The 109,062-nt window shown below is 58.0% G+C and overlaps 4 protein-coding genes across 26 annotated transcripts; 3 read left to right on the top strand and 1 right to left on the bottom strand.

Annotated features, from left to right (window-relative positions):
- Window positions 1–496: 496 nt before the first annotated feature.
- On the top strand, window positions 497–51,960 carry SLC38A10 (solute carrier family 38 member 10). 6 transcript variants are annotated; one of them, XM_008956511.4, is made up of 17 exons: window positions 497–1,239; window positions 6,223–6,340; window positions 11,141–11,186; window positions 12,528–12,621; window positions 13,699–13,842; window positions 15,288–15,412; window positions 18,821–18,923; window positions 19,802–19,984; window positions 23,037–23,148; window positions 24,633–24,739; window positions 35,259–35,415; window positions 42,295–42,462; window positions 42,853–43,341; window positions 43,924–44,049; window positions 45,449–45,472; window positions 49,899–50,075; window positions 50,284–51,960. In XM_008956511.4, exons 1-17 carry the CDS (start codon window positions 1,141–1,143, stop codon window positions 51,402–51,404), a joined length of 3,393 nt encoding a protein of 1,130 aa, XP_008954759.2. In that variant the 5' UTR covers window positions 497–1,140; the 3' UTR covers window positions 51,405–51,960. The 6 variants fall into 6 exon arrangements, with proteins under 6 accessions (XP_008954759.2, XP_003831176.2, XP_008954760.2 ...); XM_003831128.5 differs by lacking the exon at window positions 45,449–45,472; XM_008956513.4 differs by lacking the exon at window positions 6,223–6,340 and having other exon boundaries at window positions 739–1,239.
- A 3,735-nt stretch (window positions 51,961–55,695) lies between these two features.
- Window positions 55,696–57,688, bottom strand: NDUFAF8 (NADH:ubiquinone oxidoreductase complex assembly factor 8). Of its 2 annotated transcripts, none has more exons than XM_034943098.2 (3): window positions 57,550–57,688; window positions 57,319–57,429; window positions 55,696–55,990 (listed from the first exon to the last, which is right to left on the bottom strand). In XM_034943098.2, the coding sequence occupies exons 1-3, from the start codon at window positions 57,631–57,633 to the stop codon at window positions 55,961–55,963; spliced, it is 225 nt and encodes a 74-aa protein (XP_034798989.1). In that variant the 5' UTR covers window positions 57,634–57,688; the 3' UTR covers window positions 55,696–55,960. The 2 variants fall into 2 exon arrangements, with proteins under 2 accessions (XP_034798989.1, XP_054957945.1); XM_055101970.2 differs by having other exon boundaries at window positions 55,824–55,990; window positions 57,315–57,429.
- A 208-nt stretch (window positions 57,689–57,896) lies between these two features.
- TEPSIN (TEPSIN adaptor related protein complex 4 accessory protein) lies at window positions 57,897–69,313 on the top strand. Of its 7 annotated transcripts, XM_014342266.5 has the most exons (14): window positions 57,925–58,483; window positions 58,838–58,995; window positions 59,538–59,610; window positions 59,926–60,017; window positions 60,196–60,289; window positions 62,952–63,019; window positions 63,284–63,362; window positions 63,497–63,568; window positions 64,481–64,684; window positions 64,979–65,153; window positions 65,309–65,422; window positions 65,524–65,602; window positions 66,912–67,046; window positions 68,114–69,313. In XM_014342266.5, the coding sequence occupies exons 2-14, from the start codon at window positions 58,888–58,890 to the stop codon at window positions 68,660–68,662; spliced, it is 1,842 nt and encodes a 613-aa protein (XP_014197752.2). In that variant the 5' UTR covers window positions 57,925–58,483; window positions 58,838–58,887; the 3' UTR covers window positions 68,663–69,313. The 7 variants fall into 7 exon arrangements, with proteins under 7 accessions (XP_034798986.1, XP_034798988.1, XP_054957944.1 ...); XM_034943095.3 differs by lacking the exon at window positions 58,838–58,995 and having other exon boundaries at window positions 57,897–58,011; XM_055101969.2 differs by lacking the exon at window positions 64,481–64,684 and having other exon boundaries at window positions 57,911–58,483.
- A 5,204-nt stretch (window positions 69,314–74,517) lies between these two features.
- On the top strand, window positions 74,518–108,609 carry CEP131 (centrosomal protein 131). Of its 11 annotated transcripts, none has more exons than XM_008956519.5 (26): window positions 74,518–74,776; window positions 77,470–77,668; window positions 88,060–88,154; window positions 90,770–90,884; window positions 91,138–91,265; window positions 94,564–94,677; window positions 95,892–96,050; window positions 97,828–97,945; window positions 98,439–98,555; window positions 98,725–98,893; window positions 99,303–99,397; window positions 99,977–100,168; window positions 100,386–100,562; window positions 101,111–101,236; window positions 101,340–101,465; window positions 102,207–102,323; window positions 103,205–103,307; window positions 104,053–104,254; window positions 105,337–105,444; window positions 105,608–105,725; window positions 105,809–105,883; window positions 106,867–107,009; window positions 107,118–107,295; window positions 107,400–107,563; window positions 108,227–108,287; window positions 108,359–108,609. In XM_008956519.5, exons 2-26 carry the CDS (start codon window positions 77,492–77,494, stop codon window positions 108,431–108,433), a joined length of 3,252 nt encoding a protein of 1,083 aa, XP_008954767.4. In that variant the 5' UTR covers window positions 74,518–74,776; window positions 77,470–77,491; the 3' UTR covers window positions 108,434–108,609. The 11 variants fall into 11 exon arrangements, with proteins under 11 accessions (XP_008954767.4, XP_008954765.4, XP_054957940.2 ...); XM_008956517.5 differs by having other exon boundaries at window positions 74,520–74,776; window positions 106,852–107,009; XM_055101965.2 differs by having other exon boundaries at window positions 74,524–74,776; window positions 99,977–100,159; window positions 106,870–107,009.
- The last annotated feature ends 453 nt before the right edge of the window (window positions 108,610–109,062 follow it).

Here is a 109,062-nt window from a genome sequence, read left to right as displayed (position 1 = left end):
AGCAGCTAGGTGCCAGGAATCCATAGATCTATCAAGACCCTTCTCTGTTCTCTCCTCTCCCCGGTCTCCATTTCTACCCGAGGAATTCTCATTTGTTCTTCAAGCTCCAGCCTAGAAGCCACCTCCTTCTGGAAGCCCTCCCGGGTTTCCCTGGTCATGTAAGACTCCACCTCTCCTGTCCCCTCCAGGAATGTCCCTTGCTCTTTTCGTGTGAAAAGGTGAAGTTCAACATTGCCACTGATCTGGGCGCAGTTCTGAAGGGCACCGCCTCCCCTTAGAGCTGTGTGGCCTTAGCGGAGTGGCCGAGCCTCTCTGTGCCCAGCGTTTCATTCCTACCTCCTAGGTGCTAATTCCTCACAACAGACTATTTTTCGGCTGAGGCAGTCAGGGCCCCCGCCCCCGTGCCCTGGCGCCAAGCACTCGCCCCAGAATCGGTCCTGGGAATAAAGGTCAGAAAGGAACCCTTAAACCCGCTCCTCCCCGGAAGGCACAGCGCCTCCCCTTCTCTCCAGCCCGCGACTGCCCATCCAAACCGAGGCCTCGCGGGGCGAGTCCCTTGTCCTCCAGCTCGTTGAACTGGGGCCCTGGGCACAGGTCGGCTGGACCAGCTTGGCGAACCGGACAGCTGCGAGACCCTCAGGTGCCCACCGGCCCAGTTTCCGCCCGCCCCTCCGGGCCCGCCTCTCATTGGCTCGCGTCCCACCAAACCCTACCCCCTGGCCGTCACTTCCGGGCAACGGAGCCCGTGGAAGGCGGAAGTGTGAGCGCCGCGGCGGCAGCTGAGTTGGGCTGAGGTGTCCCTAGCTGGCTCCGCGGCTCTTCCGGGTCTGGGCTCGGAGATTCACAGGCGGCCCGCGAGACCGAGCGAGGGACGCATGGCCCTAAGGCGGCCGCAGGGCTTGGCGGGGTCCGGAGGTTGACCTCGCCCCCGCAGCCGGCCTTCGAGGCTGCCTCCTCCAGGCAGCCTCTGGGGCCCGCGCCCGCGCCTGCTCAGGCTCCCGTGTTCAGGCTGCCCATCCCCTCCCCACCGGCGTCCCGGACGTTGGGACCTGTGACCGTGGCCTCGGGCTGGGCTTCCAAAGCCGGCCGCAGCCCGGCGACCCCCGAGGCCTCTCGCCCCGGGCCCCTAGACCTCTCACTATGACCGCGGCCGCCGCCTCCAACTGGGGGCTGATCACGAACATCGTGAACAGCATCGTAGGGGTCAGTGTCCTCACCATGCCCTTCTGCTTCAAACAGGTGAGTCCGGTGGGCCCGGAGATCACCGCCCTCGCCTCCCCCGCAGAGGGGGCGTCTGGCCGGGTCGTCCTGGTTAAAGTTCCCGCCGGGGCAGGGCTTCGCTGGGCGGGTGCAGGCGGCCGCGGGCGGGGCGACCCTCTGGGTCCCGGCGCAGTTCCCGTAGAGAATCCGTGGATGAGAAGCGCACGGCGTTGGCCCTGGCAGCCCTTGTCAGCCCAGGCCGGAAAGTTCCCCACAGTCAAAAACTCGATACCGAAGCAAAGTGTAACAAAGCAAAATGATCCTCCAGAATCGGAAGGGAACGGCAGGACTCCGTATTTTTACATTTTATCGTGTTTTTAAAAACTCTGACCCAACTGCACCTGTCTTCAGAAGCACACAACTCACCCCTCCCAGGCTTCGACACTAGATAGGGACCTTGGTTGCAAGGTGATTAAAAACATCCACCAGGTTATACACCTAAGATCTGCGTTTCACAAAAACCGCACATTTGGCAGGGCGTGGTGGCTCACACCTGTAATCCCAGCACTTTGGGAGGCCGAGGCGAGTGGATCACCTGAGGTCAGGAGTTCGAGAACTGCCTGACCAACATGCTGAAATCCCATCTCTACTGAAAATACAAAAATTAGCCGGGGGTGGTGGCACATGCCTGTAATCCCAGATACTTGGGAGGCTGAGACATGAGAATAGCTTGAACCTGGGAGGCGAAGGTTTCAATGAGCCGAAGGTTGCAGTGAGCCGAGATCACGCCATTGCACTCCAGCCTGGGCGACAGAGCGAGACTCCGTCTCAAAAACAAAAACAAAAAACTGCACATTTGATCTAATGTGTGCAGACGTTACCACAGTTGGAAAAAATCTCATATACAAAAAGTTTAGCGTCATTCCGGCATTGAATAACACATGAAAGAAAATGGCCATTTCTAAGTGTCATCTGTTTAATCTACAATAAACAAGCATTTAGTGCTTTGGAAAAGAAAGGCTGACTGAAACGTTACCAAGTAGGTAGAAAAATGAAAACAACATGTGTATTTTGAAACAAAATGGCACCAGTAGTTTAATTTTAGATTAGCTTAGCAAACACTGTGTTTTTCATATTCATTATCTTTGGGATAAAAATATCCAAAAAATTTTTTCAGCCTGGGCAACATAGTAAGACCCCGTCTCTACAAAAAAAAAAATTAAAAGTTAGCTGGGCATGGTGGTGCATACCTGTAGTCTCAGCTGCTCGGGAGGCTGAGGCAGAAGGATCACTTGAGCCCAGGAGTTTGAGATTACAGTGAGCTATGATTGCACCACTGCACTCCAGCCTGGGCAACACAACAGTACCCCATCTCTAAAAAAAAAACAACTTTTTTTTGATCAAGGAATTTTCAAACCCTCCCGTGCAGCCCTCCAGGCTGTTGTGTCTGAGTTGTTTGCCTGATATGGTTGCTGAGCCTGTCAGGGGAAGACAGGGCTACATGCCTCCAGAGCCCCCCGGGCAGCATCTGGTCTGGGCGTGGAGAATCCCAGCTTTCTGCCAGCCACCTCTGGGTGTTTCTGGACTGACTCCATGTCCCAGTGTCCACTGTGACTTGCCTGGCAGCAGAACTGCATTCTGGCATGTGGAGCAGTGGCTGGTCCTGCTCCTGCAAGTCAAAGACTGTTATCTTTGTTTTTTCCAGACGGAGTCTCGCTCTGTCACCCAGGCTGGAGTGCAATGGTGCAATCTCGGCTCACTGCAGCTTCCGCCTCCAGGGTTCGAGTGATTCTCCTGCCTCAGCCTCCCAAGTAGCTGGGATTACAGGCATGTGCCACCACGCCGGCTAATTTATTTATTTATTTATTTATTTGTATTTAGTAGAGACAGGGTTTCCCCATGTTGGTCAGGCTGGTCTCGAACTCTTGATCTCAGGTGATCCACCCACCTCGGCCTCCCAAAGTGCTAGGATTACAGGCGTGAGCCACCGTGCCTGGCCCCAAATGCTGTCATCTTTGATGCCTGTCGGTGAAGTGCCACCGTGGAAGGGGCTCTGGTTTAGACACCTGTGAAAGTACATCTTAGGGCCCAGACGATCCAGCTGTCTCGAGCCTTGGACCACCTGCCATGTGGTGGACATTAGGCCCCTGCCAGAGCATGTGCTGATTAGCCAGGCATCTGCACAGACCTGTCAGGAAGTGAAGGACTAGAGACGTCCTTCTGAGTCCTGAGGGCTGCCCAGAGGGAGGCCCAGTTGCTCTGATCTGGCCGCAGCGTCTCCTCCACGGCAGCCTTCTTGGACTGGGGTGCAGGGAGAGGCCAGCAGGCGATTTGGGGATGTGTGTGTTTAGTGTTTGGCAGCCTTGGCATTGAAAAACTTTGGATTAGTGTTTTTTTGGTTTGTTTTAGTAGTTTTGATATATTTATATATATACATAGCTGGGCGTGTTGGCTCACGCCTGTAATCCCAGCACTTTTGGAGGCTGAGGAGGGTGGATCACGAGGTCAGGAGTTCAAGACCAGCCTGGCCAAGATGATAAAACCCCATCTCTACTAAAAATACAGAAATTAGCTGGGCGCGATGTCAGGCGCCTGTAGTCCCAGCTACTAGGGAGTCTGAGGCAAGAGAATCGCTTGAACCCAGGAGTGGAGCTTGCAGTGAGCCAAGATCGCGCCATTGCACTCCAGCCTGGGCAACAGAGTGAGACTCTGTCTCAAACAAACAAACAAAAAAATATATATATATCTATATAGATCTATATAGATCTATATATATAAAATAAACATTGAAGTTTGACATACAAAAATGTGTACACACTTCTTTAGATGTGCTGTTGATGAATTTTCATATGACGAACAAACCCGTGTGACTAGCTCCCAAATTAAGGAGCGCACTCTGTGGCCGTGGCGGCCTACCCGGGGCACACTGCTGACCCCTAGTGCGCCACGGTGGTGCTGCCTGGTTTGAACTGAGGCGGGTGGGTCCTGCTGTGCAGGTGTCTAGTGCGAGTGTCTGGCTTGCGTTCTGGTGTCCGCTGCACCGCCGTGTGTGTCTGTGTGTAGTTTACCCCTGTGAGGCATTTACGGTGTCTCCTATTGGGAGCTCTTGTGATGCCCTGAGGAGTTGGACAGGCGTTGGCAGGGGGTGCGTTTCTGCTGGGTGCGTGCCTGTGTGGAGGGGCCGGGCCCCAGGGTGCGTGTGCTCTGCTCTGGAGCTGCCATGTGGGTGCAGTGGTGCACATGCCGGCCCGCGTCCCCGGTAGCATTGGGTATCGTGTCTTTTCCGCTGGAGCCATTCTGATGAGTGCTTGGTGATATCTCATGAGTTTTTGGTATTAATAGACTTACTTTTTTTTTTTTTTTTTGAGATGGAGTCGTGCTTCGTCACCCAGGCTGGGGTGCAATGGTTCAATCTCAGCTCACTGCAACCTCCACCTCCCAGATTCAAGCAAGTCTCCTGCCTCAGCCTCCTAAGTAACTGGGATTACAGGCGCCCACCACCAAGCCTGGCTAATTTTTTGTGTGTGTTTTCAGTAGAGGTGGGGGGCTCACCATGTTGGCCAGGCTGGTCTCGAACTCCTGACCTCAAATGATCCACCTGCCTCGGCCTCCCAAAGTGCTGGGATGACAGTTGTGAGCCAGTGTGCCCAGCCGGACTTATGTGTTTGAGCAGTTTTAAGTCTACAGAACAACAGACGGGAAAGTGCAGCGCTCCCGCCCCCCTCACCGTCCAGCTAGGTTCACGTGACTGACGTCTCGCACTAGTGTGGCGGTCCTTGTGTTTTAAGTGTCACCTCGATGGAGGTAGTGGACACGCAGGAAGATTCACTCTCTCTTTTTTTTTTTTTTCTCGAGGCGGAGTCTTGCTCGGTCGCCAGGCTGGAGTGCAGTGGCGCAATCTCGGCTCAACTGCAACCTCTGACTCCCTGGTTCAAGTGATTCTCCTGCCTCAGCCTCCCAAGTAGCTGGGATTACAGGCACACACCACCGTGCTCAGCTAATTTTTGTATTTTTAGTAGAGATGGGATTTCACCATGTTGGCCAGGAGGCTCTCGATCTCCTGACCTCGTGATCTGCCCGCCTCGGCCTCCCAAAGTGCTGGGATTACAGGTGTGAGCCACAGTGCTCGGCTGATTGACTCTCTTTAGGGTGCAGGTCATGGGCTTGCTGTGTAACCACCACAGTCAAACAGAACACACAGCTTCATCCCCCAGAGGGTCCCCAATCTCCACACCCCCAACCCCTGGCAACACTGAGCTGTTCCCTGGCCTAAAAGTTTGCCTTTTCTGAGTTTCCTGTAAACAGAATGACACTGTAGCATTCAGAGTCCAGCTTCCTCTGCTCAGCATGGTGCGTTTGAGTCCCATCCGTGTCACGGTGGGTGTCAGTAGTCATCCCTTTTTCCTGCTGACTAATATTCCCTTATTCGAATGGACCACAGTTTGTATCCATTCGCTTGTTGAAGGACATTTGGGTTGTTTTTCCATTTTTGGGTTGTGGATAAACCTGCTGTAAACATTGGCATACAGGTTTTTCATGAACACGTTTTCATTCCTCTTGGTAAGTGAATACCTAGGGGTGCAGTTAATCCCCAGGTCACACAGTAAGTGTCTATTTAACTTATGAGAACGGGGAAAATGGCATTTTTAATCTCTTCCAGAACGTGTTCATTACTCGTAGCTGTGGACTCAAGTGGCTAAAGATGGTGCATGTAGGGTGTGTGCAGAGAACAAGGGGGTATTAGTTGGCAGCACCCCGCTGTCCATGAAGACTTGAGGCGGGGACTGGGAAGGAGATGGCGCCCCTGTGCTCCGCGCATACAGCTTCATCCCTGGACGAGGCGCGCGGCCACCACAGCAAGGAAATGGCCCTTTCAGTGCTAGGAAGTGTCGCGTTCGGCAGGAGATTGGGATGGAGCGGGGCCTGGGGGTGAAGAGGGTCCTCATGAGCCGCGTGTGTGGGGTGAGGGCCTCTGGGGAGCACCTGCTGCTGTGAACATGTGTTCCTGTCTCCACCCTGCAGTGCGGCATCGTCCTGGGGGCGCTGCTCTTGGTCTTCTGCTCCTGGATGACGCACCAGTCGTGCATGTTCTTGGTGAAGTCGGCCAGCCTGAGCAAGCGGAGGACCTACGCCGGCCTGGGTGAGGCGCCCTCTCCACAAGGTGGCTCTGGACCTGGGGCGGGGGCCTTATTCCATTTATTTATTTATTTATTTACTCTACTTGATTCTTCAAGAATTCCTTGGATAGCAGGGTTTTTTTTTATTTTAAAATGTAATGCTGCAAAAAAATGAGCCGGGTGTGGTTGCACGTGCCTGTCGTCCCAGCTACTATTTGGGAGGCTGAGGTGGGAGGATCACCTGAGCCTAGGAGTCTGAGGTGGCAGTGAGCTGTGATCACACCATTGTACTCCAGCCTGGGTGACAGAGCGAGACCCTGTCTCAAAAGAATTAAAAATCAAATTAAAAAAAAAATGCAGTTAAAAAAAAAACCTGCCGGGCGTGGTGGCTCGTGCCTGTAATCCCAGCACTTTGGCAGGCCGAGGCAGGCGGATTATTTGAGGTCAGGAGTTCGAGATGAGCCTGGACAACATGGTGAAACCCCATCTCTACCAGAAATACAAAAAATTAGCCAGACATGGTGGCAGGCATCTGTAATCCTAGCTACTCGGGAGGCTGAGGCCGGAGAATCTCTTGAACCCGATAGGTGGAGGCTGCAGTGAGCTGAGATCACGCCACTGCACTCGAGCCTTGGTGCCAGAGTGAGACTCTGTCTGGAAAAAAAAAGAAAAACCTGTTATAATCACATGCTTCAAAATTGGAGTGACACAGAAGGGTATGAGGCGCCAGGTCTCTCTGTCACCGTGCCCTCCTGCCTGCTCCCATGCAGGCCCACGCAAGCTTCCTCTTCTAAACTCAGACTGAGACAGCCGTCCTCACGGTGCTGGTGCAGACCTGCTCTCTCTGTGTCTCTCCTGGACACCAGATGCCTTCCCGCGGAGCTGCCTGCAGAGAGCCTTGCTGTTCTCCCCAACTCGGAATTCCATGGAGGAAGCTCCTCAGGCCCGGGCTGTTGCTGGAGTTCAGTGGCTTCTCTCCCAGTGGCTGTGTCCTTCCCCTGATGCTGTTGGTTGCAGTTTTGTTTCCCTTAGTTCTTTCTTGCTTTAATGCTGTTTCAGCCAGGAGAGAAGGCTGCGCTTTCTGCTTCATTTCAGTGTGGAATATTTTCTACGTTGTTTGTCTTCGAGGGCGCCATCCCTCACCTTCCCGTCTGCCCACAGGCTGTGTGGCCTGCGCTGTCTCCCTGCCCGCCACAGGCTCGGCACCTCTCAGCTCCACGTTCCATTCTGGGGGCATCCAGCCTGGGTGTTGAAATTCCAGCATCCGTGTTCTCAGGAGTTGGCCCTGTGGGTTTTGGTGAAAATTCTGGCCTTGTGATGAAGGCTCTGGACCTTCCAGCCAGTGTGCGGCTGGGATGTTGGGCCCTCCCTGCAGAAGGCCATCCTGCCCCCCGGGCTCACAGCTCCCACGGCAGAGTGAGGAGGTGGCGGGAGAGGAAATGGTGTTTAGGGGTCCAGGGGGCCAAACAAAATAAAAACACCTGCACGGTCCACACGTGGGTCCTGGCCTCCCAGCCTCCGCTTCCTCCCAGTCCCCTTCATGTTGCCACAGAGAGTCCTGCATTCGTTTCGGCCCTCAGAACCGGAGGGGATGTGTTCCTTCTCCTCCCTTCCTGATGAGAATGGTGCTGTCAGAGTCTTTTCTTGTCGTTATTTGAGGAAGTGAAGTTCACTGTTAAATTTGATCCACAGTGAGATGGCCTAATTCAACTTGGGCTGAAACATGCCTACCGGAAGCCAGGAGGCACCGTGCCTGGGCGGGCCCCTTCCTGGGTCTGCAGAGCTGTGGCCTGCAGGACGACCCTTTTCTCCTCACTGAGGTCTCTGTATAGGGTTTCTGTAGCAGAGGCCCCAACTCCAGTCCTTGGCTGTGTCCTGGAAGAAGACCGGTGACCCAGGGCTGGGGAGGCCCCCATTTCTGATAGCCGGCTGTCTATTCATTCAAAGTCCCTGAAAAGTCAAACCAGTTTGGCTACATGTGAAGGACTGGAAGAAAATTGCCGGGTGGGTGCTCTTCTGTGCTGCCTGGAACTCCTGCCTGAGCTTCCAACCTTTACCTGCATGGGGTGACCGCAGTCCACTTCTGCCTGCCAGAAACAAAAAAGATTCCAAAACACCAAGTGTGTCTCAGGTTATGCCTTTGACACCAAACACAGTGGTTCCACTGCATGAGCTCCGGACAGAGGCCCCTGGGCCCAGCTGCTCCGCGTCAGCTGCAGTGTGCCCTGGCTCGTCTTAGAAGTGGGGAGACCCGCGCTGGGAGAGGCGTCCCTGGGGAGGGTAAGATGAGACTCTCCTGGAGCTGAGGCGAGGCCCTCGTGCAGAGTGGACAGCAGCTCCACGCTCCAGTCTTCAGGAGGCGCCGGGCTGGGTCCCGTCCTTGCACACAGACTGACTTTCCCTGGGACGGCTAGGTGGTTTCCTCCGAATGGCATCTGCCCCCACCCAGGCATAGGTTTGCGGTGTAATGGTTCCTCGGGTTGGTTAGCCTGGGGAGGTGGCCGCTGATCGCTTTACCCTCCCCGCTGTCCTCCAGTGCCATGTGCCAGCCTGGAGAGGTGTCGTTTTTTGTTGGTGTTTGTATATTTCCCTGTCCTATTTGCTGTTGCTGGTTGCAGGTGGTTTTTGTCGTTTTGGTCACCTTCTCACTTGCTGCTTCCTTGCCCTGCGTATCTTGCTCGGACATGGACTTTTCTAAATCCCCTCTTCAGAAGACACACAGATACATCAGTCATTCAGCCTCCTTCAGCTGTCGCGGCTTCTCATGAAGCTGTTCTGAGCCCCAGACACTGCCCTGTTGAGAGTTGTGCCTGAACCCTGGCATGCGTGGTCTGGGCTAGAAACCGCCTCCCCCAGCAGCAGCGACTGTTTGGCCCCCACGCGGCCTCTGAGTTCTCGGTTGTGAGCAGCGGTGTCAGGAGTGCTGCCCGCGTCCTGTCGTTGGGTGGTCCAGGCTTCTGTGGCTCCTGTGCTGGCTCTGGGGGAGATCCGACTGCACCTGGGGTAGGGTACACCCTGCATGGAGGCCGCGCCCTCAGAGCTCGCCGCTCACAGATACCTCCAGCCTGGCAGGGGCTGGGCCCGCACTGGGAGTCCACACTCGGGGGAGGGCTGGGTCCCCAGGACCTTGCTGGGCGCTTCAGCCTCTTCCTCCCTTTCTCTGTGCCAGTCCACGCAGGATGTGAAGGAGTGGGGTCAGTCCAACTGGGGCTGGTGTTTGAACCTGGGGAGGAGAAGTTGCCGAGGGATTGACACTGGGAATGGCGGGTGAGGGTTTGGCCCACGTGGGGAAAAGAAGGCGCGTGGGGCCGTGTCTCAGCGTGGTGGGCTCTCAGGATGTTGTCCTGGGAACCAGAAGAGAGTGCTGCCCTGATTTCCTAGACGGCCTTCCATTTTCCCTTGCCAGTGGCAGGCATATTCTGGAACCTTCTTGGGCAAGGTGCGCTCGTGTTTGGAATATGCTGTAGAGACTCAGCTTCCTTTTGGAGAATAAAAAGGCACATTATGGCCAGGAGCAACTTCATGTTTAGAGCGCCGTGTTTTGTTGCTTCCGGGCTGTGCCGTCACTGAGGGGTGTGGAGGGCGTTCCTTGGTGACAGCAGGGCCCTGGGCTGTGGGCTGCTGAGGGGGCTCCTGGAGTTCTTAGTGTTTGAAACTCTCCACAGCCTCAGGTCAGCTTCTGGGGCCTGGCTCGGGTTTCCGTGTTGTGGGATGAACTCAAGGGGTGCCAGGCTTCTTCAGTGAGCCCATAGGCAGGTCCAGGAAAGGCCAGGGTGAGCCCTGGAGGTGGGGTCTTTGCTGCTCCCGGGCTCTGGCGTTCGGCAACGCTGTGCTTCTTCCTAAGTAGTTTAAAGTAATAAGGAGTGTTTTTTGGACCCATTCATAGTTACTGGCCTGTGTGTTTCCTGCTTTCCAAAGCTCATCAGAGGCCTGTAGCCCGTGGGAGGAAGGAAACCGGGGGCAGGAAGCTGGGGCTGCCGATGGGGCTGGGCCATCCTGCCACATGCACCGCATCTCTGGGTGCGCCTTGGAGCCGGGACTTCCCTTTGCCCTCCTCCGGCTGGGGGCTGGGCCGTTGGGGAAGCGCGGGGGTCACCAGATGACCGCTCGGGGCCTGGGAGGGACCCTGCTGAGTCAGCGCCGTTTTTCATCTGCTGCAGAGAATCCCGCGGTCAGGGCGGAGAGAATGGCGGCTCCTTCCGCATTCGGCCGCCCCGTCGGGGACGCATGCTCCTCATCGGCAAGGCTCCTCATTAGCCGTCCACGTGGACACCACAAGCCCAGGGCTCTCGTCCCCTCCCTTCCTGAAGCACCATGCTCGAAAAGAGTCTCCATTTGTTTCTATAAATCCCAACCAAAGGGTGAAAATGAAAGCCCTCCGTCAGAGTCCCTCTGGTGCAGGCTGTGGCGCTCGGGCACCTGGGACCGGCACTGAACCCTCTGGGGACCTGCAAGCTCTGGCCAGCAGCACGGGGTTCGGCCGTGCCGGGCTGTGGGATGCTGTTTCCAGCCGGCCCCCAGTGCTCACCGGGTGGGAGGGCTGCATCGCAGGGACCTGTCTCTTTGTTAAACAATCTGATGGAGTGAAAGAAGAACCTGCCTCCTGTCCTTCCCTTGCTCTGTCTTTGTTTCTTGTAGTTTCATTTGCAGACAGTAGATCCAAAAATAACCTGGCGGCCAGAATTTGAAATACCCCTCATGCCCCGGAGAATCTGGGCCCGTGGGTTTCTGCGAAATCGCCCTTGACAGCTTGGCTCAGTACCTTTGTTCTGGACGAGCTTCTCACGCTGTTGGATTGAGTGTTCCTTTTTCTTTTGCACTAGCATTCCACGCCTACGGGAAGGCAGGCAAGATGCTGGTGGAGACCAGGTAAGCCCCACCCTGCCGCTGCACTTGCCCCCCACCCCCGCACCCAGACACTGGGGACCCTCCCGGCGGGAGCGGCAGTTTCATCCCCAGATTCACCTGTAACTCAGGTTTCTGAAGAGTCCCTAATACATGAAAGTCCAATTACTTGTACCCTTCAGTGTTGTAAGAAAAATTTATGTATGGAAAACTCCGAGAACCTGTTAAACAGTCCCCCCTCAGTTGTAGTCTCTCAACACCGTTCCTTAGCACCGCACCTGCCCCTCAAACACCGCCGCATAAAGGTGGCATTACATTGCAAATGTCGTATTCTTCTTCCTTTGGAATAAAATTTCATGAGATGAAAAAATTTATGAGATGAAAAAATCGCTGGGAGATTGCACTTCTAGGCTTCTAAATTAGGGAATTGTAAACTCAAACGAACAGCCTTTTTTGAAAGCAGTTGATTGTTCTCTTAACTTGACTAACATCGTGGGGCTTTTTCTATTTTTTTGTTTTTTGAGATGGAGTTTTGCTCTGTCACCCAGGCTGGAGTGCAATGCTGCGATCTCGGCTCACTGCAACCTCCCAGGTTTAAGCGATTCTCCTGCCTCAGCCTCCCAAGTAGCTGAGATTACAGGCGCGTGCCACCAGGCCCAGCTAGTTTTTGTATTTTTAGTAGAGACAGGGTTTTGCCATGTTGGCCAGGCTGGTTTTGAACTCCTGATCTCAGGTGATCCGCCTGCCTCGGCCTCCCAAAGTGCTGAGATTACAGGCGTGAGCCACTGTGCCGGGCCCATCATGGAGATTTTTGTAACTTTTAGAGCCTCCGCAGAGGGGCGAGTATAATACCAGGCTGAGAAAAGCTGAGTGTCGTTTGGTGTGCATGCCAAGTGACATAGCGAGCGCCACAGAACCTGCCCGCGCCCTGTGAACTGGGGCGCGTTTGAAATCACATCTGTTGGCCAGGCACAGTGGCTCACGCCTGTAATCCCAGCACTTTGGGAGGCTGAGGCAGGCGGGTCACAGAGATCAGGAGATCGAGACCATCCTGGCTAACACGGTGAAACCCCGTCTCTACTAAAAATACAAACAATTAGCCGGGCGTGGCTACTCAGCTACTCCCAGCTACTCGGGAGGCTGAGGCAGGAGAATGGCGTGAACCTGGGAGGCGGAGCTTGCAGTGAGCCGAGATCTCGCCACTGCACTCCAGCCTGGGCGACAGAGTGAGACTCTGTTTCAAAAAAAAAGAAAAAAGAAATCACATCTGTCATTCAGCCCAGCCTTGGGGTAGTCCCTGGCGGCAGCCCAGGTGCTGTGCCAGCTCACCCTGATGGCATTTCCCGCACCCCCGTCCCCATGCAGCATGATCGGGCTGATGCTGGGCACCTGCATCGCCTTCTACGTCGTGATCGGCGACTTGGGGTCCAACTTCTTCGCCCGGCTGTTCGGGTTTCAGGTAAGGACGTGTTCAGGGTTCTGGGTTGTTCAGATGCTGATGGCTGCTCTGAGGCCCTCTGTGGGATCCTCCCGAGGACCGAGACCTGGGTGCTGGTCGGGAGAAGCTTCTGTCGAGCCTGCTGTCATTCCAGGGGCTTGGTGGAGTGCGGGGGCTTTGCTGGGTCACGTCTGTGAGAGGTACACGGGAGGAAGCAAGCCAGGCAGAGTCCGACACCATGTAGATGAGGGGCGGGTGGGGGAGCCTCAGACCCGGGCGCAGTGCAGAGCAAGTCTCTGCCAGCCCGGGCTGCCCATTGGAGGGCAGAGGCGGCCAGGCCCTCGGGCATCCCCGGCCTCCGTGGTCACCCAGAGCTGCTGGGGGCTGTGGACTCAGCACTTCTTGCAGGGACCTTGGGGTAGCCTCCTCCGTGCTTGCCCCCCACCACAGAGAGGCCCACCTGACGGGCCCACACACCTTTCCCTCGCTGCCGTGGAGCAGAGCCCCTCACTGGGCAGGGCAGGCATCACGGCACGTTAGGGTGCTAACAGCGTAGAAAGGCTTTCAAGGCCACTGAGGCGGGGCTGTCCTCTCCAGGAGTGGAATGTACCAGATTCGCTCCTTGTCAGAGACAGTTCCAAGGAGCATCCAGGGAGCTAGGTCCCCTACTCTGTCTCCCCATTCAACCTTCCGTTTTCCGTGCTTTGTAGTGGCCTTTGTAGCTAGAGCTTTGGGCCCGTCCTGCCCACAGGGCAAGTCTGCACCTTTCCCGCCCCTCGCCCAGGGCAGCTGAGTCCGACTCACAGCTGCTGTGTTGCCTCCCGTGTTAGGGGGGCTGCTGTCCTGCTCTGGCTGGTCTCGCTGTGGGGCTGGGCTGGGCTCCAGGGAGGGGAAATACCCAGTGTCCGAGGCTGCACACGGCACAGCGGCTGTGAGAGCGGCTTCCAGGCGAGTGTGCCAGCCTCAGACCCACCGGCATCATTCACCTGGATGCCGTCGGCTTTCGGGCTCAGGGCGCTCCCACTCCCTGTCAGTGCAGAGAGCCCGGTGGTGAGCAGGCCCGGGCTGTGGCCAAGACCCCCTGCTGGCTCCCCGCAGGTGGGCAGCACCTTCCGCATGTTCCTGCTGTTCGCCGTGTCGCTGTGCATCGTGCTCCCGCTCAGCCTTCAGCGGAACATGATGGCCTCCATCCAGTCCTTCAGCGCCATGGCCCTCCTCTTCTACACCGTGTTCATGTTCGTGGTGAGTCGGCAGCGTGCGTGGGTACCCGCCGAAAGGCTGCTCCTGGCCCATTCTTTCCTGTGGCCACAGCAGGCTCGTGCCCAGGTCTGGTGTGGCCGCCTGCTGCCTCCTGGGAATGTGTTGGAAGTAGCAGGATGTACCAGGAAGTGCCATTCATCCCACGGTCCCTGGGCACCACGGGGCAGACGGGGCTGGCTGGACCCAGGTGCGGTTGGCTGGCAGGAGAGGCTGGGGCTCAGGGCAGGGGTGGCTCTGAGGCTGGTTTCATGTCGTCCAGGCAAGGCGAAGGAAACTCCAAGACCACTTGCTTTATGCAAAGATGTCTTACGTAGGGTTTGTGACCAAGGCTCACGGTGCCAGTGTTTTGACACAAGGTGGCAAGCTATTGTTGTTTGTTTGTTTGTTTGTTTTTTGAGACGGAGTCTCACTTTGTCGCCCAGGCTGGAGTGCAGTGGTGCAATCTCGGCTCACTGCAACCTCCATCTCCCGGGTTCAAGTGATTCTCCTGCCTCAGCCTCCCAAGTAGCGGGGATTACAGGTGCCTGCCACCACACCTGGCTAATTTTTTTTATTTTTAGTAGAGAAGGGGTTTCACCATCTTGGCCAGGCTGGTCTCGAACTCCTGACCTTGTTACCCACCCGCCTCAGCCTCCCAAAGTGCTGGGGTTACAGGCGTGAGCCACCACGCCCAGCCGCTATTATTTTTCTAAATGAGAATTTATAACAGGATGGACTAGGGGCCAGCTGTGGAGTTGGCACTGAGAACACGGATACCACCCAGAGCCCCCAGCACACCCTCCATTCTCTGCCAGGCCCCTGCCCATAGAAGCCCCAGGACCCGAGCCCCTGGGACCTTCCTGTTCCCTGGCAAGGTCAGAAATGACCCTTCCTGAGTGGCTGGAACCTGGGTGTCTCACAGCGGGTTTGCACCAGGACGAGGCCAGGTGGTCATTGAAGCCAGGGTCTCCAGTGCTCCTCAGCTCTCCGAGTGAGGGCCAGCCCAGTGGCAGCTACCTCTTTACTCTTGAGATAGCCGCGTCCTGGTGGGCCAGTCTTCTGGAAAATGTCCATGTCTAACACAGTACAAGATGGGGAGGGACCGGCCCACGTGGGAAACCAGCCTCTGTAACCGATGGAAACTGGGGCCATGCATGCTCAGTGGTCTCCTCCTGTCTGCGCCAAGCAGCCCCCTTGCAAGAGCAGCTGCTCTGGTGCCCGCGGGATGAACCAGGGTGCTCTGAGGCAGGGGTTGGGAATCCAGAAAGGCACGGGGTCTGCCTGCCTCCAGCTGGCGGCACAGGGTGGCACAGGGTGGTGGGGGGCTGGGATGTGGGTGGGAAGAGCTGCACTCTCCTGCCACTCCTTCCTAGCGGTGTGTGGGCCGGGATGCTGAGTCCCGCCTGCGTCCTGACCTGCCCCGTGCTCTCTCCCCTCTCCCTCTGCAGATGGTGCTCTCCTCTCTCAAGCACGGCCTCTTCAGTGGGCAGTGGCTGCGGCGGGTCAGCTATGTCCGCTGGGAGGGCGTCTTCCGCTGCATCCCCATCTTCGGCATGTCCTTCGCCTGCCAGTCGTAAGTGTCCTGCTGTGGTCTGTGGTGGAGTTCTGTGACGGGGAGGGCAAGCTGCTGGGAGACGGGACCCTCTCTTTCTCGTTTACTGTGATCGCTCTTTGCTGGCTGCTAAAGAGTGATGTCTTGTTCAGTGATGACCTTGCCCGCCCCAGGTTGAGGGAGATAGTTATATTTTAATCGGGAGGTAAATCGGCTTCATTCCTGGGATATGTTTGGGACTAGCTGGTGAGAGTCCCTGGTTTGCCAGATCCCCACAAGCAGAGCGTTGGCTGTGGGGGATGCAGCAGCAACCCAGCCATCTGACTGCACAGAGTCGAGCGCTTCGCCAGAATTTAGCTGTTCTGAGAATATTTAAAAGGAAATGGCACAAACATTGACTTCAGATGGCTGCTGGATGCATTTGGAGGCCTGCATGTGCGCGCGAGCCTGCTTTCTCTCTGGCACGCAGGGCTCTGTAAATGCGGATCGGGCTCTTCCATAATTCCAGCAGCATTACCTTCTCCACCAAAATGACAAGAGCGAGTGATTCATGCCCGGTTGGAACATGGTAACCGGCTGAAAAGAGAGGCGTAAATCCGGCGCAGACGGGAAAAGACCATCGGCGTGCGGGGGGCTGGCAGAGCGGCCCCTGTAGCGTTAGTGGGCATGCATTGAGCCAATCGTAAACTAATGTGACAGATGAAATTTGTTCATACCACTGTGTTTACACCCACATGCGAGATCCAAATCGTCATTTCCCACTTAGCGTCTCTCTTGGCAGCTCCGTCTCCACCAGAACGCGCCCCAGTCTTGCTGTTTAATATCCCATTATGATCGGTGACAGAAGCCGCATTCTTCCGCCACATACCTAGTTACCAGTTGCCCTTTGTGTCTGCGTGTTTGTATATTTAGAAATAAATCTGCAGCTGGGGCTTTTTGGTGGTGGCCACGTAGCAGCCGGTGCACCTCGTTTGGGTCTGGTTCCGGAGTCAGGTGCTGGGTTCTGAAGTGCTGGAGCGTGCGGCTCAACAAGTGCAGCTTTCCTTCTGCCCCTCCCCGAGGACGTGCAGGCCCACAGATTCACCTGACATTCTCCCGAGCAGGGACATCCCTCCCTGTGCTGGCCGCTGCGCTGACCTCCCCACCCCCGTGCCGGCCGCCGTGCTGACCTCCCCACCTCTGAACCCAGGAATGTTTTCTGAGAGCAGAGACATCTCTTCCCTCCCACAGCGTCACTGCACCAGAGTGCCTGTCCCTGTTGGGTGGCGGGCCGCGCCCCCTGCCTCTGTGATTGGCCTGGATGCAAGCTGGGGCCAGGTCTCCCTTGTGCCTTCACTATCTGGCCGTTTTTGGTAAATGCATACCTGGTTATGCAGAATGGTTGTCCTAGGCCCAGAGAAGCAGCCGGGCAGCACTGAGCCCAGAAGGCCCTGGAGGTCAGGGTCTTTCTGGAGACCAGGGTCCCCATCCTCACAGTAGGGCAGAGGGGCACACACCCAAGAGCTGCATGTGGACGGCTCCATTTGACTCTGGTAGGCCTGAGGCTCAGAGGCTGCCTTGCTAGGTGGGCGGGCCAGGGATGCTCCGTCTGGGGCCATGGGCCAGGGCTCAGCATGTCCCCCATCTGTGGAGCTCCTTTGCAGGTGGCCAGGAGGTTTTGTGGCTCCTACCTTGTTTCTTTCCAGGGATGATCCTAGGGGTCCCTGGGGTAGGTGGTCAGGATTGGAGAGGAGCTTGGGGCTTGGCCTTCCACCCTGGCCACCCCGTGTGCATGGGACACCCCTTCCCCCAGTGTCCGTGGCTTCCTTGGGGGTCACTCCCCACAGTATGTATTGGGGGCTGGGGGTAAGCACGTGTCATGGGGCACCAACGCTGGTCCCCTCAAGCCAAGACTCCCTGGTGTGGACTCAGCTCTGGCGAGAGGACAGTTTAGCACTGGGAAGTTCATGCCGCAACATGGCCTTCTTCTGTAGCTGTGGGTCTAGGGCCGTGGAGACCTCTCGGGTGTTTCTCCTGATTCTCTGCCAGCCTCCTGGGGCTGTGTGCACAGGCGTTGGCCACTTAGCTCCCTTCTAGCCTGGGCTGAGGGGAAGGCTCATGTCCTGCGGGGTCCCCTGACTGCTGCTGATGGCACTCCATGCTGAGGGCGGCCTGATGGGATGGTGTGCTAGGACCTGGGCAACGGGACACCAGCAGCTGCTGGCAGGACCTTCTCACTTGTCAGTCTGCTGGGTTTTCTTTTCTTTTTTTTGGAGATGGGGTCTTGCTGTGTCACCCAAGCTGGAGTGCAGTGATGCGATCACAGCTCACTGCAGCCTCAACCTCCCGGGCTCCAGTGATCCTCCTGCCTCGGCCTCCCAAAGTGCTGGTATTCGGGTGTCAGCCACTGTGCCTGGCCTGGTTTGCTTTTTAATAAAGTCAGGATGTCCTGTTTTTTCTTTCACTTTCTTCAAGGCGGTTTGGGATTTGGCTCCGCTGGCCGCTGTGCTGGTCCATTTACTGGCTGCTGGCTTTCTGCATCCTGCCCTCCCCCTGGCCCACCTAGCTTCCTTTGTGCCCTTGAGCCCCTGCCCTGGGACAGCCATGGCCATGGTCACCTGGACACCCTAGGAGCACCCCCCTGGACTCCCACTCCAGAGTCCTCGTTCAGCCCCATGGCAGAGCAGCTCTCACCTGTGCTCTGGCGTGTGCCTGGCCCAACTCCCTTCTCCCCGGCTGCACACAGATGCTCCATGGCCCCAGCCTCTCCCTTCTCATCTCGCCCACCCCTCTCCAGGGGCCCAGGTCCCTGTGCACGTCCCTCGGATGCGTCTGCTGCCTGTGCAGGGCTGTCATGTCCTTGCCTGGCCGGTGGCTTGGGTCCCTCCCACCCCTAGCAGCACCACACTCCTGGCACCAGGCTGTGGGACCGAAGCCAGTTTTCTCATCACACAAGTGAGAGGCTGCAGTGGGGAATCGCGCCCCAGGCCGTCTCCTTGTCTGTGCCGACTCTGATCATGCCTGTGCGGAGGCGCCGAGATGGAGGCGCTGAGATGGGCCGGCCGCCCAGGCCAGGGTGTTTGTTTAACTTTCCCTCCTCTTGACAGCGATTCTCTGAGCAGCCTCCTCCGGCTGCTTGCCCTGTAAACTGGCTGCTTTGACTCTCAGCACCTGCTCCCTGGCGTGGAGCAGCAGCCTGTCGTTCCGTAGCCTTGGGGAATGTTCGCATGGTGCACGCTCTGGGGGGTGTCCTGAGTGGGGGCTGCTGCAACGCTCCTGTCCTCAGCAACACCAAATCCTGGCCTCAGCGCTGGGACTTCCAGTATGCGGAGAATGTTGCATGAAGGAAGGTCAGAGACTCTCGCTGGGCTGCAGAGAGGTCCTAGAAGTGGCGCCGCTGGGGAGGGCGTGCCTCTCGGGTCCACTGTGAAATGGCCTGTTTCTATACAGCCAGGTGCTGCCCACCTACGACAGCCTGGATGAGCCGTCAGTGAAAACCATGAGTTCCATATTTGCTTCCTCCCTCAATGTGGTCACCACCTTCTACGTCATGGTAAGAGCCTTGCCACGCCCTCTCCGCACCTGTGTCATGCCAGCATGACGTGCCGTGGTGCCCCGTGGGACTGCCACAGGCATGGCCCTGGCCCTGTGTGCTGCTGGGTTTTTCTCTCTGTTCCCATCCCAGTGTCTGGAGGCTGCGCGGGGACCTGGCGCAGCTCCATCAGCTTCCATCATTCCAGGACCAGACCTGTGAGCCTGGGTCCACCCTGGGCCAGGAAGCTCTCCTGACCTGAGGAGCTGGGCACCAGGGCTGCTCCCAGAACCCTTTATCTGAGCCACTCTTACTCTCTCTCCAAGACCTCTGTTAATTCTCTGTAGAAATGGGCATGTTCCGGCCGGGCGCAGTTGCTCACACCTATAATCCCAGCACTTTGGGAGGCCGAGGTGGGCAGATCATGAGGTCAGGAGTTCAAGACCAGCCTGGCCAACATGGTGAAACCCTGTCTCTACTAAAAATACAAAAATTAGCTGGGCATGGTGGCACGTGCGTGTAAACCTAGCTACTCGGGAGGCTGAGGCAGGAGAATTGCTTGAACCAGGACCGGGGAGGTGGAGGTACGCTGAGGCCAAGGTCGCACCACTGCACTCCAGCCTGGTCTACAGAGGGAGACCCCGTCTCAAAAAAAAAAAAAAAAAAGAAAAAGAAAGAAATGGGCATGTTCTTACAGAAACTAGAGATTTTTAGAAGGAGGAGGCGAAATGGTGCCTTGCCCCTGGAAGGCCATCTCTTGTAGAAGCTTCATTATGAAGTGGATTGAAGGCCATTCTGGGGGGCAGGGCACAGGTCCCCCCCCTGCCCTGCCCACTGTGACAGGTGCCACTCGACTAGGATGTCTGTCTGCCACGTTGCCATTTCTTACTCTCCAACAGGTGGGGTTTTTCGGCTACGTCAGCTTCACCGAGGCCACGGCCGGCAACGTGCTCATGCACTTTCCCTCCAACCTGGTGACGGAGATGCTCCGTGTGGGCTTCATGATGTCGGTGGCTGTGGGCTTCCCCATGATGATCCTGCCATGCAGGCAGGCCCTGAGCACGCTGCTGTGTGAGCAGCAGGTAAGACCCTCGGGGCGCTCTCCGGATCGTAATAGCACAGGTCAGGCTCGCTTCCCATAAGCCCCCAGCTGTCCCGAACCAGAGATATAGCAGGAAAGTGGGGATTTGCGTCAGAGGAGTCCCGGGAGGGCGGAAGTTGGGGGAGCCTAGAGGAGCCAGATTGATGGGCAGGAGCTGATAATGGCCAGAGTCTGGAGATGGGCGCATGGTGTTCACTGCACAGTTCTCTTGACTTTTGTGTAACTTTGAAAAATTTTAACAATATAGCAGATTTTTGAACCATAAGAGAGGCTGAGTTTGATGTAGGCCATATTGGTGGTGCCTGTGGTCCCAGCTCCTCAGGAGGCTGAGGCGAGGTTGTGTGAGTCCAGGAGGTTGAGGCTGAGTGTGAATGCATCACTACACTCCAGCTGGGGCAACAGAGCAAGACCCTGTCTTTAAACACATTTTAAAAATAGGCTGGATATGGTGGCTCACACCTGTAATCCCAGCACTTTGGGAGGGCGAGGTGGGAGGATTGCTTAAGCCCAGGAGTTTGAAACTAGCCTGGGCAACATCACTTGACTCCATCTTTACAAAAAATTAACAAAAATTAGCCACGCATGGCAGCGCATGCCTGTAGTCCTAGTGACTCGGGAGGCTGAGGCAGGAGGATCGCTTGAACCAAGAGTTCAAGGCTGCAGTGGGACATGACCGCTCCACCATACTCCAGCCTGGGCTACAAAGTGAGACCCTGTCTCTAAAAGAGAAAGAAAAATAAAAAGTGAGGCTGGGTTTTTTCACTGTAACATATGTAGGCCAGGCAGCTACTTAGTTCTTTCTAAGAAACTTTCACCTGTAGGAGTTGAAACCAGAGGGCTGTCCTGGTTCTCTCCTTGTGGCAGAGTGAACCATGAAAGGCCCACTGCGCTGTCTTTCGCCCCGAGCATGGGGCTGTCCTGGTTCTCTCCTTGCGGCAGAGTGAACCATGAAAGGCCCGCTGTGCTGTCTTGCGCTCCGAGCATGGGGGTGCAGACGCCACTCTGCAGTGCTGGAGGAGCCCTGCCCCGTCCAGGTTCCCCTCCTGCCTCCCCTTGGGAGCTCTGCCCGGTGGCCCATCCATCTTCTGTCCCGCAGCCTGAGATCTGTGAGCCTGGTATGTCCCGTCAGCTGGAACTCCTGGTGGCTAGAGGCACACGTTCCTCTTGAACTGTTTCAGCCAAGGCGGGTTGAGTGGTCTCAGAGAATCCAGGGGAGAGTGCAGCAGCCACATTGGGGGCGGTGGGTCTCTCTGGGCCTTGGGAACATTAGCATTGGCTCACTGTCCATGTGGCCAGGTGTGCGGTCACCACAGCCTCCTGCAGACTTCCACCAGCCACGTGCCTCTGGCTTCGCAGCAGAGGCCAAGCACCAAAGACTGGGTGCCTCCCCAATGTGTTAGTGCTCCTCTCTTCTGCAGAGTTCAGGCACCTGGGCACGGGTGAGGCAGGATCGAGGAGGCAAGGCCAGAGCCCGTCATATGGCCGTGGGGTCCCTCCGCGCATCCGGCCAGGCCAACTTCCAGTGTTTGATGTTTTGTACCTGAGCAGCATCTGTATTTCTGTACATGACCCATTTTTATCTTGTTAAAAAATTGACAATGGCGTTAAATGTATTGTGACTCAAGTGGGAAAGCTTACGCAATCCCCTTCATCCCAAGGTGGACCTGGCTGTTTCCTCCATCAGCGCCCGTGGCTTCTCCTTTCCTGGAGGTGCGGCTGCGGCCATGCCACCTGCTTTCTTGTCTTCGGCCCATGTGCCGTGAGCGTTTCTCCACGGTCCCTACAAGCCTGCAGGGGCTCTGCTTCCTTGCTTCTCCACCTGTTGCAGGGGCCTGGGTGCACTGCACCTTCACCCTTGACCTCTCGTGGCTAACCATCTCACGACAGTCTTCGTGCTAAAGTCCCCTCTCCCCTTCTCTGGGTCTATGTCATAGGTAAAGTTCTAGGACCGGGACTCTTGTGTGATGGACCTAACCCGCCACCTCCATGGCCTGTATACAAATTACCGCCCTGAGGCCGATAGGAAATTGTGGCTCCGTCTTCCACAGTCCATCCAATGTAAAAGTCCATTCTGAAAATGGCATGCTTCAAAACTAGTTCTAGAAAGTTCTGCAGTTGTTTCCTAGCCCAGGGAGAGTCATCACGGCCAGTCCGTCCTGTGTGTTAACTTATTTGGTCCTTACCACGGCTGGATGAGGAGATGCTTCTGTTGACAGATGAGGAAACTGAGGCACCGATGTTAAGTCATTTGCCTAGGGGCACACAGCTGGGGCTGGTGAGTGGCAGAGCAAGGATTTGAGCCAGGTGGTCTGGCTCCTGTGTCCTGTACTAGAGACCACAGCTGGGGGCCCTGGGGCAGGTGGGGTCTGAGGCCATCCGTCCTTGGCTCTGCCGCCTCCTCCGGAATGAATGGCCCTGGCATCCCGGTGCAGATCAGTAGAGTCCTGGCTGCACCCTGGGGCCAAAACAGGCACTTGAAATTAGGGCCTCATTGTGCCCTTCTCTCTTCTTCTTCCTGGACTTTGAAATTGCTCACTGCTTGTTGCACATCTGCTGGAGATAACACGGCCATGTGTGCGTGAGCATGTGCGTGTGTTTGGGGGGTTCTGCCTGCACCCTGAAACCTGTGGGCCAGGAGAGGCCTGGGGCATTCGGCAGGAGCGGCGCTGTGCAGCCTGTGTTTTGCTCGCCATACTTCCTGGCACTTAAAAAACTCTCGTGGTATTGCTCTAAAAGCAAAAAGGAAAACGGAAGGACTCGATACTCGCATTTCAAAAGGAGGTTGTAAAATGTACGGTCTGTGCCTGGGGTGAGAAGCCCTCGTGCCTTCCTGGCATGCTGCAGGTTCCCGTTCAAGTTGCTCAGCCAGATCTGATTGTGCTGGTCAGGCTCACCTGCCAGGTGAGTGCGCGGCCGGCCTCACGTGGAGATGTGCCTGGTGTGCCTGGCAGAGCCCTTTCAGGCTTTGCTTTCTAGGAGAGTGGTGGAGGAAATCAGTCATTTCAAAACCTTTTTTTTTTTCTTTTGTACAGCAAAAAGATGGCACCTTTGCAGCAGGGGGCTACATGCCCCCTCTCCGGTTTAAAGCACTTACCCTCTCTGTGGTGTTTGGAACCATGGTCGGTGGCATCCTTATCCCCAACGGTAAGGCGGGAGGGCTGCCCTATTGCCGGGGAGTGGGACCCGGGGGCTTCGGCATCAACCAAGACCTGCACAGTTACGAGACCTGCACAGAGACCGTCTTCTCTGGTCTCTTAAAAAAGTCTAGAGACTTTGTCAGTTTTTCTCTGGCCCACAGAGAAAGGCAGGGGATAAAATCTGGCAACTTGAGCCGGGTGCGGTGGCTCACACCTGTAATCCCAGCACTTTGGGAGGTTGAGGTGGGTGGATCACCTGAGGTTGGGAGTTCAAGACCAGCCTGACCAATGTGGAGAAACCCTGTCTCTACTAAAAATACAAAATTAGCAGGGCGTCGTGGTGCATGCCTGTAATCCCAGCTACTTGGGAGGCTGAGGCAAAAGAATCACTTGAACCCGGGAGGAGGAGGTTGCAGTGAGCCAAGATTGCGCCATTGCACTCCAGGCTGGGCAACAAGAGAGAAACTTCGTCTCAAAAAAAAAAAAATCTGGCAGCTTGCTGGGCGCAGTGGCTCACGCCTGTAATCCCCGCACTTTGGGAGGCCAAGGCGGGCGGATCACGAGGTCAGGAGATCGAGACCATCCTGGCTAACACGGTGAAACCCCGTCTCTACTAAAAATACAAAAAAATTAGCCGGGCGTGGTGGCGGGTGCCTGTAGTCCCAGCTACTTGGGAGGCTGAGGCAGGAGAATGGTGTGAACCCGGGAGGCGAAGCTTGCAGTGAGCTGAGATCACTCCACTACACTCCAGCCAAAAAAAAAAAAAAAAAAAAATCTGTCAGCTTGATGGAACAGGAGGCACCCATTGACACCTGGGCAGAGAGAGACTGCAGTGCCGGGACACAGGCTCAATTTGTAGAACCAACTATTCTAGAACAGCGCATGCTGTCCTGTTGATTCTTTTGACTTCTGATTTTGGTGATGCATTACCAAGGGAAGCGTTGAAGGCTCTGAACATATTTATGTTACCCAAATGCACCCACTCCCTAGCAGACAAGACAGAGCTCATTGTCATCAGATCCACAGCAGAACTCGCACGCGCACTCCCCAGGGAACAGCCCTAGAGGTGATCTGTCTGGGCTCCTGGCAGGGGCTGCAGCCGGGCAGCACCCGCCAGGCCCTGGCCTCTACACCTGCCCTAGGATAGGTCCTGCCTTCCTAGGGCCACTCATGGAGCAGCAGGCAGGAGAGGCGGCGCAGGAGCCGTGCCATGCGCAGCCAGCATCTGGTTTCGGCAGGAGGTCCCTAGTGTCTGACTCTTTAAAGATGAACCATCAGAGAATTCACCCCGGGGCCTAAATGCACTGTTGGAGGAATCAGCCGCGGTTGTCAGGCTTTCTGGGCACAGAGGGCGTCTCTGCTCCCGGCTCACGCCTAGACGGCATTTCCTTCAATGCTGGCTTGCTCACCTGTGTGCAGGGCAAAAGCTCAGGTCCCCTCCTTGCCAGAGCCCTTCCCCACTCATCCCTTCCTGTCACTTCTCCAACCTAGTGGAGACCATCCTGGGCCTCACGGGAGCGACCATGGGAAGCCTCATCTGCTTCATCTGCCCGGCGCTGATCTACAAGAAAATCCACAAGAACGCACTTTCCTCCCAGGTGCGTGCTGCTCGTGGGGTGGCCTGGACGAGGGCTGATGGGTCTGGCTGGGGAGAGGTGGAGGCGGGAGGAAGCCCCTGGTTCAGCGTTTTCAGATGGGTTCTGTCAAGAAACTTAAAACCCACAAAAGGGACTTGGTCCAGTCAGCCTGGGGAACCCTGGGTTCACCATGACGCACGGTCTTTGCCCAGCAGGGCCACACTAAGCTGCTCAAGCTGTGCATCGGGTTTTCCTGAGAGCCGACTTAGCTGAGTCGTAAGCGCTTTCCCCATGGTGTTTCTGCGGTGCCTGATTGCCCATGGACCTGCTGCCACCTCTGAGTCCCCTCCCCAGCCGCCCACCCCTGAGGCCACCACCCACCGTTGTTCCTGGTGCGACCCTCCCACGGAGATGTGCGTGCTTGTGGGTTTTTCTTTAACTGTAACACAGCTTCCTGCTGCTTTTGCTCAAAACCCTGTGCAGGTCAGGTTGCTCCACAGCCGTGGGCACAGAGCTGCCTCGCTATTTTTAGCCGTTTCATGGGTTCCGTGGTAGGAAGATTCCATAATCCCAGTCTCCGAAGGACTCACCTCTCCAGTCTTGCTATTGCAGACAGAATCGCGATGAATATCTGTGTTTATGAGCATGTCGACGTATTTGAGCACGCGTCTGTAGGAAGCCTTCTAGAAATGGAATCCTGTGTCAGGGGTGTGAGCATCTGTAAATGTGGTGGCTCTACCCAAAGTGCCTGCAGCGTCACTCCCAGCCAGGCTCAAGGCCTCTGTCCCTGCACCCAGGACCTTCCAGGCTTCATCATTATTGGCCTCTCTGGCGGGAACTTGAGTGTCTTTTCATGGGTTTAGAAGCCACTTGCGTTTCTTTTTCTGTGAACTGCTTGTGTTCTTTGCTCACTTTTTATGGAGTTGTTGAGCTTTTTCTTACTGGAATATATTGATTTTTTTTTTTTTTCTTTTGAGACAGAGTTTCACTCTTGTTGCCCAAGCTGGGGTGCAGTGGTGCAGTCTCGGCTTACTGCAACCTCCGCCTCCCAGGTTCAAGTGATTCTCCTGCCTCAGCCTCCTGAGTAGCCACCACGCTGGGCTAATTTTGTATTTTTAGTGAGACGGGGTTTCTCCGTGTTGGTCACGCTGGTCTTGAACTCTTGACCTCAGGTGATCCACCCGCCTCCACCTCCCAAAGTGCTGTGATTACAGGTGTGAGCCAACGCGCCTGGCCTCAACCTGATAAGTTTTTACAAAGTGAACCACGTGGAACCACCATCCAGAGCAGACATAGGACATCCCGGCACCCCAGAGCTCCCTATGGATGCCTCACTGTCATCCACCCCCACCCCAAAGGTCCTCCAGCATTCTGGAATGATCTTGCCTTGTCTTCAAGTTGCGGTGAATAGATTCTTACAGTGTACATTAGAATACACGTCCACGTGTGTCAGCCACTTCTTCAGCATCTTGGCTCAGGTCCACTGCAACTTCTGCCTCCTGGGTTCAAGCAATTCTCCTGCCTCAGCCTCCTGAGTAGCTGGGATTCCAGGTGTGTGCCACCACACCCAGCTAATTTTTGTACTTTTAGTAGAGACAGGGTTTTACCATGTTGGTCAGGCTGGTCTCAAATCCTGACCTCAAATAATCCACCCGCCTCAGCCTCCCAAAGTGCTGGGATTATAGACGTGAGCCACTACACCCAGCCCCTTATGGATTTTTTAATCATCTTGTTTATGAGTTGTGAGAAAGGTATGATAATTCCTACTGTAACTGCAGATTTGTTTATTTTTCCTTTTAGTTCCATCACTTTTTGCTTTTTAGTTTGAAGCCATGTTATTAGGAGCAGACAGATTGAAGTTGGTTATATCTCCTTGTTGAATTGTCTTTTATCGTGTTAAATACTCCTTTTTATCATTGGAAATACTTTTCTCCTTAAAGTTGGCTTTGTAGCTAACTTAGTTCTGCTTTGGGTTTGTATTTGCACAGGATAGCTTGTTTCATCCCTTTTCTTTTGATTTCTCTAGTCCATTATATTCATGGTATGTCTCTTATAACAGCACGCAGTTGAATTTTGTCTTGTTCTTATTCAGTCTGTGAATGGGAGTATTTAAGACTATTTACAGTTAATATAATAACTGATTTTTGAGGGAAAACTTTCAACTTATGTCCTATTATTTGTCTCATATGTCCTTTTTCTGTTTTTGCTTTTACTTTCTTTGGATCAATCAAACATTTTAAATATTTACTCTTCTTTTAGCTTGTTGGTACATTTCTATTCTTCTAATGATTATACTACGCAGTTGATATCAACCCTTATTTAAAACTCCACAAGACGTTGTTATTGTTTCAAATAGTAATTATTGAGCCAGGCGTGGTGGCTCACTCCTGTAATCCCAGCACTTTGGGAGGCTGAGGCAGGAGACTCACTTGAACCTGGGAGGTGGAGGTTGCAGTGAGCCGAGATAGCACCACTGCACTCCAGCCTGGGCAACAGAGCAAGAGACTCCGTCTCAAAAAAAAAGAAAAAAAAGAAGAAGAAAAAGAAAAAAGTATTGATATTGATTCTTTGTGGCTTCTTGTGTTTTTGTCCTGGGGTCTTGTTTTCTAGTGTGCCTGGTATTTTGCAGATGTTGTGTTTGAGAAATCGTAGAAGTTCTGGGTGACATTGTCATTCATTCATCATACAGGGGATAGGCAGAAGGCCTGTGTCCCATTGAGGCAAATGTGTTTTCAGTTGGCCTTGTTCCTAGGGTACAGCCCTTCTGGGGTCTCAGCTGGGCAGTGACACCCTCAAATGGTGAATCTTCTGCTTGGCGTTCATCTTCTGCTTGGCGTTCATCATCTTGCTGGCTCCTCTCTGCCTAGCTGATAGCTGGCAAGTGCTTTGGGGGAGATTTTTGCACACAGAATGTGGAGTGGTGTCCTTCTCCGAGGTTTCCTTCTCTCCCTTGAGCTCTGGCTGCTGGAGCGCCCTCATTCTTGCTTCTCGGTGCCCAGCCCTGTGAGTGTGCCCAGGCTCTAGCTGTTGTGCTCTCTTGTCTTGTCTGCTTAGTCCCAATGATCGATGAGTCTCCAAGGGCAACAGGCTTGACCTCTCTGTGACTAAGGGCTTTTCTCTGTCCTCTGGGATCTGGACCTCTCAAGTCTGAGCTGACAGAGTTGTTTACCAGTGTCTTTGGTTGGGTGTTTTTATTGTTTTTATCCAGCTTTTACCATTGTTTTAAATAGGAAGACCAGTTTGATACCAGCTATTATGCCATAGCTTGATGAGGAAGTTTCTTGGTGAGTTTTAGGAGCTTAAGATAGCATGAGAGCCTCAGCCTCTGCCCATCAGATGGCACATGTCCTGCTATGCCAGGTCCCATGTTTTAGTCCATTGGGCTTCCTTAGAAAAAACATCTGTTCTGTGAGTTAGCAGGAGAAAGAAGGAAAGAAAGAAGGGAGGGAGGGAGGAAGGAAGGAAGGAAAGAAAGAGTCATAGTTAGAATTTCCACACTCCAGTACTATTTTAAAAGAAGAAGGAGGGGGAGGGCCATAGTTAGAATTTCCCTACTCCAGTATTATTTTAAAATAATTCCTCCCTCATTTTTTTAGTACTTTAATGACTTCATTTTTTTAATTTAAATCTTTGATCCACCTGTATTTTATTTTGGTGTAAGAAACAAAGTATGTATCCTCAGTTTATTTCTAGATGGTTCCCTAGTCGTCAGACATGATTTATTGAATAATCCATCACTGATGGGAAATGTTAGTGCTATTGTAGATTAAATTCTTATATGTATTTGGGCCTAACTTGGGACCTGTGTTTTACTTTATTGGCTGGTCTGCCCTTCCGTACTGTGTTAGTTGCGTGTTAGTTGCATGTTAGTTGCATGTTAGTTGCGTGTTAGTTGCCACACCCTGGTAACACTCACGGAGTTGTGACTTGTTGCTCTTGGAACACTTTAATTCTCATCTCGCCTCTTGGCTGTTAATAATACATTTTCTGCATAGTCTTTGTTTTATTTTCTGTATGAATGTTGGAATCAGCCCATCTGACTCTAACAAAAAATTAGTCCTGCTTTTTATTTTTTGGTCTAACTGGGCTTATTGAAACTATAGATTAACTTGGGAATTGCCGTCTTTACACTGTAGCTGATGTGCAGATGTCCTTGCGAACTCTCCTGCTCAGCAGGAAGGCACTGCATTTGGCTTATCCAGACCTCACTGTAGGTCCTTCATCCCCATCTGTTTCCCAGGCGGCTGTTGGCTGCACTGCATGCTATCCTGGGATCTCTTTTCCCGCTGGATTTTCTTTTTTTTTCTTTTTCTTTTTTTTTTTTTTTTGAGATGGAGTCTCGCTCTGTCGCCCAGGCTGGAGTGCAGTGGCACGATCTCTGCTCACTGCAAGCCCCACCTCCTGGGTTCACGCCATTCTCCTGCCTCAGTCTCTTGAATAGCTGGGACTACAGGTGCCCGCCACCACACCCGGCTAATTTTTTGTATTTTTAGTAGAGACGGGGTTTCACTATGTTAGCCAGGATGGTCTCGATCTCCTGACCTCATGATCCGCCCGCCTCGGCCTCCCAAAGTGCTGGGATTACAGGCGTGAGCCACCGCGTCCGGCCCTCCCCCTGGATTTTCTAAGTGGCTGTTTGTGTAAAGGGAAGCTAGAGATTTCATAGGTGACATTTTCGCCCGTTCACCTTACTGTACTCCTGCTGGATCTCTTGGCTTTTCACCTGCAGCTAATGATGATATCGCCTCCCTCTTTCCAATTGCTGCAGCGCTTCCTCCTCTCTTGCCCGTGTGTGGCGTCACACACCTGTGGCCATGGCGCTGCTGGTGTGAGTGGCTGGCGCGTCACTGACTCTGGGATGGCTTCTAGTGTTTACCCGTTAGCCCAGTGTCGGCTTTTGACTTGGTATGTAGACATGTGTAGACACACACAGAATCGGGTGAAATAAGCATCTCTCTGTGCCTGCTTTGCCATGTCTTTTGGAAGCTAGAAAGCACACTGAATCACATTCACTGCAGTTTGGCTGTGCGTGGAGGAGACGGAGAGGTTTCTTTTTCCCTCTGACTTGGGTCTGGTGCGTCCTGTCCCCAGCACTCCTACGGCTCCGCAGTAGGTCGTGGGGCCAGTAGACCACCGTGTGCCATCCGCTCAGCATGCCCTGTTTCCTTAGGTACGGAGATGTCAGCACCACAAGGCCGTACCCTGGGCCTGTGGCGCAACATCTCGGCGTGGCCACTGTCCCAGGGGCTCCGGCTGCGCCCACGGAGGGGCACAGGCCTGGGTCTGCGCCTTGGCCTGTCTGAGTACTCTCAGCGATGTGGTGCCTGTACCCAGCCCAGGGACCTCAGGAAGAGCCACAACTGGTGATATGCTGGGGTGGACAGGGAAGTGGGGACACCTGTGTAGTAGGTGAATCAAGGCTGTGCTGGAGAAAGACGTGAAAAAGAAGGAATGTTCCAGCTCGTCCTCAGAAGATCAACCAGGGGACAGGAAAATAGGTCGGCCCTGAGGGAATCGAAAAGATATATTTGCCACCACGTGTTTTGTTCTTTTTTTATTTTTGGAGACAGAGTCTCGCTCTGTCGCCCAGGCTGGAGTGCAGTGGCGTGATCTCAGCTCACTGCAAGCTCCGCCTCCTGGGTTCAAGTGATTGTCCAGCCTCAGCCTCCCGAGTAGCTGGGATTACAGGCGTGCGCCACCACACCTGGCTAATTTTTTGTATTTTTGGTAGAGACACGGTTTCACCATGTTGGCCAGGCTGGTCTTGAACACTCCTGACCTCAGGTGATCCACTCGCCTTGGCCTCCCAAAGTGCTGGGATTCTAGGTGTGAGCCACCACGCCCGCCCTGTTTGGTTCTTTATTTTGAAAGTCAGCAAGTTGAGGGTCTTTCCAGTCCTGAGTGAGGCTGGGGCTTTGGTCCTGCTGCCCTGGAACCATGAGGGAGTGTAGCAGCAGGTGGCTTAGAAGGTGCCTGAGGGCCACTCAGAGGACAGATCCCTGGGGCGCGGGAGGCTGCCTCACGGGTGCGCCCAGAGGGCAGTAGTCCCTGAAAGGCCTGAAAGCTGGCCCCTGCTCTTGGAAGATGCAGTGAAATGCACACTGCGACTCTCAGACACGAGCCACCAGCGGGGCATCTGCTTGTAACCAGAGAGGACCCCCAAGGCCTGCTGAGGCTCGGGGCCTTGCTGGGTGGTGCCTGGATGCCAGCTGGGCTGCCCTGAGACCCAAATCGAGGTGCGTGGCGCAGAGCAGCCAGAGCCCCCACCTCCAGCTGTGCTTTTTATGGCTGAAGTGCAGAGCGTGGAGTGAAAGTGAGTGTTTTCTCCCCTGCCCCTGGTGCTTCTCTCTGCATTTGAGTCAGCGACGCCTTGTGTGTCTGGAGGCCCTGATCACTTCTCCAGGGGAGGGTGCTACGATCCGGGCAGTGCGTGGCCCCTGGTCAGGCCCCTGGATTTTCCAAGCTCAGGTGAGACGTCTGGAGTGGGCTTGCATTCCTCCTGCTGGCCGGCTCTGCGGCTGTATTGATCTGATAGCTGCCGAAATGAAAGTCACGGGGTGCTCTGAAACCAGGTGTCTGGCACGCTGGTCCGTTGAATGACCGCGTCCTCAAAGGAAGTTCTTAGGCTGTGCAGGAAGCTGTGCTGGAAGTATAGGGCTGGAGGCTGGGCTGGGGCTCCGTGGGCTTCCCCCTGCCACTGAGGCTGGGCAGCCGCTGTGCTCCCCACAGGCCCCCCAAGTTCCCAGCCGTCCCGTCTGTGCAGAACTCCACTTACGCCCTTATTCGGGATTCCGAGGGAACTACTGACCGTTCCCTTGTCTACGTCACACGTCCCGTGGTTGGATTCCCACACTCCAGTGGCAGGACAAGCACGGGGGAGCCTGGCACCCACCCTGTCCTCGGGGACTGCGGCGCCCACTCCGTGGTGTCTGTGGCCCAGTCCCCGGCAGAGTTCTCACAGCTGCCTTGGGGACTTCAGTGAATGCTGTGCTGCTTCCACATGCCCAGCGCCCGCTGCTGCTGCTGGGTCCGTGTTCCCGCCCTGGCTCTGGCACAGAAGTGAAAGGCGCTCACACACACTCCTGGCACGTGGCAGCCACAGACTGGGATTTGGTCACTGCATGCGCTGCCCCCTCATGGATGAAGCATGGACCCAAGGCGCTATCACAAGTGCCCATGTGGCCTCCTCGTTCCCACGGGTCCCCTCAAGCTGGGCAGTGCTGGTGTCTCTGCCAGGGTGTGTCTTAGAGGAAAGGCTGGGCATGTGGACTGTGGCATTGTCGGCCGGGCCAGCGGCTGCTCGTGCTCAAGGCAGTGGTCACCGGCAAGTGCCCCGCAGAGCCTGACAGCCTGAAAGTCAGCGAGCCAGGACGAGGGGTCTCAGCAAAGAGGGGATGGAGCCTTCCAGCCGGCAGGGGTGCGCCCGGGGCGTCACCATCTCAGTGTTCAGGGCTACTCTGCTGCCCTCACGCCGGGGGCTTGTCCTGAGTGGCGTTTCGCCGGCAGTAATGTGCTGTCTGGTGCATTGTGGGGGCCCAGGGATGGCTCTCCTGATGGGGACGCCGTGGGGTGGGAGGTGGCAGCAGGTGTGTACGTGGCAGCGGGCAGGGTTGGGTCTGCTTCCTGGACCCGCGTGTCTGGAATTGTCCCGCCCTTGTCCCAGCCCAAAGACTCCATGCAGGCTCCCTGTGTACGGTGACCTCAAGCCTCCACTTCTCCACGGTGTGTTTCGAGATGTTCTTGGACTTGGGGCTGAGTTCGATCCCCAGGTGCTGCCCTGGGAGGTGGCAGGTGGTGGGGGTCCCTGTGCGGCCGTTGGGGAGCCCCCCTCCCCTGCCGATCAGCTTCGCACTCAGGGCGCTCTGCAGGGCCTCGGTCGAGCGTGTTCTCCTCCCTGCGCTTGTGTCCTTTCCAAGGCTCGTCGGTCCTGGGTCTTCCTGGAAAGCTTGCTGTCTCCCAGCATGGAGTGAGTTCATGGTTTTGATTTTGCATGTGATTTTTAAGCTCAGAAAGTTGGGGGTTGAAATAAATCATTATAGTCATGGAGATGTTTCTTTGGCCTATCAGTCTCCATGGATGTTTTAGATGAGGTCCCCGTTAAAAATAACCTGACATAAAATGACCAACCAATGTCTTTATCTTTGGGTCTAAAGCGTTTGAGGCCTGGAGGAGCCGGGTCTTGCTGTGCTCCCTGGCGGACGGCAAACTCTGGGCTCCTGGGATTCCCACCTGGGGAGTCTTCTGTCCTGACCAGCCGGTGGCAAAGGTGCTTTCCCTTCCCATTTAGGTACTCTCACCAAGATCCCGTAATTAGCGTGTTGGTGTTATGGGAAGTCCAAGTAGGGAGATAAATTTTTTTTTGTAGCTTCTCTGCAAGGTCATTTCTGTCCACCCTCAGCTGGAGAAATGTGAGATGCACTTAGCACGTGCCCAGTTAGAGAAATCCACCCGGGACGAGGCGAGGGTGTGCTGCCTTGCGGGGCAGGATTCCCACACTGAGAGGAGCTTCCCAGGGCTTCCAGACAACACAGTCTCCTGTCCAGGCAGCTTCCTGGTGGGTCGGGTTAAATTTCCATCCGGACCCTTTACCCCAGGTGGCCCGAGCCTGGTCTCTGCCCTGTGCTGGCTGGCAGAGGCCTCGATGGGAGGGCAGGGCCTTGAAGATGGAGGTCCAGGGGCAGCTCTGGTGCAGGAGGGGTCACAAGGGCTGTAACAGGTCCGCAAGGCCTGTCTCTGATGGCCTTTCCTTCTGGCATCAGGCCTCTAAGCCATGGCCATCCATATCACCCACTGACTGGGCAGGCCATTCCACACCTGCTCCCTACACAGATCGGGCAGCCTCGGGAGAGTTCAGGTTTCTTCCTCTTTTTATTATCTTAAGACTGCTTTGGTCACCTTCCAGACACCACCACTGCCCTGGGACTCTTCCCTTCACTGCAAGGAAGATGTAACGTGGCTGAAGGGGCATCTACAAATGGAGGAGAACATTCGGGGCCAGGGTGGGGTAGAGCTCTGTGGGCCGTCGAGCCTGCAGGCCCCGTCCGGAACGTACATCAGACAGTGTCCCCACGTGCACCTGGGGCAGGCCTGCCGTCACCGCTTGCTCCGGCCAGCTGTGGTTACTGCCAGAGGGGCCTTGGGCTCCCTGGGCATCCTACAAGCCCCGAGGCACGTTGCGGCCGGGCTCCCTTCAGCGGAGCCCACTGACCCCAGAGCCTCAGCAGCACCTGGCGTCCGGAGATGCCGACACCAGCCCAATGTTTCCGGGTGGCAGAGAAGGAAGTAGAGGAAGTGGGCTCTCCACTAGGTTGTCTTTTTCAGCCGCCACCAGCTTCTGAGAGCGCGAGTCCTTCCCTCTGGGGAGACCTCTTCTCTAATTGTGTTGGACCAGGGAGGTCTCACCAGTTCTTCTGAACTGATTTTCTTTAAGAATCAACATACCTTTCAGAAAAGGATTTTGAGTTCTGGCTCTGAGACCACAGAGGGAATGGCACAGCCCCTTGGCTCTACAGAAGTCCGCCTTACCAGTGCACACAGGCTCTGCCCAACCGGGAGTTAGTGCTTCCCTGGGGAGAGCAGCTTGCGCTGGGCCAGGCCAGGCAGAAACCAGCACCCGCTGCCGTGGCCCCGTGAATGACTGGGGAGGAGTGGGCCCAGTGTGTTCACTAACATAGCAGGGGTGGCAGGAGCCGGGGTGGCGGGAGCCGGGGTGGCAGGAGCCAGGCCACGCAGTGTAGAGTTTTTCAGAGTCACCGAGGCAGCACATGTGATGCTTAGGATTGGCCGAGGAGCGGGGGAAGGAGGGAGGACTAGGTCACACAGGGAGAGCCTTCGGCAAAAGGATTGCCTGGAGGTCAGCTCACAGGGTGACCCCAATGGGCACCATACCACAGCTAAGGAGAGGCGAAGGCCATTTCTGTCCCCCGTACCCATGCATGGTGCCAGCTGTGATGACTTTGGGGCAAGCCCTTCATGTGCACGGGCCTGCGTCTGCTGCACGGGGCCAGCCTTGCGGGTTGTGCAGGAGCACTCGCTTTGTAGACAACATGGACGGGGATGCTCAAGTCTGCCTGGAGGTTCCTGTTCCTCCCCCAGGCAGGTTGGGCAGTGCTCAGCCTCTGCTCCCCTAAGGCTCGTCATGTACCTGCAGCTTCTGGAAGCCGCTGTCCCTCCCGCTCCGTCCTGAATGGCTGGCATAGCTCTGACAGGGTTGGCCCATGACCCCAGCTGGCGTGGAGGGCACGTCAGCCACAGGCTGGATGCCAGGAGTCCTGCCATGCTCTGGCAGCAGCGCATCAGGGCTCAGCCCTCTCCCAGTGGTCGGGAGCTTCGCGGGCAGGTGGGCCCGTCTCCCTGGGAGTGGACACCCGTCCTCAGGCAGGGCCGACTGCACGCCTGTCCCGTCCTCGGGGGACTTTGTCATGTCCACTCTCCTCGTGCCTCACCCCGTCCCTGAGCCTCTCTGCCAGGCCAGTTTTATACCCTGGGCAGGGGCGGGGGCCAGCTGTGACTCCCGCCCCTGGGGTCTTTGTCTCCTCAGGTGGTGCTGTGGGTCGGCCTGGGCGTCCTGGTGGTGAGCACTGTCACCACACTGTCTGTGAGTGAGGAGGTCCCCGAGGACTTGGCAGAGGAAGCCCCTGGCGGCCGGCTTGGAGAGGCCGAGGGTTTGATGAAGGTGGAGGCAGCGCGGCTCTCAGGTATGCCCACCCTGGCTCTCTGAGCCTTCTCAGGGCAAGTGCCCACTGGGTGTCTCCTGGATCTGGTCCGAGGATTGTGCTTACCTGCTCAGTGGCCTCTGTCCTGTGTGGGTGCAGCCAGCAGGGTGGGGCCACCAGCCTCCCCTGTGAACATGCTCTGTGCACCATGGCTGGCTGTGGCATGGCTGCCTGTGTGCAGGGAACATGGGACAGGAGTGGCCACCTGTATGCAGGGAACATGGGACAGGAGTGGCCGCTGGCCTGGATGCCTGCCACTCGGTGGGCTAGGGTGGGGTGTACGTTTCTGAGTGTTGCTCACGTGCTGTTATTCATTTGAGGATATAAGTTTCTCCAGTTTTCTCCTGGACAGGGTCGGCGATCAGGCCTCAGTTTGGTTTGCTGCTTCAGGTTATTTATTATTTGTTCACCAGGACCGTGGGTGGAGTTAGGACCGTGAGCCTGCAGGCCGCTTCGGGAGGGGCCCCGTGGCGCCCTGTAACCTCGACCCTCCGTCTGTGGCAGAGTCCCGGCCTCAGCGCCCCATAACCCTGACGCCTCCGTCTGTGGCACAGCCCGGGGTGCAGAGATGCGTGTTTCCTGAGTGTGGCTTTCCAGGTGCAGCCGCAGCTCCGTGGCCTGGGTGGCTACTGCCTCCCTGACCCTCCCAGGCCTAGAGAGGGAGTGCCACACAAGGCGGCCCTGCAGGCAGCAGACCTCCCCAGGCCCAGCCCTCCCACGAGCTCTGAGTGGCACCAGGCAGGGATGGGCAGGTAGGTGCTGTCCACAATGACCTTCACGCTGGGGTCTTCTGCCCCTGACGACAGCTGGGTTTATGCATCCACACTGCCTGTGTGCCCACCATATCCAACACACCCCTCTGCAGAGGCCCCGGCTCAGTCAGATTCGCTGGGCGTCATCTGCCCACCACCCGAGGAGCCCCAGTGAGCAGTGCCGGCTCTGGCTGGGGGTCTCAGGCGGCTGTGGAGGTGCTGGCCAGTGACTTCCGCCTCCAGGAGGGGCCTCCACTTCTGTAACGGACAGGAGGAGAGGTCCGTTGAAGGGAGCCCCTGGCGTCGGCTGAGCACGTGGGGGCCCCGTCTCAGCCGTGACCCTGGGGCGTGTTGTCATCTCTGTTCTGAGCTCTGCACTCCTGTGCCTGGAAGGCTCCTTCCCAGCATTGTCACCTCATACAAACTGCCCTGAGGGACACCCTCCGAGGGTCTCCCTGGATCCGCTGTGCTCATATTTGCCAAGGATGACTGTTCCTGGATGGCGAAGGTGGGCAGGGGAGCCCTGCCTTCTGGGTTCCGTGCAGCTGGCGGGGCTGTGCTTGGGGACAGTAGGGGTCACCAGAGAAAGAAAATGGGAGTGTTCCGAAGCAGCCAGTGGAGCTGCCTTGCATTGGATTTGGTAATTCGGACTGGAAAAAAGTCCACCTGGAGAGGGAGGTGGGTGTTTTGCTCCCACCTCAGCTGGTGCCCCAGGCTCGGTCCTGCCTGAGCAGGGCCACTTACTGCTGTCCAGGCCTCTGGGCTAGACTGGGCGCTGACATGGGGGCTGTCGGTGGGATTGTGGTAGCCTGGGAGCTAGAGTCCAGTGTGCTGAGACCCTAGCCCTGGGCAGTGAGGGGTGTCGCCCTCATCCAGCAGGCTGCCGGGGAGTGGACTTCTCGGTGCCAGCCAGCAGGAGGCTCCCCGTCCCCTTAGCACTGCGCCGCCTCTGCCTGCGGCCGGTGCAAGCAGCTGTATCCTGTCATGAGGCTTGTGCGGGCCGCGGGCCTCCGGCTCACCTGGTGCCCTCCGAGGCCACATCTGGTTTCTATTTCTTCCATGAGGCTGTAACAAAACACATGGCCCCTCTCAGAACCACATGCTGCTTGTTTTTAGCGTGTCTCCGATTTTCCAGCCCCCGGCTCCCCCGTGATAGATGGGCTGCCTGGCTGAGGCTGAGCTGGGGCCGAGGGTCCTGCACCGATGTGCGCTCCCTGTCAGACGGCTGAGCGGAGTTTTATTGGTCTCTTTGATGCTGCAGAGGCCAAAAATGGTACCTGCTGACTGGGTGAGAGTCCTGCGTGGCCCTGGGCTGTGGCTGTGAATCCCATCCTCATGCAGATGTCGTGTGTCGTGGTTAGACGCGCACAGCCGGGGCCCCATGCACGGCCTCACAGGCCTTTGTGAGCATGGCTGAGTCCCTGCAAAGGCTCATGAAGACAGTTACCTTGAAAGCTGGGAGTCGGGCCGTTCGTACCTGCTCTCTCTAGCACCCTGAGGGCTAGGGGTGGGTTCGGGTTTTGTGACATCTGTTCCTTTCTTGGAGCTGCAGGTTCCCTGTCCTCCCGGTGCCTGCACGCCCCTCCCTTGCTGCATGGGGCAGCACAGCAGGGCCCGCACCCCTCAGGCACCCTCATCCCCGCTCCCCCAGCGGGGCAGGCACAGCTGCACTTCTGCTCGGTGGGAAAATGAGGCAGGGGCCTGGCTGAGAAGGGACCCAGAATGCGGTGATGTGGGACGGAAGGAGGGTCTGCTGGGTGTCGACGGGTCGTGTGTGTTGGTGCAGGGGCAGAGATGGCCACAGTTCTGTGTGCTCAGGCCCAAGCGGGGACACACAGCCCCCATGCGTGGAGGCAGGTCACGTGGCTCAGCACAGGCCAGAGGCTGCAGGAGGCAGGGACCTTCGGAATCCGGCCAGGTCCTGCATGGCTGGCAGGGTGATCTCAGACAATGGAATCAGCTCCCTGCCATCTCAGGACAGCAGCAGAAACATGACACAAAATTATAACAGGAGGAGAGGCGCGGGGGACACAGCAAAAGAGCTATCAGAAGCCTTCTCCGGGCCGGTAGAGCAGCTCACACCTGGAATCTCAGCACTGTGGGAGGCCAGGGCAGGAGGATCACCTGAGGTCAGGAGTTTGAGATCAGCCCAGCCAACATGGTGAAACCCTGTCTCTACTAAAAATACAGAAATTAGCTGGGTATGGTGGCTGGATGCTGAGGTGGGAGGATCGCTTGAGCCTGGAAGGTTGGGGCTGCAGTGAGCCGAGATGGCACCACTGCACTCCGGCCTGGGTGACAGAGTGGGACCCTGTCTCTTAAAAAGAAAACTTTCTCAGTAGGGCATGCAGGAGAGCTCCAGCAGGGCGGCGTTGTCCCCACAGTCAGAGGAGAGAAGGGAGAAGCATGTGGCCCTGTTTCTCACGGACCATTCGGTGCTCTGTGGAAGGAACTGGGAGCCTCTCCCGCCTCCCAGGAGACAGCAGTGGTGCCAGCCACGGCGGAGGCAAAAGCAGTGGTGAGGAGGTTCCGCCTGTCGGAGGCTGTACCAGGGTCTGGCTGTGTTGCCAGCCCAGACACCCGGGTACCAGGAGCCAGATAGCCTGGGATTCCCCCTCACATTCGCAAAGATCAGACCATGAGGTCATTGGTCAGCTGTGTGCTCAAGATTGGGCTGTAAAGCCAAGCCCTTCATGAGTAATACTTTCTCACGGCGGCATCAAGGGAAAGTCAGAAATCAGCTCTTAGAAAAGTTGCCTAAAAGCAGGGACTAGCTTTGAAGTCACGTCAGCGGCCATTGTTCTCACCTCTTCCGAGTGTGGCGCCCTGGGATCCCGAGCCTCCTCCTGAACTTGGGGTGGCACTTGAGTGGATGAGGCACTCCGTCTGTGGGATGCCGGGAGTGTGTTTAAAAGTCACTTCGTCTGGGGGCCGTCTGATGTGACTGTCTACATCTTTACTGATCACAAGGTGCACAGAGGGAGCCATGGCAGGTCCAAGCCGGCAGCCCGCAGAGCCACCTTGCCGACTCTTGGGGTCCGGACGGCAGCGTCGCTGGCCTCCCCGCCCGTCCGTGCTGGCCTCCGGTCTGGGGTGGACGCCAGCCTTGAATGTGGGGTTGGGGATGCCTTAGATGTTGCCCCTTCCCCTCCAGGTCACCACCTCCAAGTCCCCGAGCATGTCTGACTCCAAAGACCGAGCCCTGAGCTGTGGCCTTGGCAGCCTTGGGGCCTCCATGCCCGACTAGACAGCAGGGAGGAAAGTCTGAGGGATCCGCCTCCGCCGTGGCTGAGTTGTGGCCTCTGTCACTTGTTAGGAAGGTGTGTGTTTTTGTGGGTGCCAGGAGCTGGGAACCTGCGTCAGCACCTGGCAGTGAGGAGCCGCTGGGACAGCATAAACACAGCATTCCTGGCACCACGTGCCAATGATGGTCACGGGTCGTGGTTTCTTGTGACTGGAGATGATTTTTTTTTTTGAGACGGAATCTCGCTCTTGTCACCCAGGCTGGAATGCAGTGGCACGATATTGGCTCACTACAGCCTCCACCTCCCAAGTTCAAGCAATTCTCCCACCTCAGCCTCTGAGTAGCCGAGAATACAGGCGCGGCACCACACCCGGCTAATTTTGTATTTTTGTTGAGACAGGGTTTTGCCAGGATGGTGTTGAACTCCTGACCTCAAGTGATCCTCCTGCCTCGGCCTCTCAAAGTGCTGGGATTACCGGAGTGAGCCATCATGCCTGGCCTGGAGGCGATTTTTGAAGCCAAATGAGGGAGGACGGTTGCCCTGCGGCAGCACCCTCTGCTGGGTGTTCCTGGGGGGGTGCGTGGAGCCATCCCTCTTGGCCGTGGCCGCCTCTACTGTGGCTTAGCCGGGTGTATTGCTGGCCTTCTAGGAGAAGAAATTCGGATGCCAGAGATCTCCTCCCTCCCGAGGAGCTCAGTCGTGAGCTGGCGGGGGCACTCCCCATACAGGGCCCCTTTCTGTCTTTGCGCAACCTGTGTTCATGTTGAGAGTGGAAGTGGCTGGCAGCACTCGGACGTTTTTCAGTTGCTGATTTTGAAGTTTTGTGTTAGTTTTACTGCAGCCAAGAGGCACTGCCGGCAAACTGTCCCTAACGCAAAGATGGGCTCCGTTGTGGAAAAGGCTGTGTGCATTGCCCGCGGACAGCTGCAGAGCGCCGGGCCTGAAGGCTGTGAGTGCAGCCCTTGGCTGGTCAGCTGCTGCAGGCGGCGGGGAGCCAGGACGCTCACACAGCCTTCCTGCAGGTGCCCGTGCAATGCAGCAACACTTGCAGAACGCTGAGAGGCGTGGCGTTCCCAGGAGGTTCTCCAAAGGGACCTCTGGGGCAGCTCCCGGCACACTGTGCTCACTTCCTGTCCCGCGGCTCCTGCACCCACACAGAGCTCCCCCTGGAGCCCCAGACTCGTCATTCACGGCCTGAGGAACTGAATTTTGCTCCTGCTGAGAAAATGACTGCTCTGAGGCAACTTGTCCTATGACAACGGAGATTTCCTTTGTTTTGCTATATTTTCCCTTCCCCTCCCCAGCCTCCCTTTCTTCACTTAGTAATCCACTGGACAGGCCCTCTTGATTGACAGTTATGGCTTGTTTCCACATGGGGCCTCTGCCGAAGCCTAATCGTGTGATGGAGACCAGTATGTTTTCACCTGCTCGGGCGGGTGACCATACGCTTATAGAATTGGTCACTTGGGCCAGGCGCGGTGGCTCACGCATGTAATCCCAGCACTTTGGGAGAATGAGGCGGGTGGATCACTTGAGGTCAGGAGTTTGAGACCAGCCTGGCCAACGTGGTGAAACCCTGTCTCTACTAAAGATACAAAAATCAGCCAGGTATTGTGGCAGGTGCCTGTAATTCCAGCTACAGGAGGCTGAGGCATGAAAATTGCTTGAACCTGGGAGGCAGAGGTTGCAGTGAGCCGAGATTGTGCCACTGCACTCCAGCCTGGGTGACACAGCAGGAGTCCATCTTAAAAAAAAAAAAGTTGAATTTGTTACTTTAACTAAACTGTAGAGCCCAGCGTCTGCTTTCTGTTAACTAGTTTATTACCCAGTAGGGTGGTACCTTCCCTCTACAGTTTGTCTAGGACTCTCAACTCCAAACTGACAACAGTGTAACTGTCTGTTTCCCTAGACTAACATATCAGGCTGCTCTTAGAAGGCTGGTAGAAAGCTAAGCTAATTGTCCCCATTTTCTTCTCCTATGGGAGCTGGTGAGGCCCCATCTGCTGCTCTGAACTGGACTCTATGTGAATTCTTCCTCAGACAGCTTCACCTGAGTCCCCCTCGGCTGCAGCGCCTGTCTCAGTGGACATATGGCCTTGCTGGGACAGGGAGGTGGTGATGGCGGTGGTGGTGGTGGTGACGGAGGTGACGACGATGATGGAGGTGATGGCAGTGACGGAGGTGACGGTGATGTAGGTGATGATTATGGAGGTGGTGGCAATGATGCAGCGATGGTGGTGGGGATGGAGATGGTGGTGGTGATGACGATAATGGAGGTGATGGCAATGATGGTAGGCTTGGCAGTGACGGTGGTGATGGTAGTGGTGATGGTGATGATGATGGTGATGGTGGTAGGGATGGAGATGGTGGTGGTGATAGCGGTGATGGTGATGATGGTGACGGTGATGATGGTGATGGTGGTAGGGATGGAGATGATGGTGATGATGGTGATGATGTTGATGGTGGTAGGGATGGAGATGATGGTGATGATAGCGGTGATGGTGGTGGTGGTGGTGGAGGTGACGGTGATGACGGTGATGATGGAGGTGATGGTAATGGAGGGGACTGTGGGAGAGTCGGTCGGTGGGCTCGTGCCGCCATCTGGTGGTAATGACTGAGTATTACATGGAGTCTAGTTCTCCCTGCCCCCAGTTAGGTGTAAATCGCATTTTGACATATTTTTGTTGTGAATACACATGAAAAATGACAGTTTTCTGTGCTACTTAGCTGCTAATGATCGAACAGGAAAAAAAACTGCTTTGACTCTGCCATTTGGCTGGAAAATATGGTAACAGTCCAGGGAGAGCTGCCCCACTCCTGGAGCTGCCTGGCAGTGCAGTTCCCTAACTGTGCCCTGCTCCCAGCCCAGGATCCGGTCGTGGCCGTGGCTGAGGATGGCCGGGAGAAGCCGAAGCTGCCGAAGGAGAGAGAGGAGCTGGAGCAGGCCCAGATCAAGGGGCCTGTGGATGTGCCTGGACGGGAAGATGGCAAGGAGGCACCGGAGGAGGCACAGCTCGATCGCCCTGGGCAAGGTGCTGGGCACTGGCTGGGGGTGCGGACGGGGAAGGGCGGCCCCGGGTCCTCCTTTGCAGGCTGGACACCCTGCGGCGTGGCTCTCAGGGCTGTGCGTATCTTTTTCCCTTCAGCCCAGCCTAAGTTCTGGTCCTTTTTGTTTTCTCTGTCTTTCAATTCAGATGAATGTCCTGCCCCTCCCAGAGCAACTTGTTTGCAGCTGCCCCTGTTGAACTTTAGCGTCAGCTGTGCTTGGCCAGGCAGCAGGGAGGCCGGCAGGGGAGGTGGTATCTGTTGGCCTGTGTCACACTGTTGGGAGCCAGAACCCAGGGAAGAACCCAGTTCTAATTCCCTGGGAAGGGAAGGAGGGGCCTCAGCCTGACCCCATCTGTCCCCCCGTGCCCTTGCAGGGATTGCTGTGCCTGTGGGCGAGGCCCACCGCCATGAGCCTCCTGTTCCTCACGACAAGGTGGTGGTAGATGAAGGCCAAGACCGAGAGGTGCCAGAAGAGAACAAACCTCCATCCAGACACGCAGGCGGAAAGGCTCCAGGGGTCCAGGGCCAGATGGCGCCGCCTCTGCCCGACTCAGAAAGAGAGAAACAGGAGCCGGAGCAGGGAGAGGTTGGGAAGAGGCCTGGACAGGCCCAGGCCTTGGAGGAGGCGGGTGATCTTCCTGAAGATCCCCAGAAAGTTCCAGAAGCAGATGGTCAGCCAGCTGTCCAGCCTGCAAAGGAGGACCTGGGGCCAGGAGACAGGGGCCTGCATCCTCGACCCCAGGCAGTGCTGTCTGAGCAGCAGAACGGCCTGGCGGTGGGTGGAGGGGAAAAGGCCGAGGGGGGACCGCCGCCAGGCAACGCCGCCGGGGACACAGGGCAGCCCGCAGAGGACAGCGACCACGGTGGGTGTCAGCCTGGGCTGGTGTCGGAAGACACTCCCCTCTTGGGCTGGGGAGGCTGGGCAGGGGCAGCAGAATCGATGGTTGCTCCCTCAGTCCCCAGTCTCTCTCCCTGCACCAGATTAGCATGCAAATGGAGCGGGCCCCGGCAGCTGGTGGGGACAGGAAGAGGCTGGTGGCTGACAGCTACTGTAATATCTGTCACACAGTTGTTTGCCAGACCACTAAATGTCAGGTGCCGCGCTGTGCTCGTGTGTCTGGGCGCACACGGGGGGCGGCGCGGGGGGCGCCTGACAGGTAACACGTTGTTAAGTGCCCGTCTAAGAGCTGCTTAGGACGGTTCTTGCATTTTAATTGCGAAGGCAGTTACCATTGGCTCATTGCCACAAGCCTATGAGGTTGTTAAATATTTTTTTATTGCTTCGCTAGTAATCATCAGGTTGAATATAAACTGTGCTGACGGGGGTGTCACTTTAGAAACATCTGCCACTTCCTTTTGTCCCACCCTTGCCTTCTGTCCCCCCACCCCCCAAACCCTCCCTTGACTTTCCTACAAAACCTTCTGAGTCTTCACCGTGTGTGCAGGTGGGAAGCCTCCCCTCCCAGCGGAGAAGCCGGCTCCAGGGGCTGGGCTGCCACCCGAGCCTCGCGAGCAGAGGGACGTGGAGCGAGCAGGAGCAGGTGGAAACCAGGCGGCCAGCCAGCTGGAGGGTAAGGCCTCCGCCCTACAGCCGCCTGCCTCAGGCCCAGGGAGCGGCAGCCCCTTCCCCCAGCCCTGGGGTGATGCCCAGGTCATCCTAGGGAGCCCTGCCAGGCCGCCCTTCTCTTTCCAGCCGCCTGCTGAGCAGACCCCTCGGAGAGCTTTCTGCTCCCTTCCCATCAGCAGCTTGCTTTCTGGGAACCTTTTATCTCCCTTACTCCCCTTTAAACACCTGCGGCAGCGTCACATGGCTTGTGATTACCGTTTTATCTCCCTTACTCCCCTTTAAAACACCTGCGGCATTGTCACTTGGCTTGTGATTACCATTTCGTCTTTAAAGCAGGTTTGTTAACAGTTTTAACACTCGGAGTATTTAAAGCCAGCCAGGTGTGGGCGTGCCTGCACCCAGATGTGGAGGTTTATTTTAAGGCTGTGCCCCAAGGGGACCCGGTTTGGGGGTGGCTGTGCCCGCCCTGGTCCTAGCAGAGCCCTGGCCCAGAGCACTGCTCCCACACCCTCGGGCCTCGGAGCTCGGCTGTGTTCATCTACAGGGATCTGTCACCTGTCCCTCCAGGAAAGCTCCTTATGCCTTTGCTCTCCTGAGAATAAAACTTGCTCTGAATCCTCCTCCAAACTTCTCACCCCTTGGGTCCCAGCTGTTGGCTTTTTGCGACCCCTCCTTGTGGCCTCATGCAGTTGGGTAGCAGCAGCCCCGTCTGTGAGCCTGCTGGGGACAGGCTTCTGTGCCATGTCCTCTCCCAGGCTAGGGGTCCACCCGCCCTCTGAGGGTGTGTGGCTGAGCCCTCACTCACCAAAAGTCACGTGCATTTGGTGGCAGTGTCCAAGCCTTCTCTCAGGATGGTCAACCCTGCCCCATGCGGGGTCCACGTGTGCCTCAGCATTGAGAGGGTCTGTTCCAGGGATCTGTGTGGGGGTCGCAGGGCACAGCTGCTCCGGCCTCCTGTGCCAAGCCCCTGGGAGCAGGTGTGGGAGCTCCGGGCCAGCCCTGGCACGGGCACCTCCCAGGATGTTCGTAAGACACACGCTTCCTGCCCGCGCATTTTGCCCTGTGGCCTCAGGACAGCCGGTCCGAGGGAGGGCAGGTGCAGCAGCCACGTCCCAGTCGCTGCGGGCTGGCTTCTCCAGGTGCAGCTCGCCCTCCTTGCACCTGCAGCACGGAAGGCAGAGCCGAAAGGCGCCCCCTGGGCTCCCGGAGCTCTGAGCCGCTTCAGAAGTTCGGGCATGTGGGGTTTTGTCTCTGGTTTTAGTCTGGCCATGTTTGTTGGTTCCAATTCCTATGCTCTGTTACCTGAACCTGTTTGATTCTTTTGATTTTCTTCTTTCTGAAAAAGACTTTTCACGGTTTCCTATTCTGCCTTTCTTCCGTATGCCTCTCAACGGGACGAGCAGCTGAAATTAAAAAGATAGTAGCAGGTACGAACCCAAAGGAGTGTGCCGAAGTCAAGAGCCTGTCTGGCGGGCCACAGACCTGAGCGCAGCCCCTCGGTGGCACACCTGCTCCAGGGACAGCCCTGCATGGGGACACATGTCAGGCCCCAGACCTGCGCACGCACCCAGGCTCAGCCATAGCCCCTCAGGCGGGGTCCTGATGCCCACTCTGCTCCCTTGTGTTATAAATGCCGTGGTCCTTCTCAGCCCTGCTGTGGCCTTGCCTGTCATCAGAGGGCAGCTGGTCTCTGCAAGCGTCTAAGCGCAGGCTGCTTAGGGCACCAGCCAAGGGGGGGCGCTGCCTGCACTGCTGCCTCATGGGCCACCTTGACAGATCTGCATGGGTCTCAACAGGTGGGTGGCTTCATGCCTTCTGCAGCCCAGTCCCCGTGGTCTTGGTGGGCTCTGGCTGTAGGAACAGCCTGTCTCCTCCACGGTGCTTCACATGTGTCCCACACGGCTTCTGGCTGGACGTGGCATGGCTCCTTCCTCCCTCCCCCTCTTTTTTCCTCCTCTTCCTCTTCTCTCCTCCCTCCTCTTCCCTCCTCCCTCCTTCTCCCTCCTTTTCTCTCCTCCCTCCTCTTGCCTCCCTCCTTCTCCCTCCTCTTCCCTCCTTCCTTCTCCCTCTTCCCTCCTTCCTTCTCCCTCCTCTTCCCTCCCTCCTTCCTTCTCCCTCCCTCCTTCTCCCTCCTTCTCCCTCCTTCTCCCTCCTCCTTCCTCCTCCTTCCTCCCTCCTTCTCCCTCCTCCTCCCTCCCTCCTTCTCCCTCCTTCTCCCTCCTCTTCCCTCCCTCCTTCTCCCTCCTCTTCCCTCCCTCCTTCTCCCTCCCTCCTTCTCCCTCCCTCCTTCTCCCTCCTCCTCCCTCCCCCTCCCTCCCTCCTTCTCCCTCCCTCCTTCTCCCTCCTCTTCCCTCCCTCCTTCTCCCTCATTCCTTCTCCCTCCCTCCTTCTCCCTCCTCTTCCCTCCCTGCTCCCTCCCTCCTTCTCCCTCCTCCTCCCTCCCTCCCCCTCCTCTTCCCTCCCTCCTTCTCCCTCCTTCCTTCTCTCTCCCTCCTTCTCCCTCTTCTTCCCTCCCTCCTCCCTCCTCTTCCCTCCCTCCTCCCTCCTTCTCCCTCCTCCTCCCTCCCTCCTTCTCCCTCCTTCCTTCTCCCTCCCTCCTCCTCCCTCTTCTTCCCTCCCTCCTCCCTCCTCTTCCCTCCCTCCTCCTTCCCTCCTTCTCCCTCCTCCTCCCTCCCTCCTCCTCCCTCCTCTTCCCTCCCTCCTTCTCCCTCCTCCTCCCTCCCTCCTTCTCCCTCCTCCTCCCTCCCTCCTTCTCCCTCCCTCCTTCTCCCTCCTCTTCCCTCCCTCCTTCTCCCTCCCTCCTCCCTCCTCCTCCCTCCCTCCTTCTCCCTCCTCCTCCCTCCTTCTCCCTCCCTCCTCCCTCCTCCTCCCTCCCTCCTTCTCCCTCCTCCTCCCTTTCTCCCTCCTTCTCCCTCCTCTTCCCTCCCTCCTCCCTCCTCTTCCCTCCCTCCTCCCTCCCTCCTCCCTCCCTCCTTCTCCCTCCTCTTCCCTCCCTCCTTCTCCCTCCTTCCTTCTCCCTCCCTCCTCCTCCCTCTTCTTCCCTCCCTCCTTCTCCCTCCTCTTCCCTCCCTCCTCTTCCCTCCCTCCTCCTCCCTCTTCTTCCCTCCCTCCTTCTCCCTCCTCTTCCCTCCCTCCTTCTCCCTCCTCCTTCCTCCCTCCTTCTCCCTCCTGCTCCCTCCCTCCTTCTCCCTCCTCTTCCCTCCCTCCTTCTCCCTCCTCTTCCCTCCCTCCTTCTCCCTCCTCTTCCCTCCTTCTCCCTCCTCTTCCCTCCCTCCTTCTCCCTCCTCTTCCCTCCCTCCTTCTCCCTCCTCTTGCCTCCCTCCTCTTCCCTCCCTCCTTCTCCCTCCTCTTGCCTCCCTCCTCCTCCCTCCTCTTCCCTCCCTCCTCCTCCCTCCTCTTCCCTCCCTCCTTCTCCCTCCTCTTGCCTCCCTCCTTCTCCCTCCTCTTCCCTCCCTCCTTCTCCCTCCTCTTCCCTCCCTCCTTCTCCCTCCTCTTCCCTCCCTCCTTCTCCCTCCTCTTGCCTCCCTCCTCTTCCCTCCCTCCTTCTCCCTCCTCTTCCCTCCCTCCTTCTCCCTCCCTCCTGCTCCTCTTCCCTCCCTCCTCCTCCTCTTCCCTCCTTCCTCCTCCTCCCTCCTCCCTCATCCTCCTCTTCCCCCACCTTCCTTCTCCTCCCTCCTCCTCTTTCTCCCTCCCTCCTCCCCCTCCCCCTCCCCCTCCTCCCTTCTGTCTCCTCTTTCCTCCTCTTCCCAGCACCAGGCCCAGGCTAGTCCTTTGAGGAGCAAGTGAAGCCATGGTGCCTGCTCTTTCGGAACCCTGCCCTGGAGTATGGGGAGGTGTCACCAGCACATGGGATCTCGTCCTTGTACCATTGACATTCCGTGGTTGAGCCCCGCAGCACCCAGGGCGAGCACGTGGCCCACGGCCAAGGTGGCTGGTCTGCCGCCTGCACTTCCTCCTGTGAAAGGAGGTGTGCGGGAGACCTGCTCTGCCCGTCATGGCCTTTCCCGGCAGGCAGGCGTCTGGCCCGGGGTGCTAGCAGGGAGCAGGGGCTGCTGCTCGAGGGCCGGCCCCATGGCCCTGATCTCCTTGGAGCCAGCCCTGTCCCCCACATCCAGGGGTCTGGGCGAGGCCCAGGGCTGTGTTCCTGGGAGAATGCTGACCCTGCACTTCTCTGGCTGGTCATGGTGTCACCACTGGGGAGGCTGGGCCGGCACGTCAGTCTATGCCTGGCATGCAGGGCCCTCCCTGAGATATTTGCTCTCACCACTCACAAAACATCCTTCTTGCTCCTGGATTGAACTTTTATGCCTCACAGCCCTAACCCATCATTTTTCAAAGGTTCCTATAATAATTTGAAAACATCTTGTAAAAATGACATAAGTCACAGCCGCTTGCAGCAAATAACTGGCCAGTGTTGAAGCGAGTCAGACCGGGTGCTCCTGCACCAAGTGTGTGCCAGCCGTAACCCAGGCAGGCCTGTCCTCTGGCCCTTGCTGCCAGCACCAGCTCTTAACACGGGGTGCACTGGGGCTCCCCATCACGCAGGACCTGCCCAGAATTTCCACAGTGGATGGTGTTCAGGAGCGGTGGTTAGGATGGCTGGCGGGGGCCTCACTGACGCTCCAGCTCCCATGCTCCCCTTAGAAGACAGCTTTTGGCCGGGTGCGGTGGCTCACGCCTGTAATCCCAGCACTTTGCGAGGCTGAGGTGTGCGAATCACGAGGTCAGGAGATCAAGACCATCCTGGCTAACACGGTGAAACCCCATCTCTACTAAAAATACAAAACATTAGCCGGGCGCGGTGGCGGGCGTCTGTAGTCCCAGCTACTCGGGAGGCTGAGGCAGAAGAATGGCGTGAACCCGGGATGCAGAACTTGCAGTGAGCTGAGATCGCGCCACTGCACTCCAGCCTGGGTGACAGAGTGAGACTCCCGTCTCAAAAAAAAAAAAAAAAAAAAAAGACAGCTTTTGTTTGTTTTAAAAATTCTCATCTCGGAGGAAACTTTCTAGAAGTACCAGTATTCTTTTCAAAACATAGCTTACAGTTTTTCTTTTCTTTTTTTCTTTTTTGAGACAGGGTCTCGCTCTGTTGCCCAGGCTGGAGTGCAGTGGTGTGATCACGGCTCACTGCAGCCTCGACCTCCTGGGCTCAAATGATCCTCTGGCCTCTGCCCCCCGAGTAGCTGGGAGTACAGACGCCTGTCACCACACCCTGATAATTTTTATTTTTATTTTTATTTTTTTTTTGTGGAGATGGGGGTCTTGTTATGTTTCCCAGGCTGGACTCTAACTCCTGGGCTCAAGCGATCTGCCTGCCTCTGCCTCCCAAATTGCTGGGATTACAGGCGTGAGCCGCCGTGCCCAGGCTTATTTTCTTACGTGCTTGTCCTAGAACAACTGAATGTGTAAAGTGGAAAAAACAAAAACAAAACCCCACCCAGCCCAGATAACCATCTCTGACATTCTGGCACATTCCTTTTGACTCTGTTGCTCTGGACACTTATTTCCATGGGCAACGAGCAGGCTTGCTGGGGTCCTGCCGGGTGTGCCTGGGGCACAGCCAGTGGGAGAACTGATGCGGCAGAGTGGCTGGCTGTGCGGGAGAGGCCATCCCAGGTGGGCTTCCAGGGGCAGTCAGGGCGCAGCCTCTCCCGGGCCCTCAGGCCTGCGTGCATCACTGAGCTGTCCGGGCTTCACGGTCACAGTCATGATGGGTGTCACCAGTGGCCAGTGTTCGGGCACACTCCCTGCAGGTGACCTGTGCGTTGCCTCGCTGTGGGCCGCGCCGTCCCTGGCCCAGCACGGTGCATGAGCAGCCCGGGCACTCTCTGACTGTGTGCTTTCCAAACCCAGAAGCTGGCAGGGCGGAGATGCTGGACCACGCCGTCCTGCTTCAGGTGATCAAAGAACAGCAGGTGCAGCAAAAGCGCTTGCTGGACCAGCAGGAGAAGCTGCTGGCGGTGATCGAGGAGCAGCACAAGGAGATCCACCAGCAGAGGCAGGAGGACGAGGAGGATAAACCCAGGCAGGGTAGGCCGGGCTGGCGGATGGAGTGGGATGGGGCCAGGCAGGGGGTCTCCTGCTGTCCTCATGCGGCTGGGTCTGAGGCTCGGTGGCCTCTAGACCTGAGCGTGAGTCTGGTTTTGGTTCCCAATGCTGTTGCTGGTTCTTCTGAGCCCCTCCACTGGCAGCCTGTGTTCGGTGCTGTGGCTAAATTGATGACCGACTTCATTTGCAGTGGAGGTGCATCAAGAGCCCGGGGCAGCGGTGCCCAGAGGCCAGGAGGCCCCTGAAGGCAAGGCCAGGGAGATGGTGGAGAATCTGCCTCCCCTGCCTTTGGACCCTGTCCTCAGAGCTCCTGGGGGCCGCCCTGCTCCATCCCAGGACCTTAACCAGCGCTCCCTGGAGCACCCTGAGGGGCCTGTGGGCAGAGACCCTGCTGGCCCTCCTGACGGCGGCCCTGACACAGAGCCTCGGGCAGCCCAGGCCAAGCTGAGAGACGGCCAGAAGGATGCCGCCCCCGGGGCAGCTGGCACAGTGAAGGAGCTCCCCAAGGGCCCGGAGCAGGTGCCCGTGCCAGACCCCGCCAGGGAAGCCGGGGGCCCACAGGAGCGCCTCGCAGAGGAATTCCCTGGGCAAAGTCAGGACATTACTGGCGGTTCCCAAGACAGGAAAAAACCTGGGAAGGAGGTGGCAGCCACTGGCACCAGCATTCTGAAGGAAGCCAACTGGCTCGTGGCAGGGCCAGGAGCAGAGACGGGGGACCCTCGCATGAAGCCCAAGCAAGTGAGCCGAGACCTGGGCCTTGCAGTGGACCTGCCCGGCGGGGCGGAAGGAGCAGCTGCACAGCCCCAGGCTGTGTTACGCCAGCCGGAACTGCGGGTCATCTCTGATGGCGAGCAGGGTGGACAGCAGGGCCACCGGCTGGACCATGGCGGTCACCTGGAGATGAGAAAGGAGGCCCGCGGCGGGGACCATGTGCCTGTGTCCCACGAGCAGCCGAGAGGCGGGGAGGACGCTGCCGTCCAGGAGCCCAGGCAGAGGCCAGAGCCAGAGCTGGGGCTCAAACGAGCTGTCCCGGGGGGCCAGAGGCTGGACAATGCCAAGCCCAACCGGGACCTGAAACTGCAGGCTGGCTCCGACCTCCGGAGGCGACGGCGGGACCTTGGCCCTCATGCAGAGGGTCAGCTGGCCCCAAGGGACGGGGTCATCATTGGCCTTAACCCCCTGCCTGATGTCCAGGTGAACGACCTCCGTGGCGCCCTGGACGCCCAGCTCCGCCAGGCTGCGGGGGGAGCTCTGCAGGTGGTCCACAGCCGGCAGCTTAGACAGGCGCCTGGGCCTCCAGAGGAGTCCTAGCACCTGCTGGCCATGAGGGCCACGCCGGCCACTGCCCTCCTCGGCCAGCAGCAGGTCTGTCTCAGCCGCATCCCAGCCAAACTCTGGAGGTCACACTCGCCTCTCCCCAGGGTTTCATGTCTGAGGCCCTCACCAAGTGTGAGTGACAGTATAAAAGATTCACTGTGGCATCGTTTCCAGAATGTTCTTGCTGTCGTTCTGTTGCAGCTCTTAGTCTGAGGTCCTCTGACCTCTAGACTCTGAGCTCACTCCAGCCTGTGAGGAGAAACGGCCTCCACTGCGAGCTGGCTGGTGCACTCCCAGGCTCAGGCTGGGGAGCTGCTGCGTCTGTGGTCAGGCCTCCAGCTCCTGCCAGGGAGCACGCGTGGTCTTTGGGTTGAGCTCGGCCGTGCGTGGAGGTGCACATGGCTGCTCACGGTCCCGACACAGGCTACCGTGAGAGCCAGCATCCAACCCCACGCTTGCAGGGACTCAGAATGATAATTATTATGACTGTTTATCGATGCTTCCCACAGTGTGGTAGAAAGTCTTGAATAAACACTTTTGCCTTCACCCAGCCTCGGTGGATGCTGTTTGGTGTCCAGGAAGCACAGGGAGCAGGGGCCAGACTCGCGAGCCGGGTGTCCAGGGGCACTGGCCGGTGCCGCCCTTTGCACTCCTCATGGTTGGCCCAGCCCTCCATTGTCTGTGTTTTTCAAAATCCAGTTGTGGCTTTTTTTAAAAAGTAAAAAACACCACTGATAACCTGATTAGTGAAGTTGGTCCTGGGGGAGTGACTGAAAGGAAAGCCTGAGGCCGGCTCAGGATTCCAGATGTGTAAAGCAGAGGCCAGAGGTCATGAGGGAACGGCGCCATGACCTGAGCGTCGCGGTGACTGGACACTAGATGCAGCACAGCCCCAGAGAGACCCTGTGAGCAGGCAGAGCCGCCTGGTGCCAGGAGGTGGTCCAGCCCCCAGGGCCAGGCTGACGGGCGTGCTGCCTCGTGACCAGGACACGCTCCACAGCCCTCTCACCTGGCGGGAGAGAGAGGAGGTGCTGCTGTGTCCACAGCATGTGTGGACAGGCACAGCATCCGAGTCTGCTTTGGCTCGTCCTCTGGGGAGCTTGCGCCCCAACCCTGCCACGAAACCCTGCCACGAAGGGCAGAGGACCAGGCCTGGGTCTGGGGGAGGCCCGTGTCAGCGAAGGGTCCCTGCACGGAGGGCCGGCCTCAGCCTCTGGTGGTGTCTTCCTGCACCTTTTGATATCCTTTTGGCTTTTTATTATAGTTTCTTCCCTTGAAGGATGTCACTGGGCAGCCTGAAGACTGGAAATTTTTTTTCTTTTGAGACAGAGTCTCGCTCTGTCACCCAGGCTGGAGTGCAGTGGCGCGATCTTGGCTCACTGCAAGCTCCGCCTCCCGGGTTCACGCCATTCTCCTGCCTCAGCCTCCCGAGTAGCTGGGACTACAGGCGCCCGCCACCACGTCCGGCTAATTTTTTTTTCCGTATTTTTAGTAGAGACTGGGTTTCACCATGTTGGTCAGGCTGGTCTCGAACTCCTGACCTTGTGATCCACCCGCCTCAGCCTCCCAAAGTGCTAGGATTACAGACTTGAGCCACTGCGCCTGGCCTGAAGACTGGAAATTAACTAGAGGGAAGCTTCTGGAGGCTGAGTGGTGACTCCTGCCGAGCCCTGGGGGCTGGGAGGGGGCCGGGAGGAGGCTGGGAGGGGGTTGCGGGGCCAGGGGCTGGGAGGAGGCTGGGAGGGGGCTGTGGGGCCAGGGGCACCGCTCAGCATTTGGGAGGTGCCCCGCCAAGGGGGTTCAGTCCTGGTCATTTCTGTCCTTCATTCTCAAAACCAGTTCCAAATGAACCACTGCTCAGTGGTAAAACTCCTTCTGGACGTTCCCCTTGGATTGGAACTCCATTTGTTAAATTGCTCAGAGTGGGATTTTCATTCCGGCTGGATTTCCCCAAATATCTTACCGTGACCCAGTTTTCTTTTCCTTCTCTGGAGGTTATTCCACCCTCCCCGCTTTCTGTTGAGATGGCTGCTGTTGCTGGAGCGGGCTGCCCTTGGCCGGCACAGAGAGGCATCCATGACGGCCGTGCCTCTGCTGTCGCCCACCCCGCTGCACCCCGGAGTCCCTGCACCCCCAGCCACAGGCAGGGTCACCTGCTCCCATGCACACTTCCTTATTCCTTCCCACCCGCACCCCCTAGCCCAGGTGGCAGCCCCTCAGGGAAGGAAAGAGAAACTTCTTTCCCCAGAAGCCTCGCAGACCCCTGGGTGGGGCTTCTCAGAATGTTACAGAGGGGCCCCGGGGCCAGGCTGCGCTTTCTGACGACAGGCTGCTCCTGTCTGGTCAGTCCTGGTGCAGGTCGCTGGGTTGTGGAGCCTGCCTCTCGGGGCTCAGTTCCAGAGCAGGGATAGCGCTGTCCCGTCGCCGGTGTGTACTTCTGCGCGGGAACAGACTTGCACAGCATGCTGGCCCAGGGACGGATTGAGCGGAGCTGAGCCCTCAAAGAACTTTGGGTATCTCCTGAGAGCCAAGGCATTTGCTGTGGTTTGATGTGTCCCCTCCAAAATTCAGGAGTTGCCTAAATGATAGTATCAAGAGGTGACTAGGCCGAGGGCTCCTTCCTCGCTCGTACGATTAAGAGCCTTATAAAAGAGGCTGCACCTCCGCCTTCTGCAGCGTGAGGACACGGCACAAAGGCCCTCCCCAGACACCAGTACCAATGCCTGGATCTCGGGCTTCGCAGCCTGCAGAGCTGTGAAAAATCAGGCCGTTCTTTGTAAATCACCCAGTCTCAGGTGCTTTGTTAGGGCAGCAGGGACGGCCCAAGGGCACCTGAAGCAGTTAGAGCTCCACACTGTCCCTGCGGTGCGAAAACAGAACCCCCACCCCCTCCCCTCCCCCTCCCCCCCGCCCCCCCCCGCAGCCCGCCCAGCTTCCTGAGCTGTCAATCGATGTGGTGCTGAAATCCAGTCACTCAGGGAGGAAGGGCAGAGCAAAGGTGGGAGGTTTGCAAGGAAATTTGGGGTGGCAGAAAAGAGGGTATCCCCAGGAGGCCTGAGAGCTGAGTTTGGAGGTGTGGCCACGCTGGGCCACAGGAAGTGGCAGGTCTGTCACCACCTCACACACAGGGTGAAGGACAGCGAGGGGGAGTGCTGGCAAGACAGGTCTGTGGGTGGGATGGGAGGCTGGATTTGGAGGGAGAAGATGCAGGAAGCTCTGCCAATGAGCTGCCAGAGAACAGAGGAGAGGGCGTGACAGGGCTAAGAAAAGGACGTCTGCGCACTGAGGCTCGCTCACGGATGAGTGCTGGGCACAAGTAGGAGGAAGGCAGGGGTGGGGGGCAGCCGGCCCTGCACGCTGGGGAGGCGGGTCGGGTGGTTTGTGCCAGCGCAGGGCATCTGAGTCTGGCATGCACAGGGATGGACTGCGGTGGCTTGACCCCAGGAGTCTGGTCTGGATTTCCGTGGTTCCCAAGATGTGACACTATCCTGGCCCTTGGGACAAAATCCAGCACTCTGGTCTGGCTCCTGCAGACCCACCACCCAGATCAGACCCTTAGGGGAAACCAGGTTAATTCTGGGGTAGCATCTGGAGGAGGAAACATGGAGGAACAGACCTCAGCCCACGGGGTCAGCCGCTAGCACGGGCCTGGGGGCAGGTGCAGGCTGCAGCCCCAGGAAAGTGCAGCCTCTGCACCCCGGAGCAGGGGGGCTCTCAAAGCAGTCCCCGCCACGCCCTGCAGGTGGCGCTCAGGCCCCATGGACTCCGGGGTCTCACCATCAACAAGTGCCCGGGCGGAGTCAGGATGTGGCCCTTCTCACCTTAGTTTTAGGTCAAGTGATGTGATAGGGAGGGGGAACGAGAGGGCAGGCGCCATCGGTGAAGTACCTGGGCTGCTGAGGGGGCGACCAACCCCACACAGGAGGGGCACTGGCTGCTGGTGCTCTACGCAGGCCCCTCTCGGAGACTCAGGCCCTTTTGTGAAGAGCCTCCGCCCTGCCCCGTGTCCAGGAAAGCCACCTGCGAGGACCCTGTCCCATGGAGTGTCCCCTCGTGGTGCTGACGTCCTTGTCTTTGGTGTGTGCTGTATACCCACAGCAAGGTCTGCAGGCTTCACCAGATTCACATTAAATACCTTAGTGAGAGTGTTTTAAAACGGGGACCTTGAGGCAGGGTGTCCCCAAGTCCCAGCCCTGCCAGCTTTGGGGGAAAGCCTCTGGGCCCCATTCCATCTCAGAGAGGCCAAGACCCACATGTTGCAGTCTGCACACAGTAAGCCCCAGGCTGCAGGATTTGACCGAGTCTTTATCGTGGCTTCCGTTACATCTTATTCTAACTCAGGTTTACGGACACAATGCTGGAAAACCAATTCCTGCTCTACCCACGCCTCAACTTGTTAAGAAAAAACAGGATCTAACACCGAGGAACGTCACATCTTCGCCATTCCCACTTCCTTTCTGCCCTAGGCATTCGATATGTGCCACCAGGGGCCATCAGGACTAGGGCTCTGCACCCATGGCAGCAGACAGGTGTGAAGCTCAGAGTCCCTCCTAACAGCCTCCCTCCAGCGTCTTCTTGGCCTGCAAGATAAAGTGTTTTGTCTGAATGGCTTGATTCCAAGTTAGATATGCCTCAAAAGCAAGCTACCACACCACACGTGGTGTTCTACCAAATACCTTACAGAGAACTTGGGTGCTGGCATGTGGTGGGGGCTCGACTGGTTGGAGCCTGGGGCCCCATAGGCAGGTTCTCTGGGTCACTTGTCCACGGGACAAGGGCCTCATGACACCATCACAGAACTCACTGCTGCCCCCTCCTCTGAGCCCCCAGGAGATGCCACATTTGGTCTCAAGCTCTCATAAAGGGAAAGCAGGAGCCCCCCCCCTTTTTTTTTTTTTTGAGATGCAGTCTCACTTTGTCGCCTAGGCTGGAGTACAGCAGCGTGATCTCGGCTCACTGCAACCTCCACCTCCCAGGTTCAAGTGATCATCCCACCTCAGCCTCCCAAGTAACTGGGACTACACCACCATGCCTGGCTAATTTTTTTTTCTTTCTTTCTTTCTTTCTTTTTTTTTTTTTGTAGAGACGGGGTCTCCATATGTTGCCCAGGCTGGTCTCAAACTTCTAGGCCTAAGCAATTCACCCGCCTCAGCCTCCCAAAGTGGTAGGATTACAGGCACGCGTCACCATACCCAGCAAAAAGTGCAACTTCTGATGAGTCACCCACCCCTGGATCCAAGGCTGCTGGGGCCGGGTAGGGATGAAGGCCGTGGAGCTCTTGTTCAAATACCCTTTCTCTGGTCCAAATCTCCGGATTAACAGCTCCCAGTAAACAGAGTCAGCACTGGCATCAAGGCCTACCCAGATACACTGAGGTGGTACCCGGTGCGGCTGACCCTTAGGGAACCAGCCTCAGAATGACTTAAAGCCCCACGGGCAAGAAGCCCTATCGTGCCAGTTGTGAGGGTGGCTGGGGGTTCCCGGCAGGACACGTGCTGAAGGAATCCACCACTGCAGGTGCACAGGGGCTGCAAGTGCCAGGGAGGTGAAGACCCGGAAGGTGCTGGGCACTTTCCGGGAGTCCTGTGTTGGGTCAATCCTGGCATGACACCCCTCGGCGGCAGTGCTAACACGAAAGCTTACGCGTTTTACAAGGCGCTTTTTTGCACACATCTCCCATCCTTTCTGAGGTTGGTGCCAGTCCCGCTTTACAAACATGCAGGGACAAGCCCAGGACGGCCGAGGTTTCGCGGGCTCGTCGATGGCTCGGTGATTTTGTCAGCCGGCGTCTAAAGCACGCGGCAGGCGCTCAAACCTTGAACCAACGGGAAAGCAAAGGAAAGCCGGGGCCCGCTGGCTCTTGGAGGGGAAGGGCTGGGAAGGGGGGAAGGGGCCCGCGCCCACCTACCGCGGCGGCGAAGCAGCTCCGCAGGGCCTCGAACTCCCGCGCGCAAAAGTCCTTACTCAGGCGGCCGCCCGGGGCCGTGGAGGCCTGCACGCACCTGCCGTACGCCGCGGCCTGCGGAAAGGACGGGCGTGGGTCGTGGGGTCCCCTGACCCCGTCACCGCCCTCCCTCCCAGTCACCTCCCCGCGCGGCTCCTCCTGCCCCGCAGCACTGGCCCGCCCGCGGCTCCTCACCTCGGCCCCGCAGGCGGCCAGCCGCTCGGGGAAGGCGCGGAGGCGGCTTCGCACGCGGCCCCACACCGCTCCGTTAGCCGACATGAGCGGCTATTCCCAGCCCCCTGGAGGCCGCCATCTTAGGTCCGTCCTCTTCCGGTGTCAAACAGCTTGATAGGTCGGCGCTTCCGCCCATAACCTTTCCTGAACTTCTTAATTGGCCAGGCTTTGCCTGGCCTCGAGCCCCTGCAATTGGCTCTTGTCCTAGTCTGTCTGTGCTCTGGGACTTCGGATTGGCCTAGGCTCCAATTGTTTACGAAGCCAACCTCAGGGCCCGCCCTACCGTGAGGGATTGGTCGGCGGACCCAGACCCGCGCAGTGATTGGAGGGCCCGGGCCTGGCGGAAGCGGGGCAGACCGGGAGGGGACCTGGATCATGGCTGCCGCGCCGCCGCTACGGGACCGCCTGAGCTTTCTACACCGGGTGAGTGAGGGCGGTCCGCCCGGGCCCCGGTCCCACGGCTCCTCTCGAGCGCCGCATTCCCCGGACTCGCCCCGGGCCGGAGCCATTGACCTTGCGTCTCCGCGCCGGGTAGCTGCTCCTGGCCCCTTCGCCCGCGCCGACGCCCCTGAGCTGCCCGCCCGCCGCGCCGTCCCAGGGCCTTCCAAGCCGGGCCTTCCAAGCCGGACCCGCCGAGCGCAAGGGCGATGGGCACAGCCAGACCCTGGGGGAACGAACAGGCCTCGGCCAGCATTCAGTGGCCTCCGACGGGAGGGAAGGAGCGGCGGACCCGGTGGACGTGGAGCCGCTGTGTCCGTGCTGCTGGCGCCCAGGTGGGCTGGCAGCCCGCCGTCCTCCCTGACGGTGGCGTTTCAGAGGACTCCGGTCCTGGAGAGGCACCCCTGGGTTGCAGAGAACACAGACATCTCGAAGGGACAGAGAAGGACGCACCATTGTAAGCCCCTCTTAGTAAACCCTCTGAGAAGTAGAGGCCGGGGCGAGTTCCCAGGTGTCGTCCTGAGCAAACTGCCCTCTTTTGTCAGCCCTGAGCTTTCCTGGGCTGGACCTCAGAGGGGGCTGGGTGGTCCCAGGGCGTGACCTTGGGCTGCCAGAAGCCACGCTAGGGTTGGTCAAGGCTCTCAGTGCAAGGTTTCGACATAGTCGTTCTGTGCTGCGTTCTGCAGTTGTCAGCTGTCACCTGCAAACCTCAGTAGCTCCCCTTAGGGCTTGGTGGGCAAATAGTGTCAGTGATGCGTGTCCACAGCCTCGGGAAACACTTCAGGTCCACGTTTTCGTATGTTGTCACTAGATCTCGGCCCTTCCGACTGAAAGGCTTCGGCACCTCACGCGGTGGGTCCCATGCTTGTCCTCTTAAATACTCTTGAACTCTATTCTGTCCTGATACTGAACAATGCAAGAATGGGTGGTTCCAGTTTTCATCCCTATAAACCGTACATCTTTGTGCCAGTAAGTAAGCATGAAACAAATAAGTACGTCTGCGCTAAGCGAACGTAAAACACACGACATCAGTCGGTTCTCGGGGAGCGATGGAGCTAGTCAGGCTGAGCGGCTGTCACTCTGCCAATCCGGCCTCTGGGGAGGTGGAACGATTCATAGTCCCCTGTGTGGAAAAGGGGCTTGCCTGGGCCTTGTTTGGCTTTGCTAGTCAGTAGGTAGGTATAGGAGAGGTACCTTCAAATAGCCTTACGTGCTGGTAAGTGCAGGGAGGCTGGGGGCTGTGTCCCTTCTTAACCCAAGTGGCGCAGCTCCTCCGTGGAGAACCACCATTGATTTGCCTCTTCTCCGAGGCTGTTCATCCCTGACTGTTGAGAGAGGACCCTGCTGCAGCCTCCCTGTGGCCAGTAGCACAGTTCTCATCCCTTCCCAGTCCTCTCTCTGGCCATGTCAACAGTGAGAGGTGGGTCGTTTCCATCCCCTTTGGGGGGCTGCGGATTCACCCCTGTGGGAAATGGCACCTCATCATGGTAGGGGCTCTTGTTCCCTTTCAGCTCCCGATTCTCCTGAAGGGGACGTCCGATGATGATGTCCCGTGTCCGGGCTACCTGTTTGAAGAGATTGCTAGTATCCTTCCTCGATGTCCCCGTGTAGTGGAAAGAGCGGATGGCAGGGTCCCAGAGTGGTGCAAAGGGTTCCTGGGGATTCTGCTGTCCCTAGGGGGATGCACGGCTCCTTTATTATTGTAACCAGGCGTGGGTGGGGTCTGAAGGCTGCAATACTGATGACACAGGGGACCCTAGAAGCCCAGGTGCTCCTGATGGCAGAGCCTCCAGTAGGCGCCTCCAGGGAGCGTGAACTGAGAGGCCCCATGGCCTGGTCTCCCTGCGGCCTGGCGCAGCCCTCATCATCTCGCCCTTCCCTAACCCGAGCGTGCCGCAGAAATCTCCCACGAATCTCCGGGCAGCAGCCAGTGCCTGCTGGAGTACCTCCTGAGCCGCCTGCACAGCAGCTCCGGCCACGGGAAGCTCAAGGTGAGCCCCTGGGTGGTCAAGGGTCAGGCCCGAGGCCCGGCCCACGGTGGTGAGGATGGAGGAGCAGACGAGCGGCCCAGGGTGGCAGGCAGCTCTGTGCCCTTGGGGTGCCCCCGGGCCCTGCCCTGGGTGTCCCGTGTCCGGCCTGCCCAGCACTGCTGACCGCCCCACTCCCCAGGTGCTGAAGATCCTGCTCTATCTGTGCAGCCACGGCTCCTCCTTCTTCCTGCTCATCCTCAAACGCAACTCTGCCTTCATCCAGGAAGCTGCAGGTACAGAGGCCGCGCACATGCTCAGGAAGAGCCAGGGCTTTGGAGAATGGGGGAGGGTGGCGAATCCTCCAGGTTTGAAAAGGAAGACTTCAGCCAGAGCCCTCACCTGGGCCAGGTCCCGATCAAAGCCCCGCCTTGCTGATCCTGGCCCATCCCTGGCCTCTCCACCTGCTGCCCACCCTCACCCCAGCTGGCCGGCTCGGCCTCCCCTGATGCGCCCTGCCCCCTCCCTCCGCTGGGTCCTCCGTGCCTCCCATGTGTCCCTGGGCCTTTGGCTGCGTCTGTCCCTGCGCTTGCTGCCCCGGGTGCCAGTTTGTTTCTCTGTGTGCCCCATGGGTCTTCCCCCTCCATCCCAGTGCCCACACATAGCAGACTCAGTGCCTGTTCACACATCCTTCCCAGGCTGTGGGTTCCCCTTCTGGGGCTGCTCCTCGGAGCCCAAGACAGAGGGAGGCCATGGGAGGGCGGGGCTGGGAGGCAGGAGAGGCGGGGCCCTGGCCAGTCGGTCTGTCCAGGCAGAAGATGGGTCTGGGGGAGCTGTCCCCGCAGGCTTTGGGGCAGTCCCATGTGCCTCTGCCTAATGAGGACTTGTGGGGGCTTGGCCTGAGATCTTCCCATGGGGTGGAGGGAGGCCTGGCTCCAGGTGGTCACTGGGCGCACCATGTCTGGACCCCACCCCAGCCCCTGAGTGGGGAATTCTGGGGAGGGAGACAGTCTGTCTCGTGCCACTGCTTGCTTGTGGAGACCTCAGGGTGTACCATCCACTGGGCTCACCCCCAAACCGGTGTTGAAACCAGTGTCGTCCCACTTTATGGCAAGTGGGCATGCAGCTCTAGGTGTTCCGCAGGGGCCAGTGCCCTGGGCCGCCATAGACAGTTGTGACACATGACTTAGGCAGTAGATGCCCCTGAGGGGACGGCAGTGCGGGGGTGCTCTCGCCATCCTAACAGAGCTCCTCACAGCTTTGGGGCCAAGGCAGCACCAGCCATTTATCCTCACCATTCAGCGGGCGAGAGGGCCCCGGGCTCCAGGCCACTCCCGTGGCTGTGGTTGGTGCATGTACGTCGTGGCCTCAGTGGTCTCGGGGACACGCCCTGGGGTGGGGGCTGCAGCAGGTGGGGGGATGGGGCACAGCGGGACCTGAGGATGGGAAAGGCTCTTCTTCAGACCCTGGGTTCTTGTCGGCACCAGAGTCTCTCCTGTGCAGAGGCAGCTATGGATGATGGCTGTCGCCTGCCGTGCCTGGACACTGGCCCTGGGTGACACACAGGCTGTGGGAGGTGTCAGGACAGGCCCTGTGAGGAAAGTGGGTGCCAGATGCCACACGTGAGAGACGGGGCGCCCTGCTCCAGGTGGTGGGTGTGCAGTGAGGATGGCCCGCCCCACACGCGCAGAGTGTCAGAAAGAGGAAAGAAACAAAACGCGGCTGGCAGTTACAGACAGATTTTCTTTAGTTAAAACCTGAGAGGCACCCCCAGCCGATTGCGGTCAGGAGCACTTTATCTTACAGACTAAATGTTGGTTTTAGGATGAGAGGGCTTATCAGAAGCTCGGAATGTTTATGTGTGTGGAGAAGTTTATGGCAGGGTTGGAAGGAGGGAAGGTTATCTTGGGGCAGGCATCTTTCCAGCCTGGAGGTGGGTTTTCTCGAAGCTGGCATCTTCCCGGCTGGAGGAGGGTTATATCGGGGCTAGCATGTCTCTGGTTGGGGAGGAGTTTGGAATGTTTCTGGTTGGAGATGTTATTTGTGGTTCATGGTCGTGCTGACCTTAGCCATTAGGCTGATGCCCTATGGATTTAGGCAGTTTTTGGTTAAGGTGAACTTTAGAATGAGGGGCTTGTCCAAGATGGTGATGCTCCTGCTCTGTCACAGAGCAGGGGCAGCGTGGGGTGGCAGGTGGGTGCCCTGGGCTCCTGCAGGGAAGATGGCAGCCGCAGGGTGTCAGTTCATCCAGCCATTGACTCAGCTTGTGGCCGCCAGTCCTGGGCCCAGGGACAGCCAGGAGCATCGTCTCCGAATCACGGGACCAGCCTGCCGGGGTGGAGGTAGACGGCCGAGGGGCGTGAGTGGATTCGCCTGTGACAGAGGCTCTCGAGGGGTTCTCAGAGGCACAGCTCTCAGCGTGAGCCCTGAAAGGATGCCGTGGCCCCAGGTGTAGGCTTGGGGGGCCCTGGGGCCGGAAGATTTAAGGAAAGAAGCCCCAGTTCATCGTGACAGGAACTCTCAGAGCAGAGGACCTCGAGGCAGCTGAGACTGGGGTTGAGTGGGGCCAGGTGGAGCTTTCAGGCTGTGATAAGAATGCTGGTTTCTCCCTCCAGGCCCCGGAAGCCTCTGAGGGGTCCCTGGTGCACCTGGGGCAGGGAGAGTGGGCTTCGGGGAGGCCACACCCGCTCAGGCACCAGGGGTTGCCGACCCTGGGGGAGACGAGGTGGTTACTGTGGAGAGAGTCTCGCCTCTGTGGGGCATGGGTGAGGGGGAGCCGAGGGTCTGCTCAGGTGTGGCCTCTGCAGGGTCCTGGAGGAGGGCATCCCATTGGCTGTGACAGAAGGGCCTTGGTGGCAGGAACTTGCCACCCTGGAGTGGGCCCAGTGCACCGTGCTCCACAGGGAGCAGCGGTGCCAGGCTCAGCCCTGCCCCCGACTTGCCTTTTCTGTTCTGCAGCTTTTGCGGGGCCCCCAGATCCTCTGCACGGGAACAGCTTGTACCAGAAGGTTCGCGCGGCCGCACAGGTGAGCCCAGGAGCAGTGTCGCTCTGCGGGGTGCCCCTCCTCCTGTAGAGGGGTGGGATTGGGGCCAGGATGTCAGCTGGGGGGTTTGCAGTTCTCCCGTCCGGGACCCCTGCCTCTGCTCCTTGCTGGTGGCCACAGAGCCTGTGTCCAGCTGAGTGGCTCAGGAGAAGTGTCCGGGGGACAGAACGGAGCTGATATGGGTGGCAGGGTGAGTACAGCAGGCCCTGGTGTGAGGACACTGAGGGCCTTCGCCTCCCCGTGTAGGACTTGGGGAGCACCCTGTTCTCGGACACCGTGTTGCCGCTGGCTCCCTCCCAGCCTCTGGGGACCCCGCCTGCCACAGGTAGGTGACTGAGGGGACCGTGTCCAGCTCTGGCACCTGGTTTCTGCCTCCCTGAGTGTCCTGGGCGTCTGTGCCATCCGTGGGCAGGGCCGAGGGTGGGGGCCGGCTTGCCGCTGACGGAGGACCCTCTGCAGGCATGGGCTCCCAGGCCAGGCCGCACAGCACCCTCCAGGGTTTCGGCTACAGCAAGGAACACGGCTGCACGGGTGAGTGGGGAGGGCCTGCATGGGCTCCGGCATCTCAGGGTGCGGGGATGAGGAGGTGGTGGGGGCCGGACCATGCCGCCCCATCTAGTAGCTGCTGTCCCCCGTCCCCTCCCCTACATGGCCTCAACCCTTCCTGGGGCTGTCCCCACTGTCTCTCTCTGGCTGCTGACGTGGGGGTGGGGCAGGTGTGGCCAGGGCTGCTTTATGGACAGACGAGAGAAACCAGGCCGAGCAAGAAGTCAGGGCTGGGCCCCGTGGCAGGGGTGAGTCCCACTCTGAGAGGGGCCGAGGGCTGTGCCCCTGGCTGTGGTGCAGGTGACTTAGGCAGTCCCGTGTGGAGCTGTTATGAGGTGGGGCAGTACCAGTGGACAACCGCTCATCAGCGCCAGGAGGGCCACAGGTGGCACCACTGCCTGCGGCTGGGACCCAGCCCCCAGCCCAGCTGTGCCCTGCTGCCGGGCCCTGGGCGGTGTCTAGCCGCTCACCGTTAGGCTGTGTCACACCGTCCTGCACACAGCCCGGGGCTCCTGCCGACACTTTGGTGTCGGGGCAGCTTCTACAGGGAACTCACACAGGAAAGGCCGGCCCCTCCCGAGCCCTGGACACACCCTCCCTGAGCCAAGGCCAAGCCCAAGCCCCTTAGGACACCTTCACCCCCAGAGGACAGAGGGACGGAGGCATAACTCTGCAGTGAGCTTTGGTGTCCAGGCCCACTGGGAGTGGGAATGCCAAAGTGGAGTCCACTGGGAGCTTCCAGAGGGCCTGGGGCCCACCAGGAGGCCTCCCTACCTGCAGCGTGTACCCCGACCTCCCCAAGCTTGAGCAGGGAGCCGATGCGGGCACCCTGTTCCCAGAGAACGCGGGTGGGGGCCGCACTGGGCGGCCGTCCCATCTCCCTCTCCTCGGGTACAGGCTCGGCAGGCGAAGCCTTCCTCTCCACCATCCAGAAGGCCGCAGAGGTGGTGGCCAGCGCCATGCGCCCCGGGCCCGAGAGTCCCAGTACCCAGAGGCTCCTGCCGCGGGGTGACACCTACCAGCCTGCCATGATGCCTTCAGCCAGCCACGGTCCCCCAACCCTGGGGAACCTACTCCCCGGGGCCATTCCAGGTCCCCGAGGTATCGAGGCAAGGGCTCCTCCCCTTGGGGTCTGGGTCACTCCTTCCTGTCACCGCTGGGGCTTTGCGGCCACGGAGGCAAATCCCAGGGCCTCCCACACAGCAGGAGGGGGTGGGACCCGAGGCGGAAGCAGATGCCCATGGGGCTGGTGTTTGCTGAAGCTGGAGCCAAGGTGGCCACCCATCCTCAGCTCAGGACTCAGCCCCCGAGGCCTCCTGGTCCAGGGCCCCGGGAGGTGGGCATGGGGCTGGCCCGAAGCCCCAGGGATCTCACCGGCTGTCCTGTTTTCTCCAGCTGTGAGGCATCAGCCTGGGCAGGCCGGAGGGGGCTGGGATGAGCTGGACAGCGGCCCCAGCTCTCAGAATTCCTCCCAGAACAGCGACCTGAGCAGGGTCTCGGACTCGGGCAGTCATTCCGGCAGCGACAGCCATTCAGGGGCCAGCCGGGAGCCGGGTGACCTGGCAGAAAGGTGAGCGGGAGCTGCCAGATATGCGGGAGAGGTCTCGGAGGCACCACACTGTCCCCCTCCCAGCGCGGCTCCTGCTCTCCAGGTTCTCCCTCATGCGAGGCGGGAGTGGGGGCACGGCCTCCACTCACCCTTGACCCGGCCATTCCCCCTGGCAGGGTCGAGGTGGTGGCCCTGAGTGACTGTCAGCAGGAGTTGAGCTTGGTGAGGACTGTGACTCGGGGACCACGCGCCTTCCTGAGCCGCGAGGAGGCACAGCACTTCATCAAAGCGTGAGTGCGCCCAGACCCGCCCGGCTCTGCCCCAGCCCCAACCATGGGCGAGGGAGGAGGGAACGGGCCGCACCCGCCACCCAGGTGTCCCCTCTGTGCAGGTGTGGACTGCTCAACTGTGAGGCCGTGCTGCAGCTGCTGACCTGCCACCTGCGTGGGACCAGTGAATGCACGCAGCTGGTGAGCTGCACACGCGGGCGGGAGGGCGTGACTGTGTGCATGTGCCTGTGTGCGTGTGTGTGCCTGTGTGTGCACACCTGTGTGTGAACATTTCTCTGTGTGGCTGTGCGTGCCCACATGCCTGTGTGTGTGCGTGTGGGTGTGTATGCCTGTGTATGTATGCCTGTGTGTGTACACACTTGTGCACGTGTGTGGTGTGCACACACGTGTGTGTGTGTACATGACTGCATGTGTGTGGTTGTATATGTATGTGCCTGTGTGTGTGCATGCACATGAAAGTGTGGACACGTGTGTGCGTGTGTTGGGGGCGTGTGGAGGAATGAAGGTAAGGCAATCGGGGCAGCAGGTCACATGCTTCTCGCTGGGGTCTGTCCAGGAGCCGGGGAGGACAGGGCTCTGGTGTCCGGGAGCTGGGGTGTAAGGCGGTGCGGACAGGGCTGTGGTGTCTGGGAGCCGGGGTGTAAGGCGGTGAGGACAGGGCTCTGGTGTCTGGGATCCGGGGTGTAAGGCGGTGCGGACAGGGCTCTGGTGTCTGGGATCTGGGGTGTAAGGCGGTGAGGACAGGGCTCTGGTGTCTGGGATCCAGGGTGTAAGGCGGTGTGGACAGGGCTCTGGTGTCTGGGATCCGGGGTGTTAGGTGGTGAGGACAGGGCTCTGGTGTCCCGGAGTGGGGGTGTAAGGCGGTGAGGACAGGGCTGTGGTGTCTGGGATCTGGGGTATAAGGCGGTGCGGACAGGGCTCTGGTGTCTGGGATCCGGGGTGTAAGGCCGTGAGGACAGGGCTCTGGTGTCCCGGAGTGGGGGTGTAAGGCGGTGAGGGCAGGGCTCCGGTGTCTGGGAGCCGGGGTGTAAGGCGGTGCGGACAGGGCTCTGGTGTCTGGGAGCCGGGGTGTAAGGCGGTGAGGACAGGGCTCTGGTGTCTGGGATCCGGGGTGTAAGGCGGTGAGGACAGGGCTCTGGTGTCTGGGATCCGGGGTGTAAGGCGGTGAGGACAGGGCTCTGGTGTCTGGGATCCGGGGTGTAAGGCGGTGAGGACAGGGCTGTGGTGTCTGGGATCTGGGGTGTACGGCGGTGAGGACAGGGCTGTGGTGTCTGGGATCCAGGGTGTAAGGCGGTGAGGACAGGGCTGTGGTGTCCGGGAGTGGGGGTGTAAGGCGGTGCGGACAGGGCTGTGGTGGAGCTGTCTCTGGGGCCTCCTGGCACTCCAGTCATTGATGAGGAGGAAGAAGAGGGAGAGAGATGGCCAGATAGGCCTCCCTGGCGTGGACCTGCTGCCGCATGGCTGCTGATGTCCCTCCCTTCACCTGCAGAGGGCGCTGTGCGCCGTCGCCTCCCTGGGGAGCAGCGACCTCCTCCCGCGGGAGCACATCCTCCTCCGCACCCGGCCGTGGCTGCAGGAGCTCAGCATGGGCCGCCCGGGACCTGTGACCAACAAGGCCACCAAGGTGGGCAGCTGCGGAGGCCACACGCACACTGGGGTCCAAGGGTACAGCGGGAGATACGCTGCAGTCCACGGCCACCCCGTCCCTGCCCGGCGCCTGGTCGGCCCTTCCCGGACCCCCTCTCAAGTCCCCGTCCCGCTGGCAGAGGGAGCAGCAGCAAGTCAGGATCCTCACCTCCCCATTGCCTTCCCGCCTTCCACCCAAACTCTGCAGCACTCACAGTACACTGGCCTCTACCTATTCCTGGAAGCCCCCAGACTCCTCTGCCTTAATGTTCCTGCCCTTGTGTCTTGGCTCACACTTACCTCTTCCAGGAAGCCCTCCCTGACTGCACATGCAGTTTGCCACCCATGACACAGCTCATGCTCAACTCCCAAGCTCCGGAGGGCAGAAATGGTTCCATTCATCTCTGTGCACTGGAACGCTCTGAACTGCCTGGAGGCCACTGGAATCACACTGGGAGGCCTCTCCCGGCCGCCAGGCCCTGGCACCTTCCCTCTGCCTGTGGGCATTCCCAGCTTCTTTCTTCCTGTTTTCTCCCTGGCTGCTGGAAACACAGGTCCTCAGTCACCCATCCCCAAGTCATCCTTATCTGTCATTGGCCATCTGCTAGCTCACCTTTCAGTCAGAGCGACGAGTGAGCCTGGGGTTCACATCACCGCAGGCGAACCTCGTAGTGGGGTTTCTAAGACGGGCATGCTGGAAGAACCCTGCGTCCAACAGTTGGAAATGCCCAGATGTGCCAGGCCACGTGTTCACTCCCTCCGGCAGTGCCTGGCGGGTTATGACGGGGAGGGTGTCCATTTGTCTAGTAGTGAGTGAAGGAGCAAGATTCGAGGTGTGTATGTGACACCTGCCCCGTGTCGCCAGCACCAGCCCAGCAGCTGCTCTCAGTGGGATGACAACTGGGTGCACTGCCCCAGCCCCCTCCCAGCAGCCGGTGTCCTGCCCAGAGGTGGCCCTGCCCTCTCGGTGGAGGGACTGAAGAGGTCCTAGGGAGAGGCGGGCCCTGGTCCCCACATTTCCCAGGGTTGCATAGGAACCTCCTTGGTTCCTCCTTCCTCTTTCAGATCCTGAGGCACTTTGAGGCCTCCTGTGGGCAGCTGTCCCCTGCCCGGGGCACCTCAGCTGAGCCTGGCCCCACAGCCGCCCTCCCAGGCCCATCTGACCTGCTGACCGACGCTGTGCCTCTTGCTGGGAGCCAGGTCTTCCTGCAGCCTCTGAGTTCAACCGCGGTCTCGTCCCGGAGCCCTGCTCCCTCATCTGGGATGCCGTCCAGCCCTGTGCCCACCCCACCCCCAGATGCCTCCCCCATTCCAGCCCCCGGAGACCCCAGCGAGGCCGAAGCCAGACTGGCAGAAAGCAGGGGGTGGAGACCTGAACGGATCCCAGGGGGCACGGACAGCCCAAAGAGAGGCCCCAGCAGCTGTGTGTGGAGCCGTGACTCGTTGTTTGCTGGCATGGAGCTGGTGGCCTGTCCCCGCCTGGTGGGGGCTGGGGCTGCTGCGGGAGAGTCCTGTCCTGATGCTCCCCGCGCCCCCCAAACATCGTCCCAGAGGACAGCAGCCAAAGAGCCTCCTGGCTCAGAGCCGTCAGCTTTCGCGTTCCTGAACGCCTGACCCAATGGCCTGGCCCTGGAGTCTTCAGTTTCAGCTGCTGCCTGGGGCTGTGTGTGCTTCCTGAGCAGCCTCAACCGTAGCTGCTACAGTCTCCAGGCACCTTGACTTGAGAGGAGGGCCCTAGGGCTACCTCAGTTTCCCCCATCTCCTCTGCCAGAGGCTCTGGCTATTTGGACTTGAATCCCTAGGAGGGATGGCAGGTGGCAGGGCTTCAGAAATGTCGATCTCAGGGCTCTCGGGGGGCAGTCCCTGCCTGTCTTGCCCTCAGACATGAGGTTTCTTGTGTGAATGCGGAAGCGACTACCAGGTTCTTTATTTCATTTTGATCTCAGCTCCCTCCTTCCCCAGGAGGTCATGAGCAGCAACAAGCCACTGCTCCCCCGTCCCATCGGGGTGGGCTAGGTGCTGAGGCTGAGTTTGGTGCACGTGGGTTGAGGGTGTCTTGTCCGGGCTGCCTTGTGCTGTCTGGCCTGAGGCCATTTCAAGTCTCAGATCCCCACGTGATCCTTCCCTGGCTCTCAACTGCTCCTTTAGGCTGTAATTGCTTCCTACACACGAAGCCTCTGATTGGAGCCTCTGGTCCATCTCAGAAAAACCTTCCGAGAGCGCTGGGGTTTATGCTTTCTGAATAAACACTACTGTTTACATGAAGCTGGGCCGCTTGTTTTTCTTCTTTTGTGTATGTGCATTTTAATAAAAATACCATCAATAGGGGGCACACGCAGAGGACTGCTTTCCTCAAAGGAGGGACAGGCGGTATTCCTAAAACGTTTGGTAGAACTCCCCAGCGGCACTGTCCTTGCAGTTCACCTTCTTAATGGCAAGGTTTTAAACTATGAAATTCAGTTTCTTCAATAAATAATAGACTATTTGGGTTATCTATTTCTAATTTCAGCAGTTTGTGTCTTCAGGGGATTGGTCCATTTTATATCAGTTGCTGAATTTGTGATCCCGTTTTTTTGTAGTATTCCTTTATTCTTCCGTTCATGCCTGTGGGGCTGTAGTCACACTATCACACTCTCCCTGTCATGCCTGTGGGGCTGTAGTCACACTATCACACTCTTCCTGTCATGCCTAATATTGGTCACTTGTTTTCCCTTTTTCTTGGTCAGACAGTTTATTAATGTTATTAGTTACCTCAAAGAACAAACTTTGGTGTTTTTTTTTTGTACTTCACTAATTTCTGTTTTTCAGTTTCCTAGTTCACTAATTTCTGTTCTTTATTATTTCCTTTCTTCTGCTTTGGGCTTATTTTTATTTTTTCAGTTTCTTTCTTTCTTTTTTTTTTTTTTGAGACAGAGTCTCACTCTGTCACCCAGGCTGGAGTGCAGTGGTGCAATCTGGGCTCAGTGCAACCTCTGCCTCCTGGGTTCAAGTGATTCCCCTGCCTCAGCCTCCCGGGTAGCTGGGATTACAGCTCATGCCACCATGCCCGGCTAATTTTTTGTATTTTGGTAGAGATTGGGTTTCACCGTGTTAGCCAGGATGGTCTCGATCTCCTGACCTTGTGATCCACCCTCCTCGGCCTCCCAAAGCGCTGGGATTAGAAACATGAGCCACAGCGCCCGGCCTTTTTCAGTTTCTTAAGGTGGAAGCTTAGATTATTTATCATGTCCTTTATTTTCTAATGTGAGTCTTGTAATGCATCGTGACCTTTATTTTCTAATGTGAGCCTTGTAATGCTATAAACATTCCTGTGAACACTGCTTTGGCTGCATCCTATGAATTTTGGCACATTTAAATTGTTATTCAGCTCAAAATATTTTCAAATTTATCTTGAGACTTCCGTTTTATCCAATGGGTTATTTTAAAGCATATTGTGTTATGATTTAATTCTGATATAGTCAGAGAACATATTTTATATGATTTCTGTTATATTGTTTAAAGATTTCAAGCCTAGGCAACATAGCAAGACCCCGTTTTTACCAAAAAAAAAAAAAAAAAAAAAAAAATTAAATTAGCCAGGCGTGGTCGCAGCTACCCAGGTGGCTGAGGTGGGAGGATTGCTTGAACTCCAGAGGTCAAGGCTGCAGTGAGCCATGATTGTGCCGCTGCACTCTAGCTCTGTCACCTAGTGCAGTGGTGCAATCACAGCTCACTGCAGTCTCAACCTCCTGAGTTCAAGCAGTCCTAAGCAATCCTCATGCCTCAGTCACCACACATGGCCTTTTTTTTCTTTGGTAGAGACGGAGCTCTTGCTATGTTGCCCACGCTGGTCTCCAACTCCTGGCCTCATGCAATTCTCCCACCTCAATCTCCCAAAGTATTAGGATGACAGGCGTGAGCGGCTGTGCCTGGCCTCAAACTTTTGTGTTAAAGTTTGTTTTATGGCCAAGAATATACTTTATCTTGGTCGATGTTCCATGTACACTTGGTCTGGAAAACTAGAGATCAATATCCTTCTGGAATATGGATGCAAAATTCCTCAAGAAAACAACAAAATGAATCCAGTAATATATAAAAAGTGTAATACATCACTATAAGTGGAATATATCCCAGGAATGCAAGGCTGTTTCAACCTATGAAAATCAGTGTAATTCAATCCATCGTATTAACAGTAAAGAAAAATCACATGATCATTTTATGCAGAAAAAACAAGAAACAAAATAAATTCAACATTCACTCATGACCCAAAAACCCTCCCAAATTTGACAAACTGGAAATGTAAGAGATCTTTTGGGTGGCAAGGGGTTTCTGCAAAAACCCCTCAGCTGACATCATACTTAATGCTGAAGGACTGAATGCTTTTCCCCTATGATTGGAAAGAAGGCCATGGTGTGCATGCTAACCATTTCTGTTCAGCATTACACTGAAGCCCTGGCCAGTTCGATAAAGCAGGAAAAAACTAGAAAGCCAGACACATTAGAAAGGAAGAAATAAAACATACTATTCACAGAAAACAGGATTGTAGAAAATCCCGTGAAATCTACCAAAAACTTCCTAAGACTAAGAAGTGAGTTTAGCAAAGACACAGGCTCCGGGGTAAATATACTAACATCAGTTACACTTTTGTAATAGCAATAAACAATTGGAAATTAAACCATAAAAAACTACCATCTGTAATGGCACTCCAAAAATGAAATGATTAGGTATAAATTAGAAAGATATATGTAGGATGTGTATGCTGAAAACTTCAAAGTACTGATGAAAGAAATCAATGAAGATCTAAATAAGTGGAGAGATATACCATGTTCATAAATTCTGGTGTCAATTCTTCCAGGTTACAAGTCTACAGATTTAATGTAATCCCCATCAAAATCACAGCTGGATATTTTTTAAGATAGTGACAAGCTGAAACTCAAATTTATAGGAAAAGTCAAAAGAATTTGGATAGCCAAGGTAATTTGGAGAAAGAAGAACAAAGGACTCAAAACCTGATTTCAGGATTGACTCTAGGCCAGGTGCAGTGGCTCATGCCTGTAATCCCAGCACTTTGGGAGGTGAAGGTGGGAGAATTGCTTGAGCCTAGGAATTTGAGACTAGCCTGGGCAACATGTGAGACCCCATCTCTGCAACAACAACAACAACAACAAAAGCACTAATCAAGACAATGTGGTAGGCCGGGCGCGGTGGCTCAAGCCTGTAATCCCAGCACTTTGGGAGGCCAAGGCTGGCGGATCACGAGGTCAGGAGATCGAGACCATCCTGGCTAACACGGTGAAACCCCGTCTCTACTAAAAATACAAGAAATTAGCCAGGCGTGGTGGAGGGCGCCTGTAGTCCCAGCTACTCAGGAGGCTGAGGCAGAAGAATGGCGTGAACCCGGGAGGCGGAGCTTGCAGTGAGCTGAGATCCCGCCACTATGCTCCAGCCTGGGCGAGAATGCGAGACTCTGTTTCAAAAAAATAATAAATAAATAAATAAGTAAACAAAACCAATCCCTGACAATACCAAGAGCTGAGGAGGATGGGGAGCAACTGCAACACCTGTGGCACTGGTGGGAGCGTAGAGCTGTACAACTTCTTTGGAAAATAGCTTAGTAGGCCGATGTGGTGGCCCACGCCTGTAATCCCAGCACTTTGGGAGGCCGAGGTGGGTGGATCACCTGAAGTCAGCAGTTCAAGACCAGCCTGGCCAATATGACAAAACCCTGTCTCTACTAAAAATACAAAAATTAGCCTGGCATGGTGACATGTGCCTGTAATACCAGCTACTCGGGAGTCTGAGGCAGGAGAATTGCTTGAGCCCAGGAAGTGGAGTTTGCAGTGAGCCAATATCATGCCATTGCACTCCAGCCTGGGCAACAGAGGGAGACTCCATCTCGGAAAAAAAAGAAAAAAAAGAAAAAGAAAATAGCTTGGCAGTTTCCTTTTTTTTTTTTCTTTTTATTTTTTTTGAGATGGAGTCTTGCTCTGTCGCTCAGGCTGGAGTGCAGTGGTGATCTCCGCTCACCGCAATCTCTGCCTCCCGGGGTCAAGCGATTCTCCTGACTCAGCCTCCTGAGTAGCTGGGATTACAGGCGGACGCCACCAGGCACGGGTAATTTTTTTGTATTTTTACTAGAGACGGGGTTTTGCCATGTTGGCCAGGCTGATCTCGAACTCCTGACCTCAGGTGATCCGCCCACCTCAGTGTCCCAAAGTTCTGGAATTACAGGTGGGACCCACCGCACCCGGCCGGCAGTTTCTTATAAACAATCATTTGATCCAGCAACCCCACTCCTGGGTATTTACACAAGAGAAATGAAAAGTTGTGTCCACACAGAAGCCGATGAGTGAATGTTTATGGCAGCGTCATTCATAATTGCCAAGCACCAGGAACAATCTCTGCGTCCTTCATTTGATGAATAAAACCATCAATAAATAAAACCATCTGAACCGGTGGTTCACACCTGTTACAGGATACCACTCAGCAATAAAGAGGAACCAGCATGAATCTCAAAATGCGAAGTGGTAGAAGCCAGACCCACAGGCCCACTGCGCGACATCCCTTTTGTGTGACATTCTGGAAAAGGCTGCCTCTAGGGATGGAGAACAGAGAGAACTGAGCAGCCGCCACCAGCAGTCAGCAGGTACGGGATCCGGAGGGAGAATGTTCTGTAACTAAAGTTACACAACTCCACTGCACACCAAAAAATGTGGATTTTACTGAAACCAAACTTTTTATTTTACAGAGCACTGGACTTTTTAAAAAGCGGGGGCAGGGGAGACCAGTGTGCTGTGACTTTTAGGGGAAGGATGGCTTCCCTGGAGAGGACCTGGGCGGGATCCCCAGGGCTCCCGGAGAGAGGGGGAGTCACAGAGCGGCTACGCACGGGGCGCAGCGTTAAAACTTTGGAGAAGGAAAAAAAACAACAAAGCAGCGCGAAGGGAAGGAGGTCAGGGAGGTTAGCAAGGCGCCCACACGCCCTCGCAGTCGTACTGAGTAACGAGGGGAGTCGCGCACGCGGGTGGGGACAGAGCGGCCTAGGGCAGCGGGGGAGCCCCGGGCCGCGGGAGTGCGGCGGCCTGGGGGTGTCGGGGAGCCGAGCCGAGGCCGCGTGCTCCTCGCGCCCTCCCTGGTGTCTCCTCCCCAGGCCCTGCGTGCCCCGCCCACACCTGCCTTGCCCCGCCCACACCTGCCTTGCCCCGCCCACATCTGCCTCGCCCCGCTCGCCCATCACACCCCCACCTCACGCCCCGCCCACAACCGCTGGGGCCCCGCCCCTGCCCGGCCAGCTCCTCCCGCCGCCCTCGGTCCCCCGCCCCCCATATGACCCGCCCCTTTCCAGCCGCGTCCAATCGGCCGCTCTCTGTAGTCGCGTCCCTCAGCCATCCGCCGCTCCTCCCACGCTTGAACTTCCCGAAGGACAGCCGAACGGCCCAATGAGCTCCCGGGACGGCCTGAGCGGGAGCGTGAAGGGCCAATCCGGAGTCGGCGCGCGCAGGAAAGGCGGGCCGGCGTGACGGGCTGGGGAGGTGGTGCCAGGCTGGTTGCTAGCTGCCGCCGCTGCTCAGCCCGGCCGTCCGGCCGCTTCATTGTCACCGGGCCTCGGGGCAGTGTTGGGGGTGGCAGGGCGCCAGGTCGCCGACCCGAGGTTTGGGCGGGACTGGTTCCGCATCCCCTCCCCGCCGGCCGAATCTGCAGGCCCCGCGCGCCAGGCAGGCTTCGCGGCTGCGCCCCCGGCCCGCGCAGGTGAGGGGGGCCCGGGCAAGGGAGGGAGTTGCAGGGCGCGCGGAGGTTGGAGGGGTCCGGAGCCCGCGCAGGTGGGAGGTCCTGGTGCAGTGATGAAGTGATGGGGATCCGGGGCACGCACAGGTGAGGGGGGGGATCTGGTGCCCGCGCAATTGAAGGCGGGATTCGGGGGAAGTGAGGGGGATCCAGGGTGCGCACAGGTGAGGGAGGTCCGGGGCCCGCGCAGGTGAAGACAGGCTCGTGCCTGAGGGTGTGGCTCCCCACCTCTATCCCCTCCACCCTCTCCACCTCCCTCCACTCCCCTCCGGTCCCCAGGACAACATGGAGTCCAGTCCCGGCATCTCTGGCCCTGCTGCCTTAAGCCCTAGGGAAAATGGGGAGATGGGAGCTGCCCTGAGGACAAGTGGAGGGCTCTGCTCTGCGCGTGGGCTCTGGCCTCTCTGTCCAGGGTCAGGGTCAGGGTCAGGGTCAGGGTCAGGGTCAGGGTCAGCCCACCCTGGGAACCAGGTCCTGGCGCTGGTCATCAGTCCCCGCCCCTTCAGGTCCTGGGAGGGACACAGTTTTATCCAAGATGTAGTGGCCTCCCAGGCCTCCCTTCTTCTGGCCTGGAGGTTTCCATGGAGAGGCCGCGTTCGCCATCCCAGAGCCGCTTGCAAGTGTGGCTGGGAGAGCAGAGTCCTGGGCTCCAAGGGCTTGCATGGGTCCAGCCAGGGGTGGACAGTGCCCTGCAGGAGGAGGGTGTTAAGTTTCATCCGCACAGCCGGAAGTGCATAACTGAGGACTGGGACCTGGTCAGTGGCAGGGTCAGCCTCTAGGAAGTAGGGGTATCCATCGCTCCGTGGAAGGGACCTTGGAGGACCTGCTGTGGGGTGCCGGGCTGAAGGAAGCCCAGGGTGACCTTGGGTGATAGGTTGGGTGCCTGCTTGCCTACTGGAGGCCACCGTGGCAGTAAGGTAATTCTCGACGTTGGTCCCTGGCACCAGCTTCTGCCGTTCATCTACGGGTTCAGCTGAGTGCCTTTCCCTGCAGGTGCTGGGGTTGCTCAGGAGCCACACAATTCATAAACCAACTGTGTGCGGCCACAGGAAGGGAGTCCGAGCTGGATGGGGAGTGAAGAGTGATGGGTGCTCAAGGAAGGCCTCTGAGTGCAGGGAGGGAGTGTCCTGAGACCTAGAGGCAGGGGACTGGCCGGGGCCAAGCTGGCTGAGTTTGAGGAGAACCAGGGAGGCTGTGTTGGCTAAAGCTACAACAAAGGGGCACAGCAGGGGAGCTGGCGAGGTCACAGAGAGTACAGGGCCAGATCTTGCAGGAGTTGGATGTGTAGACTTTATTCTCTGTGCCTAGGAAGCTGTTGTAGGGTTTTTGGCAGGGGCACATGCACGAGCTGAGACCCGTTCAGAAAGATCAGAAAGACTCGTTCAGAAAGAGGTGCCATGTGGGGACGGGCTGGGGGCCGGCAGGGTTTGCTCTGAGAAGTTCCAAAGTAAGGAAGCCAGCATCCCCAAGCTAATCCCCTCGATCGATCGTCAGAACCCCCATCCCCTGCTGGAATAACACATTACCCAGGGAGTGTTCGCCCGGTGCAGCCTTGAGGCTTTGAGACCAGCATCTTGTCTGGACCTCACAAAACCAATCCCTTTTTTTTTTGAGATGGAGTCTCGCTATGTTGCCCAGGCTGGAGTGCAGTGTCACGATCTTGGCTCACTGTAAACTCCGCCTACCAGGTTCAAGTAATTCCCCTGCTTCAGCCTCCCAAGTAGTTGGGATTACAGGCGCTCGCCACCACGCCCGGCTAATTTTTTGAAGTTTTTAGTAGAGGTGGGGTTTCACTGTGTTGCTTAGGCTGGTCTTGAACTCCTGAGCTCAGGCAATCTGCCTGCCTTGGTCTCCCAAAGTGCTGGGATTACAGGAGTGAGCCACTGTGCCCGGCCAACACGCAACCCCTTTTTAAAATGTGTATTTTTACTTAGGGGCCGGGTACGGTGGCTCATGCCTGTAATCCCAGCACTTTGGGAGGCCGAGGCAGGCGAATCACTTGAGGTCAGGAGTTCGAGACCAGCCTGGCCAACATGGCAAAACCCCGTTTCTACTTCTACTAAAAATACAAAAATTAGCCAGGCGTGGTGGCGGGCACCTGTAATCCCAGCTACTCAGGAGGCTGATGCAGGAGAATCGCTTGAACCCGGGAGGCAGAGGTGGCAATGAGCTGAGATCGCGCCACTGCACTCCAGCCTGGGTGACAAGAACGAGACTCCGTTTCAAAAACATAATAAAATAAAAAATAAATCAAATGTCCCTTTTACAGAAGAAGACAGTGGGGCTCAGGGCAGTGACTTTCTCAGAATCACGGTGTGGGGTAGATGGCAGAACCTGGCTCACATCGACAATGGCCTGTGGCCCAGGCTCCCTCTGGGGTGCTGCTGGCTTATTCCCACCCACGGGCCTTGCCCTCGCCACCCACCTGTCCATCATCCAGGGCCCTCCTGCCCTGGCATACACTGACATTGGGCTCAGAACAGCTCCCTCATGTTCCTGTCGAGGAGCCTGCCACCAGCCAGAGGGGTGCATAGGTTGTGACAGGCCTTCCCAGGAAGTTTGGTGGCCAGTGGACCCAGCTGAGGCTGGGCTGGAGATGGTGGGTGCAGGGGACTGTAGTTCCCCCACGGCATCTCATTGCAGCTCTTGCTTCCCAGCTCAGGACCTGCCTTGTCCACCATGAAAGGCACCCGGGCCATCGGCAGCGTCCCGGAGCGCAGCCCAGCAGGTGTGGACCTGAGTCTGACAGGTCTCCCTCCGCCTGTGTCCCGGCGTCCTGGCAGTGCCGCCACCACCAAGCCCATCGTCCGCTCTGTCTCCGTGGTCACAGGCAGTGAGCAGAAGAGGAAGGCGCTGGTGAGTACTGTGGCCTAGGAGTCCGGGCCCCTGCCTCCTGGAGGGCTGTTGTTCAGTTGGCATCTGACCCCTGGGTCCAGCTCCACATGTGAACAAGTGCCTCACATCTGGACATGCTGGATCCTCGTGGCTGTTCCAGGAGGCAGGTAGGACTTGAGTCTTACAGGCGTGGGTGCTGAATCACTAGAAGGTCAAGCCAGAGCCTGGATTCTTTCAGCGACAGCCCCAGGCCTCCTGTGCCACCGCCCTTTGGATTTGTTTGAATCCTCAAGAAATGGGGTTGGCTGGGCTCGGTGGCTCACGCCTGTAATCTCAGCACTTTGGGAGGCCGAGGCAGGTGGGTCATCTGAGGTCAGCAGTTCAAGACCAGCCTGACCAACATGGTGAAACTCCGTCTCTACTAAAGATACAAAAAAAAATTAGCCGGGCATGGTGGTGCATGCCTGTAATCCTAGCTACTCGGGAGGCTGAGGCAGGAGATTTGCTCGAACCCAGGAGGCAGAGGTTGCGGTGAGCCGAGATCGTGCCATTGCACTCCAGCCTGGCGACAGAGTGAGATGCCATCTCAAAAAAAAAGAAAAAAGAAAGAAATGGGGTTGACCTGTGGGGAGGGTGATGAGCTCCTGGTGGCCTTGGAGAAACCTAGACGGGTGTGTGGGTGTGTGGGCAGCAGGACAGCCGTGGGAGCTTCGGGGTGAGAGCTGCCTTTCCTGCCCACCTCTGGGAGTGGGGAGGAGGGTGGGCGGTTCCCAGATGGGGGCTGTGAAAGGCAGGCCGGGCCTGCTGCACCCTGAGTTGGTGTCTGCCAGGCCCAGTCTTTGGGGCAAGGGAGGAATCGAGCCGCTCTGTGGGGGTTGGGGCAGAGCCTGACCAGAGTCTGGCCTGAGCTTCCGAATAGCAAGGGCCTGGGGGCCTTGGCTTCCATGTGGCAGCTGGTCTGGGGCTCCCTGCCTGAGGTCCGTGCCAGGCAACACAGCAGGGCAGAGAGAAGGGGTCTGGAGGGCAGTTGAGGCTTCCCACAGGAACCCCTGGCAGGCCCAGGCCAGGGTTCCACTGTGAATAAAAGGCTTGGACCTCCCCCTTCTCCTTGAAAAAGTTATTCCTGTGTCTGCCCTAGAAGCACCTCCAGGTGGGCAGGGTGTGGCCCGCCAGACGGCTAGCCGAGTTCCGGGGTAAGGGCAGCCGGGCCAGTAGCAGACCCTTGGACCAAGCAGGTTCCCAAAGCCTGGGCCGGCAGGGCGGGGACCCGGGATGTCCTGATGTGTCATTGTGGCCGGCAGGTTGTCTAAAGATCTGGTGCACCTCTAGGCATTTACAGACGTAAGCTGTGAAAATAAAAATATGCTGCCCTGTTTTAGCAGAGGGGTAACCAGCTTGGGCTAGAGCCGTCTCTGAGCCTGCTGCCTCTCCTGTCCGCAGCCCTGCTCCTGCGTCACTGACCCCCTCGCCCACCTGCCTTGGCCCCTCCCGCTGTTTCTAAAGCCCTAGGTTCCTGGCACATGGGGCGGGGAAGACGCACTCGAAATCGCAGATCTGGGCTGGGCGAGGTGGCTCCCAGCACTTTGGGAGGTTGAGGCGGGCGGATCACCTGAGGTCAGGAGTTCAATACCAGCCTGGCCAACATAGTGAAACCCTGCCTCTACTGAAAATGCAAAAATTAGCCGGGCGTGGTGGCGCGCACCCTTAATCCCAGCTACTCAGGAGGCTGAGACAGGAGAGTTGCTTGAACCCGGGCGGAGGAGGCTGCAGTGAGCTGAGATCATGCCACTGTACTCCAGCCTGGGCGAAAGAGCAAGACTCTGTCTCAAAAAAAGAAAGAAAGAAAGAAGGAGGGGGAGGGGGAGGGAGAGGGAGAGGGAGAAGGAGAAAGAAATCGCAGCTCTCTTGTTGTGTGGAGACTGTTGTAAAAGTTTCCGGGCTTTCTAGTAGATGGTCTTTCGGCGGCATGGCCAGGCTCTATCCGCGGCCGACCCAGGCACCTAACCACACTCCCACCCTTTCTGCTGGGAAATGTTCTGTTGCTGAGTAGAGGTTCAAAGCCACAGTGGGCGCTACTCATATCGATCCCTCCTTTCCTCGGCTGGTACCATTGCCCGCTCCCGCAGTATTGAGTGGCGACTGCTAACAGTCCCCTCGTTCATGGAATGTTCCAGCTGTTCACTTCAATTCTTTGAGGCCCTCGCTCGATCCGATCCGAGACGGCCCCACCCCTGCATGCCTGTCTGCCTTCTGTTGTGCACATGGTGGGAGCTCGGGAACTGCTGGTGGAAGAGGAACCCCCGCCAGTGTGTGACGTGACCTCAGGGGTTTCTGTTGTGCCCGGTCCCCATCCTCTCGGCCACCTGCCCTGCTACCACTCAGTCTCATCGGGATTCCTGGAGAGCATTTGTTTTGGCCAGGCATGGCTTCACACCTGTACAAGGCGGCACGTGATTCTCTTCCTCCTGGTGTTTGTGGGTGGGGTGGGGTGCTGTCCCCGGGCTCGGAGACCTTCTCGGTGGCCATTGGCCTGGGGTTTCCACTCTACCCCTTGTCTCTAAACATCTTCCTGCATCCACGGCCTGCTGTCCCGGGATTCCCCATCCAGGATGTAACTGCAGTTCCTGCTGGTCTTCTGGCTCAAGAGATGTCAGTGCCAGACTGTAGAGGGTCCCTCTTCCTTGCCCCAGCTGTGTGCCCACCTGATCCTCTAGCCCCCTAGATCATTATTCACTCTGGTTCCCTTCCCCTTAAAGAAAAGAGGTCTTTAAATCCCAAGAGCACAAGCTCACTGGGGAACAGACATCACTGTGCATATGTGTCACGGCCATGGGGGCCGCCTGCCCCTCCCTGGGCGATGTTGCCTCCTTCTTGCAGGTGGAGTTTAGGGTTTTTAGTCCATGACTTGATTTACCATCTGAGCATGAGTGGTGCCTTTCCACCGTGGTGTCCGTCAGTGAGTGGAAGCCCCTTCACTCCTCCCCTGACATCCCTTATCTTCCTCTTGGAAACTGACCCCAGGAAAATCGAGACAGGATGAAGGGCACCCATAATCCCATGGCCCTGATGCAATGACTGGTGCCATTTTGGGGGATGATTTCAAAATTCCTACCATGTGTTTTGAATAGGCCATTCGCACCCACCATTTGGGAAAAGGGGGCTCATTGAGCAGTGAGCCTGTCCTGCCCGACCTTGCGGGCCTCTCCTAGGCGGCTGCTGTTCCGTTTCTCCTGCACCCACACTTACTCTGGGCACACAGGCATCAGTGTTGCTGGAGATGTGTTGGAACAAGTGCCGTATCCGTCAGCTGCATGGGGCTCCTGCATTCTCTTTTCTTTTTCTTTTTAAGACAGGGTCTTGCTCTGTTGCCCAGGCTGGAGTGCAGTGGAGAAACCACAGCTTACTGCAGCCTCCACCTCCCGGACACAAGTGATCCTCTTACCTCAGCATCCTGAGTAGCATGGATTACAGGTGCTCACCTCCCTGCCCAGCTAATTTTTAATTTTTTTTTGAGACAGACTTTTGCTCTTTTTGCCCAGGCTGGAGTGCATTGGTGAGATCTTGGCTCACTGCAGGCTCTGCCTCCCGGGTTCAAGGGATTCTTCTGCCTCAGCCTCCCAAGAAGCTGGGATTACAAGCATGCACCACCACGCCCGGCTAATTTTGTATTTTTAGTAGTGACGGGGTTTCGCCGTGTTGGTCAGGCTGGTCTTGAACTCCTGACCTCAGGTGATCCTCCTGCCTCAGCCTCCCGAAGTGCTGGGATTACAGGTGTGAGCCACCACACCCAGCCTACTAATTTTTAATTTTTTTGCAGGGACAGGGGTCTCACTAGGTTGCTGGTCCTTAACTCCTGGGCTGAAGCGATCCTCCCACCTCGGCCTCCCAAAGTGCTGGGATTACGGGCGTGGGCCGCTGCACCTGACCCTGCTCCCGCTTTCCTTACATTGTTTTGTAGCAGCTGACAATAGTTCATCAGATGATGCACCAGAACTTCACCCAGTGCTCCTCTGGATTTTCCTTATCATAGTACCAAGAATGGCACAGCAAATACCCTTGTGTCTGTGCCATTTTGCATACATGTAAATACGCCTGTAGAATAAATCCTAAAGGATAATTACTGGGTCAGAGCATAAGTCCATTTAAAATTTTGAAAGGGGGGCCAGGTGTGGTGGCCCGTGCCTGTAATCCCAGCACTTTGGGAGGCCGAGGCGGGCAGATTGCTTGAGGTCAGTAGTTCGAGACCAGCCTGGCCAACTCGGTGAAACCTCGTCTCTACTAAAAATAGAAAAAATAGCCGGACGTGGTGGCAGGCACCTGTAATGCCAGCTACACAGGAGGCTGAGGCAGGAGAACTGATTTAACCCGGAAGCTGGAGGTTTCAGTGAGCCAAGATCGCACCACCGCACTCTAGCCTGGGTGACAGCGAGACTCCATTTCAAAAAAAATAAAATAAATAAAAAAATTTGAAAGGGGGCCGGGAGTGGTGGCCAATATCTGTAATCCCAGCACTTTGCGTGGCTGAGGTGGGAGGATCACTTGAGGCCAGGAGTTTGAGACCAGCCTGGGCAACATAGTGAGACCCCTGTCTCTACAAAAAAATTAAAAAATTAGCCGAGTGTGGTGGTGCATGCCTGTAGTCCCAGCTACATTGGAGGCTGGGGCAGGAGGATGGCTTGAGCCCAGAAAGTTTGAGGCTGCAGTGAGCTATGATCATGCCACTGCTCTCCAGCCTGGGCAGCAGAGTGAGACTCTATCTTTTAAAATTAAAATTAAAACTAAATTTTAAATTTTTGGCCAGGCGCAGTGGCTCATGCCTGTAATCCCAGCACTTTGGGAGGTTGAGGCAAGCAGATCACGAGGCCAGGAGATTGAGACCATCCTGGCTAACACGGTGAAACCCCATCTCTACTAAAAATACAAAAAAAAAAATTAGCCGGGCATGGTGGCAGGCACCTGTAGTCCCGGCTACTCGGGAGGCTGAGGCAGGAGAATGGCGTGAACCCAGGAGGCGGAACTTGCAGTGAGCCAAGATCGCGCCACTGCACTCCACCCTGGGCGACAGAGCGAGATTCCGTCTCAAAAAAAAATTTTTTTTTTGATAGGCATTGCCAAGTTGCTGTTCGTAAAGATCGTTGCCCTAAGTCACACTCGCATCACAGGGTGCCACGGGGCCTGCTCCCTCGTGCTCTGGTTGGCACGCGTGCAGCACACTTTTGGCCTTTACAGGTTCCATATGTAACAAAAGATATCTGACTGTACTAACTTTTAGTTTACTTTTTACTTTTTTTTTTTTCTTTTTTGAGATGAAGTTTCACTCTTGTCACCCAGGCTGGAGTGCAATGGCGTGATTTCAGCTCACCGCAATCTCTGTCTCCCAGGTTCAAGTGATTCTCCTGCCTCAGCCTCCCGAGTAGCTGGGATTACAGGCGCCTGCCACCATGCCCAGCTAAGTTTTGTATTTTTAGTAGAGACAGGATTTCACCATGTTGGCCAGGCTGGTCTCAAACTACTGACCTCAAGTGAATCCGCCCGCCTTGGCCTCCCAAAGTGCTGGGATTACAGGCGTGAGCCTCCGGCGTGACTGTACGATTTTTAAAAATAAACCTTTTATGTTAGTATAGTTTTAAATTTATAGAAAAATTGGAAAGTGCAGGTTGTTCCCCTGTACCGCACCCAGTCTCTGCTATTTGAATATCTTACATTATGATGGGACGTGTACAATTAACAAGTCATTATTGGTAAATCACTGACTAAAGTCCACACTTGATTTGTATTTTTGCAGTTTTTCTTTTCTGTCCCAGGATCCCACGTGATTTTTAGGCTGTGGGTCTCAGGCTTGTTTGGGCTGTGAGTTTCTCAGACTCTCCTTGTTTTTGATGACCTTCGAGTTTTGGGGAGAGCTGGTCAGGGGTTTTACAGAATGGCCCCCTGTCGGCACTTGCCTGATATTTTTCTCGTGATCAGACTGGGTGGTGGATGGGTTTTAGGAGGAAGGCCACAGAGGTAAAGGACTCTGCTCACCCCATCCTGTCTGGGGTCCACGCTGTCCATGTGACCTCTCACTGGTGATGCTGCTGGCCTTGGTCCCCTGGCCAAGGTGGAGGGTCAGGCTTCTCCACTGTGAGGTCGCCCATCCCCTGTGCTCTCTGGAAGGAAGTCGCTTTGTTCAGCCCACACGGAAGGGGTGGGGAGTTTTGCTCCCCCTCCTTTAGAGAAGAGCATCTATAGAAGTTATTTGGAATTCTTCTACACAGGAGATTTGTCTGTTCACCCTCATTTATAATTTTTTTTTTTTTGAGACAGTGTCTCACTCTGTCGCCCAGGCTGCAGTGCAGTGGCATGATCTCGGCTCACTGCAATCTCCGCCTCCCGGGTTCAAGCGATTTTCCTGTCTCAGCCTCCTGAGTAGCTAGAACTACAGGCGTGCGCCACCACACCTGACTAACTTTTGTATTTCAGTAGAGATGGGGTTTCACCATGTTGACCAGGCTGGTCTCGAACTCCTGACCTCAAGTGATCCTCCTGCCTTGGCTTCCCAAAGTGCTGGGATTACAGGCATGAGCCACTGCACCTGGCCCCACTTATTAATTTTTTCAATCATTTATTATAATGGACTCGTGGATATTTATTTTACACTTCAAGTTATAATTCAATGCTAGTTTGCTTATTTTGTTGCTCTCATTGTCACAGCTTTGGCCACTGGGAACTTTCAGGTGGCTCCTGGGTCCCTGTGTCATTGCCCATCACTTTGTCTTCTGAGCACGTCCTTATTTCTGGCCCTATAAACTGCTCCAGCCTCATCTTGTCTATTTCCTCCTCCAGTCCTAGAATCAGCCATTTCTTCAAGAAGCCCCGGTTCTTTTTCTTGGAGAGTGGTCTCAGAGACCAAGGTCTGGGAGCTGGGTGTGCTTGTCCCTACTGGGCTGTTTCTGGTCTTCTCAGCCAACAGAGCAAGGAAGTATGTAGTGTACACCAGTTGGTGTGTAATATACACACTGTCTATAGATAGTAACCTACATAGTAACCATTGGTGTTGTGGGTCCTACTGATGTCTCTGCCGCTAGTGGCACCTCTCGCCCCCCCACGCTTGCTGATCGTAACCTCCCCTCCTGCAGTGAGGATGCGGCCCCATCGTCTGCTGTCCCTGGTTTAGCTCCCGTGTGTGTGTAAGGTGTGTAAGGTGGTGTCACAGTGGATAACCCAAACCCCATGGGAAGAACACCACCCATGCTGTGCTATGCTCTGGGACAGCCTCTCTGCACGGGCCCCACTCCTGCCCACGGCTCCTCGGGACAGACCCTCTGCACGGGCCCCACTCCTGCCCAGGGCTACTCGGGACAGCCCCTCTGCACCGGCCCCACTCCTGCCCAGGGCTATTAGGAAGAGCCCCTCTGCCTTTAGGCTGACAGGCCCCACTCCTGCCCAGGGCTACTCGGAACAGTCCCTCTGCATGGGCCCCACTCCTGCCCAGGGCTACTAGGAACAGTCCCTCTGCACGGGCCCCACTCCTGTCCAGGGCTGCTTGGACAGCACCTCGCCCTCCATCTCTGATTGTATTTCTAACTTAACATCTGTGAGTGAGGCTGAACATCTTTTCTTTTCTTTCTTTTTTTTTTTTGAGAGGGAATCTTGCTCTGTCGCCCAGGCTGGAGTGCAGTAGTGCAATCTCGGCTCACTGCAACCTCCGCCTCCCAGTTCAAGTGATTCTCCTGCCTCAGCCTCCTGAGTAGCTGGGATTACAGGTGCGTGCCACCATGCCCGGCTAATTTATATATATATATCTTTTTAGTAGAGACAATGTTTCACCATGGTGGCCAGGCTGGTCTCAAACTCCCGACCTCAGGTGATCCGCCCACCTCGGCCTCTCAAAGTGCTGGGATTACAGGCATGAGCCACCGCACCCAGCCATATCTTTTCATATTTTTAAGAGCCGTGTATATTTCCTTTTCTATGAATTGTCCATGTTCTTTGCTGATTTTTCTATTTTTTCTTTTTCTTTTTTTTTCAGAGACAGGGTCTCACTGTGTTGCCCAGGTTGGAGTGCAGTGACACTATCATAGCTCACTACAACCTTTAATTCCTGGGCTCAAGTGATCCTCCCACCTCAGCTTCCTGAGTAGCTGGGACTGTAGGTGCATGCCACCACGCCTGGCTAATTTTTTTATTTTTTGTAGAGATGGGGTTTCACCATATTGCCGAGGCTGGGCTTGAACTACTGGCATCAAGTGATCCACCCGCCTTGGCCTCCTAAAGTGTTGGGATTATAGGCATGAGCCACCACGCCTGGCCACAGATCACATATTTAGACCCTCGGGCTGGCCCAAGGCCCCTGGTAAACAAAGGCACTTTCCTCAGGGACTTGGCGTCTGCCTCCCAGGGGTGGAGGGCTTGCAGTCCCTGCCGCATGGGTGGCTTCTGCCTGCTGCCCCTTCTGCCTCTGTTCAGCCCCTCCAGCAGCCTCCAGGTCACCAAGCCTGTGCTCAGCCCCTTGTCAGTCCTCTCCTCACTGACCCCTTTTCAGGGTCCCTCTTTTGGGCACTTGCTGTCCGATGGGCACTGCCCAGGCTTCCCAGAAGGCATCTCGTTTTTCCTAGAAGGATGGAGGCCTCCGTGGGGCCCTTCCTCTCCTGCTGTTGTGTTCCCCACACCCTGCCTTCTGACCTCCCGAACACCTTTCCAGCGCCCAGTTTGGGGCCCTGGGAGCACAGCCCAGCAGGGATTGAATGAGGAATTGCACAGGGCCTCTGTGGCCCCAGCGTGGAGAACGGGACGGCGGCTATGTCTTGTATTGGGTGTTAGCTTTTGCTCTCTGGTAGTCACTGTCTGTAGCCTGGTCTGGAAGGTATGACCAAGCCCGTGAGTACTTTCTCTGGAAGAATGGTGGCGCCCACGCGCTCGTGGGATTTCCACCCCCAGACCTCGCAGCGGCCTCTGTCTGGCCTCCTTTAACCGGCTCTGCTGCCGCCGAGCTGGGCTCTCTGCCTGCACTTTCTGTTCAGCTATTTTAGATCATGGTTTCCTGACCAGGAAATGCCCGTAACAAGTGATTGGGGTGTCCTGGTGGGGTGCATGTGTGTGGCTGCTTTCCTGGAGCTTTTTTTTTTTTTTTTTGGTCTTTTTTTGGTTGGGTTGTTTTCAGCTTAAGGATTCAGATTTAAAAATAAATCTGAAAGTTCATAGGTCTCTTTTCCTGGGAAACTGGAGACCCGAGGTCCCATCCTGTGGTGGCATGGGCACCTGGCCAGGATCGATATCACTGGTCGCTGTGGCATCCAGTGGCATCCGGTGGTGTTCCCCAGACCGTTTCCCACTGGACTGTGAGCCCTTTCCCCTGAAATGTTTGATTTGGAGGGTTTATTGTTTTTGTTTTTTGACGGAGTCTCGCTCTGTCTCCAGGCTGGAGTGCCGTGGCCCAATCTCGGCTCACTGCAACCTCCGCCTCTCAGGTTTAAGCAATTCCCCTACCTCAGCCTGCTGAGTAGCTGGGACTACAGGCACCCGCCACTATGCCCAGCTAATTTTTGTATTTTTAGTAGAGACGGGGTTTCACCATGTTGGCCAGGATGGTCTTGATCTCCTGACCTCGTGATCCACCCGCCTCGGCCTCCCGAAGTGCTGAGATCACAGGCGTGAACCACCGCGCCTGGCGGTCTCCATCTCTTAAACCTGGTAATCCGCCCACCCCGGCCTCCCAAAGTGCTGGGATTACAGGCGTGAGCCACCGCATCTGGCCGATTTGGAGGGTTTTTAAGCCTATGGGAAAGTCAGGGAGCGTAGCGTAAGGTACTTACGAGTGCCACTTTCCCGAGCGCCACTTCCCCAAGCGCTGCTTCTCCGAGCGCTCTGATCCTTGCTTAGCATCTGCTGCGCAGCCTCCCCTCCGTCCCTTGTGCCCCTCCGCCCCATTCCACGGACCTGGAACCGCTGGGCAGTTGGCTGCACTCACTACCAGGTCTTACAGCACCTGGTCGCGGTTGCGTCTCCTTAGTCCTCATCGTGACCCCACAGAGTCGCTCTGGGTGCCCTCCCTGCTGACGGAGGAGACCGCGGGGTGAAGGGTCCCCAGGGGTTCTCATCCACGGAAGGTGGGAGCTTGCGGTTCCTGGGAGCTGGTGGGTGACAGTGAGCAGCTCCCTTCCCGCCCTCCCTCTGCCAGGGGTGAAGGGCTCCTGCTTGATGCGGGGACGGGGAAGCTCTTAGAGGTCGGGCCTGAGCCCCCCTCGTGCTGCCCTGCTGTCCAGTGCTCCTGCCCCTCTGACCACCCACTGCCTTTGAGGCCACTTGGGCCACCTGTAACCCTAGGGCCACCCCTCTGTTCTCTGACTGCGTTTCTCCAAAGCTGGCGGAGGCTGAGCAAACTGGTGAGTGAGCCTTTGCTGCGTAATTAACTGTTTTCTCCCTTTTTGCAGGAGGCCACAGGGCCTGGGGGCTCCCGGGCCATCAACAACCTCAGAAGATCCAACAGTACCACGCAGGTCAGCCAGCCTCGGGGCAGCTCCCCCAGGTAACCCCCAAGGCCCTTGGATAACCCTGGCCCCTTCCCGGGACCTCAGGTGCCCCACCCCGGCCTGCTCCTCCCTGCCTCTGCTCTGCCCTTCCTCCAGCCTCCTGGGTCCCGGGCCCTTGCTGGCTAGTGAGGCCTGGAGTGACCTCACGGGCCAGCTTTGTGTCCCAGGCCTCCTCTCGCACTGGGGCGGGAGGCCTGAGGCAGACACTCTCCTGCACCGCATCCCTCCCTTCCTCCTTGCTGTCCCGGCGGCTGCTGGGACCCTGCCTGAGGGCTCCGCTGAAGCCCTTTCCACCTGCCCTCTGAATGTCAAAAGCTGTCATTTGCGAGAGGGGCAGCACTGTGACCCTTCTGAACCCCCACGCTGTGCACCCCTGTTCCCACCTTTGCCCACTTAAACCCTGCCGCTGTCCCTTGCGGCCTCCAAACCAGCGGGCTGGGGAGGAGCTGCCTCAATGGCCCCAGTGGGGGTGTTGTGGGGAGTGGAGCCGGTGGTGGCCAGCAGCCTCCGGGGGGACATCCTCTAGCCCAGAGTGGTGGGCGAGGCCCTGACACCACCTCCCACCAGGCATTGTCCCCGAGCGAGCAGGGTGCTCCTGTGGGGCCGTGGACCTAATGAAGGCTGAGTTCTGGGTCACCAAGGGCCCCGGGTGGACCCTTCCTGGGAAGACCAAGAACTGCGGCCACCACACCCTGTCCAGTGCAGCCTCCGGGAGCCGCTCTTAGCTCAGCAACTGGCTTCGTGGAGTCCCACCAAGCAAGGGACTGCCAAGGCCAGCTGGTGTTTGTGTGTGGTGTGTGTGTGGTGTGTGGGCGTGTGGCGTGAGTGTGGTGTGTGTGTGGTGTGTGTGTGGTGTGTGGGTGTGGTGTGAGTGTGGTGTGTGTGGGGGGTGTGTGGTGTGTGGTGTGAGTGTGGTGTGTGAGGGGGTGTGTGGTGTGTGGGTGTGTGGTGTGAGTGGTGTGTGTGGGGGGTGTGGTTTGTGAGTGGTGCATGTGTGGTGTGTGTGTGTATGGGGTGTGTGTGGTGTATGGTGTGTGGGGGAGTGGGTGGGTGTGGTACGTGGTGGGTGTGTGCTGTATGGTGTGGCTTGTGTGTAATGTAGTGGGTGCGGTATGTGTGGTGTCTGTGTGGTATGTGTGTGGCGTGTGTGGTTTGTGGTGCGTGTGTGGTGTGTGTGTGGTGTGATGTATGTGGTATGTGGTGTGTGTGGTCTATGGTGTGTATGTGTGGTGTGTGTGGTTTGTGTGTTATGTGGTGTGTGTGATATGTGTGTGGTGTGTGTGGTTTGTGGTGCGTGTGTGGTTTGTGTGCAGTGTGGTGTATGTGGTATGTGTGTGGTCTGTGTGTGGGGTGTATGGTATGTGGTGTGTGTGTAGTGTGTGTATGTGGTGTGTGTGTGTAGTGTGTATGGTATGTGGTGTATGTGTGTGTGTGGTGTGTATGGTATGTGTGTGGTGTGTGTGTATGTGGTGTGTGTGTGTGGTGTGTATGGTGTGTGGTGGATGTGTGTGTGGTGTGTATGTGGTGTGTGGTATGCGGTGTGTGTGGTACGTGGTTGTGTATGGTGTGTAGTGTGTGGTATGTATGGTGTGTGTATGTGGTGTGTGTGGTGTGTGTGTTATGTGTGTGGTGTGTGTGGTGTGTATGGTGTGTTGTGTGTTTGGTTTGTGGTGTATGTGTTATGTGGTGTGTATGGTGTGTGTGTGTGTATGTGTATGGTGTGTGTATGTGTTGTGTGTGGTGTATGTGTGTGTGCGCTGTATGGTGTGTGGGGTATGTGGTTGTGCATGGTGTATAGTGTGGTGTGTATGGTGTGTGTATGTGGTGTGTGTGGTGTGTGTGTTATGTGTGTGGTGTGTGTTTTGTGGTGTGTGTGGTGTGTATGGTGTATGTGTGGTGTGTTGTGTGTGTGGTTTGTGGTGTGTGTGTTATGTGGTGTATGTGTGTGTGTGGTGTGGTGTGTGGTGTGTCACCACGCTCAGCCAGGCCACGGTTTTGATCCCACCTGATCAGTTGTGTTCGGCGCAGCTGTGGCCTCCCATGGGGCAGGGTGGCAGTGGGGATTGGCCACCAGCCCATGCCTTCCAGCTGTGCTTCCCCTTCTGCTCTGAGCAGCAGCAGGTGTGGCTCTTGGTTCACAGGGAAGAGGGTGGCAGCAGAGGCAGCCACGGTATTTAAGGCCCTCGGTGGGCAGCCGGGTGTGCAGGCTCACACCTGCAATCCCAGCACTCTGGGAGGCCAAGGTGAGAGGATCTCTTGAGCCCAGGAGTTCGAGACCAGCCTGGGCAACATAGCTGAAACCCTGTCTCTACTAACATTTAAAAAAAAAAAAAAAGAAAAAGAAAAGAAAAAACAAATAAGGCCCTTGTCCCCAGAAACTGTGATCGGTGTGACTGATGAAGCTTCTGATGGAAGCTCACCCTGGACACCCAGCTCCACTGAGGAACCCTGGCCAGGCACAGTGGTCAGACTGGGGCTTTGGGCCTGGAAACAGAGTTGCTGCTAGTGCCTCGGCCTCTCTGTCCTCGCGGGACCTGCCTGGTCTGTGTGCCTAGCGTCGGCTTCCCGGCTGGTGACTCTTTCCTTGTGTGCTGCCCTCTCTCGGATGCAGGCCAACGGAGCCCACGGACTTCCTGATGCTCTTCGAGGGCAGCCCCAGTGGGAAAAAGAGGCCTGCCAGCCTGAGCACAGCCCCCAGCGAGAAGGGAGCCACCTGGAACGTCCTGGTAAGGTGGTGCGTGCGGCCCCACGTCCTGGTCTCTGTGATGGGATTGTGGCCTGGTTCCTAATTTGTTCTCACTGCCTTTGCAAAAGGGCACTGCAGGGAGGGTGTCAAGCTTAGATCTGACATGGCAGACCCCAGGACATCCACCTGCCTGTATGGGAAGTTGGGGGCTCCTCCCGTTTGTGGGAGAGGCAGGGAAGGGATGGGGTGTCTGGGTGTGTGCGGGCAGTGTCATGGGCTGAGCTGTCTGACAGGATGACCAGCCCCGGGGCTTCACCTTGCCATCCAATGCCCGGAGTTCCAGTGCCCTTGACTCACCAGCGGGCCCGCGGAGGAAAGAATGCACCGTGGCCCTGGCCCCCAACTTCACTGCTAACAACAGGTACGACCTGTGCAGGTGCCCACGACGGGCACCAGTGGGAAGCTCCTGGAGTGGAGACTGTGTGTGTCTTTGTCTTGTTTATGGCTCGTTCAGGGTGCTTTGGAATGAATGAATGAGTGAGTGAAAGAATGGCTTTCATTCCCAAGGGCACAGGCAGGAGGCTGCCAGGTGGCGTCTTGCACATAAGGGGCTCTCGGCCCAGGCTTTGCTCTTAAAGAGTTTCAGGCCTTGGGAGGCTCACATGGGGCTGAGAGGGTGGGGCCTGGGGAGAGACCTTGGCTGAGGAGGCTTGTAGGGGGGCCTGGGGAAGCTCCAAAAGAAATGGACTCCAGGCAGCTGCCTCTGAGCCTTCAAGGAGAGTGTGGGCTCCTTGGGCTAGGCCTCGGGACCCATGAGTGGAAGGGATTGGGGACACATTTTTCCTCCGGCATTTAGAGCCTTCGCCAAGGGAATAGTCTCAGGGGAGAGACCGTGTGGTTATTCTCCAGGGTTGGCACAGGAAGAATTCTTGCCTTTTTTTTTTTGAGACGGAGTCTTGCTCTGTCACCAGGCTGGAGTGCGGTGGCGTGATCTCGGCTCACTGCAACCTCTGACTCCTTGGTTCAAGCAATTCTCCGGCCTCGGCCTCCCAAGTAGCTGAGATTATAAGCACGTGCCACCACGCCACCACGCCCAAGTAATTTTTGTATTTTTTTTCGTAGAGACAGGGTTTCACCATGTTGGCCGGGATGGTCTCGATCTCCTGACCTCATGATCCACCCGCCTTGGCCTCCCAAAGTGCTGGGATTACAGGCGTGAGCCGCCGCACCCAGCTCAATTCTTGCTTTTTAATTTATTTTTAAGTTAGAGACAGGTTCTCATCTGTCACCCTGACTGGAGTCCACGATCATAGCTCACTGCAGCCTCTACCTCCTGGGCTCAAGAGATCCTCCCCACTCAGCCTTCGGAGCAGCTGGGACCACAGGTGCACAACACCACTCCTGGCTAATTTTTAAATTTGTTGTAGAGATGAAGTCTCGCTGTGTTGCCCAGGCTGGTCTCAAACTCCTGGGCTCGGGCAATCCTCCTTCCTCGACCTCCCCAAAAGCCCTGGGATTACAGGTTTGAGCCCCCACACCTGGTCCTAAAATTTACTTTAGTATTTATCAGTTATATGTTCATACACAGCCAAAATGTCAAACAGCACCATAGGCTTAAAATGTGCTGCCCCTCCTACCCTCCCCACCCCTGCCCTTCCTACCCCCCCTCCACTGCCCCTCCTATCCCCCCGCTGCCCCTCCTACCCCCCCGCTGCCCCTCCTACCCCCGCGCTGCCCGTCCTACCCCCCAGCTGCCCTTCCTACCCCTGCGCTGCCCCTCCTACCCCCCCGCCCCTCCTACCCCCCGCTGCCCCTCCTACCCCCCCACCCCTCCTACCCCCTTGCCCCTCCTACCCCACCCGCCCCTCCTACCCCCCACCCACTGCCCCTCCTACCCTACCTCCCGCTGACCCTCCTACCCCCCACCCACTGCCCTGCTGCCCTTCCTACCCCACTGCTGCCCCTCCTACCCACACCCTTGCCACCCCTCCTACCCCTGGCTCCTGCCCCTGAGGAGCAGCATCTTTTCAAGCTATTTCTTCTGGTGTTTTTTTGTTTGTTTGTTTGTTTTTGTTTTTGAGACGAAGTCTCGCCCTGTCGCCCAAGCCAGAGTGCAGTGGTGTGATCTCGGCTCACCACAACCTCCGCTTCCCGGGTTCCAGTGATTCTCTTGCCTCAGCCTCCTGGGTAGCTGGGACTACAGGCGTGCGCCACCACACCTGGCTAATTTTTGTATTTTTAGTAGAGACGGGGTTTCGCTATGTTGGCCAGGCTGGTCTCGAACCCCTAACCTTGTGATCCACCCGCCTCAGCCTCCCAAAGTGCTAGGATTACAGGCGTGAGCCACTGCGCCCGGCCATTTAGTGTTTTCTTGAAAACATTTATGAATACAAGCCATGCTGCTCATTCCTGAACAGCTCAAAATCAGTCCTGGTAGGATTATTCACACCACCCAAATTGGCAGATGAGCCGCGCTCCAAGAACCAGCTGTTGAACGTTTGTGAGTGCAGGCTGGTGCCAGGTGCAGGCCAGGCTGGTGCTGGGCGTGGGCTGGTGCCGGGTGCGGTCCGGTGCAGGTGTGGTCCGGTGCAGGTGCGGTCCGGTGCAGTTGTGGTCCGGTGCAGGTGCAGGCTGGTGCAGGAGCAGGTTTCGTGCAGTGCTCTGCTCTCTGCTTACCCTCATTCCCGTCACGTTCTGTTGGTTTGGTTTTGGGCCTCTGACATGTTGGTCTTTGCCCAGATGTCTTGGTGGTTCTGTTAAAAGGGAGGCCCTAGGAGTTACCTGGAAGCCTGTTGCCTGGTGGCTTCACTTTGGGGCACTTGCGCAGAGAGCAAGGCATTGTTGAGTATCCCCACCTACCAGTGTCTGTGGGACCCTCCTCACAGGCTGAGTCTCTCCAGAGACAAACCCCCAGCCCGCCCCAGGGTTCAAGTCCTGGCTGCCCGGTTGCACTGCTGGGGAGTGGTGGCGGCGGCTGTCCTGGGTGAATCACCCATCTCTGCCCCACCTGCAGGGCCAGCTGGGGAGGGCAGGGTGGATGCTAGTGGCTCAAGTGAGGGAAGGGGCTTTGCCGAGCAGCCAGATTCTCCCCTTTGCCTCAAAGCCTGTCCATGCCTGTGGGAGAACAGTGTGTCTCCCTGGGGGCACGGGACCTGCCAGCTCCTTGCCCTCCCTCCCCACAATGCCTGGACCCTCCCTTGTGTCCCAGTTGCTCTCTGCTGGCCCTTCTGTTTCTAATCCTCCGGGTCTGCAGATGCCCATTTCCTGCAGTCTCCCCATCCCTCCTGTCAGCCTCGGTATTGGTCCTGTCCTCCCGCCTTCCTGCGGGTCTGCGGAGGGGCAGAGGCAGAGAGTGTGGCTTCCGTCCGTCGTGTGGGATGGGGCTTTGCTTCTGTGAGTCTGCTCTGGAAGCTGATTGTGAGCTCTGGAGCTGGCCCGAGCTGCTCCCCCCGTCTTGGGCACGTCCAGCGTTCATGCCTCGATTCTATCCCCTGCCCTGTGGGAGCCCCTGGTCCAGCTTTCTTGTCCTGGGAAGGACCCCATCATCAGGGCACAGGCTGTGGAAGGGGCCTGGGGACACCGGACGACAATGCTGCCAGCACGTAGCAAGCACTGAAGGCCTTTGTTCCCTCCCAGCCCGTGCTGCGAGTGTAGCTCTGAGATCTCAGGCGTCCCCTTCGGAGGCCTGACCATTCCTGTCTCTCTTCCGGCCCTGGCAGGAGCAACAAGGGAGCAGTGGGCAACTGCGTCACCACCATGGTGCACAACCGCTACACCCCCTTGGAGAGGGCGCCTCCGCTCAAGAGCTCCAACCAGACTGCCCCCTCCCTCAAGTAAGGTCTTCCAGGGAGGCCGCGGGGCTGCGGGGTCCGACCTCAGTTAGGGCATGTAGTCAGTGCACCTGGGGTCCGACCTCGGTCAGGGCATGCGGTCAGTGTGCATGGGGTCCGATCTCGGTCAGGGCACGTGGTCAGTTCACACAGGGTTCTACCTTGGTCAGGGCATGTAGTCAGTGCACACAGGGTCCGACCTCGGTCAGGGCATGCGGTCAGTTCACACAGGGTTCTACCTCGGTCAGGGCATGCGGTCAGTGTGCATGGGGTCCTACCTCGGTCAGGGCACGTGGTCAGTGCACGTAAAACCACGTGGAGCAGCCGTGAACTGGGCTCCCATCCATGTCCGCCGCCCTCTTCTGTTCTTGGGTCGGCAGCTTCCCACAGAGAGAAAACAGCCCAGATGTGGCGGCACAGTGAGGTCTGGGGCTCACCCTGAGGTGGGGCCCCCAGGAGGAAGCCAGGGCTTGTGCAGAGCCCAGAAGGCTTCACAGCGGGGGTGGACCGAGCGGGGCAGAGGAGCCCCCGAGTCCACCACCACATGGTCTTGCGGGGATTGGGGATGGCCTTGGGGTTGCTCAGGGGTCCCTCAGGCTCTGGACTCCTGTGACTTTTGGGAACTTTCTCAATGGAATTTTTTTTTTTTTTTGAAACGGAGTTTCGTTCTTGTTGCCCAGGCTGGAGTGCAGTGGCATGATCTCAGCTCACTGCAACCTCTGCCTCCCAGGTTCAAGCGATTCTCCTGCCTCAGCCTCCCTTGTAGCTGGGAGTACAGGTGCCCGCCACCATGCCGAGCTAATTTTTTTGTGTTTTTAGTAGAAATGGGGTTTCACCATGTTGGCAAGGCTGGTCTCAAACTCGTGACCTCAGGTGATCCGCCCGCTTTGGCCTCCCAAAGTGCTGGAATTACAGGTGTGAGCCAGGGCACCCAGCCTCTCAATGTAACTTTAGTGAGAAGTTTTTAAACGCAAAGAGCTCATTATCCTGGGTACCAGTGAGTGGGACCTTGTCAGGGCACAGGTGGTCCAGAGGCCAGGATGTGGCACGGGAGAGCTGGCCTTGCACCTGCCGCTGTCCCCCTCTACCCCAGCTGCCAGCCTGCCAGCACCCCTTCCAGGCTCAGTCCTGGGACTTCGGGAGTGGGCACATGCTGCCTGTGGGCAGAGCTGTTCCCCTGGGCGGTGAGACGAGGGTGTTTTCTTCTTACCTGTCAGCAACATCATCAAGGCAGCCACCTGTGAGGGCAGTGAGAGCAGCGGCTTTGGGAAGTCGCCGAAGAATGTCTCCAGTGCCACCCACTCGGCCCGGAACAATACTGGGGGCAGCACGGGCTTGCCCAGGCGGAAGGAGGTGACGGAGGAGGAGGCTGAGAGGTGACCGCTCTTGGGGCGGTGGGGGGCCTGAGCCTAGAACACAGAGGTGGGCAGGCATCAGGGTCTGGGGGGCTCACACCTCCGAGGATAGAAATTTCCATTTAATGATTGTTTTAATTTAATTTTTTTTTTTTTGAGACAGAGTCTCGCTCTGTCCCCCAGGCTGGAGTGCAGTGGCGCAATCTCGGCTCACTGCAAGCTCTGCCTCCCGGGTTCACACCGTTCTCCTGCCTCAGCCTCCCGAGTAGCTGGGACTACAGGTGCCCGCCACCACGCCTGGCTAATTTTTTGTATTTTTAGTAGAGACGGGGTTTCACCGTGTTAGCCAGGATGGTCTCGATCTCCTGACCTCGTGATCCGCCCGCCTCCGCCTCCCAAAGTGCGGGGATTACAGGCGTGAGTCACCACGCCCGGCCTGTTTTAAAATATTGAGACTGAGCAGACCCCATGTGGTGTGGTTCTATTTACATAAAACACCAAGCAAAGGCAAGTTTATCACAGGCGGTCAAAGGCTGGTGTAGGGGTGGCAGAGAGGGCTCCTCCAGGGGCAGTGGAACATTCCAGAACTGCACTGTGCTGATGGTCACACAACTCTAGATTTGCTAAAAATCATTGACTTGTACACTGAAAATGGGTAGATTTTGTAGTATGGAAATTGTACCTCAGTAAAACTGTTAATTAAAACAACATTAAAGGCAAAGAAGATACAGAACTGAAAAAAGCCAACAACACCCAAAGCTCCAGGGGCTGTGGGCGGAGCCTCCTGTGGTGATGACTGTTGGGGGCTGCGCCCCTGGGGAGCTGGAGGGGCTGTGGGCGGAGCCTCCTGTGACCATGACAGTCGTTTCTTGTCAGGACAGTCGCGGGGGTACCTCCCTGCCTGGACTTTCGGAGCCTGCTCCTGGCGGAGCCGTCACCTACCCTACCGCCCAGTTAGGGCTAGGGAGACCAGGCCTGTAGACGCGGTGGGTGGCACGAGGGAAGGGGGACCAGAAGCCTGCAACCCCTTGAAGCCCCCCAGTTCTGCCCGGGGCAGACTGCTCCCGAGCTAGGGCTCACACGTTCTGGGTTCTCTGTTAGTGCCTTTGCTGAGAGAATCCACACATGGTCCCGAGAGCCAAGGTGAAGCATTTTTTTTTTTTGCTTAATCAGTTTTACTGAATATAATTTGTATACAATAGAAGGTGCCCATTGTAAGTGTGCAGTTCCATGAGATTCCACCAGGGTGTATAGTGCTGTCTGCGGACACAGCAGACCAAGATAAGGAAACGGCCCAGCACCACCAGGCTTCCCTCGAGCTCCTTCCCCGCCCTGATGCCAGCAGCCACCAGTCTGTTCCCTCCTAGCCCTGCCTGTTCCGACCACCCTCTCTGTGGAGCCACGGCCTGTGGTCTGCACTGGCCTGAGTCCCGGGCCTGTTGCCTGTGGGTAGGGTCCCGCCATCCAGTGTTCATGCCATAGCCAGGTCATGGGCATTTGAACTATTCCCACTTCCTGGCGATTGTAAATAAGGCCACACAGGCCTGCGTGGGTAGGCGTTTCCTCTCCCCTGGGCACCTTCCCAGGAGGAAGGTTTTGGGTTTTAGTGGAGCTGGTGCAGGCGGCTAGTCCTGCCATGTGAAAATGGTCCAGGTGGGCTGGTCCTGCCTTGCGAAAAGGGCTACTTGTGTGCAGCCGCCGGCTTCTCTCTTCCCCGGCTCGACCTTCCACCAGCAGCCAGCTGGCTCCTGCCGGGGCGCTGGTCCTGTCTTGGCCCTGAGTCCTGCTCTCCGGGCAGGTTTATCCACCAGGTGAACCAGGCTGCCGTCACCATCCAGCGCTGGTACCGGCACCAGGTGCAGCGGCGCGGAGCAGGAGCTGCCCGCCTGGAGCACTTGCTGCAGGCCAAGCGGGAGGTCAGTGTGGGCGTCTCAGTCACTCCATGCTTCCCCGGGGGGTCTGGCCCAGAATCCCAGGGGTCTGAGTTTCTGGGACAGGTGGAATCAAAGCCTAGGATTGCTCGTGGGCCCCGTCTCTGGGTGCAGCATCCTTCTTGACCCTGGGTCCCCGCGGACAGGCAGGGTGGTCCTCACTGGCGGTCATTAGGGCCTGGGTGTCAGGAAACGCCTGCTGGGTCCATCCCAGGCTGGAGAGTCTCAGGAGGACGTTCTGTGGGGGCAGAGCTGTCTCCCCCACGCCAGAACTGTTGGCCACCTGCGACGTAGGGCTCATCCTCTGTAGAGCAGAGAAATGGCAGGTTCAAGGTCCTGGTGGGGTTTCACTTTCCCTGCTGGCCCTGAGATTTCACGAACTCTAGGGGACTCCAGGGCGTTGTGGGGAAACCTCTGGTCTGGGTCTGGATTCCGTCTTCCAGATGTAAACACCACATGGCACCGGCTTCTTTGGCAGGAGCAGCGGCAGCGGTCAGGCGAGGGGACCCTCTTGGACCTGCACCAGCAGAAAGAGGCAGCCAGGAGGAAGGCCCGGGAGGAGAAGGCGCGCCAAGCCAGGCGAGCAGCCATTCAGGTGCTGACCGCGCAGGGACCACTGAGCAGCACCGTGGCCCAGGCCTGACCGTGCGGGGCTGCTGCTGGGGCTCCCTGGGCCCCGGGACACTTAGCCTCAGGGCAGCTTGGCTGCGGAGCCTGGGGTCGTCCTCTCCCAGGGACAGTGCTCAGCGATGCTCCCACTGCAGGAGCTGCAACAGAAACGAGCCCTGAGAGCCCAGAAGGCGAGCACTGCCGAGCGTGGGCCACCTGAGAATCCCAGGGAGACCAGAGTGCCAGGAACGCAGCAGCCTGCTCAGGAGCTGTCCCCCACGCCAGGCGGCACTGCCCACCAGGCCCTCAAGGCCAACAACGCTGGTGAGAGTGGCTCCACGCCCGCCCTGCTTGGGGGGGTGGACTGCAGCCAGGAAGGAAGTGCAGCCCCTGTGGACCTCCCCTCGGCCTCCTGTGCTGCTGCCCATGTTGGCGGCCCCAGTCCTCGGAGTTAGGGGCCTTGGCCCCCAGCTGACCTGACGAGGGTGCCAAGACCTTGACAATCAAATGGTCCTGGACGTAGGGATCCCTACAGAGCAGAAGGCCCGGAAGGGAGGGGTGGCACTCATTCTCCACAGCTCCACACCCAGAAGGCCGTGGCTCCCCAGCGGCTCCTCTGCTTCTGGGGTCGCCTCCGCCTCCCCCATGCCTGGCTCCTTCCCGGGGGTGCCTCCAGAGTTGCTGCCCGCCCCGGGATGCTCCCTGTGGAATGGTGCTGTGTTCTGCTGTGCAGGTGGTGGCCTCCCTGCTGCAGGCCCCGGAGACCGCTGCCTGCCCACCTCCGACTCATCCCCAGAACCACAGCAGCCTCCAGAGGACAGGACACAGGTCTGAGCACAGCTGTCCTTCGCTCCATCATGGTTTTTGGCTTTAAGGGCCATGTCTGTGCCAGGGGTGTCCTGAGCTGAGCTTCTCCCAGCCCCTCCTCTGCTCTAGGGGCCACTTAAGCTCAGAGAGGCCGCCCAGGAGGTGTCTTCTTGCTCTGATGCATGGTGCTGGCTGCCTCTTGGGGAGCCTTTGCTGGGGTGGATCCAGTTGGGTTTTTGCAGATGTCCTGGGGTGGGGGGCCTTGCATCCTCATCCACAAAAGAGGAGCTTCCGGCTCTGAGGGGTGACCTGACAGCCAAGGCTCCCAGGCTGCTCAGTGGTGGGGCCAGGTGGCTGCACTCCTGTTTTCCTGGAGTGGGGCACTGGGAGGAGTCCCCTGGTGGCTGGAGCTGCTCTGGGTTTGAGCAGCTGCAGAGACCGGGTGGGAAGGTCTGAGCCCTGGCGTCACCTTCCTGGGGCTGAATGTCGGGACTGGGGAGCTCCCGCGGTGCCTTCGGGGCTCTGCGGTTGGCCTCTTATGTGGGGGCTGCTCTCAGCTACCAGCAGCCTTGCTGCATCTGTCTCCCTGCTCTTTTGCAGGACATTCTTGCCCAGGATGCAGCTGGGGACAACCTGGAGATGATGGCCCTGAGCAGGGGGAGCGCCAAGTCCAGGGGGCCACTGGAGGAGCTGCTGCACACACTGCAGCTGCTGGAGAAAGAGCCGGACCCGCTGCCCCGCCCCAGGACCCATCACAGGGGCAGATACGCCTGGGCCAGCGAGGTGACCACGGTGTGCGCCCGCCCTGCACAGTCTGTCCACCCACGCCATTCACACAGAGCATGCGGTGGCTGTGGGGGTTGGGAAAATGGGGATGCCACAGGCTCCTCCTTGCTTTAGTCGCAACCCTCCCTCCCAGAGCCCAGCCTCAGCTGCCACTTCTGCCTTTGGGGAACCCAAGTCCTCAGGCTGCCCTGACAGCCCCCGATGCTGGGCTCCTGTCCCACAGGAGGATGACGCCAGCTCTCTGACAGCTGACAACTTGGAGAAATTTGGAAAACTCAGTGCGTTCCCCGAACCTCCTGAGGATGGGACGCTGCTCTCGGAGGCCAAGCTACAAAGCATCATGAGCTTCTTGGACGAGATGGAGAAGTCTGGGCAGGACCAGCTGGACTCCCAGCAGGAGGTGGCCCTTCACCAGCCCACACCCAGCCCCCAGGGGGAGGAGGCCCCTCACCATGTACCCACCTAGTTATGCAGCACCCCCCACGGGTCTCTCAGGGTGGAGGTGGCAGGGCCCGCATTCCCCACACTGCCCCCACCTACCCGCTGCCCCAAGCTGCCTCCACGAGCCCATATGTGTGGATAGTTTCAGCCCTCTGGAGCCCTGCTGTCCTCTGGGCTACCCGTTGGTTTGTCTTGGGTGAACACCAGTGGCCAGGCTAAATGGAGCAGTGACGTGAACTTTATTGTCACAGGGCAGGAAGCTGGGCAGCATAGAACTTTTTAAATGGTTTGTTTTTTATTCCTGAGGCCACAGCCCCCATTTCCTGTACTGAGCAATGAAAACGACCTCTGCTGGGCCGCCTGCCACCTGCCCTCCGGCTTCCCACAGGCTCCCGTGTGCAGCAGCCCCTCTGTCCCCAGAGGGCAGGGCCGCAGGGGCATCGCGTCAGGTCCTTGGCTGCCCCCCGTCCTCTGCCGCTTCCGCCTGACGCTCGGCTGTGTCTGCAGGGGTGGGTGCCGGAGGCGGGGCCGGGGCCCCTGGAGCTGGGGTCCGAGGTGAGCACGTCTGTGATGCGGCTGAAGCTGGAGGTGGAGGAGAAGAAGCAGGCCATGCTGCTGCTGCAGAGAGCGCTGGTAACGCTGCTGGCACTGCTAATCCCGGGCCCTGCTAGCCTCCTACCTGCTGAGGCCAGGCCCACCAGTCCTAGCGCTTCCCTCCTCTGCCCACACCCTGCAGGCACAGCAGCGAGACCTCACGGTCCGGCGGGTCAAGGAGACAGAGAAGGCGCTGAGCCGGCAGCTGCAGCGGCAGAGGGAGCACTACGAGGCCACCATCCAGCGGCACTTGGCCTTCATTGACCAGGTGAGCGGCCCGGGGACCGCGGAGGCCCGGACCCAGCGTGTGGCTCATGGAGACTTCCAGAGCCAGGGGCTTCCCACTGCCAGGGAGCTTCTTCCTCTGTTGGGTGTCACACGGGTGTCCGCTGGACGCATTCCAAGCCTTTCCCGTGCCATTCCCAGCCATGCATGCCCTGGAGAGGGCACTCCTGTCTTTATCCAGAGCTGCCCCGTGTGAGTGTAGTGGGGTGTCCTGCCGGCCCCTCAGCTCAGTCGCAGCCCCGGTTGGCTCCTGTTCTGAAGAGAACTCTAGGTCTGGGGTGTGTGAGAATAGGGGCCTCCAGGGCTGCTTGATAGTTGTCACAGGTGTGTCCTGACCTGGGGTCTGGCCTGGGGCCGGCAGTGAGGCTGGTGTGGTCCTGACACCCTTTGGCAGACAGTGAGCCTCCTCCGGGGCTGGGTGATGGGCACGGCAGAGCTACCCTCATCCCAGGAAGACCCTGACGTCACTGCAGGGGGTGGGCTGGGGCTTCTCTGACATTCGCCGGGTCCCCCAGCTGAGGACAGGACGGCGGATGCAGGCCTGGGCCCGTGTTTGCACATGTGCCCTCCCACTGGCCCCAGGGTCCATCCACAAACCTAGGAGGGGCAGCCCCAGGGGAGGGCTGCTGTTAGCCTCCCTCGGAGGCTGGGAGGGTCTCCTCCATCAGGGGTCCTGCTGGGCTGGGGCCTTGGTGTAGCACCTCACCTCCGGTCCCCAACACAGCTGATTGAAGACAAGAAGGTCCTGAGTGAAAAGTGCGAGGCTGTGGTGGCCGAGCTGAAGCAGGAGGACCAGAGATGCACCGAGCGTGTGGCCCAGGCACAGGCGCAGCACGAGCTGGTGAGGCTTTGCTCCCTACTGCACGGCGTCCCAAGCCCGGCTCACAGGCCAGGCTCAGCTGTCACAGCCCCCAGAACAGGACCAGACTTGGAGTCCTCATTCCTGTCTCGGTGTGTCAGGGCCACAGCGGTGGGTGGGGCTGTCTGGGGGAGCACCGTGGCACCGGCTGGTCCACTCCTGCCTCTCTAGCTGCCAGGCTCTGGGGCGGGGCCGTGGGCCTGCTGTCACAGATGTGGACGCACAGTCCCTGCCCGGCCACAGCACAGTAGCCGTGGACCCAGGAGCCTCTGCCTGGCCTGCCCCACTGCCAGGTCCTTGGGCCATGGGACCTGCTCTCTCTACTGACCAGGTGTCGGTGGAGCATTGACTCCCGGCCCCTTCCCGCTGTGTGAGCTCCCTGGGGGCCTCAGCCTCCCTGGCTATGCTTCCCACCAGCTTGGGCAGTGATGGTCCCGAGCCCAGGTTCTGGAGTGGGGCTTGGCACTGGCATTTTAAAATCCCTGCACGTGACTGTGGCTGACAGCCGGGGTTGAGGACTGCCAGTCCCATGGAAGAATGCAGGCTCTGGAGCCGTCCCGACAGGCAGCAGCACCCCTCTCTGGGGCAAGACCTCTGCAGGCTGATGGCTGCCCTCCCATTTCTCAGGCCACCAAGGTGTGTGGCAGGGTGGGCCTGGGCCTCCAGCCTGGCCCCGGGCACTGGGGAGGGCAGCAGTGGCTCTGTGGAGCTGGTGTGTGTGTCTCGGGGCAGCACACCCAACCATGAGCGCCGGCCTTGTGCTGTTGGACCTGGAAGCCCGGCCCTGCCTGTGCCCACAGGGTGGCAAAGGGACAGGGGTGTCCTTCGTGTCGTTTTCTCCTGCCCTGTTCTCCTGCTCGTAGGAGATTAAAAAACTCAAAGAATTAATGAGCGCCACCGAGAAAGCCCGCCGGGAGAAGTGGATCAGTGAGAAAACCAAGAAGATCAAGGAGGTCACTGTCCGAGGTGGGCCATCCCCTCCCATGAGCCGGCCAGGTGTGGGGTGGGCGCTGCGGCCAGGGCTTCTTTTGAGAGAGCCATAACTTCAGGCATTCATGTAGTCTGAGACCTTCCTGGGCAGAGGTGAACACTCATGCCCCAACCACCCCCGTCACGGCCTCCGCTGCAGCTTCTGCCGTGACCCGGGGGGCAGGTAGGCTCCACACAGGAGCCTGGCCCGGCCCCCAGCACCCAGGCAATTGCCTGAAACGAGGGGGCTCAGTGCCTCACTTCCTCAGGGTTGGGCTAGGGGAGATTGGGAGTTTGTGGACGACTGTGGCACGTGGGCCCTGCCACGGGAAGCAGAGTGAGCCACAGGAGGAGGCAGGGGCAGGCAGGGGGATGGGGCAGGAGGCTGGTGGGTGTTGGGGTCTGAAGGGGCCTCGGACCCTTGGGTGATGTGCAGGGCTCCCCGAGGCCTGGTCCTCTCGCTCTGGACACCTTCTGCCAGGGTGCCTGGGAGCCGTCAGTGGTAGCACCAGGAGTGTCAGGAGCCCTGAGCCCCACAGGCTGGGAGAGGCGCCGTGGCCCTGTGGGGGTCTCTTCCCCACCTCGTGGGCATCAGGACTCAGCTGTGCTTCGGGTTGGATCCAAGGAGGCCCTGGGTGGGCGGGGTCCCCTCTGGGCCTGAGACAGGCTGGTCTTGTGCCAGGGTTGGACTTCCCGGGCCCACCCTAGCTGGACGTGGCCCTAGCCGGTGCCCCGCCCCCAGGTCTGGAGCCCGAGATCCAGAAGCTGATTGCCAGGCACAAGCAGGAAGTGCGGAGGCTCAAGAGCCTGCACGAGGCGGAGCTGCTGCAGTCGGATGAGCGGGCCTCGCAGCGCTGCCTGCGCCAGGCCGAGGAGCTGCGGGAGCAGCTGGAGCGGGAGAAGGAGGCGCTGGGCCAGCAGGAGCGCGAACGTGCTCGGCAGCGGTGGGTGGTGGCCCCAGGCCCGTGGGGCCAGGACCCTCAGGGCGGGGAGTCGGAATCCTGGAAGGCTGGAGTGGAGTTCCCATGTAGAGGTGGGCGAGGGTCTTAGTGCAGCATGCAGCGAGGACGCAGGGCCCTTGGCCCTGGAGTGGCCCTTGGGGGCCCAGCCTCAGCGGGGCCAGTGTCCTCGGGCTTGTGTCTGCAGTGCATGCCCGCCGAGGTCTGCAGGTTCTGCATGGGTGCACGGGTGTTTTCCCAGGGTCAGGGCTGGGAACCGCCACCAGACATCCACTCTTTCAGAACTGGCCCCAGAGCAGCGACCCGTGGATAGGCGGCCTCGAGGCCCCTCCAGCTCTGACCTTAGGGCCCAGGGACGGTCTCTCTCATTCACTCCCTTGGCCTGGGGTCTGAGGGGTGACTGCTGCTCTTGCGTCCTGAGCCCTGGGGGCTGGGGACGTGCCTAGTGGTGGTCAGGATCTGTGGGCCACAGGGGGCAGTGGCAGCCCCTCCTGCACTGTCTGCGCCGCCAGGACAGCCTGGAAGCCACCCTCTCCTATCCACCCTGTTGCCTGTCGCGGCTGGTCCTCCCCAGATGCAGCTTGGCTGGTCCCCCGGTCTCTCCCCGAAGGTGGGGTCAGGACGAGGCCCTGGCACGAGCTTGCTCAGGTCACGGAGCCAGGCATCTGGCACCCTCAGGCCGGAGGCAGGGGAGGTGGATAAGGCCCCACGAGGCACCTGCCTCCCGCCCTCCATGCCCGTGGGGCAACGCTGAACAGGGTGAGGCCGGCACAAGGGCTGAGGGAAAAGGGGGCCTGGACGCGGCTCCACAGCCACTTCCCAAAGTGCCACGAGGGCCTGGAGCTCAGGGAATTGCTGCGCTTGGCTGATGGGCAAGTTCCTCGTGGCCTTGCCTGCCCCCGGGCGGTGGCTTTGAGGGGCCTCGACTGCCGAGGGGGAGGGGCAGGGCCCCAGAGGGCTGCTCTCCAGCTCTGAGTCAGGCCTGTGGTCGGCCCGTGCCCCTGCGGTGGGTGGGTCCTGGGACCGCCCGTCCCGGCCCCCGAGAGCCAGTCCCGACCATCCCACAGGTTCCAGCAGCACCTGGAGCAGGAGCAGTGGGCGCTGCAGCAGCAACGGCAGCGGCTGTACAGTGAGGTGGCTGAGGAGAGGGAGCGGCTGGGCCAGCAGGCAGCCAGGTGCCGCCCGGGGGCACCACGTCCTCTCCCAGGGACCCCACACCCTCTCCCAGGGACCCCTCGCTGGCTGACCCCTCCCCCCCGACCCCTCACCCGCTGACCTCTCCCATCCCTGACTCCTTACCCGATGACCCCTCACCTGCTGACTCCTCCCTGGCCGCAGGCAGCGGGCGGAGCTGGAAGAGCTGAGGCAGCAGCTGGAGGAGAGCAGCTCTGCACTGACCCGAGCCCTAAGGGCTGAGTTTGAGAAGGGCAGGGAGGAGCAGGAGCGCCGGCACCAGGTCTACCACCGGAGGGCTGTGCTGGGCCTGGCCAGGGGGCTGCACGGGGTGGGACTGACTGGCTTCTTATGTCTGCCCCCCAGATGGAGCTGAATACCCTGAAGCAGCAGCTGGAGCTGGAGAGGCAGGCGTGGGAGGCCGGCCGCACCAGGAAGGAGGTGGGGGCCTGGGCGCCCAGGTGGGCAGGGGTTGGGGGCTGCCCCACGTGGGCAGGAGTCGGGGGCTGCCCCAGGTGGGTTTTGCTGCTGCTGTGGCATCCTGGGGGCTCGTTTCTGGGAGTCACATCTGGCTGCTTGGGGTTGTCGTCTGAACTGACGCTGAGTGTGTTGCTTTCAGCCCATCTTTTGCGTGGGCTCTGGAAGGATCAAGGGTGCCTGGAGCGCATCCTCTGTGGTCCGAGAACAGGCGTTGCCCCTCTCGCTAGGGGCTGCTACACCCCTGCGCCCCACGATCAGCCCACCGACACTCAGATGTACAGAGAGGCACACGCACAACAGGGGCTCCCCCCTTAGCCTCTGGGGCCTTCTGTGGGGGGTGGACTCTGCCACGGTGACAGTCCCATACACATTCTCACCACCCATGCCCGCCGCGAGGCTACAGTCCAGGCTGACCGTGCCCGTCACCTGGTTTCACACCCTGGTGGGCTGGGATGTCACCCAGCAGCCAGGCAGGCTTTGGCAGTGGATGCCTCTGGGCCCAGTAGCATGCTCCCGACGTAGGCCTGTGGGGCCCAGGGCTGGGCACATGAAACTCTGGGAGTTTTCAGAGGCTTCCAGGAGGCTGCCAGCTTAGGCTCTGAATGCCTGGGCTTGGGGGCCCAGGCCCCGCCCTCAGCAACACGCAAGTCCAACTTTCCCATCCCATCTGGTAGCAGAAGGTGGCCTCAGGTTGTCATGGGCTGTGGGTCTCTGAGGGAGGGGACCCTGGGCTGTGCATCATGACGGATCTCTGGTACGCCTATGCCCACACTGGGTCCTGACGACAGGACGTAGCGCACCCCTGGACGGGGGTCTGGAGAGGGGGAAGGCCCCTTGCTCCCCTGTGGCTCAGAACCTGGAGCCCCCCAGGACCCCCTGAGGCTGGCCCTGGCCCCGCGGGCCGGCTCCGGGTGGCAACCCCCAGGCAGCGCGTGTCCCCCCAGGAGGCGTGGCTGCTGAACCGGGAACAGGAGCTGAGGGAAGAAATCCGGAAAGGCCGGGACAAGGAGATTGAGCTGGTCATTCACCGGCTGGAGGCCGACATGGCGCTGGCCAAGGAGGAGAGTGAGAAGGCTGCCGAGAGCCGGTAAGGACCCGCCACGGCTGGGTCACCAGCTGGGGAGGCCCAGGAGCTGAGGCGCAAGGACCCGTGTGTGACTGGGCTGGAGTGACCCTGCCCTCCCCCCAACTCCAGCATCAAGCGCTTACGGGACAAGTACGAGGCAGAGCTCTCCGAGCTGGAGCAGTCGGAGCGGAAGCTTCAGGAGCGGTGCTCGGAGCTGAAGGGCCAGCTTGGGGAGGCCGAGGGCGAGAATCTGCGTCTGCAGGGCCTTGTGCGGCAGAAGGAGCGGGCGCTGGAGGACGCGCAGGCGGTGAGTGGGCGGGTGTCAGGTGGGCAGTGGGCACCCCCAGGCCCCTCCTGCATGCACGCAGCCAGTCGCTGGCAGCCGGCTCACTGCCTTCTGTGCCCACCCAGGTGAACGAGCAGCTTTCTAGCGAGCGCAGCAACCTGGCCCAGGTGATCCGCCAGGAGTTCGAGGACCGGCTGGCAGCCTCTGAGGAGGAGACGCGGCAGGCCAAGGCCGAGCTGGCCACGCTGCAGGCCCGCCAGCAGCTGGAGCTGGAGGAGGTGCACCGGAGGTGGGCGGCGGGGGCTGCAGGGCTGGAGACGGAGGCGGGGCAGGGGAGCGGGCAGGACCTCTGCAGCTCCAAGCCCCCGGAGGCTGTGGCTGAGGAAGGCCAGGAGAGGCAGAGACAGGGCCCTGTAGGCAGAGGCTGGTGTGGGTTCCATGTCTGGGGCCCAGGAGACCTAGATCTGTTTTCCTCCCGGGTGCTTACTCCAGGGTGTCGGCCATCCCTGTTGGGGCACCCGAGTGGGTCGGGTCTGGGCCTGGCAAGTTCTCCAGGGAGGCAGCTCCCGGGACCCTGGGCTGGGTGGACAGGTGCTGAAAGGGCTGAGGCGCTGTAAGGTTCCCAGCGAGCTCCCTCCACGGGGGTCCTGCATCCTTCCTGTGCCATCTGCTGCCATGGGCTGAGAGGTGGGTGTGGGCGAGGCGTCCCACCCCATCTGGGTACCAGGCCTCCCCAGGTGTGGCCAGGGTCATACTCCAGGGGCCTGTGTTGGGTCCTGACTCACAGCAGGTGAGTTGCCTGGACAGCTGTCTGGGCCAGCCACAGGAGTCGTGGTCAGCAGGGCTGGGACCAGGCTGACCAGGCGGCTGCCCCGTGCACCCTGTGCACTGCAGGCCAGTCTGGGGCCATGGGGCGGGGGCCACACTGAAGCCTACCATGTACTACCCACAGGGTGAAGACAGCCCTCACGAGGAAGGAGGAGGCCGTGAGCAGCCTCCGGACACAACACGAGGTGAGTCCCTGTGGCCAGCCCTGCTGGACCTCGGGGCTGGGAGCAGGCCTGACCCTGTGGGTGTGTTGCAGGCTGCGGTGAAGCGGGCCGACCACCTGGAGGAGCTGCTGGAGCAGCACAGGAGGCCCACGCCAAGTACCAAGTGACCAGGGATGCCGGGAACACTGTCGAAGAACGGAAGGCAGAGGACAGAGGCTGGACGTGGGCCCAGAGGCCCACAGGGACGCCCACCTGCCCCCCACAGAGGCTGGTGGTTGAGATGCCCACGGCTGAGCACCTGTGGCTGCATTTTAACAGTAAAGGAGGCCGTTGTTTTCAGCGCCTTGAGTGACTGCCTTGTCTTCTCTCCTGGGCTAGAGGCTGCCCAAGACCCCCAGAGCAGCCAGGCGTGGGTTTGGCTCTCTTCCTCCCACTCCCCTCTGCAGCCTGAGCAGGCTGACCAGGAAATCACGAAGCTTGGCCATCAGCCCCCCAGCTAGCAGCCCTCAACACTCAGCCCGCAGCTTCCCAGCATTCAACCCAACCCCCAAGTTCCTGTTCCCTGCCTTGCCCTGGACCCTGGAAGTCCCAAGCACAGGGAATTCCCTACCCCGTTCCTGGCCAGGCGCAGGAGGAGCTCAGCAGAACTCACCCCCTGGGAGGAGCTCCGAGGGCCCCGCCGTGGCCCTGCAGGTGCTAGAAGCCCATGGCTGCCAGCGTGCTCCTATGGCTGGAGAGACTCCAGAGGGACAGGAAGCCCTACCCTCCCCACTGTCAAGGTGTGACAGTCTGGAGC

Source organism: Pan paniscus, chromosome 19, assembly GCF_029289425.2.
Source record: "Pan paniscus chromosome 19, NHGRI_mPanPan1-v2.0_pri, whole genome shotgun sequence".
In the NCBI taxonomy this organism is placed as follows: Eukaryota; Metazoa; Chordata; class Mammalia; order Primates; family Hominidae; genus Pan; species Pan paniscus.
Note: the sequence above shows the minus strand (reverse complement) of the source record. Positions and strands in the feature narration are given on the sequence as shown.

Bases quoted from the DNA above. Each gene is read 5' to 3' on its own strand.
- SLC38A10 (XM_008956511.4), top strand. From the start codon at position 1,141: ATGACCGCGGCCGCCGCCTCCAACTGGGGGCTGATCACGAACATCGTG. The intron at 24,740-35,258 runs GTGCGTGCTGCT...TTGTCTCCTCAG, and splicing joins AGAACGCACTTTCCTCCCAG to GTGGTGCTGTGGGTCGGCCT. The intron at 42,463-42,852 runs GTGCTGGGCACT...GTGCCCTTGCAG, and splicing joins GCTCGATCGCCCTGGGCAAG to GGATTGCTGTGCCTGTGGGC.
- CEP131 (XM_008956517.5), top strand. From the start codon at position 77,492: ATGAAAGGCACCCGGGCCATCGGCAGCGTCCCGGAGCGCAGCCCAGCA. The intron at 90,885-91,137 runs GTAAGGTGGTGC...GCTGTCTGACAG, and splicing joins GAGCCACCTGGAACGTCCTG to GATGACCAGCCCCGGGGCTT. The intron at 98,894-99,302 runs GTGAGAGTGGCT...TCTGCTGTGCAG, and splicing joins CCTCAAGGCCAACAACGCTG to GTGGTGGCCTCCCTGCTGCA.
- TEPSIN (XM_034943090.3), top strand. From the start codon at position 58,236: ATGGGCACAGCCAGACCCTGGGGGAACGAACAGGCCTCGGCCAGCATT. The intron at 60,018-60,195 runs GTGAGCCCCTGG...CCCACTCCCCAG, and splicing joins CCGGCCACGGGAAGCTCAAG to GTGCTGAAGATCCTGCTCTA. The intron at 65,154-65,308 runs GTGAGCGGGAGC...TCCCCCTGGCAG, and splicing joins CCGGGTGACCTGGCAGAAAG to GGTCGAGGTGGTGGCCCTGA.
- NDUFAF8 (XM_055101970.2), bottom strand. From the start codon at position 57,633: ATGTCGGCTAACGGAGCGGTGTGGGGCCGCGTGCGAAGCCGCCTCCGC. The intron at 57,430-57,549 runs GTGAGGAGCCGC...TCCTTTCCGCAG, and splicing joins TGGCCGCCTGCGGGGCCGAG to GCCGCGGCGTACGGCAGGTG. The intron at 55,991-57,314 runs GTGGGCGCGGGC...TTTATCTTGCAG, and splicing joins CTGCTTCGCCGCCGCGGTAG to GCCAAGAAGACGCTGGAGGG.